The sequence below is a fragment of the Canis lupus genome, chromosome 24 (genome assembly GCF_003254725.2).
Source record: "Canis lupus dingo isolate Sandy chromosome 24, ASM325472v2, whole genome shotgun sequence".
NCBI lineage: Eukaryota > Metazoa > Chordata > Mammalia > Carnivora > Canidae > Canis > Canis lupus.
Genome location: NC_064266.1, coordinates 274176 through 416709, shown reverse-complemented (window position 1 = coordinate 416709; position 142534 = coordinate 274176). Strand labels below are relative to the sequence as shown.

At 44.3% G+C, this 142534-nt stretch overlaps 5 protein-coding genes and 1 pseudogene across 18 annotated transcripts; 3 read left to right on the top strand and 3 right to left on the bottom strand.

The window, feature by feature from the left end:
* Window positions 1–17663: 17663 nt before the first annotated feature.
* NXT1 (nuclear transport factor 2 like export factor 1) lies at window positions 17664–21132 on the top strand. Of its 3 annotated transcripts, XM_025469097.3 has the most exons (3): window positions 17664–17805; window positions 18319–18390; window positions 20399–21132. In XM_025469097.3, the coding sequence occupies exon 3, from the start codon at window positions 20452–20454 to the stop codon at window positions 20872–20874; it is 423 nt and encodes a 140-aa protein (XP_025324882.1). In that variant the 5' UTR covers window positions 17664–17805; window positions 18319–18390; window positions 20399–20451; the 3' UTR covers window positions 20875–21132. The 3 variants fall into 3 exon arrangements, with proteins under 3 accessions (XP_025324882.1, XP_025324884.1, XP_025324881.1); XM_025469099.3 differs by lacking the exon at window positions 18319–18390 and having other exon boundaries at window positions 17672–17805; XM_025469096.3 differs by lacking the exons at window positions 17664–17805; window positions 18319–18390 and adding an exon at window positions 18895–19046.
* A 24715-nt stretch (window positions 21133–45847) lies between these two features.
* GZF1 (GDNF inducible zinc finger protein 1) lies at window positions 45848–55952 on the top strand. 4 transcript variants are annotated; one of them, XM_025469093.3, is made up of 6 exons: window positions 45848–45946; window positions 48074–49448; window positions 50749–50843; window positions 52416–52583; window positions 53136–53293; window positions 53837–55952. In XM_025469093.3, the coding sequence occupies exons 2-6, from the start codon at window positions 48097–48099 to the stop codon at window positions 54185–54187; spliced, it is 2124 nt and encodes a 707-aa protein (XP_025324878.1). In that variant the 5' UTR covers window positions 45848–45946; window positions 48074–48096; the 3' UTR covers window positions 54188–55952. The 4 variants fall into 4 exon arrangements, with proteins under 4 accessions (XP_025324878.1, XP_025324879.1, XP_025324880.1 ...); XM_025469094.3 differs by lacking the exon at window positions 45848–45946 and adding an exon at window positions 46280–46418; XM_025469095.3 differs by lacking the exon at window positions 45848–45946 and adding an exon at window positions 47214–47467 and having other exon boundaries at window positions 53883–55952.
* Window positions 55953–57812: 1860 nt separating this feature from the next.
* On the bottom strand, window positions 57813–98753 carry NAPB (NSF attachment protein beta). Of its 7 annotated transcripts, none has more exons than XM_025469083.3 (11): window positions 98561–98750; window positions 81903–81982; window positions 79130–79246; window positions 77199–77245; window positions 76972–77049; window positions 69663–69718; window positions 69416–69500; window positions 63637–63741; window positions 62275–62343; window positions 61854–61904; window positions 57813–60699 (listed from the first exon to the last, which is right to left on the bottom strand). In XM_025469083.3, exons 1-11 carry the CDS (start codon window positions 98656–98658, stop codon window positions 60589–60591), a joined length of 897 nt encoding a protein of 298 aa, XP_025324868.1. In that variant the 5' UTR covers window positions 98659–98750; the 3' UTR covers window positions 57813–60588. The 7 variants fall into 7 exon arrangements, with proteins under 7 accessions (XP_025324868.1, XP_025324873.1, XP_048956310.1 ...); XM_025469088.3 differs by lacking the exon at window positions 98561–98750 and adding an exon at window positions 97441–97935; XM_049100353.1 differs by lacking the exon at window positions 98561–98750 and adding an exon at window positions 84889–84927.
* Window positions 98754–113713: 14960 nt separating this feature from the next.
* Window positions 113714–118582, top strand: CSTL1 (cystatin like 1). 2 transcript variants are annotated; one of them, XM_025469028.2, is made up of 4 exons: window positions 113714–113864; window positions 114336–114579; window positions 117572–117685; window positions 118465–118582. In XM_025469028.2, exons 2-4 carry the CDS (start codon window positions 114361–114363, stop codon window positions 118546–118548), a joined length of 417 nt encoding a protein of 138 aa, XP_025324813.1. In that variant the 5' UTR covers window positions 113714–113864; window positions 114336–114360; the 3' UTR covers window positions 118549–118582. The 2 variants fall into 2 exon arrangements, with proteins under 2 accessions (XP_025324813.1, XP_025324812.1); XM_025469027.1 differs by having other exon boundaries at window positions 114330–114579.
* Window positions 118583–131860: 13278 nt separating this feature from the next.
* CST11 (cystatin 11) lies at window positions 131861–134546 on the bottom strand. 2 transcript variants are annotated; one of them, XM_025469025.2, is made up of 3 exons: window positions 134281–134546; window positions 133592–133696; window positions 131861–131944 (listed from the first exon to the last, which is right to left on the bottom strand). In XM_025469025.2, the coding sequence occupies exons 1-3, from the start codon at window positions 134503–134505 to the stop codon at window positions 131861–131863; spliced, it is 414 nt and encodes a 137-aa protein (XP_025324810.1). In that variant the 5' UTR covers window positions 134506–134546. The 2 variants fall into 2 exon arrangements, with proteins under 2 accessions (XP_025324810.1, XP_025324811.1); XM_025469026.2 differs by lacking the exon at window positions 133592–133696.
* A 731-nt stretch (window positions 134547–135277) lies between these two features.
* Window positions 135278–138044, bottom strand: LOC112673434 (nuclear transport factor 2-like; annotated as a pseudogene).
* Between the last annotated feature and the right edge of the window lie 4490 nt (window positions 138045–142534).

Here is a 142534-nt window from a genome sequence, read left to right as displayed (position 1 = left end):
GAAGAAGAAGAAGAAGAAGAAGAAGAAAGAAGAAGAAGGAAAAGAAGAAGCAGCAGCAGCAGCAGCAACTGACCACAGAATAGCTTCTGGCTACTGTTGGGCTGGCAAGACTGGAGACCTCAAAACGGCCAACCCCAGGCCAGCAACCTCCCAATAACTCTGCCTTGCTGTCCTACCCTAACTTAGCTTAAAAGACCTGTAACCTTTGCCCTAATCGAAATGCCGCCCTGCCCCCATCTTCCCCGCTGAAAACTCTATAGACCCTCCTGCGGTTTGCCTGGGCAGGACTTCCTGCCCCACCTGGCCCGTGACTTCCCCGCTCTCTCCTTCCCCTGTGGGCCGGAACCTCACCAAAAGTGTCCCATTAAAAGCCTGTTTCGACCAACTTTTGCCTGACCTCTCTATTCCATTTCACCACCGATCAGATTAAACCTGACAGCTACCAAGGTGACACAGGCTAGCAGGGGTTCAGGAGCCAATCCAGAGGCGACAAACGTGAGCTGGATGTTCCCTGTCCATCACTCCAGTCCAAAGCCAAGCACGGTGTGGGCCACAATGCGAGGGCTCTCGGTTTCAGTATCCTCTGAACTAAAGGAAGACTTTGCCAAGGAAAACGGAAGGGCTTTTCCAAGGGCAGCTCTGGCAGCATTTCTTGGAGACTTTGTTCTCTGGGATCAAGTCCACGGATGAGCAGCCTCACCCAGAAGAGCCCAGACCCTCAGCTACCTCACAGCTGCCTCAGCAGCCTCTATCCTGCCACCACCAAGGTGCCAGGGAGCTTCCAGGCAGGCTTCCTGTAGGAGCCACCCTCTGCATGAGCGCCTGTGGATCCTGTGCCCAGAGGAGGCTTCTCAACCTGCCTTCATCTCCGTACACCAGGCTGCCTGCATGGCTGCCCTGTAAGACCCCTGGCTGTGTGTCCTCCCCAAAGCCTCCATTCTCCAGGGGAAGGAGACCTGGACAGGGAGGGACATCAGGGTCCTTGCAGCAAACACAGCCTCAAGGTCTTTGCTTTCTCTCGCTCAGTGATTCTTCCAGCACATTTTCCTTCCCCGGTGCCCCAGGGCACTTTGGTTTGGCCTGCTGCCACAAGTCCCACCCCTTACCTGGGCTCTGGAGGGTTCCATTAGCCACAGAGGTGGGAACAAGCCTGGGCCTACCCAACCAGATCACTCTGCGCTTTGTCACCACAGTGGCACTTAGCTTGGCTGTGTAACAAATCAGCCTGAAACTTACTGGCAAGAAACCACCACTTACTACGTTCATGATTTCTGTGGGTCAGGACTTGCAGCAGGGTATAATGTGGATGGCTGGTTCTTGTTACATGCTATCTGGGGCCTCAGCTAGAAAACTCAAGAGGCAGGAGGCTCACTCACTACACATCCGAATGTCGATGTTGACGTCACCTGAACCTGGGCTCCTTCCCACATGGGCCTCTCCAAGTCTTCTTGCAGGCTGGCCCTGTTCAGGCCTTCTCACGGTGTAGCTGGGTTCAAGTGCCAGTGTCCCACGACAGAGGCAGGGAGAGACAGGAGTCAGGTGGAAGCCATCTCCCCTTTTATGACAGGGCTAGGAACTCACTTCTGTTCAGATCACAGAAGGGAGCATCAGTCATGTAAAAGCAGGTTGCCTGGGAGATCTACAATACTGTGTGGCCACCTGAGACAACGTGATCTGCCCCAGCACTCACCAGAGACTTGATGGTGGCGATAGTCAGAGGCCTTCTCTTGCCTCCCCCGCATTTTACAGTTGATGAACTTGAGCACAGGGTGGAGGGGAGGGTTAGTTAACTTGCCCAAGGCCATGAAACTGTATACAGCAGAACCAGGGTTCAAATCAAGGCTGCCCAGAGGTTTCCATGGACTTAACCATGGTCTTGACAAACCTGAGAAGATATTATAAACATTATATTAACATTAAAAGAGAAGCAGGAGGAAGAGAAGGAGGAGCAGGAGAAAAAGAAAAGAAAAAAGCAAGGTAGAGCAGAACGTGAGAAAAAAGGACCAGAGAACGTGAGGTCGTGAAAGAAATCTTAAAAAATAAAGATATAACTGGTGAATTATGACAAATAATAAATCAATAAACAAGATGTAAGATAAAGTTTTCTTTTTTTTAATTCCCAGATGTATTAGCCAGGGATATCCAGAGAAACAGAGAGAAAAAAGAGAGAGAGAGAGAGAGAGAGAGATTGATTTATACTAGGAATTGGCTCACGTGATTATGGAGGGCAAGAAGTTCCATGATCTGCAGTCTGCAACCTGGAGAACTAGGAAAAGCAGCAGTCTAATTCAGTCTGAGTCCAAAGGCCTGGGAACCAAGACCACTGATATCAGAGGGCAGGAGAGGATGACTGTCTCAAGCCAAGGGAAAAGAACAAATTTGCCCATCCTCTGTTTTTTTTTGTTCTCTTCAGAGCTTTAATGGATTTAATCACACCCACTGCATTAGTGAGGGTAATCTTTTCTTCTTCAGACTCAATCAAATGCTAATCTTTTTTTTTTTTTTTTTTTATGATAGGCACACAGTGAGAGAGAGAGGCAGAGACACAGGCAGAGGGAGAAGCAGGCTCCATGCACTGAGAGCCCGACATGAGACTCGATCCCAGGTCCCCAGGATTGCGCCCTGGGCCAAAGGCAGGCGCCAAACCGCTGCGCCACCCAGGGATCCCCCAAATGCTAATCTCTTTCAGAACCACCCTCACAGAGATATCCAGAAATAATATTTTACCAGCTATCTGGGCATCCCTTAGCCCAATCAAGGTGACATGTAAAATTTATCATTATACCAGGTCATAGGCAAAAGAGAGTGAGAGAAAGGCTCAAATGATGAGACAAAAGAAAAAGTAGAGAAAGTAAGAGGAGAAATTCATGCAGAAACAAAAAATAGAATGACATTTTCCAAGTTGAGGGAAACCCATGTAAACTGGGAAGATCCAAAAGTCCATAAGGAATGGCTCCAGTAGTAAAGGGTATCTCAGTCAATGAACTGTATTCTTAAAAGGCTTACAGACTGTAGGAGGGGATTAAGGCACATTATTATTTTGTCAATGGCAAAAGCAACAAAGATAAAAACAGGACTGCCAAGAAAACGGAGCGCCCAGCTGGCTTAGTCAGAAGAGCATGTGGCTCTTGATCTTGGGCTATGACTTTGAGCCCTAAACTGGGTGTAGAGACTACTTAAAATAAATAAACTTTAAAAAATTAATTCCAAGTAAAACAAAATGCTATACAAAAAAGACCTGATCCAAAAAGGAAGCAAAGTAGAGTGAGCATGATTTAAGTGTAGAACAAGAGAACACATTGGACCTTGAATCTGAGAAAATCACCCTTGGAGTGGTGCAGATCTCAGGAGAGACAGGGAAGAGCAAATCCTCACATCTGTGGATCTGCAGTGGCCCTCAGTTACGTGGACATAGTAATGTATTTATTTGTTTTCAATATTTAAATCCCATCTAGACAAAAAATAAGGGATATAACCTTTGTAGAATGTCAAACTTGACAGTGTAAATGCAGAGATATTCCCAACTATATTAGTTAGGATTGGATTTCATAGCATCTAACAAATGAGCCCCCAATGATGTAAACAAAATGGACTTATATTTTTCAGTCACTTAAAGGAAGTCTGCACATTAGCAATCCAGAGGTCTTAAGGCAGCTCCGTGAAATCACAAGGGAGCCAAGTCCTTCCACCTGCACTTCCACCTCCATCCCTAGGATGTAGCCCAATCTGTCTGGCCCAAAGGGCAGCCAGAAGCACCCCTCATCACATCTGTATTTCAGGTAATAGAATGGAGAAAGGAGGGAGAATGGTCCAGCTTCCTTCCTTTTGGGAAGTCCCATACAACATTTCAAACTATACTCGTCAACTGGAAGAGTCATACATCACAGCCAGTTGTGAGAGAAATTAATGAGCACAGTCTTTAGGCTGGGTGGCCATATGTGACAGCATCTTGCTGACTATGTATAAAGATGGGACTTTGGGAGAGATGGTTGAGAAAGCCGCTAACTTCCTCTGAGAGAGTAGAGAGCTGATATTCTCTATCACAGGTGGAGTAAAAAGCAGAGAGGAGGTGATCTTTATTTAAAGCTACAAAGGTCACTAAACATAATGGAACTAAAGATGATGAAATTTGCTAAGAATTTACCTTGTAACTGAGCTATCATTGTAATGGGGTCATTGGAGAATGTCTAAACTTGATAAATCAAGCAATTGAATTATAAGCTTATTGTTTCGATTTATAGAGAAAACAGAGATCACAGTCCCTGGGGCAAACACTTGTAACTGTTTCTATTTTTTAAATAGATCATCGTAGAATGATTTTTTAAAATAGAAACAGTTGCAACTATTTGCCCCAGGGACTTGGATTGGGAAGGGAAGAAGGGCAGGACAGGAGGCACTAGTTTTGCTTTATAATCTCTTCTACACACATTGATAACTATCATGTGCTAGAGGTTTGACTTAAGTTTTTAAAGTAAAGGCAACCTCTGCTTCCACTCAGGGTGGGGGTAGATGCTTGAGAACCTCCAGGGGCCCATGAAGTAAGATCAGACTGCAGGTGTTGGCCTGGGCTGACCATCTGATTCCCTGGGGAAAAGCCAAGGGGCCTCTCTGCGGGAGTCAGTGTCATAGCAACTCCTCCAGTAGGTGGTTGGGACTTGGCTACAAAGGTTGGCTGCCTGGAGGACCCGAGATGATTCTTCCACCCACTCACCATTTTAGCCATTTTCTCCCATTGTATACTGTTTGTTTACATTGCCTTTGAACCACCCCTGGGCAGAAGTTCAAAATGCCAAACATTTGACCAAAAACATTAATGAAGTGGCATTTTGAGACAGCAGCTCAGAGATTTTAAATAACAAGCACCAAATAATGCAAGCTCTGCTGCTTTGAGAAGGGAAAGGGACATTTATTTTTCCAAAAATCTTCTAAAACTTCCTCCTAGACAAAGAAAAAAAAAGTCCTCCTGCACAGGCACCTGTCAAGTCAAATGAGATGTCCTTGGACTTTGCAACATTTTCAATTTTTGATATAGGAATGCAGTGCTCTTGTTCATGGTGAGAACAGACTCTCAGTCCTGGGGCCAGCTCAGAATTCCAAAAACAGCTCTCTCTAAAGTGTAGACCGCACTCCTGTGGCCACTGTGCAAACAGCAGCTCAGAATGAAGGGCTGGAGGAGTCCAGACAGCTTCTAAGGTAAGGAAACTATGCTCCGCAGGCAGCTCTGAACTAATTGCCAGGGGAGTGGAAAATATGCTTGATTTAATACTTTAACATCATGAAAGACATTAGAATTCCAGGATTGGATGTGGGGGGTCATTTTTATCAGCAGAAACTAGGAAACCTCTGTCTCTGTGAACATTTCCCACCAACCTCACCCCAGAACACCTCCCCAGAACACCTCAGAGTCCTGATCCACACGTGCTTTGTTCTCTAGTTGAGAGCAGTGGTTCACGAAATGTGTCCCTGGACCAGCAGTTTCAGTGTGCCCTGGGGAGTGGTTGGAAATATGTGTCTTGTCCTCACCCATCCTACTGTGGCAGAAACTCTCAGGCTAAAACTCCAGTATTGGTGAGCTAACAAACCTTCCAGAGGGTTCTGATGTGTCCTCAAGGTTGGGAATCTCTGCTTATAGTTTATTAGCTTTAGATGTGGTTGGGTTTATTACTACTTGTCATTGAAACAGACCTGATAACCAAAATACTGACTCATCAAGAAACCAGAACACCTCTGGAGATTCCCCAGGACTTTTAATGTTGAGAGAAAGTCTTGTCACTCAAGGCTTAGCCTGGATTCCCCAGCAGCAGACTCTGAGACCATCACTCAAGCGTAAGCAGTGTACTGGGGAAGTGATCACAAAATGCATCTGTTGCACTGTAGAGAGAAGCCAGTACAGGCTGTTTCCATGGGCAGGTTGGCACTGTCAGAAACTGGGGTCAGTCCCTGAGGACTTCTGAGGATGGTGGAGGACATGTCCCTCCCAAAGGTCATGAAAGCAGGGATATTTATCCCCCATTCCCCCTTCTGTCATTGTTGATGTAGGCTGTGTATAGCACCCTCCTACCCGAACCCAAGGCATCCTGTCCTGCCCTGGGTGAGGCTTGAGTTTGTGGCCAGAGGACCTTTGTCCAAGAATGGGAAAATGGAAGTCACCCCACCATCTGCTCCATGCAGCTTCCCCAGGCTGCTGGCAAGAAGGAAAATTCTTATAACTCACTTCTGAGCTCCCAAGACTCTGGCTCCTTGGGCAGCCCTGGTGGCGCAGTGGTTTAGTGCCGCCTGCAGCCAGGTGTGATCCTGAAGACCTGGGATCGAGTCCCACATCAGGCTTCCTGTATGGAGCCTGCTTCTCCCTCTGCCTGTGTCTCTGCCCCTCTCTCCCTCTGTCTCTATGAATAAATAAAATCTTAAAAAAAAAAAAAGACTCTGGCTCCTTATTCAAATCCTCCTCACTCATCAAGGCACCAAGTTCATCAAACCAAGTGCAATTTTGTTGTCTTTTTTCTTTTTCTTCCTCCTCTTTCTCTTCCTCCTTCACAGACACTGAAATCTCTTTTATTGGTAGGAATGGAGACCTAGAAGGTGGGCGTGGGGCCCTCTCACTGCACTGTTTGTTCACTGGCTCTGCTTCCTGAGTCCTGCAGTTTCATCACAGTATGCAGCTCCAGCAGGCTAGTGTCTTCCCCAGACACCTCTACATCTCCAGTTGAGAGCTGCCTCTCAGAAAACCAGGATCAGCCAAGATCAATTCACCACTCAAATCTCTCTGCTGACTCTGGGCAAAGCAGAACCTGTACAGCCTGCTGTGCCCAGCCCTCGGGTGGAGAGAGCCCTCCCACAGATGGCTGAGATGGATCAGACAGCAAAACACCAGAGCTGTCAAAGGGGCACAGGAACCGTTCAGAGAGGCGACGCACCATAGATAGTTCTGGAAAGTGGGGAAGAGAGGAGGAGAGGGGTACCTGGACCTGACCCCGAAGGCTGGAGGGACCCTGTGCAGATGTGGAAAACGCCAGGAGCACAGGCATGGTGGGAGAACACCTGGGGTCAGAGCTTGACAGGGGTGGAGAGAAGGAGTAGGAGCTCATGTTGCATGGTGAGAGCCCTGTCCAGGGCAAATGCCTTTGTAGAGCATGCTTGGATTCCTGATCAGAAAAGCCAATATCCCTGTAAGGAAAGGAAGGAAGATGGAAGCAGATGCTGGGGTCTCATGACAAGCCATGCTTCTGAAAAACAGGCATTGCCCGTCTATCGACGTCAGCACTAGGGATCAGTGCCCTGATTTTATTTTATTTTTATTTATTTATGATAGTCACACAGAGAGAGAGAGAGAGGCAGAGACACAGGCAGAGGGAGACACAGGCTCCATTCCCCGGGAGCCCGACATGGGATTCGATCCTGGGTCTCCAGGATCGCCCCCTGGGCCAAAGGCAGGCACTAAACCACTGCGCCACCCAGGGTTCCCCAGTGCCCTGATTTTAGATGAGGAAACCGAGAGTGTTCCAAGGTTCAGGTGACTCAAGTCTATCTGGCTCCAAGTTCCCATGCTGTTTCGCTTGCTCCACCTGGATTGTTGTAATGGCTCTGGAGAAAGACAGCTGGGCCTAATCCAGGACCCACACAGGAGCTCAGGGGCCTGAGCCATGGTGAGACCAAAGTGAAGTGTGAGAGGAAGGCGTCTGTGCTCTCCTGGTCAGTAGGGATGGACGGACGGGCACGCAGGGAGACAAGACCCCCAATGAAGCAAGAAGAGCTTAGGGCACTGTAGACATCACAGGTCACTCCACAGGGAAATCCTTCACCTACAAAGTAGTTCTCCCCCCTTCCTCCCTGCCCACCAGCACACACCAATCAGCATCTCTGATTGCAGATGCAATCCATCTCTGCATTTATCTAGTCTGGATATTCCATATAAATGGACTCATACAACATGTGACCTTTTGTGGCTTCTTTCACTCAGCATAATTTTTTCATTGTAATATATGTCAGCATTTCACTTATTTTACCACCAAATAATATCTCATTGTATGGTTAAACCACAATTTCCTTATCCATTCATCCGTGGATGGGCTGTTCCATCTTTTGGTTATTCATGTTTATATACTTGCTGGAGTACCTGTTGTTAATTCTTTTGAGTGCATACCCAGAAGTGAAACTGTAGGGTCACATGGTAACTCTATGTTTAGCTTTTTGAGAAACACCCAGTTTTCCTCAGTTGCTGCACCATTCTACATTCCATCCAGCAATGTACGAGGATTCTGATTTCTGCACATCCTCACCAACACTTGTTATTTTCCCTTTTTTTTTAAATATAGCCATCCTAGAAGGAATGAAAGTTAACCTCACTGAATTTTTTTTTTTTTTAAGATTTTATTCAGGGACTCCTGGGTGGCTCAGTGGTTGAGCATCTGCCTTCAGCTCAGGGCATGATTCCGGAGTCCCAGGATCGAGTCCCACATCAGGCTCCTTGCATTCTGCTTCCCCTGTCTCTGCCTCTCTCTGTGTGTCTCTCATGAATAAGTGAATAAAATCTTTTTAAAATTTTTAAAAAATAAAGATTTTATTCACTTATTCATGAGAGACAGAGAGAGAGAGGCAGAGACACAGGCAGAGGGAGAAGCAGGCTCCCCATGGGGTACCTGATGTGGGACTCCATCCCAGGACCCTAGGATCAAGACCTGAGCCGAAGGCAGAGACTCAACCACTGAGCCACCCAGGTGTCCCCTCACTAGGGTTTTGATTTGCATTTCCAGGGCAAGCCATTTTACAGAGTCATCCACCATTCCCTCAGCTCATGGAGGGCAGGAGACATCTTACTCCTCCTCATGAGGTCAGCTCAGAGTGCCAAGGCTTTAGAAGGCAGACAGATTTGGTACCTCACCCCCAGATCTGCAGTGAGCCCACATGGTTGGGTGTCTGAGGCCAATGAACCTGCCCCCAGCCACCTCACAGGCCACATCCTCTGGTGATGTCTATGAAGGACACTGATCATGCCGGGTCATTCAGGGACTCTGTGCACTACCACTTACGATGTCTGTTGCAGTGGATACCATGAACCTACCACGGGCCTGGGACCTCCCATTTCAGTGGTGTCAAATAATAAAAATTCAATTGGATAAATTTGAAGATCTATTTGGCTTTATTCAGCAATTCATAAACTTGGCTGCACCCCATCTAGGAAGTAGAAAGGAGCTCCCCTGAGTTGTAGAAAGGGCAGGTTTGTTAATGGCAGAAAGGGGGCAGAAAAGGAAATTATTAGCAAAGAATGCATTGTTTCAGGTAAAGTTGCCTTGCTAAGGGGAATGGAAGGGCCTATAGAGTGGACTATCTCACCGTGATCAGGTAATTTCATGTTGACTGGTTAAAGGTTACAGTCCGGAGGTGGCTGAAACTTCCATTAGGTTAGGTATTGAGTCTAGGTTTGATGGTGTGAGGTCTAGCACAAGTGATCCCATTTTGGGCCTGCTGTATCCTCTTTAACAGTGAACTACAAGCTGATTTCCAAATGCCTAACAGCTTTCTCCAATTGTGGGAGGGGAAACCTCTTGGCCTCTCTTGCCACCAGGCCAAAAAGTGCCAGGGAAACGACCCTCCCCAGGAACCCTCAATCTCAGGAGCTGATGTGTGATCACCAGGGCTCCCTCCTCCTTTGCTCTCCAGGGTCATTCTGAAGCCTGTGTTCTACTGCTGCTCCATGTTGAGTTCTACAGCATGGTTAGGCTCCTTTGACCATAGTGGGAGCTAGCTGAGTAATCCCCTAATATTCTGATTGGGACCACCAATACCAGTGTGTGGGTTTTTTCCCCTACACCAAGTAATTTTCCAACACCAGCTGAGTGTTGTTCCACAATTCAACTCAATGCTGACAGTGTCTAGCAGGAGACAGCATCAGATCCCACAGATGGTGGCCTCCGTCCTCCACTCTGCCCCTCCCCCCACATACTTCAGATGTCATTTGCAAGTCCAGGTTGTCACCTGTGTTTCTGATCTATTGGCTACAAATCAGAGGTTCCCATGAGCCCCTCCTTTGGTTCAATTAATTTTCTAGAATAACCCACAGAACTTGGAAATACATTTTACTTACTGGATGACTGGTTTCTTATGAAAGGATATAATAATTCAGGAATAGTCATACAGAAGAGAGGCACAGGATGAGGTATGGAGAGAGTATGCTGAGCTTACACACCCTCTCCAGGCTTGCCAAATCTCCTTGCCTTAACCAATTCAGAAGCTCTCTGGACCCTGTCCTTTTGGGATTTTAGGGAGGTTTCATTACATTAGCATGACTGATTACATTACTGATCAGTGGTGATTAAAATTTACTGTTCAGACCCTTCTCCCTCCCTCCTCTGCCCCTTCAAGGTTTCCAACCCTCTAATCCTCAGAGATCTGCAGACTTTCCCAAAAATCACTCTATTAACATAACAAAAAGTCCTTAATTAACAAATTTTGAGGGTTTTAGGAGCTCTGTGCTAGGAACAGAAGACCAAATCTATATTTCTTATTATAAATCACAAAATCACATCTGCTTTTTCTCAATTCTCCACTCCCCTACTGGTGCTCCTACACCTCCCAAATCAGTGACTTCCACCTCTTGGAGAATCAATCCAAACTAAGATATATGCATACCAGCTACTTCATATACATTAATTCATGAGACCTGCTTAGAAACAGAGAACTAAGACCATCCCCTCAGAGTTAAAAGTGAGTGAAACACTGACTGGAGCAGACATACATAATGTCATCTTTAAGAAAAAAGAAGCTCCCCCCCCCCACTATGATGTCAGTGAACAGACTGAGATATTGCCAGCAGAATGCAGAAACTCACACAAAAAAGCGGGGGTGGGGGGAGCGGTGGGTAAACGTGAGCTTTGACGGTAAGAGGAATCTCTGCTCATAACTCAGTATCTGGTCCCCCTGGGGACACTTCCCTTCCTAGAAACACAGCTCCATAGCCCTTTGGCTTCAGGGATCATGCATCCCTGTGTTCATGGGGCCATCTGCCCATACTGCTGGGGCTCCCCCTCACCTGCTCACAGAGAATGTTCTTGTCTTACAAAGGGGCATGTGCTAATACATGGGAAGTTGGTTCTGGCTATGGATAACAAACTGGCTCCTTCTCAAAAGTAAAGCCTTGACTAATTCTGAGAGATCAAGAGGGAGCCAGCCTAGACAGTGGTGAGTTCTTTGAAGTGGAATCCCCTTGGAAGGCCGCTTGGGATTCCTTTGGGAGCAGGTGGCAAACCTGATTCATACAGATGTAAATTTAAAGGGGGGGGGAGGGTATTGTCACTTGAGACTTTCTCCTGGAGCCTGGGGCAGGGCCTCAGCAAGACTTGGGGATGATGCTGAGAAAGAGTCCTGGCTCTCTTGCTATAGAACAGACCACCATGAACCCTAGGGGACTTAACAGAGCAACAATCATTTATTATGCTCACAAATCTGCAACCTGGGCTTGGCTGGGAAGCCTCATTTCTGCTCTATGCCATACCAGCCCAGGGAGGACCAACCCAGGACTAGAGGGTTCATTTCCAAGGCCATCTACTCAAAGGACCTGCTGACTGCCAGGGTTCCCCTCCATGCGCTGGGATACTCACAGCACACAGGTGCCAAGAAAGCCTGGCAGAGGCTTTTTTTTTTTATAGGCCCTCCTCCATCAATTGAGGGGATCTAAGGCCATCTCCTAATGGGCAGAGAGGAGTGTGGCAAGGCAAGGTTCTGGACAAGCATGTGGGACTGAAATATTTTTGTAGACATTTTTAGAAAATACAAGCTGTCACAAGAAGGATGAGAAACTACTAAGAATCAAGGCAGCCACTCTCCACAGCTTCTGAGTGTGTGTGTCAGGGTGAAAGGTGTGTGTGTGTAACCTAGTTCACCCTCCTTCCCTTTCTCTGATGGCATAGCTTTCCACCTCTTCTTCATTCACTCTCTGTTCCAGGACACTTCTCAGGTCCAAAGCTTATGGGCCTCAGTTCTTCTTGCCTTCCCAGAATCTCCCCAAAACTCGGGGCCTCAAGTGGCCCAGAAATGTAGCCCCAGCTCACTCTGCTCCAGCAGTAGCTTATTTGATTCTGCTAAGATGGGGGGGGGGGGGAACACACATGTTTGTTTTTGATGACAAGGCATTGGCAGTTCTGGAGATTGCCTGGCTCCAAATGATGCAGCCTCTCATGGCAAACAAGCACTGTTAGGTCCTGTGGAGGCCAAGAAAATTAAGGCCGTTCCACCTTACGTTCAACGTTAGCACAAGTACAGCCATCTCAGGCCCCTGTGAAGAAGAGCAGAAATTTACCTTGCTTCAGTTACAGGAAAAAACAGCTTACAGCTTAACACCCTAGAAAGCCCCATATCAGAATGAGAACAGAGCTCAATGCCCTTGGAAGCCCCATATCAAAATGTAAACAGAACTGGAGGAATTCCTCCAGCCCTTCTGGAGGTCCCCTAGACCAGTCCATAAAACTACGCTGGAACCCACCTGGGGGTCCAAGTCCCGGCTCCGCTGTGTTGGGTGTACTTGGACCCAAGCTCGAGCTTGTAAATAAACCCTCATGTGTTTGCATCGGTGTCGGCTCCTTGGTGGTTTCTCAGATACGTAATCTTGGGCACAACAGGTCCCACACCAGACAACTATGCTGACAACAGGGGAAAGCTTAATTCTGTTTATGGACCTAAACATCCATAAGTCAGGCCTGTCTTCAGAGCTGCCAGAGGCTCAGCATGTATGACCAGACGTGCCCTTCTTCCCTGAACAGACTCCATGCAGCACAGAGGGATGCTGGCTTCCCTACTGCTTCATCTTCCAGAAGATGTGCAAGTGGTTTGGTGACAAATCCTACCAATTTGTCATTACACTTGTCCCAAGTTTAAAAGCCAGTTGTTGGAGGAATTCTTGGTGTGGAGGCTGAGAACAATTAAGGCCATTCCACCTCAAGTTTAGCATTAGCACAAGTACAGCCATCTTAGGCCCCTGGGAATAAGAGCTGAACTTTACAGGAAAAACTGCAGAGTGTCCTTGGCAGGGAATCCCGTATCGGAAAGACAATAAAGCTCAGAATGCCCTCGGCAGAGAATCCCATATCAGATCTTAAGAAACTCCCCACCCTTTCCCCCATATTGGAATGGAAAAAATTCCTCCACCACTTCTGAAGATCCCCTAGACCAGCCCATAAAAAACCCAGCTGTAACCCACCTTGGGATCCAAGTCCCTGCTGTATGGAGTATACTTGGACCCAAACTCGATCTTGTAAATAAAACCCTCATGTACTTGCATTGGTGTCAGTGTCGGTGTCGGCTCCTTGGTGGTTTCTCAGATACGCAATCTTGGGCACAACACTTGGCAAATGAGGAAGTTGTTGCCAATGCAAAACATCAAAGCATACTAATAAGGTTTTCTGGATGCTTACTTTGTGTTGGCCTATGCTAAGCACTTACATGCATTGTTTTTCATTTGTGCCTCACATCAACCCAAGGAAAGGAGTATTATTACTGTTCCTCTTCTCCTAATGAGGCAGCTGAGCCTTGGTGTGGTTAACTCACTTGCCACTATCACTGGTCTAGTGCACCAAGTCATACTCATTAAGTTATAAATACCTTTCTGTTTATGCCCAACTTTAAATAGTATTAAAACATAAAGCAAATTCACTGGCTCTTGAAACTAGAAAGTCCAAACTTCAGTCTGATTTGGTTCCCAACAGTCACCAAAGGCCTGGATTCTTCCCCTGTCTCCTGTCTGCATCTCTGTCCAGGGGCTCCCCTTCAGGGTGGCAAGATGGCTACAGCTGCACCATCCATCTGCCACATATAAGGATAGAGAGAAAAAGCATTTCTCCCCCAAATCTCCTGGCAAACGCTTTATCCAGGCTCTGTGGCCTAAATTGGGGCTCCTACCACCCCAGAACTATGCTCAGGGCATACAGTGCCACTGTCATGTCTCTTAGAGTCAGGGGTGTCTCTAACTTCCCAAATTGAAGGACTGCAGGGGTAGTAAAAAAACAGGCTTGCTTCAAAGAGTAGGGGGGGGGCTATTAGAGAGGACTCATCATAACTAGAGTGTTGTGGGGCAATGACTTGAACCCCCACCTGTCTGTTCATTCAAACAGTATTGACTGAGCCTTGCTGTGGGTCAGGCACAATTCTAGAGGCTTAAGACCCTAACCTGAAAGGTTCCTGGCCTCCTACCCTCCTGTTGCTGGCTAGGCTGCCTCCTTGGAGCTGGACTTATGGTCTCCTAACCAGCTTTTCTAGTTTTGAAGCAGCTTTCTAAGCACTCAATTTCTGTCTCTCAGCCTCCTTCTCTATAAAATCAGAAATAATACCTCCCCCAAAGTTAAAAGACTGAAACAAAAAGAGTTATGTGGGAAATGTGATGAAACCTAGAGCAGCACAACCTCCAACATGGTAAGTCAACCCTCATTCCATTGATGCTGTGATTAGGATTTTTTTTTTAATAATAAATTTATTTTTTATTGGTGTTCAATTTACCAACATACAGAATAACACCCAGTGCTCATCCCATCAAGTGCCCCCCTCAGTGCCCGTCACCCATTCACCCCCAACCCCCGTCCTCCTCCCCTTCCACCACCCCTAGTTCATTTCCCAGAGTTAGGAGTCTTCATGTTCTATCTCCCTTTCTGATATTTCCCACCCATTTCTTCTCCCTTCCCTTCTATTCCCTTTCACTATTATTTATATTTCCCAAATGAATGAGACCATATAATGTTCGTCCTTCTCCGATTGACTTGTGATTAGGATTTTTGTACATTAAATCCTAATTTCACTGTCCCAGGCTTTATAAAGACATGTCTGTGATATACTCCTTCAAAGATGCTATTTCAGGGCACCAGAGTGGCTCAGTGGTTCAGCACCTGCCTTTGGCCCAGGGCATGATCCTGGGGTCCTGGGATCCAGTCCCACATTGGGCTCCCCCTCTGCCTCTGTCTTCTCCCTCTGCCTCTGTCTTTGCCTCTCTCTGTATCTCTCATGAATGAATCAATAAAATCTCTAAAAACAACAAAAACAAAGATGGTATTTCACCCTCTCTACTCAGCCCCACCTTATTTTTTTTATAATCCAAATTCTTCACCTACATGATTTAAGTAAAAGTAGTTTGCCTATACTACATATTAAAGAGCCCACCCAGTGTCTAAATTGGTCATGAAATCTGAGAGCAAGGGTTTTCTCAGGAATGTAAGTAAAGGTACCTGGAAAGGTAGTCAACAGGGTATGAGGTAAAGGCACCACACACTAAAGACGTGGCAATGTTAGTAAACTCCCAGCATGCCCAGAGGGCTCCCAGTTTTGCAAGGAATTATTCAGTCTCTCAGACCAGTGGAAGGAGTTGAGGATCCGGTATCTAAAGAAACCTTTATTATTATTAAATTTTCGCTGTAAACGGTAAGTTTCCCGTATCTTACTGTGTCCGTGGCTCTGAGCCTGTGGTTCTAAAGAAAAGCTCCAGTTCCAAGTTGGTTGCGATGCAGCTAGTTCCTGGCACAGAAGCACAGTGCACACCAGGTCACGGGCCACAGCTGGAGCCTGCCACTATCCTCGGGGACCCTCAATTCCCAGGAGGAGCCTCTGTTTCCCTTTCTGGCACACGTCTGTGATTCCTGAACTTGGACTCTTCCCACCCTTGGCTCTTCTGTCCCTTCTAGTGGAGTTTCCCACTTCATTAACATGGGTGTTCTCCTGGAATGTCAGCTCTTGGCTGCCGGAGGGACTTGACCTATCAAGAGGAGCACCCAGCCGAGACCCCTCCTCGGGCGAGCTCCACGTGGTGGGGGGGGGGAGCACCCAGCTGAGACCCCTCCTCGGGCAGAGCTGCACGTGGTGGGGAGGAGCACCCAGCCGAGACCCCTCCTCGGGCGAGCTCCACGTGGTGGGGGGGGGAGCACCCAGCCGAGACCCCTCCTCGGGCGAGCTCCACGTGGTGGGGGGGGGAGCACCCAGCCGAGACCCCTCCTCGGGCGAGCTCCACGTGGTGGGGAGGGGAGCACCCAGCCGAGACCCCTCCTCGGGCGAGCTCCACGTGGTGGGGAGGAGCACCCAGCCGAGACCCCTCCTCGGGCAGAGCTCCACGTGGTGGGGGGGAGCACCCAGCCGAGACACCTCCTCGGGCAGAGCTGCACGTGGTGAGGAGGAGCACCCAGCCGAGACCCCTCCTCGGGCAGAGCTCCACGTGGTGGGGGGGAGCACCCAACCGAGACCCCTCCTCGGGCAGAGCTCCACGTGGTGGGGGGGAGCACCCAGCCGAGACCCCTCCTCGGGCAGAGCTCCACGTGGCAGGGGGAGCACCCAGCCGAGAGCCCTCCTCGGGCAGAGCTCCACGTGGTGAGGAGGAGCACCCAGCCGAGACCCCTCCTCGGGCAGAGCTCCACGTGGTGGGGGGGAGCACCCAGCCGAGACACCTCCTCGGGCAGAGCTGCACGTGGTGAGGAGGAGCACCCAGCCGAGAGCCCTCCTCGGGCAGAGCTCCACGTGGTGAGGAGGAGCACCCAGCCGAGACCCCTCCTCGGGCAGAGCTCCACGTGGTGGGGGGGAGCACCCAGCCGAGACACCTCCTCGGGCAGAGCTGCACGTGGTGAGGAGGAGCACCCAGCCGAGACCCCTCCTCGGGCAGAGCTCCACGTGGTGGGGGGGAGCACCCAACCGAGACCCCTCCTCGGGCAGAGCTCCACGGGGGGCGGGGGGAGCACCCAGCCGAGACTCCTCCTCGGGCGAGCTCCACGTGGTGGGGGGGAGCACCCAGCCGAGACCCCTCCTCGGGCAGAGCTCCACGTGGTGGGGGGGAGCACCCAGCCGAGACCCCTCCTCGGGCGAGCTCCACGTGGTGGGGGGAGCACCCAGCCGAGAGCCCTCCTCAGGCAGAGCTCCCCAGGGGCTCGGCGGAGTCCGTGTTCCCGGCGCCCCACCTGCCGTGCCTGTGTGAAAGCCTCCGTGGGTCACTGCCTGCTTCTAGTGCTGGCTTTCCGAGATAGCATCAAGTCGTCTATTAATAGAATTTCCCCGACTGCAGGTGAATGGAGGTCATAGGGCAAGAACCTGAGGTCGCCGCACAGACTCCTCCCCATCCTCTCCAGTCCGGCGGCCTCCACTGCGCGGGACACACCTCTCCCGGTTCTTGCTCCGGGGGCGGGACCTGGGATATTTCATCCAATCAAGAAACCCACGTGACCAATCGGACCGGGTCCTATGCCTAGTTAAGCCAATGAAAACCCGACCGCTGATTTTCTGTGGCCTTCTGGGAAAGCGCCTCTCCCGGAAGCCACCGTGTCCTTTGCGCCACACCTGGGCGGGGCCAGCCTCCAGGTCCTCCGTCCGGTTGGCTGACACAGCTGCCTGTCAAGCGGAGGCGGGAGGGGGCGGAGCCGCGCGCGGGAGGCTGCGGAGGGCGGCTGCGGAGGCGGCTGCGGGTCCCCGGCCGGGCTCAGGGGTCTCGACGACCCTGGTGGGTCCGGGAAGAAGGGTGGCAGAGGGCGGCGCTCCCGGCCCTCCCTGAAGCGAGCGGCGGAGGACCTCCAGCCTGGGCAGGCCCGCCCTGCGACCTCCGTGGAGCCGGGGGCCGTGCGGGGCGAGCCGCCGCCCACGCGGGCCGGGAGACGCCGACCCCGGCGCCGACCCCGGCCCCCGCCGCGCAGGGAGGCCCCCAGAGGCCCCCAGCGTCCCCCGCGGCCCGCAGGCCGACGACCGCAGGCCCGGCCCGGGGGCTCCGGAGACGCCTCCCGCGTGCATCCCCGCCCGTCCGCGTCGTCGGCGCTCGGCCGGGCCCCGCCGCGTCCCTGTGCTGTGCTGGCGGCGCCGCCCCAGGTCAGTACGCCGTGCCCGGCGCTTGGCGGCGGGCTCCGTCGCGGGGGAAGCCGGGGCAGTGCGGCAGGTCCGGGCCGAGGACCCGGCGGGCGGGTGCGAAGCGCCTGGCGCCGGGATGAGGCCTGTGGCGTGGTCTCTGGTCCAGCGCCTAGGACCTGCCGACGGAGGCCTCGAGGGAAGGCGGCGGCCTCGCGGCCTCGTTCTTAGCTCACTTCCGACGTTTCTTATCCCGGATTGGATGGAGGAGGGGAGCCGTCGGCGCTGTGGGCAGCAGCAGCGCGGGGGAGGAGCCGGTGCCTCCCCTCCGCGCCGGGACCGGTGCTGGGCTGGGCTTGGGAGTCGCCCCGGCCGGTAGAGCAGGGGTGGGCAGGGCGCCCGCGGAACGACCCGAGGCTGCGGAGGGCCCGGCGCGCCGGGGAGCCCCGTGGGGTCAGGGGCCGGGCCCTGGAGGGGAGCTTCAAGCCAGCGGCAGGCCCCGAGCGGTGCTCTCAGAGACTCGACTTCTACCTGCAGGGACGCGCAGGGTGACAAGGGAAGGACAGCGGAGGCCTGACGTTTTCAGAGGCCACCAGCATTCTTAGGAAGGTAAATCAGGCGCGTGCTTGCCGTCAGACCGTGATCCAACCCCTGTCTCCCTTCTCATTTTTAAGATTGTGTGTCCTTTTGTGGTGACCGTCGAAGGAGGTGATGTATTCAAAGTAGGCGGCAGATACCCAGCTCGCAACCTGTCCGCTGAGGCTTGACTCTGGGTCCAAAGAGGGAGTGCAGAGACCTCGGGCTGTGTCTGCTCCTCTCTCTCCTCATTTCTAGGACTGAGCTCCTTGCCTGCTCTTTACAGTTCTTTACTCCAGGGCAGAGGCCTCCTCCTTGTGCACCCTCCTCTTTCCCAACTCTTTGAAATCTTTTCTCTATTTCATGAGCTGATATTTAAAAAAAGAAGTTAAGGTCTTTGAAACAAACATTCATTAAGTGTATATCTAAACGTATCCATTATCTTAGTAATAGTCCCGTGAATTTTTTCTTTTATTTAAATATTTCATTTTTAAAAATTTTATTAAAGATTTATTTATTTGAGGAAGAGCACAGGCACGTGCACCTGCACAAGTAGGAGGAGGGGCAGAGGAAGAAGCAGGCTGCCATCTGAGCAGGGAGCAGGCTGGGGCTGGGATGGGGCCTGACCCCAGCACCTTGGGATCACAACCAGCCCTGAAGGCAGATGCTTAACCAGCTGAGCCACCCAGGTACCCCACTTCTAGTGAAATATTTTAATGATGCAAAGAAGAGCAGGGAACTGTAACAGTTGTACCATACTTTGAGACTATCAAATAATAATATTTCTTTATGCTTTGGGGCTTTTTTTTTTTTTTTTTTTAAGGAAATGTGACATTTCAGCCACAGTTGAGTTTCTTTTTTTTGTTGCCACCACCTCCATCCTCAATCCATACAACTTACGTGATTCTTGTATTTATTTATTTTTGAGATTTTTATTTATTTGAGACGGTGGGGGAGAGAAGCAGAAGGAGAGTAACAAACCAATTCTGCTGCAAGCTCAGAGCTGGATGCAAGGCTGGATCCCATGACCCTGAGATCATGACCTGTGCTGAAATTAAGAGTTGGACACGTAACAAACAGAGCCACCCAGGTGTCCCAGAACTTGCCTTTCCATTTTTAACTTGTCTTTCCATTTTGGCTCACAGAACTTGCCTTGTAGGTATTTGTGCTCATGGAAGCTAGGTGCCCTCCCTTCTCATTCCCAGTAGCTGAAGGTTAGCCGTGTCATGAGGATCTTGACCACTATTTTGGTACCATGCTAGTGACATTTGTTCTCTTATCTTAGAAAACCTGCCTTCTCTTTGCTCTCCCACTATCTGTTGGGTGAGCTCATGATAGGCTTTCATCTTAGACTGTCAGCAGCTGACAAGCATATGCCTTCTGACTGGTGTTTATTGGGCCACTGCTCCCTTCATTGTGGTCCACTATCTTTTTTTTTTTTTTTTTTTTTTTTTTTTAAATTTATGATAGTCACACAGAGAGAGAGAGGCAGAGACACAGGCAGAGGGAGAAGCAGGCTCCATGCACTGGGAGCCCAACGTGGGACTCGATCCCGGTCTCCAGGATCGTGCCCTGGGCCAAAGGCAGGCGCTAAACCGCCGCACCACCCAGGGATCCCATGTGGTCCACTATCTTTATCCAGGATCCATTGTTTCTCCACTTTTCTAGGGGCAGTCACACCTGGTCCACGCTTCCAGGAAAAAGTGACCATACATAGGCAAATGTACTATCTTTTATAAAATGAGATTTTTAAAATTCCTAGTAATAGCTAACATTTTTTGAATATGTAGATAACAGGCTTTTTAACTAAGCACTGTCTTGTTTAATTCTCACATTACAACTATGTCACAAGTGGTGCTATTTCCATTTTTAAATGAGCAAACCGAGGCATTGTAAGATGAGGTGTCGCAAAATTTGAGCCTAGAGTCATCTCTCTACAGTCTGTAATTGTTTTGCCACTGGGAGAAAATAATTATTCCATTGTCAGGGCAGAACGAACTTGGACATTCACGGGGTTCTCTTCAACCTTCCTGCTCCACAGCCCCGGCTCCCTCAGGCACAGGCACACCTGGGCCTCCTTTGGCAGGGCTGGAGATGGCGTCAGTGGACTTCAAGACCTACGTGGATCAGGCCTGCAGAGCTGCTGAGGAGTTTGTGAACGTGTACTACACTACCATGGATAAGCGGCGGCGCCTGCTGTCCCGCCTGTACATGGGCACGGCCACCCTTGTGTGGAATGGAAACGCTGTTTCAGGACAAGAGTCCTTGAGTGAGTTTTTTGAAATGCTGCCTTCCAGTGAGTTCCAGATCAACGTGGTAGACTGCCAACCTGTCCATGATGAAGCCACCCCAAGCCAGACCACAGTCCTTGTTGTGATCTGTGGAACAGTAAAGTTTGAAGGCAACAAACAACGGGACTTTAACCAAAACTTCATCCTGACTGCCCAGGCCTCGCCCAGCAACACGGTGTGGAAAATAGCAAGTGACTGCTTCCGGTTCCAGGACTGGGCCAGCTAGGGTGGGCAGGAAAGGCCTCTGTTGTCTGCAGCCTAGCTTTGTAGGGAAGCACAGATCTCAAAATGTGGGGGACATGTTCTTTTCTGTTGTTACGGGCCCCAGCTTAACTGCATTTGCTGGAGTCCTGTGAGCCCCTTTCTGAGTGTATTCTTGTTTGTCCTAGATGTCTTTTCAAAGTAGTCAGCTTTTCTATTTTTCTACTTGTTCAGTAGAGACCCTGGTTCTGGAAATTCTGACAAATAAAACAATACAAATGTTGCTTCTTTTCCCTTCCCTGATGTGTTTGTCCAAGTTTTGAGGAGGAAGGAGGCAAAGGAAGGTTAAAGGCAGGAAATGAGTAGAAAGCACCTGCCAAAGTGTGAGGTGTGGGACAGGGCACCTACACTGCTTGGGTGTGGTAGAGCCGGGGTTCACAGCCCTCCACACATTTGACTCCCTTGGGACACCGAAGATCACCTTTGCCCCGGCTGCACATCCAGACCAGCTGTACCCAGATCTCAGGGCAGGGCTGGGCATGGCGTTTTTCTGAAGCACCCAGGTGCCCTTCCCTGTAGTTCACTTTAGAATACATCAGAATCCCCAGATGGATGGCTGGGTCCTACCTCAGAGCCTTAGCTAAGTTGAATGATTGTGAACAGGTGAAATACTAAAGAATTAGTTAATAAATACTTATAAATGAAGCAGCTGTATTAACTACTCTTAGGAGGTGAGGAAGTGCTTTTAAGAGGAAAACATACTAAGGTGGGGGAGGGCATCAGCATTAGAAACTAGTTTTATCGACCTTGAAGATTGACTCTAATTGTGTTTTCCCAATGTAAAAAAAAAGGAATAGAACTAGAAGGTTCCATCATCCTTTGACCAATAAATGAGGTCTCATGGCTACGTGGCTTCCCCGGGTACATTTTCTATGACAAGATTGTGCTAGGTTTGAGATGGGTTAGTGGGCTAGAATATTGGAATGGGAACCTTGGAGAAGGAGGAGGAGAATACTGATGTGTATGGTGGCACAGATGGCAGCTTCCTCCTCATACTCCTCCCCTTATCTAGTTTATGAAGCCCAACAGTGAGCAGGACAAAGTACCCACTAAAAGGAGGATTTGACACAATGACTTTAAGTTCCAGCCAATGATGGAGAAGCAGAGGGATGGGACTTGTGGGAATTTGCATTGGTAAACTGTACCTTCCTCTGTCCTGCTTCTAGAGAGCAGTTACGGCCTGACCACTGGCTCTGGCTCATTCTGGGCTGTAGAGGTAGCTGTACCCAAGAAGTAGGATTGTGTTAAATTGGAAGGAACCTGGATCCTTGGTGACTATGTGGAACCATCCAAATGGACCTAGCTCACCTACCCTCAGACTTCTTTTTAATGTGAGAAATTTTATCTGTAAGACATTATTGGTTTGGGGCATGTCTCACCTGCTATAGCAAAACCTAATCCCAAGTGAGGAAAAAGATTTGCAAGAGGGACAGACTGAGTCTGTTGTATAGGAATGGCTCTGTCATAGTGTCCTGGGGAGCCAAAGTAGATCCAGGTGCCCTCAGGAATTCAGTCTGATTCGGAGGCAAGACATTAAAATGGTAAATAAATTCAATTTCAAAGCCATACGTGAAGAGTGCTCAAATCTGTCTTCTAGATACATGCATAGCATGCAGAGACCAGCAGTTCAGCTGAGATGCGGTGAAATACTCATGAGATTGGAAGTGAGGTCCCAAACTGTGATGTGAAATTGTCAGACCCTGGAGCTCTGTCCCAGAGGGAGGAGAGGGGAGTAGGCTGGGAGGGTTAGAGCAGAGACTGATGTGGAGAGAGATGCCAGGCTTCAAATCTGAAAGCCCTCACCCTTAAGTGGTGAAGTAGGACGCTGCCTACTCACTTCAGCCCTGGATAGAGGGTGTGAATCCCATCAGGCCGTCAGAGAGTTTGACGTGAAATCTCTGGAGTCTGAATCACATCAGCCTGAAAAGCTTCAAGACAGCAGCTGTGGGTGTCCCTGTGGGACAACAGGTTTGGAAAATTAGAAGTATAGATGGCATTCTGAAGGGCACTAGGGCAGACCTCTAGTGGCCTCCTGTTTTCCCATCCTTCAGGAACAACGGAAAGTGGGTTCAGGACACGTTACTTTCATCTGAGTGAAAGATCAGCCTTCCCTAGACCACACAGGTCAGCCCTGAGACCCGATGGGGCCAGTGAGGTGTATGTGACACTTCAGGGAAGTCTTTACAGATTGAGACAGTCTTATCTTTTCTCCCACCCAACCCTCCTCCACCCTGCCATTTGAGAATGGATGTTCTAGAAGTTCTGTTGGGCCATGAGGTGTATTTGGCCACATGCAAGGGGTGGAGGAATGGAAAGCAGGCCCTGGAGTCCATGTCCATGTTATGGAGCTCCTTACCAGCCTTGGATGACCTCCTTTGGCTCTCAGAGGAAACAAGAAAAGCACTTCCATCTTCTAGAAGCTACAGTTGTTTGGGAGCCTTTTTACACACAACCAAATGTACTCATCAGTAATAAACTGGAGAAAATATGTACAACAAAGGACAGCCACAGCATTTCCTCACTATATAAAAAAACCTCAAATCAGTAAGGGAAAAAAAAAAAGCACAAGAAAAGAACAGGCAAATCACAAAACTTGCTGATTGAAGGGTGAGTGGGAGGGAGGGAGGACGATGTATAATCTAACAATTTCTACCACCCACGCCCCAACCTTGTAGAGCAACCACCTCAGTGATGGTAGGAGGTACCACCTCCCATCCGGTCAGACTGGCAACAGCTAGGAAACCCCAGACCCCAGTGCTTGCCAAAATGGGCCATCAGGGTACAAGTGTTGATTTCTTTATAAGATGTGATAGGGAGGGAGAAGAGGGTAGGAGGGACTTGAGTGTCTTGGGAAGAAGCTTCTTGAGAGAAAGCTGTCCCCCAGCTCCAAGGCCCCTCAGAAGGGAAGTGTGGTTAGGTGCTACTTTCCTTGCCTCTAGCCCAGAGAGAAGGGGCTTCAACGGGGTCTGCTTAGCTTGACATAGATAGTCTGAGGTCTAAGACACCACTGGACACAGCGTGAAGGGATCTAGAGGCCAGTGCTGTGATATCCACCTGGGATGGCTGAGGTCGGTAGGCACTGCTGCCATGTTGGGAAGGGTCTTACTTCCCTCTGACATGGAGCAAAGGGATCTGAACCCTGGGGACTGGATGGAGAGCCAGCAGGGTTGAAGGGACAGGGTAGGAGGAGGGGCAGCGGCTGCTGCACTGGGATGAACCTGTACACAGGAACAAGCCTGGGGTCAGTTTTCTAGGCTGAAACATGGGCCTGAGCAGGTAGCACAGGCTGGAGGGCATCTGGGAAAGGCTGATAGGAATGTAGAGGCCATCATCAGGTTCTTCAGAGGTGCTAGGGGAGCAGGAGCCCCTAGAACAAGAGGTCTATTCTCCAAGGCCAGAACACCTCAGCAACATGGGGGACAGCCTCAGAAAACCCACTCAAGTGCCCCAGGAGAGGAAATAAATCACAAGTTCAGAGAAAGCAAACTCCTCTTACTGAAACATTCACTTCCAAAGGGTCCTGCTTGAGAAACCCAGGGGTGATCGAAGTGGGCGCAGGTGGCCTGAGGGGGCACGTCTGCCTCCTCCAAGATGGCGGCTGACCCAGCTGAGGGAAGGGACAAGGCACAGAGCCTTCTACTCACCCCTGAGGCTTTGGGGGAGGAGGTGGAATTGAGGTGAATGCAGGACTGCTTCATGTAAGAGGGAACATAGAGTATCATCATGATGAAGGGGAAAGTGCCCCCACTGAAGGGACTGTGCATGGCAGTGTGAGCTGGCCCTGGTCCCATCCACAAGGAGCTCCGTCAGACATTATTTGCTCTGTGGGTCTTAGCCACATGGACCGACCACCCCAGTTTGCCCAGGAGGGGGTTCCTGGAGGTGGACTTTCAGTGCTAGGATAAATAAAGTCATGGAAAAACTAGGACTAGTTTTGGGCTCTTAGCCCAATTTATGCTGCTGACCAGTAAACTCTAAACTGTACCACGGTCTCTGGAAATAGGGAAGGAGGGGAGCAGCACTGAGAACAGGAGGCCGTCAGGCTTCCAGCAGAGCCCTCATGGGCAGACATGTCCCACCAGCCACTTGGGACTCCTGAGCACCTGAAATGTGACTCTCGTGACTGAGGAGAACTGGGTTTTTATTTTATTTTAATTAGTTTAAATCTGAATAGCTCCCTGTGGTTGGTTCCCTCTGTATTGGATGGTACAGTGGAAGCAGAATTGCTGGTCCAGAGACATTCCCAGGTAGCTGGGAAACCCAGAACAAGGAAAGAGTGTCACCACCACTGGGGCCAGAGGGAATGGGGAGCCCCTCAGCTGGAGGATGCCTCAGAAACGGATGGGTTCTACGGCCCTTGCTGGGCACTGGACAGGAAATGCAGAAACCCCTCCTCCATCTCCCAAGGAGAGAATTTCTCCTGCCCATCCAGGTTCCATGGAGGCGAGGTGGGAAAGACCTGGGCTCCCTGCCTGCGCTCTGCTGCCATCCTGGGGGGCTTTATAGGCACTATTTAGTGGTCACCTCCCATTTGGGACAGGGAGTGAGCCAGGCAATCAGTCAGCTTACTGTCACCCACTAGCACAAAGTGTATGAGGCGACCCAGTTCTGAGAACATTCTTCTGACAGGGTCACGGGGGAGTGGAAAGGCTTAGGTGTGTGCCTGGGTCATCTGCTCGAACCTGAAGATGAGGAATGTCGGGCTTGTGTGTGAACTGCTGTGCATGTGGGGTCTGGACGCCATTGATGAATCTTCCCCCTAACACTCCAACCACTCCCCACCTCCAATCCCAGCCACACTAACTTGGCAACACTTCCACTGCATTTTTATGTTTCAGGATTTCAGAACTAAGGCAAGGGAAAAAATAGCTTGTTAAAAGGGAATTATAGAACTGCAAATTACTCAGCAGATAGGCTGCTAATATTCAAGGTGTGAACTTCAGGAGAGCACGGGGCTGTGGCAGCCCTGTCCACCACATTGCAGACCATGTGGAGGGCCAGCCCCTCTCCACCCCTAGCAGACCTGTGAGACCAGTCTATGTGTGGTAACCAGGTGAGTGGCTTCAAAATGAATGTCTGTGGAAGTTACACTATGGGCAGCCCAATTTCACTGTCCCATAGATCACAATGAGTACACTCATCTGGCCATGTTTCTGTGTGCTTTGTCGGCTGGCAGTGGACTGCTGACATGGAATGAGCAAGAAGGCAGAGAGCTGAAAGACTCACCCAAGGACTTCGGCCTAGAGATGGGACTTCTACCCCACAGCAGTGTGGCATCCTCCATGTATGGCAGGGACAACTGGCCCCCTTTGCATCCATGCTGGAGTAGTAACATGGACAAGCTTGGTCGTCGAGCGCACCAGCTCATGGCATTTCTTGATCTTAGACATAATCTTAAACAAGGCAGCCTCGGAAGTACTCCCATTTTGAGACATGGGAGCTGCAGCCCTGGGGAGCCGCGTGAGTCTTCAAAGACTGTTCCCTGTTTCCATGGGCCCTGTACAGCTCGGTGAGAGCCATGGTTCCCTGGACTGTCAGCCAGGCACTTGGAGCAGATGCAGTAGGGCTGGCTGTCCACACCTGGTCATTCCTGCAGCCTCCCTCTGGGGCTGGGCCTTTGCTCTAGCAGTTTCCCCTGCCTGGAGATCCTTCCTAGGGGTCCCCAGTCTGTGCCCTCAACCCCTTCAGTTTTTGCTCACCTTCCTGAGTCCTATTCGGAGCCATAAGCCTCTGACCACCCTGCTCCGAACTCCGTGACTGGGCGAGTATCACCTTCTACACTTTATATACTTAGTATTGTTATTTGTCAGCACTGTGGTGACATTGAGACCAAGGACTTGTCGAGTGTTTTGTTCACGTGGCAGATATGCCGTACTTATAGTGGGAGTTGTGAGCACAGACAGTTGTGCCCACTGTACACTCAGAGCCCAAGTCTGGCACAGAGACCCTGGCTGCGGGCTGCCAGCCTCAGCCCTGAGGTTGGCAGCCCCATCATTCCTCCAACTCCACTGGCAGTGATGGCACGTTGCTCACCTGACAGCAAGCAGCAGGCCAGCACAGTGGGGGTCAGGGGAGGTGAGGCTGGGACTGTCCCCAGCTGTCTGGGGAGGCCCGAGCAAGGAGCCCTCAGGACAGGTCTCCTCCTCCTCCTCCTTTCCTGACCACCACCACAGATTTCCCCCCACCCCTGCCAGAGGGAAGAACAGGCCAGGCACAGGGCCCAGGGGCAGACAGAACTCAGCCTCTGGTGTCTTAAAAGCCAATGGTGGACAGGAATTCCCCTGGGAGGTGTGCCTCTGAGTGCCAGGTAGGGTCAAGTGAGGCCACGAGTGACCAGTGTTCTGTCCCCAAAATCCAGCCTGCAGGACCCTAGGACCCTGAAGAGTCTCCTGCCAAGCAGTTCTTTCAGTAGCAGAAACCTCTCCCAATCCCCAGGGTAGGGGCAAGAATAGCTAGAGAAGGGTCTTGTGGTTCCTGGGGAATGCCAGAAGCCTGCGTATATGAGTCCAGGTTGTCATCTTCAGCTTGTCCCCGTGGTTTCTGAGATTAAGGACAACCAGGCAAAGTATCAATTTTACCCTGTAAAGGGTAAACAATGTTTTCAGCACTTTTTCAACGTAGCAGAGCAATATTGTAAAACATCCTGTGTTTTTACTAAAATAAAATATAAGTTTATAAAGACTGTTAAGATTCTAACACAGGTTAGAATAAATGTTTGTGAACTTGGCTGAGATGATGATGCCCTGTGCATTATGCTAGTCTTTGGAAATAGATGCATCCCCAAGTGAGATCTTTGTGTGCTAGCAGTTTATTGACTGAAGTGGGGGATCAATATGTAGTACAGAAGAAAGAAGACTGCCCAGGTCCCTGTAGGGTTCTGTGTGAGCTGCTTATGGCTTCAATAATGCTGGGTAACAAACACTCCTCAAACCTCAGCAGCACATGGCAGAAGTTTTCACTTGGTTCAGGTAACACAAGGCAGAGGCTTGGCTGATCTCACTGGAGTTTGAAAGTGGTCCGGTGGGGCTCTTCTAATCTGGACTGAGCTGGGTCACCTTAGCTGGCAAATCTCTGATCCACATGCCCTCATCTTCCTGCAGGGGCCGATGGGCTTTCCCACGGCTGATCTCATGCTGATGGCGGAGGTGCATGAGTGCGAGCAGGAACAGGCTTGGCCTCTTGAAGCCAAGGCTGGGAACTGGCACACTGACTTATGCTCACTCCATTGGCTCAGTGAAGTCATGCGACTGAGTTAAAGGTCAGTGGGTTTGGAAATAGACACCTCCTCTTAGGAGAAAGCAGAAGTACATGGGAAAGAGGGTGGCTATGTGTGGGGTGAGGAATTGAGGCCACCGATCAATACAATCTAGACCTACTTCTAAAGCATGGGGGCAGAACAGGAAGGGTTTCCTTTAGGAGTCCGACCCCACAGCTGGGACCTGAGAGGGCAACAGGTAGAGAATCCTAAATTCCCCCAATAATCACTTGAAGATACAATTATTCTCTCAGGTTGGGAAAAGCACTCTGGTAGGAGCTGCTTTCAGAGCATGTAGCTCTGGAGTCTTAGGGAGATCAGAGATTGGATGCTGCTTTGTTGACCTTAAAAACCAGCCCCGCCTCCTCCACAACCTGGCCTAATTTTGGCACTATCTCACCATTGTAAAGAGTGAACAGAAAACTGCAGGAAGTTCCTCTGTCCTGTAGAAAGAGGGCTGGGTCTGGGTAAGATGAGGTGCCTAGGGTGCAAAATGTAAGGAGGTGCCACTCAGAGCACAAAGGATGCCAACAAATCAGGGAAAATATTTGTCACAGGACAATGATATTTTCTTAATAGTTTAATTTCTTTACCATTTACCAATTCCTTTATCATAATTTCTATAAATCAGTAAAAGTCTTAGCAAAATGGAAAAGTTGTAAAAAGATTCATGTATGCAGATCATAGAAATACAGATGCCTAATAAAATCAAAGCACTCCAACCTCATTTTAATTTTTTTATATTTATTTTTTAAAGATTTATTTATGTATTTTATACAAATCAAAACCACAATGAGATACCACCTCACACCAATGAGAATGGGGAAAATTAACAAGGCAGGAAACAACAAATGTTGGAGAGGATGTGGAGAAAAGGGAACCCTCTTACACTGTTGGTGGGAATGTGAACTGGTGCAGCCACTCTGGAAAACTGTGTGGAGGTTCCTCAAACAGTTAAAAATAGACCTGCCCTACGACCCAGCAATTGCACTGTTGGGGATTTACCCCAAAGATACAAATGCAATGAAACGCCGGGACACCCGCACCCCGATGTTTATAGCAGCAACGGCCACGATAGCCAAACTGTGGAAGGAGCCTCGGTGTCCAACGAAAGATGAATGGATAAAGAAGATGTGGTTTATGTATACAATGGAATATTCCTCAGCAATTAGAAATGACAAATACCCACCATTTGCTTCAACATGGATGGAACTGGAGGGTATTATGCTGAGTGAAGTAAGTCAGTCGGAGAAGGACAAACATTATATGTTCTCATTCATTTGGGGAATATAAATAATAGTGAAAGGGAATATAAGGGAAGGGAGAAGAAATGTGTGGGAAATATCAGAAAGGGAGACAGAACGTAAAGACTCCTAACTCTGGGAAACGAACTAGGGGTGGTAGAAGGGGAGGAGGGCGGGGGGTGGGAGTGAATGGGTGACGGGCACTGGGGGTTATTCTGTATGTTAGTAAATTGAACACCAATAAAAAATAAATTTAAAAAAAAAGATTTATTTATGTATTTTAGAGAAAGTGTGACTGAGCACGTGCAGGAGGGGCAGAGGGAGGAGACAGAATCTCAAGCAGACTCTACACTGAACACAGAACCTGACACGGGGCTTGTTCTCATGAACTGAGATCATGTCCTGAGCTGAAGCCAAGAGTTAGACACTTAGCTGACTGTGCCATTCAGGTGCCCGTAACCTCATTTATAAATTGCGTGTTGCAGAGGACTGTAGTGGATATTGTGGCCATTTTCCTGGAATGCCCCTTGTAACAGATTTTCAAGGGATTTGGACCCCTGTTCCTCTCTGGGTAAACTTCCTAATGGACTCAGGCAGTCAGAATAGTCCTGCTACCACTGCAAGAGTAGCAGGTTCAAGGACCTGGCCTAGCAAACAATTGAAGAGCCCAGCAAACAATTGGGTGCATGGTGGCTTTGATGCACCATGGAACTAATCGACCACAAAGCCCATGTGCACCACCTCCAGGTCTTTTGGGAGTCAATCTTTTTTATTTAAAAAACTTTTTAAAGATTTATTTGAGAGAGAATGCATGTACACACATGAGTGTCGGGAGGGGCAGAGGGAGAGAATCTTCAGACTCCCCACTGAGCTCAAACCCCCTCATGGGGCTCAATCTCAAGACGCATGAGATCATGACCTGGAGAAACCAAGACTTGGACACTTAACCAGCTGAGCCACCCAGACGCCCCTCAACCTTATTTAACATGTCAGACAGTTTGATGGGCTGTTCAGCAACTTTCAATAAAGTCCAACCAACACGAAACATTACCACTTTTCATTCCATCATAGTGACAATGAACCAAAACATTTTGCTTATACTCCATGTTGGCCAGGGTCCACGGAAAGGAACATTCCTGTTCAGTTGTTGGAGGTGCTGATTGGTGCAGGATCTTGATGGCAAGTGACATTTAAAACCCACCTCTGGGTGGGTGACAGGCACTGAGGGGGGCACTTGGCGGGATGAGTCTTGGGTGTTATGCTATATGTTGGCAAACTGAACTCCAATAAAAAAAGTAATAAATAAATTAATTAATTAATTAAATAAAATAAGTAAAACCCACCTCTCTTATCCTTGTAGTTCCATTTCTATGTACAGTTGACCCTTAACATGGGTTTGAATGATGTGGGTCCACTTATACATGGATTTTCTTACATTACAGGACTATAAATGCATTCTTTCACAATTTTCTTAACATTTTTCTTTTATCTAACTTTTCTGAAACAATATGTATATAATACATATAACAAAAAATATGTTAATCAACTACATTATCAGTAAGGCTTCTGATCAACAGTAGGCTATCAATAGATAAGTTTTGGGAGAGTCAAAAGTTGCACGTGGATTTTTGACTACAGAGGGGTCAGTGCCCCTAACCCCTGTGCTGTTCAAGGGTCAACTGTATGAGTATTTTGCAGATGCAACTGGCCAGATACATACACCACATCTTCTTACAAGATAATTCATCATAGCAGTCTTTGTGATCGTAGTGAAAGCATCTCAAATGTCCACCACTAAGAGACTGAGCAAATTATAATATTCCCACAGAATGGATTGTTGTGCAGCCTTGAAAACAAGAGGCAGACCTGTACATGGTATGAATAACATGACATCTTGGGAGACTCAGGGTAGTCAGGAAAGTTTAACACCTTTGTAGAATATTGCCAGTAGTTATCACAGGCAGTACAATCAACATCACAAAAACTATTCGAGGTGTTTTGCACTATTTCCAGCCTCATTTTACAGATGAGAAAATCGATCGTGTTAAAAAAATAATATTTCATACAGGCTTCTCTGTGTGCAGGGGCTTTCTGGAAGGATTGGCAAAAACGTAAGGATGGCTGTCCTTAGGGGTTTGAGTCTAGGGTTTTAATGTGGGAACAAGGCATTTGCTGTTGTATGTTCTCTATGTTTTTCATAGTGTGCCTGTCTTGCTTTTTCAGTTAACATCTCATTAGGAGTGCTTCCGCAGGCGGGTGTGCAAGGCATTCAAGCGGCAGGCAAGCAGCACCAGGCTGGGGTGGGTGGGGTGGTTCCCTTCCCCCCCAGAATAGCCAGCCCGAGCCTGACCTGGAGCGATGGTCTCCAGCTAGACGTTTACTGGTACATGTTGGGCCTCACAAAAATCACACAGTTAAAAATCACCAATGTTAATTGTAAGAAATACCTTAAAGTTCTAATCATCTGCCCCAATTTAAGGCGGGTGCTAACACTCAGACGGACTGCCCCCCAGGCTGTGGAAGGCCGCTTCCTGTGACCTGGAAGGTGACCGCCCCGGGAGCCCTACGCCGCCGGGATGCAGGCCGCACGGTCGCCCCACCCCGCTGCACCCCGGGGGCCGGGCCGGGCCGCAGCAGCCCCCGAGCCCAGGGCGCCCGCGCCGGAGCCCAACTTCTCGGGTCCCACGGAGGGCGCCAGGCCCCGATCCCGCGACCTCCCTGGACTCTCTGGAGGCCTGCGCGGCCACGTGACAGGCGCCCCGCCCCGCCCCGCCCCGCGGCCCCCGGCGCTTCCGAGACCGGCTGCTGCAGCCTGCACAGGGACGGGCAGGGCGGTGCCTCCGGGGCGTGCAGTGCACGGTAGGCCCAGTCTCCTCCAGTCTAGCTCTATAGATTGTTTTAAATTAGATTATTTCTTATGAGAATAGTGTAATATTTTCTCATTATGATATAGGGAGCATTTCTCCAAGCCATTACACGTTTTCCAGGTTTAAGTATAATTAACAAAATTCAATTTACAGTGTACAACGTGATTTGATAAATGTATACATTGTGAAATGATTACCACTCCATCTTTTAGCTCCATTAAATAATTTTAAACGTTAATTTAAGGACTGCATAATAAACCAGTGCAGAGATACATTGTAAATTATTCAGTCCTCTCCTTATGCGTGATAGGTTGTTTCTAAATTTTTAGTACTATAAGTGCATTCCAGTGAATGCCCTTCTGTGAAGATTATTCACTCCTTTTAGTTCTTCAGGATGGTTAAGGGTACAGACAGTTTGGATATACAGATAGATAGATAGATGACAGATAGATAGTACATAGATAGTACATAGATACATTTTTTTTTTTTCCCTAAATGACTCGAGATTGCACTTCCATTCATACCCGTGCTGCATCAAATGGTATGTTTAATTTTGGGTTACTTTATCTAGGCATTGGTTTATAATTTTTTTAAAGATTTTATTTATTTATTCATCAGAGAGAGAGACAGAGAGAGGCAGAGACACAGGCAGAGGGAGAAGCAGGCTCCGTGCAGGGAGCCCGACGACGTGGGACTCCATCCCGGAACCCCAGGATCACGCCCCGGGCCAAAGGCAGGAGCCAAACCGCTGAGCCACGGGGGCTGCCCTATCATTGTTTTTATAGTATCCCATTTGTCAGTGAAATCTCTATTTGTATTCCTATGTGTGTATTATCTATTTGTGTTCTTTGCTAATTCTCTATTGGTGGTGGTTTTTTTTCCTTATTGATTTCCAAAAGTTCTTTTAAAAAGCTTGACATAATTTCCACCTTTGAACCTGATTGTGTAGCATTTCTAAAGGAAATTGAATATAAAAGTTTTGATAATCATATCTGGGTCCTTCATTTGGTCAAGCACTAAAGCTGTTATGACATCCAACTGAAGAAGTCTTCCAGGCAGTGAATGCTAACTAACTTGGGCGGAACACAGAATCCTAGCTGCTCTTGTCCACATACGTTGTTTTTATGTCTACTTAGACTTTTAACACATTCTAAATACTTCATGTTGGGGATCCCTGGGTGGCGCAGTGGTTTGGCGCCTGCCTTTGGCCCAGGGCGCGATCCTGGAGACCCGGGATCGAATCCCACGTCGGGCTCCCAGTGCATGGAGCCTGCTTCTCCCTCTGCCTGTGTCTCTGCCTCTCTCTCTCTCTGTGTGTGACTATCATAAGTAAATAAAAATTAAAAAAAATAAATAAATACTTCATGTACTATTTTAAATGCTTACATAGGATTATTGATAGTAATAAAGTAAGATTGCAGTAATGTAACAAGGTTTTATTTGACATTCTTCTGTAAAAAGTGGTGTATTACCTATTTTGACATTCCATGTTGAAGCAGTTGATTGATTGATTTTTATTTATTTGTCACAAGAGAAAAAGAGCACCAGCAGGGAGAGAGGCAGAGGGAGAGGGAGAAAGAGACTCCCCACTGAGCAGGGAGCCCGATATGGGGCTCAGTCCCAAGACCCTGGGATCATTACCTGAGTCAAAGGCAGATGCGTGACTGACTGAGCCGCCCAGGTGCCCTGCAAAGTTGATTAATTTTGCAATTAATCTGGCCAATTCCAGCCAGATTAAATTTATCTGAATGTGATGCTCATGATGACAGGATATATGCATTTTTAACTCTTTTTTAAAATCTTATTTATTTATTCATGAGAGACACAGAGAGAGGCAGAGACATAGGCAGAGGGAAAAAGCAGGCTCCATGCAGGAAGCCCCATGTGGGACTTGATCCTGGGACTCCAGGATCATGCCCTGAGCCAAAGGCCGACTCTCAACCACTGAGCCACCCAGGCATCCCTGCATTTTTAACTCTTAATGGAAACTGAACTCTTTTCAAAATAAAGTGCCATTTATTAGTATGTTTTCCGTCTTCCATCATGAATTATCAGATAAACTTTTCTTGGAGATGTTTTATTTGGGCTCAGATCCTGAACACTGAGAGCTATTTTTTTAAACTATTGAGAGTTTGGATAAAACTATTGAGGATATCATGCTGTAAAGATTATGTATGTGTAAAAATCCTTTGCTTAAAGATGCTTCAGTCTGTTGGTGAGGACATAGAGAAATTAAAAACATAGAATTATCATATGATCCAGTGATACTGCTTTTAAATATATAACTGAAAGAATTAAAAACAGGGACTCCTGTATATCAATATTTATAGCAACATTATTCACAATAGCAAAAAGATGGGAACAACCCAAGTATCTATCAACAATTTATCAATGGATAAACAAGATATGGCATATACATACAATGGAATATTATTCACACTTAAAAGATAATGAAATTTTGACACATGTTATGACATGGATGAACTTGTGCAAAGCAAAATAACCAGACCCCAAAGGCACAGTTAGGATACTTCCATTTAGATGACGTCCCTGAAGCAGTCAAATTCATAGAGACAGGAAGTAGATGGTGGTTGCTCATGCCTGGGGGAGGTGGAAAGGGGAGTTAGTGTTAATGGGTACAGAGTTTCAGTTTGGAATGCTGAGAAAGTTCTGGAGATGGATGGCGGTGATGGCTGTAGAATACTGTGAATGTACTTAATGCCCCAAAGTACACACATGGTTCAACTGGTGAAATTTATATATATCTCCTCACTGTAAAGAAGAAAGATTTAGTCTAAAAGCATTGTAAAAATGATTTACAAAGATCTTTATGGAGCAGTGCCTGTAATTTAAAAACACTTTTTAAAAGGCAAATGATTTTTTTCCAGCTCCTTCACTTTTAGTGTTTAGACAGAGCATCTGTCACCAGTTTTTCGTGATGCCTGTAGTGAGTTGGAAGTCATGCAGCTATTGCTGGCAAAATTGGGACTTTGTGCCAACACCTTGCCATTCTTGGTGAGCACAGGAAGTCTCCTGAGCCTGTGTGAGATGAGCTTAGGCCAGTTGAAACCAACCCTCTGCAGCTCCAATTCCAGTCAAAGCCATCAAGGGCATCAAACCAAAAACTTTTTTTTAGAATTTATTTATTTATTTATTTATTTATTTATTTATTTATTTATTTATTTATTGAGAGAGAGAGAGAGAGAATGGCTGGGACACAGGCAGAGGGAGAAGCAGGCTCCATGCAGGGAACCTGACATGGGACTCGATCCCCAGATCTCCAGGATCACACCCCAGGCTGTAGGCGGTGCTAAACCACTGCGCCACCGGGGCTGCCCAAACCAAAAACTTTCAACAAACTACATCTTAGAGCTCTTTACGGATCCTTGAGTAGACACTGTGTCCCTCTGTCGGCTAAGCTTTGCCACCAACTAGCGTGTTCTGAGAGAATATGTCAGTTGTCCCCACCCCAGAGTCTAGCGGAGATGAGGTCTGGTATGACAGGAGGATGGAAGGACATTTGGAAGTGAGCGGAGGTTAACTTTACGGAGGAGCGAATTGTGGCCTAGGCATAGAATTTTCTTAACGTTTAAATGCTTAAAAAATAACTCACAAATTAATATCTACAGAAAGATGAGATAGCTGGAGGCTCTGGTCCTCCTTTTCCTTTAGCAGCTGGGCCTCTGGAGGCCTGTGAAGACTTTGAAGCTGTGTGCAGAATTACATATGTGTGTATGGTTGCCTTTTTCTTTTTTCCGGAAAGGAGATCCATAGCTTTCAATTAGATCCTGACAGGGTGGTGCATAAATTTGGAGAAGTGCTCATGACAGACACAGTATGCGGCTGCCACTTAGCATTTTGCAGATAGCAGCTGGTTTAGAATCCTAGAAACTGTGATCTGTTATCATAACCTGAATTCAAAGTGACAGGAGCACTGCTACTATATGGAGTACTCCTCAGGGAAGGCCAAGACAACCCCTTCTGCCACTGGCACTCCAGAGAACCTCAAAAGCCTCTCATAGAATAGGTGCATTTAATGCATTTCTCTGGCATTAGGGAAATGAAATGAAGCTCCGTGATAGGTGTTTCTTCTTGTTCAGTGCATCTGAATTGAATTCAGCTAAGAGAAGCAGGAAATAGTGGCCTGAAATGTTGTAGTAGTCTCTAATTTGGTTTCTTTAGGGCATATGACAATGCCCATATCCCACATCACCACGTCCACTACAGCACTGAAAGTCAAGTCTGTCAATCAGACTGACCACCTGTCAGCAAAAGAATGAGGAGGCTGCAGAGGATAGGAAAGCCTGGGAAGCGGCGTGGCACCTGCTGTGAAATTTCCAGGGAACTGATGACACCAGAGACAACTGGCAGTCCGGCAGCCTGGGGGACCCTGTGCAAGAGACAAATGAGTGGCCGTGCCTTGATTTATTCACTCACTCATTCATTCATTTAGCAAGGACTTAAGTGCCAGGATGCAGAGCTAGCTGCTAGGAAGTCACCATTCTGTGCTCACAAACTCCACAGCCTAGTCAGGGGAGAAAGATTGTAATCCAATAATCACGAAATAAGTATAACATCACACTTGTCATTTGTGTAACTACTCAGTGGTACCTGGAACTGTGAGCTTATGGAATGGGGCTCTGTCATGGTCAGGGCACTGGGGTTGGCTTTCCTGGGGAGGAGACAACTGAATGGAGGCTGAAGGGATATGTGGGAACTAAGTGGGGGAAGAGGGAAGGTCAGGCCAGGATGTGCAAATGGCCTGTGCTAGGGGACTGTGCAGCCACTGCCAGACTGGAACCCTGGCCTTGGTGCCCAGAAGTGTAGAAGTGAGAGATGGTGGTAATGCAGCCAGGCAGAGAAAGGCTGGATTTCTGGAACCACACTTTATTTTTGGATTCATGCAAACTGAAGACATGGCACTATTTCAGATGTTATTTGATCACACTTTCTCCAGTTTCCTTTGTAGTTTTACCTGAGCTGGGAGGCCTTATGGTTTGGGCAGAGCTTGCACTCTGGAGTTTCAAATCGTGGCTCTGGCCCTTCAAATCCTTACCCTCTCTGTGCCTCAGTTTCTTCATTTGTAAAAAGGGTAAAAATACTACCTCTTTATAATTTTGTGAGAAGAACTGAGTAATGCCAGCAATGTGCTTGGCATGGTGGCTCACCCACTTTAAGTATGAAATACATTTTGTTCTTATTTTCATTATTATTAACCTGAGAAATGGGACCAGTTTGGAGGAGGTTGCAGGGAGGGGGCCTATGTTTGCAGGAGGAAGGGATAGTCCTGGGTTGGGGGAGGAGCAGGAGTAGTGGTGGATTGCAGAAAGGCCCAAATCCTTAGATGAATTCCTAGAGATAAACCTCATCCTGTGGGAACTGAGGGGCATCAGGAAACCCTGCTGAGGAAGGGGAGCAACTGTGAGATCCAGTTCAGGGTGAACACCAGGGCTGCAGGTGGAGGGATGAGGAGCCAACAAGAATGGGAGGAGGGCAGAGCTGTTCTAAAATGATCAGAGTTCAGCCTTTTTTTTTTTTTTTTTGCAGCTGGAACAAAGATATCAGAGACTAGAAAGATCTAGAAAGTAGGACAGGGACATTTGGTGGAATTGCTCTGTTGCTGTTGGGCATTGACTGTGCATAGTGCTAACCCACCTCCCTGGGGTCGCTGAGCCCTGTCCACACCCAAAGAGAGCAAGTGTGTGCAGGTGTCTTGGGGAGGGCCCAAGAGAATCTGTCCTGTGTCGAGGAGGAGCCTAGGCAAGCCAGGCCATCATCCAAGGCCACACAACTTCCTGGCTTACTGATCCCATGCGCCCTTCCACCATGTCACACTGCTTTCACAAGGGTGAGTCCTTTTCATGCCATAATTCTACCCCTGAACAAAGAGGTTAAATGATGGTCATTAAAATTATATTCAATTGCTCTGGTTCGGGTTACTCCTTTTTCTTCGGTCTCTGACCAAATGGAGAAGCGGCAGCAGCTTATGAGGTGTAAAGCTGCTGAATGGATCCCCGAGTGTCCTGCACGCCCCTAAAGGCTGGGCCTATCGTGGGATTGTGGGATCGTGGGCTGTGATGCTGCACCCTGGTCACCTGGGAACCCTGGAGGCCTTTCTGGTCCACAAAGTGTTTTAGCTCTTTCAAGCAGCTGCTCAAGGACTCTCAGAAATGAGACATTAAGAGATATTGCTTTATTTTTTAAAAAAGATTTTAGTTATTTGAGAGAGAGAGAACATATGTGAGAAAGCACAGCGAGGGGGAGGGGCAGAGGGACAAGCAGACTCCGGGCTGAGTGGGGAGCCCCATGTGATGGATGTGACCCGAGGCTCTACCCCAGGACCCTGGGATCATGACCTGAGCTGAAGTCAGATGTTTAACTGACTAAGCCACATGCATGCCCGGAGACAGATTGCTTTAGATGACATTTGCATGCAAGAAGTTGCTTCATTTCTGGAATTTGTTTACAGTATGCAAACTGAACCAGAAAAATTGCATTGAAAGACGTAGCTGAGACCTGAATGCCAGGGTCTGTTGTGTATTTGTGAAGAAATGAGAGTAAATGGAAGGCTTGAAGGTACATCACAGAGCACCAGCTTTGTGAGTGGTGGGGCTTCAAGGTCTGGGGGCCAGGGATGGGAAAGTAGATGTCTCCCACCAAGAAAAAACTGTACAGGCACAGGTGTGCACAGAGCTTTGTCAGCCTGTGGCAACTAGAATTCCCGGTTGCAAAGGGCACAGTAGCAGGAGTCTGGAAACTAGAAACGCCCTATGGACAGATGGAAGGGAGTGGAGCAGGTGGGGGCTGCTACAGAGAGACAGGGAGCTGCCAGGCCTTCTAGGGGAGGTCCGCGTCATCAAGGCTGCACTCTTGTCAGACCCAGGGCCTGGAGAACTATGAGCAGTCCCGAATGATTGAGCCCCCCTCCCCCCCATGCTAGAAGAGCAGCGGCCCTCGGAGTGCCCTCTGACAAAGTGTCAGGATAAGTGTCTTGTCCTGTCAGTCACAAAGTGCAGTGTACCAGGCACACTGGAGCCTACACGAGGAGAAGCTCCGGAAACATGGATGTGTGTGTGGGGCGGAGGAGGGAAGGAGAAGAGGGAGAGACAGGGAGAGGGATGGAGAGAAGGAGGAAGGGAGACAGAGAAAGGGAGGGAGGAAAGGAGGGAGGGAAAGAAGGGGAGGGGAGAGAGGGAGAGAGAGGGAGGGAGGGAGGAAGGAAGAGGGGAGGGAGGGAGGGAGGGAAGAAGGGAGAGAGAGAGAGGGAAGGAGAGTAGGGGAGAAAGAGGGGGAGAGGGAGAGAGAGGGAAAGAGAGAGGTGGAGGGAGGGAGAGGATGAGAGAGAGAGAGAGAGAGAGAGAGAAAAGAGAGACTGTGTTCTTATTAAGGTATGGGAGGTTTTGGTTTTGTCAGGGTTTAAACTTTTTTTTTTTTTAAGATTTTACTTATTTATTCATGAGAGAGAGAGAGAGAGAGAGAGAGAGAGAGAGAGAGAGAAGCAGGCTCCATGCAGGGAGCCTGACATGGGACTTGATCCCAGGTCTCCAGGATCAGGCCCTGGGCTGAAGGTGGTGCTAAACCGCTGAGCCCCCCCTGGGGCTGCCCAGGGTTTAAACTAATCACTTTGACTTACTGCTGGAATTGCTTAATGAAGAACCAGCAAAAGAGGTAAGGCATTAAATGGCAGATAGAAACAGCTTCTTAATCACCAGAGAGCTAAGATTTATAATTTGATTTTAGAACCTGTGGGCTGGACTCTTTCGTTTTGAACATTACAGTAGCAAGTGAATGAATCATTATTTAATGTTGTCTTTCTTTATAAGAAGTTGAACTTGCACCAGACATTCATTTGAAGATAAAAATATACAATACATAAAAATATAAAATCCAATTTAAATAAAAACTATCAGAATTTTTACATTGTAGTGTAGATTCATTAAAAAGGAAATCTCTCTCAAGTAACTAAATTTGAATGCAGTAAAATAGACTCATATGAGAAAACTGACACCTATTTCAAGAAATAGTTTTCAGACTTTGGAGAAGAATTAATTGAGGCTGTGATTTAATAGGTTTTCTGTCCTTAGAGTATATGTTAGTGCCAGGAATTTTAGATCAGATCAGAAAGTGACAGAGTTACAATGAGGGGAAGAGCAAGGGGAACGGCTCAAGGTCAAGGTGAGTAGAGGATATGGAATGGTGGACTTGCCCTGGTATTAGTCCAGGCTCTCCAGAGAAACAGCAGCTGGATATACTGAAGTAAATAAAAGGGGATACAGGACTCGGGGGCGTGTGGCTCAGGTGGCCACGAAGCCCTCCAGCCTACCGGCTGCCTGGTGGGAAGCAAGAGAGCTGGGGACTCATTCAGTCTGAAGTTAGAGGCCACTGGTGTCCCCGCTGGAGTCTGAAGGCCTGAGGACCAGGAGCTTCGAGCTCCAAGGGCAGGAGAATATGGATATCTTGGCTCAAGAAGAGAGAGAATTGGCCCTCCTTTTGCCTTTTTCTTCCATTTGGGCCCCCAAAGGATTGGATGGTGCTGCCCCCATCAGTGAGGGTGGATCTACTTTATTCAGTCTACTGAATCAAATGCTAAATTCTCCCAGAAACACCCCCACAGACACACACAGAAATACTGCTTTACCTGTGATCAGGGCCTTCCTTAGGCCAGTGAAGTTAGAACAAAACTGACTCACCTGGGATAAGACCAGAGACTAGAAAAATTGAGGGGAAGAAAAAAAATCCCAATTCTTGGATGGGGAATTTTTTTTGTGCAATTCATCCTTTATTATTCTATAAAGAAGGCTGCCACTTGCTCTTCAGCATTTCTGCTGCTGAGTTTATGGGTGCCTGTCCCCCTTGCTTGACCCAGAGGCCCTCTGTGCAAAGCTTGTGTGCAGATCACGTGCTTCCTTTGATGTTCTTAAAGAATTTTACTCAGTTCTCTCTGGTCTATCTCTGGATGATTTTTTTTTTTTTTTTTTTCCTCTGGATGATTCTAAGATTTCTTTGGTTCTGTCATTCTGCAGTTTCATTATATTGTGACTAGATGTGAATTTATTTTTATTATCCTTCCCAAACCTGAGAATTTATTTAGTTCTGGGAAAACTATCAGCCAATCTCTCTTTGAATCTTGCCTCTCAGTCTTGTTATTCCTTTTTCAAGTCCTATTAGGAGTATGTTTATTATTCTCTCTTCTCTTTCTTATCTCTGATCCTGCATCTCCACTGCATTGTTGGTAATGGCCTCAGTTCTGTTTCCAGCCCAGTAATTCCTCAGCTGTGCAAACCTACTGCTTACCCCAGTACAGCTTTTGATTTCAGTGAGTATATTTTAACTCTCAGTTTTATTTAGTCCTTTTCCATATCTGCTTGCGCTTTATCTTATTCTAACATATTTAAGTCCTCCATTTGCTTTAAATAATGTGAATATATTTACGGTAGAATCCGTGAGTCCTCCTAAAGTTCTTATGGGTCCGACCTGCTGTCTGTTTCACGGCTGCCTCCACTGCTCAGGAAGTTTGGCCTCTTGTCTGTCCTTCCAGAGCAGGTTGGCATTTGCTTCTTTGGGTGCCCCAGGGATGTTTCTAGCCAGGGAACAGGCTTTATGATAATTTATTTCCAAGCTAACAGGTTCCCAGGTCTCCAAGACAGCATAAACTGAACCACAACTCCGTGTGTGGAGGTATGCCCATAGTCATGAATCTTTAGGGGAGATTTTTTACATGCCTAGCTCAGGTTAAACTCAACAGCTACTTGATTCTCTGTGCTGACAGGGTTTCTTCTTCCCCCCCCTTCTCAACTACTGTTTCATTGAGGGTGTGGTTCCTTGTGACTCTCAGCTTTCTGCAAGGTCTCACTGTCCTTGCATTCTTGACTATGTATATGTGTGTGGAAATCCAGATTCCTATCTCTACTGTCAAGACTAGACCCACAACCCCTTCAAGGGCAGTGCAGCTAACTCACCAACAGGCTTACTATTCAGCTCCCTCTTTATTTCTGAACCCCAAAGATTTTCCAAATTTCTTGTAAACTTGGCTATGAATTCAGAGATAGTTGCTACATTTAAGCTACCATTTCTAAGGGTTTGTAGCAGGAGGATTTTCAAGTTATTACATAGTTGGCTCTATTGCTGGAATTCTTCAAATCTTTTTTCTATAATCCTAACTGGGGGAAAGGTCTTTGGCTCCTGACAGGATCAGCAGCAATTCAAGGTGACACATACCTTTCCCTTTGCTTTACTTGCAGGAACAAAGTGGGGCTACACTGTAATTGAAGAGACCCAGTTGGTGATTTGAGTGACTTAATAACTACAGTGTGGGAAACAAAAGACCAAGCAGAGAAGTGGCCATTTAGCCACATGTCTGCAGTCAACAATGGGGCAGTACACTCAGTGAGCACATTATCTGTTGACAGATAGGAATAGGCATGTCTTCTTTATTTCCTTTTATTTTCTCTTAACTGAGAAATAAGACACAGATACTGAAAACTACACAAAACACATATTAAGCTTAGTAACAGACCTCCTTTAACCACCACCCAGGTCAAGAGACAGATGTGCAGCCACTCCAGCAGGCTGCCCTGTGCCCATCCCAGATCCACTGCTCTGCACCCAGGATATCTGTGAAGGGCACATGCTACTTTCTTACTGATCTCTGTATGTTTTAGGCTTTTCCCCAGGGAACTGCCATGTTTGGACACTAGCCACCAGGAAGTTGGCACCATTAACCCATTCAAGCATGTTCTTTCAGTGAGTCCCACACCACAGTGAAATAAGGTGCCGCCTTTACCAGAGATGTGGCATGTTCCCAAGGCCACCACATGTCCAGGTGTGCCCTGACAGCACACTGGGTGAGCTGTTTGCCCCAAATCACATGGTTAAGGAGTACTATTTTTACCTGGAACTCACGGGCTTTCACCGGCCTGTTTCTCCCGAGTCTTCATCCCCATGTAGGGGATGCGAGCTGTGCATTACATCTCATTCCAAAGTGTACCTGATTTATTACAGTTGCCCAGTTCATGCCGATGAGTGTTTATCCACTGCAGTTACATCTTGTGTTTCTACAGAAAAACACATGAATCCAGACAAGACAAAAACCTCGGCCAGTGTGGGGGGTGGTTGTCCCCTCACCAGCTGATCAGGAGCAAGAGACTACAAAACAGATGTCCCTGAGTCCCTGAACAGGTGTCAGGAGCAGCACCAGACCCTGGATCTTTGACGGAAGCCAATCATAGGGAATCTGCTGGCTGTGACGAGGAGGGAGCAAATTCATTTGATCCAAAGTTGAAGAGAAAAGGTGAAAATGATGATGGAGGACATGGAGGACGGTTGATCTTAATTATGTTCTTTAGGACATGTATCACCATGTATATAAAACTTCTGAGCAAACTAAAATTGCTTTCTCCTTCCTGGTAGATAAAACTTTATAGCCTTTTTCTCTTTGGCCGCCAGGAGTGTCAAAGTCACGCCCGCAGCCTGTTCTTGATACAGTAGGTGCTCGGGGCAGCATCTCTGCACCTCCATTCTTCCTATTCCCTCTGCTTTGTATTTAGAAGTGTTTTCTGGGCTTAAATTCAGCAGAAGAGACCCAAAAGAAAAGACTGGCAGATCAGCAAAATTTTAAAACCTCTCTATGAAAAAGGAAAACATACACACTAACTGAGAGAGTGTGGTACTGAGGACAGTCCCATGGATCCAATGAACAGAGTCCAGAAGTAAATGGCGGCACTTACAGTAAAAGGATTTTTGACAAGGAGGCCAGTTTCATGGGGAAAGGAACAGTCTTTCCAACAAATACTGGGACAACTGGATAATCACACGCATTTAGAATTAAGTAGAATCCCTACCTCATATGTATACAAAAGTTAACTCCAAATGGATCAAAGACTTAAACGTAAGCTGAAACTACAAAACTTTTAGAAGAAAACAGGTATAAATCATCATGACCTTGGATTAGGCAAGTTTCCAAAAGCAACAAAAGAAAAAAATAGATTGGAGTCCATCAAAATTAAAAACTCTTGTGCTTCAAAAGACGTCATCCAGAAAGTCAAAGGACAACCCACAGAATGAGAGAAATATCTCCAAATCGTATTATCCAATGAGGGACTTTCGGTTGAAAGAACTCTTACAACTCAATAATACAAACACCAATAGCTTAAAAAAAAAAAAAGAAAACCAGAGGATCCTAATAAATAAAAATTTCTCCAAAGGAAATAGCACATATGGCCAATAAGCACTGAAGATTTAAGTGAGGAAGCAAATCACCTTGTGTTCATACCAATTTCTGGAATCATGGAATGCAAATGCAAAAAAAAAAGAGTGTGCCTAAGCAAAGATGCTTCTCGTTCACTCTTCAGATACTGAGTACTTCTGTGTGGGAAGCTGGCTCCTGCTGGGGAGAGAACATTGAAAACAGACTCTTCTTCCGACCCAGAAACCTCCATAAAGGCAGGAAACCTCTGGGTTACTGAAGAGGCCTTAAAGCGGAACGCGATGTGCATCACGGGCCATCGACGAAGGCAGCAGAAATCTCGGATTCCGTGTGTCACACGCGTGCCCGAACCGAGCCGGTACTTGCTGGACCTCCAGGAAGCGGCCTCGACGGGGCTGCCGACCGCCGCGGCTCCTCCCCCGGCGCGCCGGGCCACACGGCCGCCCCAGTCTCTGCCCGGTTTGCCCAGGGCAGAAACGCCCCTCTCCTCTGTGTGGCGGGAGCCACTGTGCAACTCGGAACGAGCCGGCCGCTACGGTCGGGGTCCTAGGAAACGGGGGTGGGCGCCTTCCGCTGACACTGCGAGCAGGTGGCACCGGGGCCCTCGGGCCGGGCCTCCAGCTTCCGGGCCCCAGGGCCGACCCAGGCCTGGCTCGTCCGCAAGGAGCAAGAGGAGACGCGCGCCGCGTCCTCGACACCCGCCGCGAGGCTCCGCTTGGGGCTCCCGGAGGGGGCAGGGCCGGAGGAACCGGGAGCTGGAAGTTGAATTTAGGGCGAGTCTCTCCAAGAGGGACTCCGAAGGAGGGCGCGGGGGGTGCGCAGACCCAGCACGGGTCCCACCGCCGAGCACGAAGCCTTCCCCCAAGTGGGAAGCTCCGTCACTGCCCCGGGACCCCGAGGCGGGCGTGGTCTCGGCGCTCAGGGCGCGGCGCGGGGCGGGACCTCGCGGGCGGGACCTCGCGGGCGGGACCTCGCGGGCGGGACCTCGCGGGAAGGATGGCGCTGAGCGCCCGCCCCGCCCCGCCCCGCCCCCGCCTGCCGGAGCGCGCCTAAGCGCTCGGCCCACCGCCCTCCAGTCGCGGGATGCCCGCGGCGGCCCGGCCCGCTCCTCCCCGGCTCCCCGGCCCGGGGTGGCGGGCGCCCCTGACGGCCGCGGCTGCCGGCTCCGCCCCGCCCCGCCCCGCGACGCCACGACCCGACGCGAGGACGCCGCCGTCGTCTTGTGCGCAGGCGCGGACTCCTGCCCCCGCGTCAGAGGGGCCCGGCGACGGCCCCACCGGCCTCCGCAGTCGGACGTGCGCGCGCAGAGGGGGCGGGGCCGAGGGGGCGGGGCGGGGCGGCGGCGGCCAATCGGCGGCGCCCGCGCTGCCAGCCGCGTCCCGCCCAGCGGGGCCGTGGGTCCCGGGGGCCTGGTCCGGCGGACGCGCGGCGGCGGCGGCGGCGGCGGCGGCGGCGCCGGCTGGGAGGTGAGTGCGTGGCCCGCGGGCCCCGGGGCCCCTTGGCTCCAGCCTCCGCCTCCCGGTCCGTCCGTCCGTCCGTCCGCGCGCGCTCCGCCGGCGAAGCGTCGGGCCTCGGGGGCGGCCCGGGGCGGGAGAGCCGGGCCGGACCGCGCGGCAGCCTGGACGCCTGCGGCCCAGCGGGCGCCGGGTCGGCTCGCAGGGGGGCGTGTGGCGGGGCGGGGCGGGGCGGGGCGGGGCGTGCGCCGCCGCGGCGGAGGGAGGGCCCGAGGGCGCTGCCCTGGAGGCGGCGCGGCGGGGGCGGCCCGCGGAGGACGGGCGTCGCCATGACCGCCGCCTCCCGGCCGGAGCTCGCAGGCCGCCGCCGTGTGTGGACTGCGGCCGCCGGCAGGTCGGCTCGTCTGCCCGCGGGCCGGGGCCGTGGTGTGAGGGCCTCGGGCTGACGGAGCCCCTGCAGCCCTTCCCCTGAGGCGGGCCTGGGGTCGGTGTCCTCCCTCCCCACCCCCACCCCCACCCCCACCCCCACCCTCCTCGGTTCTCACCTTCAGGTGGTTGCTCGGGCCCCCGGCACGTTCTCGCCACAGCCGGGCCCTCGGAGGGCAGCCCCTCCCGCCCGGAGCGGCCGGTGATCGCAGGGCCCGCCGTAGCCGCAGGTGCCGCCCCAGCATCCCCGTGGGACCGCAGGAGGGGGTAGGGCAGAGAGGCCGGCTTTCCAGGAGGGCGAAGACGAGCCCTGCCCCGGGCCTGCCGCGTCTGACGTCCAGGATCTGGCTGGAGGAGAATGGAAGCAGGACAGGCCGTGGAGACTTAGGGACCAAAATGTCCTGGGAAGGGGAAGGTGGATCTAGAGCGCGAGGCGGGGTGCATCCTGAGGAGTCAGGGAGGCCGAGGGAGAGCTGCTCCAGTAAAGCAGAAGGAGTGACCCACGGTGCTGTGTGGCGCCAGGGAAGCCAGGGAGAGCACACCTTGAGGTTGGGGAGTGACCTCTGCAGTGTCCCGAGCCGTGGAAAGATGTAGTTAAAGCGGCTCTGCCTTTGGCACTGCTGAGCTGAGGGGCTTGACGAGCAGGCCCAGGCTCAAGTCCCAGCCCAACCACTTACTGTTACCTTGTTAGTTCTTCCATGAAATGGGGATGTTTTTTCTTTAAAGATTTTTAATTTATTTATTCGTGAGAGAGACACGCACAGAGAGAGAGAGAGAGAGAGAGAGAGAGAGAGGCAGAGACACAGGCAGAGGGAGAAGCAGGCTCCATGCAGGGAGTCCCCATGTAGGGACTCGATCCCAGGTCTCCAGGATCACGCCCTGGGCCAAAGGCAGGCGCCAAACCGCTGAGCCGCCGGGGCTGCCCAAAGTGGGGATGTTGATGGTGATTACAACACCTAGGCCTGGTGTACGGAAGCCAATAGCAAGTAGCTTACAAACCTCAGGTGCGGCTATTTGACATGGTTGTAGTCCCTGCAGCCTCCTGGGACCGCCAGTCTTCTGCAGAGGAGCACACTGTGGTTAGAGAGATGCAGTTACTTGCTCAAGGTAGCACAGCTCATGAAACTATTCTCATAGAGTGATGGTAACTCAAATTATGAGGTGTTTAGGGGTGCTGGAAATGGCCATGGATTGTGGACTACTTTTCCATGTGATTTTCCTCAGGGAAAGTAGTTATTTGTTTAGTTGGTTATTTTCAGAGGCAGACATGATTCTTTCAGGTTTGTTCTCAGTAGTAGCCACATGTTTTGTTTTAATTATTTGGTTTCCTGGCCAAAGAGCTAGATATTATTGTTGCTGTAAATTCTATTAAGGTTTTGAGGTACGTGTGCATAAGCAAGTTAGAAAATGACCTAGATAAACAAATTATTGCTGTCATATTTTTCATTATGCATAACTTTGACCAGTTGTGTTTATCATTGAGAGAAATCTTAGTAATTTTTTTGTGTGCAAATATTATATTATGAAGGGGCATTGGGACTACACTGTAGAAGGTCGCTAAGTGGTGTGATTTGTATCTTTACGTGAGGGAAGCTAGCTTTTGGTTATTATTAATCAGTTTATATCCTCTAGAGAACTGAAATAATCCTAATTTTTAATTCTTTCACTTCAGTGTTTGCTCAGGCATAAGTAATTCTTTTTTCTGCTTTTTAGAGTTATTTTTAGAAAAAAGAAACATGGAAAGTGGTGCAGTTCTGCTGGAATCCAAATCCTCACCGTTCAACCTTCTGCAGGAAATGCACCAACTACGCCTTCTTGGTCACCTGTGTGATGTGACTGTCAGTGTGGAGTACCAGGGCGTCCGTGAAGAGTTCATGGCCCATAAGGCCGTGCTGGCAGCCACCAGCAAGTTCTTTAAGGAGATGTTCCTTAATGAGAAGACTGTGGATGGTTCAAGGACTAATGTCTACCTAAATGAAGTGCAAGTTGTTGACTTTGCCTCATTTCTCGAGTTTGTGTACACTGCAAAGGTACAGGTTGAAGAAGACCGTGTGCAGCGAATGCTGGAAATGGCTGAGAAACTAAAATGTCTGGACTTATCGGAAACTTGTTTTCAATTGAAGAAACAGATGTTGGAGTCCGTACTTCTGGAGTTGCAGAACTTCTCGGAATCTCAGGAGGCAGAAGGGAGCAGTGGCTCCCAATCCTCTGTCGCCCCTGACCTCGGGGCAAGTCCAGCAGTGGACAGTCCACTCCCTAATGGCCTCGGGGAGTCAGATCCCTTGGCGGAGACAATCAACAATGGCATGTTGCCAGACACGCCCCCAAGGAAGTCCAAGGAGAAACTAGAGAAGAAAAAAGATGCAGTTAAGCCTCCCTACACGAAAATCAGGAGGGCCAGTGGACGGCTGGCTGGAAGGAAGGTGTTTGTGGAAATACCTAAAAAGAAGTACACAAGAAGGCTCCGGGAGCAGCAGAAAAGTGCTGAGGATGACACGGGAGACCACTGTGGCTTCCAGGACCCCAGCTCCGACACCGCGGGAGCAGAGATGGAGCCCATCACAAAACGGGAGGAGGGTGGCGCAGGGCCTGTGGCAGCACAGGTGCTGCCAGCAGCGGGCCACGAGGAGGACGATGATGAGGACGATGAGGGTGAGAAGAGGAAGAGCAACTTCAAGTGCACTATCTGTGAAAAGGCCTTTCTGTATGAGAAAAGCTTCCTGAAGCACATCCGGCACCACCACGGGGTGGCTACTGAGGTGGTCCATCGCTGTGACACGTGCGGCCAGACCTTCGCCAACCGCTGCAATCTCAAGAGCCACCAGCGCCATGTGCACAGCAGCGAGCGCCACTTCCCATGCGAGCTGTGTGGCAAGAAGTTCAAGAGGAAGAAGGATGTGAAGCGACACGTGGTGCAGGTGCACGAGGGCGGCGGCGAGCGGCACCAGTGCCAGCAGTGTGGCAAGGGTCTGAGCTCCAAGACAGCGCTGCGGCTGCACGAACGGACGCACACGGGCCACAAGCCCTATGGCTGCACTGAGTGTGATGCCAAGTTCTCGCAGCCCTCAGCGCTAAAGACCCACATGAGGTAGGGCTGCAGCCGCCCACCAGAGCCTCTGCCAGGGTGCTCTTGGCCCACCAGGAGCCAGGCATGCCGGGGATCTGGGTCATGCCAGGGTTGGGCCAGTACAGCCCGCAGACATTCCACTCTTTAATCTGTGCCCTCTAGAAGTTGGAGGACTGCTTTGGGATGTCTGTGAGGTCTCTTCCTGGGTAGAGGTGTGTCTTCCCTCAGCCTTCCTACAGGCCCCAGGCTGACAGCCAGCCCCTTTACCCATGCCCAGTGCCAGGACAGAAGCCTGGACGTGAGACCCAGGCCCCACCAGCCTTGTCTCGGCTCCAGCGGGCCAGGCTCTTCCTACCCCAGAGGAGCCTCTGGAGCTTCCGTTGCCTGCTGTGCTTTGGCTGGAGAGGCACTTGGGCTAATGACCTTCATTGCTCTCTTCCTGACTCTTCTTTTAGAACTCAGGCCTGTGATCAGCTGGGTCCCACCATCCATGAAAAGCCTCAGTGAGAGGACGTTTAGGGCTTTAGGACACTCCTCTGGTCTTGTGTTTGTTCTCAGGGCTTGGAAAGTGCCACTGGTTAGTCTAAGCTCCAGAATCAGGACAGTGTTTTCTGTTCATAACTTTGGAACTGTAGGCAGAGTACACCAGTTTTTAAATAGCTTTCCTTCCAGTGCTCACGGGTTGTGCCTGAAATCTAGACAAGCAGTCCTACTGTATTGTAGACCTGCTGTCAGGCTGGGGCGTCTTTGGGGTGGCAGCGCAGTGTTCACTGTCTTTTCACGCTGCAATCAGTTTAAAACCTTGGTGTAGGAAGTATGCAGTGAGTCGTGGTTGATGGCTGCTTCATACTAGCTGTGAAACTCATATGCTGATGCACGCTCCTCAGAAACCAGCTTTCTTCAGCATTTTGAGAGCCGTTCTTTCTGGACTGGTCATGTCATCCATCTTAGGAATGGACGGTAACGTTTTTGATCACATGGTGCTTTGTCAGCCGTAGTCCTGAGGTGTCTGTGGTCGATTACTCTGATGAGGAAGCTTTGCAAACCCCGCACAGTACTATTCAGTGGTGAAGTGAGAGAGCAGAGGCAAGTGTCTGCGGGCATGGGCCGGGCAGCGCCCCCCGCCGGGGAAGCGAGGGAGCCTACTGGCCTCCGGTGGAAACGACTTTGGGGATGGAGGTCATGGGCCTGTGTATGTCCAATTCAGCCATCCTCATTCGGTCTCTTGGAATAACCGTCTTTGCAGGCTAGAGTGGAAATTGTATTGCAAAGTGAGCTTTGAGATACATCCTAAGTTATCATCTGAATGTTGTACTTTCAGAATTCATACAGGGGAAAAACCTTTTGTCTGTGATGAATGTGGTGCAAGATTCACTCAGAACCACATGCTGATTTATCATAAAAGGTGTCACACAGGTAAATACTCAATGCTGTTGTGATTGAATGTTTTTCTAGCTGTAGAAGAAATTGCCATTTAATTTAGAAGTTGGCATCTACCAAAGTGGTGCAGGTTAAGGCCATGATACAGCTTTTCCTTCTCTTACGTGAGCCAAACCAAATAACTCAGATATGCCCATGGCTCTGTTGGGGCGTGCTTGTGGCAGTAGCCTCCGCACACTGGGCCTTAGGACTGGGCACTTGAGTCTTAAGTATCAAGGGGTATGAAACCGTTTCCACTGTACTAGCTTCAAATTCCATTTCCAGGAATCTGTCTTAAAGAAATTGTTCAAAATATGGGAGAAGCTATATACTGTCATCTACTTCTTGCTCTCCCTAATAACAGAGCATTATAAACAGCCTGATTGTCCAACCAAAGAGGAAGTGGTTCAGTAAACTGGTAAATCCATCCATTCCCGGATCCCGATGGGGCCACTCCCAGGACTCTGAATGTTATGAAAAACACCTGTGCTTGGATGTGGCCTGGGAAGTGCACAATTACAGCATACAGCTAATCCCAACTACATTGGAAACCTGCACATAAAAGACTAGATGAAAATAAATTGCTATATGATGTATTAGGTCGTGGGATTATCTCATTTCTATTTTCCAAAATTTTGTGATGTAATTGTACTAAGGGAGGGAGAAAATTTAAGTTGACTTTATTCAAATTTAGCACAGCAATCCTGAGGTTCAGAACCTTGTTGTATGAGATACAGAATCTAACTGTTGTATGCTGCTGTTATCATAGTAACCCAGTGCTTCCTTACTTGCTTGCATTTTAAGTTTGTATGTCTCAAATACTGCCATAAGAGCCTCAAGTTCAAATGCAGGTGTGGCAGAGCTGAGGCATTTAATGATTGGATTTACTGAGACTCTAAAATGAGAAATGGTGCCTAATGGAAGATGAGGGGTGGAGGTAAGATCAGGTCACACTGAAGCATTAAGTGAGAACCCATCATTTGATGAAACTATGAATGTATTCAGTTTCTGTTAAAACTGGTATTTTTATTTTGATGTTTGTAAAGTCAGGGGCATACCTCATAATCAGGTAAGTCTGATTTGTGGGATTAAAAGACTCAAACTGTACAATGTGAAATGGGAGTATTTTTCTCCTATTCTGATTGGAGTTGCTGTCCCAGACCAGCCATGCATACGTATCCCTGTAAACTCCCTCTCCTCTCAAGGGGGACTTTTGTCTTGATAACGTGCAGGAGTACTGCTTTGAAAAATTCAACAATTCCCCCAAACAAGTTGTAAGATTAATTTCTTGTTTGGAATGAGTACGTTTCCAAAATGTGGGCTGACTGAACAATCTAATTCTAGGCTGGTGGGATCCTTGTTGGGATTCCCAAGGATTTTTCATGAACTTTCAGCAAGTAGCAGGCATCTTACATGAATAGATGTTTTATGACAGTTTTAACTAAAAGATGTAACATGCTTCCCAGTATAGCACTTCTGAGTTCGTATGTGCTCTAGGGCATGGGCCTACTCTTCTAGCGTTCCGGTGCCTCTGTCATTTCTAACTTTCTGTTTCATCGTTTCATGTAGGTGAAAGACCTTTTATGTGTGAAACATGTGGCAAGAGTTTTGCTTCTAAGGAGTATTTAAAACATCACAATAGAATCCATACTGGATCCAAACCCTTTAAATGTGAAGTTTGTTTCAGGACTTTTGCCCAGCGGAATTCGCTCTATCAGCATATTAAAGTCCACACAGGTATGGCTGGAATGTCGCCAGGGAAGGGAGTTCAGTGTGGCAAGGATAATATCCCAAAAGTTTTAGTTCTACTAGAAAATTATTTGGAATTTAGAATCGTGTGTCATAATAACATTTTTTAATTTCTGAGTTTCTAGTTTCTGGTTTCAGAAACTGAAACGGTATGAATGTTTGCATGTGGTTGTGGATATGTGGACATTTCAGTATTTTCAGATTGGAATTTGGGCTGATGGTCTGTCTATACATATATACGCACATGCAAATTCACTTATTATGGGACTTGGAATTTTATATTACATTACTGTGGGAAACAGGTGAATTTTTGTAGATGTGATACCAGCTTTTGGCTTTGGTCCTTTTTGGGTGTAGCTATAACCTCCTGGTATTGTAGGGATAGATTTGTACCCATCAATCGACTCTTGAGTTGTTCCCAGTGTAGCCTTCCTGCAGCTGCTTCCCAGTGCTCTCCCAGCAGCGTGATTCCAGGGTATCAGAATTCCATAAAGTAGGCTGGAAAGATCACCCAGTGGCTTGCTTCTCTTCCCATCTCAGGGGAACGTCCTTATTGCTGTGACCAGTGTGGTAAGCAGTTCACCCAGCTCAATGCTCTCCAGCGTCACCATCGCATCCACACGGGGGAGAAGCCATTCATGTGTAATGCATGTGGGCGGACGTTCACTGACAAGTCCACTCTCAGGCGGCATACCTCGGTAAGCAGAAGCAGTAGTGTGGCTTTGGAATGACAAATTGCTGGTCCCCAGGTACACATAACTCTAGACAGAAATGCTGGCCATCGGAACACCTGGGTGGCTCAGTGGTTGAGTGTCTGCCTTTGGCTCAGCAGGGCGTGATCCCAGGGTCCTGGGATTGAGCTCCTTGCAGGGAGCCTGCTTCTCCCTCTGCCTCTGTCTCTGCCTCTCTCTGTGTCTAATGAATAAATACATAAAATTAAAAAAAAAATGCTGGCTCTCATTCTGTACGGTGGTTATAGAAGACAGTGGGTCTTTCCTTTTCAGGTTTTTTATGCAAGGGTATACACTCACAGTGTGAACACAGAACCACGTCTGGGTCCTAGAGGCACAATCTATAATAAGTGCTTCTTAATGGTGACAGTGGTGGTAGAGGTTTGGCCATTAGTGAAAGGGTATTTTGCTACAGTAGAAACTAAATTTAAGTTGAAAAGAAACCATTGTTTTAAAAGATGTACTTATTCAGAGATACGCTGTGACTTATGTTTTGTGTTTGATTCGTAGATACATGATAAGAATACTCCATGGAAGTCTTTCCTTGTCATTGTAGATGGCTCACCCAAGAATGATGACACGCACAAGACTGAGCAGCCGGATGAAGAATATACGCCACCCAAACTTTCGGATAAATTGCTGTCTTTTGCAGAAAATGGCCATTTTCACAACCTAGGCACAGTCCAAGGCAGCATACCTACAGTGCACGAGAACGATTCTGCAGATACAGCCTGCAAGTCAGACCGTTGCATGGGGTCTCAGGACACGTTGCTGGCCACTACCATCAGTGAGCTTAGCGAGCTGACTCCACAGACAGACCCGATGCCCACACAGCTTCACTCGCTGACCAACATGGAATGAGCGCTTACTTACCTGCCAGGCAGATGCTACGCTGCATCTCAGCATGGGTGATTGCTGTACGTGGATTAACACCAGGGGCCAAGATCTGTCTGTGGACAGAGTGGACAAGAATACCTTGTGCACATTTTCCTGAATCTCTGCTAACTTGCACGTCTTTCTCAAAGCGTTTTTATAGCTTCCCCTTAAAAATCCCAGTCCGCATGATCTCAGCTACACTTGATCAACAAACAAGGCAGTTATTAACATGACCTCACTGAATCCTGGTGCAGGTCAGATGTGAAACCGTAACGCATGTCTTGACGTGTATGAAGTTTGGGCAACTACATAATTGTAGAATACAGAGCCCTGGCCCAGTTACTGTTAGCAATCTCCCTGGTCACAGCCTGCCTTACCCTTCCGTGTGGGTTTATTTCCCTGATACTTTTAAGCTATTTTTCTGCCAAGCTGAAGTAAAACTGGGACCATGTATTTCAGCTCTTTCCTCTTGAACTGAAGCAAGTCCGATTCGCTCTGGGGACCTTGAGTTGGATTGAAGAAATGGATGGTTGCATTTATTCCCCTTCGCCTCCTGTCTGTAGGCACTGAAACAGGAGTGACAGATTCGAACACTTGAAAATGGCTTAGTCTTCACAGCTAGGAAGCTGGCCATAGAATCACTGCTGAAATGAAGTGTGGCTGTTGGGTTTCATTCCTAAAGTCTGATTAGGTACAAGCTGTCCTACCAAAGATTCTAGCAGCAAATGGTGTCGTAGTTTTTGCAGAGATATGAAAAGTGAAGCAAGAGGTTTTGAACACTCAAAACACTGTGGAGTCCTTTTACTCACCAGTAGCAGTGGGGTGATCTGACAAATCTTAGAACACAGTGTTAGCTTTTTTGGCTGGGTTTTCCTGACTTTGTGATTTTCAAAAACCCAGAATTTCTCATCTACGCATCAGGAGCTTGAAACGGGCAAGTAATTTCCACATATCTATTTCCTTGGAAACATGAGCATGTAAGCGGAAGGGAACTCCTCTTTGATGATGCCTTAAGAGCGGATTGTGAAGAACCATTGACTGTCTCCAGTGCTCCTGTGGCTGGCCCCTGCTGGCATTCTGCTTAAAATGAATTTGCAGTGTAGTTCCGCTGTATTTGCTAAGCCTGATTCTTGCTTCCAATGGCTCGGGTGTGTTGCCGCATGCTAAGTGCTTTGACTCACATGTAACCCTCAACACATTAAAGAGAGAACCGTGAAGAATTCTTTTGTTCACTAGTTGCTATTTTTCTTACGTTTTAATTTATTAAACTTGCTGTGAAAAGACATTCACTTTCTAAGAGGAACGTACTTTATCCAGAGGTCCAGGATGAAGATGCAGCTGCACTATGTCAGAAACTAATGTGGGAAGGCTTTTCCTTCAATACTTATTTTCTAACTCGTAACATGTTACATTAATAGTAAAGCCACTCTAAGATGTTTTAGGTGCTGATGACATGTTTCACACTTGCTCTTGAAGATGGCAGTACTGAATTTTCAACCATGATAGCATACTCTGGTTGTGTTTACAGAAGAACAACAGAACTGTCACACAACCATTTCACTCTTCGTGAGAGAATGAGCCTGCCCAGCTAGCTGATGTACTGTTTCATGGAGTAAAGTCATCTTAATGAGAAGGAATTTAAATAGATTATTTTGTTACCTACTCAAAGAATTTGTCTTGAATTTGTTTCTTTAGAAATTCTACGAAAAATCATTTAATGTGTTAATAAATGTTTGCTTTCTAAAAAGTTTCTCCAGTCTAAAGTTTTCTTCTGTTAGAATTGAGGCTTGGTAGAAATAAGATTCTTAATTGGAGCAAGTATAATTTTTTGTTTCATGGGTAGTGAAATTTAAAATCAGGATCTATAGCCTTGGGATTGTTTACATAACTACTTGGACTGCATCTTGACTGTAGATGGGAAAGCCTGCTGGTGAGGGACGCGGGCCTCTGCCTGCTGGGGTAGTAAGCCGCATAGGCTCAGTGCCACGCTGGCCGCCTAGAGGCCTCTTCAGTGTGATGGGACAGTCTCCACGGGCCTGTCTCCAACTAGACCCATTTTTCTGTCCCTCCCAGGAAGGTGAGGCTACCCCTGAGAGCAGAGAAATGCAAAAACCCCGAAGACCCAGCACAGAGGGAGTTGTGGGTGTGTAGCAATTTCTCATAATCCAAGTCCAGCCTTGCTGAGAGAAAGCAAGGCTCTCCACCCTGAGTATGCAGATCCCAGAGTATGATCAGGGTGCCCGGGGTGTGGGGGCTGTTCCTCCCAGAGCATCATGAAAGGCGACTGAGGGGGTGATTTAGTGCCTTCCAAATGTCTTGTGGGAAATGCTCTTGGCACAAACTCCACTCAGCTACCTTTGGTTTTACCAAAATTTGTTGTACAGAATTTGAAAAAGAAAGCCATGTGGTGGTGGTTATGGGTGGGAAAGACAATCATACTAATTGACTTTAATAGAAATGTGGTTTTGCTGTAGGTGATAATCCAAACCAACTAATTTGAGTGTAATTCTAACCTGTTGATTTTTCTTTTTTTTTTTAAGATTTTAAAGAGAACACAAATGGGGTGAGGAGCAGAGGGAGAGGGAGACTCCCCGCTGAATAGGGAGCCCAATGCAGGACTCCATCCTGGGACCTGAGCTGAAGGCAGACGCTTAACCAACTGAGCCACCGAGGCACCCTAGACCTGTTAAAATTTTATACCTTGCCACACCAGGGACATTTTTTTGAGACCAAATGAGTGCTTGTCTATTTAACTTGATAGGTGTTCATGTTACTTGAAATAACCAGTATTATTTTGGTGGGGAGTATGGGGCCTGGGACACTCATGCAAACGGCCATGTATTCACTTGTACCAAGGTGGCTGCATATAACTGAGCCCCAGAAACCACCCACTTACCTCTGCTAGTCTATATAGGGACCTTTACTGTGGCTGGCAAAACCCGGTTTTTAAACCACTATGATGGCTTCCATTAGGAAAGAATTCTGGGAAAAGACATTTGAATGTGAATTAAACTAGAATGATCAACTTCTCAGAATGCCTACCTTGTCTACCACTCATTTTTTAAGATTTGCTTTGAATTATCTTTAAGCTGTTGTGAATATAGTTATGGACTTGACCACTGTTCTCGGAGGGGAGGAGCTGGCCTTCACTAGCCCCGGCCCCAAACTGCATCCTCTTCCTTCCCAGGGGCTCATGTCATCCTGTACAGACATGTGCAAAATGACAGGTACACCCACATTGCAAACAGATCTAGGGGCTTCAGGGTTCTCACCTCCCCCACCCAACAATCTTTTAGGAACCCACCTCACTGCACTTGGCAGGTGACTGGCCTAAGGGATGCTAGTGAGTCCTTGCCAAGGGTGGCCAGAAGGGACTGCCCCTAGAGGCTGGAAGCAGGCCTTCCTCATAAACTTTGCTGGCAGAAGTGCTACAGTGCCCAGAATCCCCACCAAGGGATGGAGGTTGTGACGCAGCCAAATGCACGTCTGGATGGATATTCAGAGAGCCTGGAGAATGTCAACGTCCACTGCCTTAACTAACTGCAACAACTTCAAGGAAAGGAAAATACTTTTGATTTGTGTAAATTTGCGTAGGAAAGACCCATCAAAATAGGATTCATAATTTCCACTTTATTTTCTGTACAGGGTGACATAAAACATACTCTTTCTGCTAAGGGAGAGTGATCATCACGTGGTTAGTTTTCATAACATAATCCTCCACCGAGAGCACAAGGGAGGACACCCCGCAGAGCCCGACACAGCACTTGGCAGGCGGAAGCCTGCCCTTGGCCACAGCTCACACTGCAGGCAGGTGGGACGCAGGCGGCATGCTGTGCTGCCAGGTCCTCTAAAGGAAGCCATGAGGATTTGCATTTGGACATTTTAAATGCACATTATCAGAAGAAACAATAAATGCACACACCTTGGTTACAGGGATGTCACCACACATGGTCACAACTGTGCAAAAATACTGTTCTCAAATCATTAAATAAAAAAGGAACTCACACAAGCTATAAAAATGTTGCCACAAAAAGCAAAACTTTCCTGTAAGAAATTTTAACTGACTTTGACTATGAACTAACCCCAGATCTGCTAAAAGTACAAGAACCGGAACATAAATAGTCATTACATTTTATTCATAAAGAACATTCTGTAACTCCTGAAACCTAAGAGTCCTGGTACTACCCTATGTTGATAGGACCTTTCCTTCTCATTTTTCTCTTCTGGCAGTTCTGTTCTAGCCATTACAATTATTTTTACTCTTTTCATGTAAACTATTAAAAAAAAAGAAAAATCCTTAACTCAGCCACTGATCCCAGTGTTTATGTCAATACAAGCAGGCAACTCTCCAAATGACGTAACAAAATGGTACCAGTCCTGTTTTTACAAACCACTCCTCTTTCTCAGACAGGGCTGATGGGACCACAATGAAAGTCTGAGGAATTGCCTGAAGAGAACTCATTTGGCTCTCATTTTATGTGGTCAGACCAGAAGGTCCTTTTAACAAGTGAAAACAAACATTGCACACTAATGATGAAACAAGCGTGCTGGCAGGCTAGGATTTAAACACTCTCCAGATGGGACAGACTTACAACCTGAGGACACAGGCTATGAAGGTACTCTCCATACTTCACTTTCATGAAAGTGCACTTGGCGGGTTGTGGAACAGATTAGGCAAAGGAACTCACTTTCTGCTCTAATCATTTCTTCCTAAGAGATTCTGACAGGAAGTGGGGAAGTACCAAACGGACTGCATTCCAAATTGTACCGTGACAGCTAGCTTTCTCCTAACTCCCAGACCTCTGAAGGAATGGCAGGACACTCACCAGATCCCAGCACCCAAGGCCAGAGTGGTATTTTGGCCCACTCTGATATTGCTGACCTTTTCCAGCAGGCTACATTGGCACATGACCCCACAGCACACCAGAGGGACAATCTCCCTACCAGGCCTCAGCTGGCCCTTTCCAGCCACTTTATTACTTTCTCCGTTGTCTCAGCCCAATCTGCTCACTATCCCCACACTCACTATCCTCCACACTCAGCCCTTATCCTGGCTGGCCACACCCTCTACTTCTGACCAACAAAAGCCTACCAATCCCAACGGAGGAACATCCAAAAATGAAAACACACCCTTCAAATGCCAGTTTCCATCTGACCTAACATGGAAAAATTCATTATCTGTCTTTAATGACAGCAGCATAACTTAGACCCAACAAGCTAGGTCTGGCAACAAATGCATGACCATGTCTAGAGCAGTGTCAGCATGTAAGTTCGTAAATTAACAGAGTATGTTATGTAAATCAAAATGACACAACTGAATTCAAACATACAAGCCAAAACAAACCCATTAGCCGAGAGCAAAGTCAAACTTCCTCAGAAGCTAGTTACCTTTCTTCTCCAACTGGACACACGGTAAACCTCTGTCCTATATTTACCCCTTTTAGTATATGGGTAAAATCAATGACCCATTCTGTCTGCGGCCAGGAGGAGGACTCACACGGCAGTGGCACAGCAGGCACCGTCTCAATGTGGGTAAGTGCATGAACATGAAAGTAAACAAAAGGGACATGCAGTCACATCACTTTTATGTGAATATAAAGAAAGGGTTCCACCCCAACTAAAAGTGGAAACTCTCCAGGAAAAGGAGAAATTCTGTTTCATATGGATTTCATGTGTGTGAAGGAGTACACATCCATCAGACTCATCCTAACATCTGCCCACACACATCAGCAAGCCCTGCCAGGAAGCTCCCTGTTCTCACAACATTAAGCAAGTGATGCTGGCAGACCCCGGCTGTTCTGAACTTTCGCATGCACGTCCGCATACACAACAATATAAAAAGCAAACAAACAGGTCACTAGCACCATCAAAAGAATCACGATAACAACAAAATAAACCAGTTCTGGTAAGTGAAATCATTAAAACTCATTCCTAACAATCACCCTGAACTAAACCCATATACTTAGAGAAAACATCCAGGTGCAAATTTATTTTCCATAAATGGAAAATATGCAAAGCATCTATTACAACAATTAGTAGGATGGGTACTCCAGTCCCAGAAAATGACAAAAATATGTGACCAAGTTAAACACAGGCTCTGCAAATATGAAAATAACAAGAATAAGAGTCTGAAGTAATTATCTCAAAACTCTGTAATGTTTCTGGGGACTCTGACAAGCATGAAATAGCCCATCACACCCACATTGTGCACAGGAGCTTCCCAGCCATCCGTTTTCACAAAGACACAAACACAGGGAGCTTAAACACACAGATGGTTTGGCTCATGTGCAAGAGAATTAAGCCATTAAATGGGCATCCCATAAAGATCATGTGGCCCTAACATGAACTAAAGAGGAGTCAGCTGCATGCCACAAAGACACAAATGTTCACTTTAGGTCCCCATCTCCTTCTCCATCCCCTTGGATGGACTTTTTGATACGAAGCAACATGGTTGTGAGCCACTGATCCAAGCGAGATATTGAATCAAATTCCTTCACCTAGTTGAAAAAAAAAAAAAAACAAGAATTAGTCCATGGAAATAAAACACAAAGAAACAACACCCCAAGCTGTTTAAACATTTCTAGTGCTAATCCCTCCAACTGTCTTCATTTAAATCATTCATTCCAGTTTAAAACTTTCTTCATTAAAATGGTTTGTTTTGGGACACCTGGATGGCTCAGCGGTTGAGTGCCTGCCTTCGGCCTAGGGAGTAATCCTGGAGTCCTGGGCTTGAGTCCCACATCAGGCTCCCTGCATGGAGCCTGCTTCTCTCTCTGTGTCTCCGGCCTCTCTGTCTCATGAATAAATAAATAAAATCTTATAAAATAAAATAAAATATAAAATAAAATAATAAAATAAAATAAATAAAATAAAATAAAATGGTTTGTTTTGTGACTATTTTGATGGAGCTAGTGACAAGTTCCTGTTCTTTTAAACCACTCCAATGCTAACATGCTGAGCTCCTAACCACCTTTATAATTGGACCTTTATACTTAATGTGATAAAGGAAATGAGAGGCTGTATAAGGGAACATGAAACATTACGGTGCAGAGACAGAATGTGTGATAGTGGAATCCCTTTAACTCATTTCAATGCGTTACCAAAGAATGATATTTGAATAGGATGTGAATAGTTTGGTAGCGAAAGTCAAAGGGGGGAAACATTCCTTTCCACTACTGCTTCAAAGCCATGATGAATAATGGAGGATACTGAGTAATCGCCTGATTCTAAACATAAGATGGCAAATAGGGGAAAACAAAACTAACGAATATAAAAAAGTCTTCCACATTTCTTCCACATTTCTTTTATTCCAAGAATATAGCAAACTGTTTTTATATGTTAAGTTGCATTTAACTGATTTTACTTTACACTTACTTACGGATCAAATTATTTTCAAAAGAAAACATTCAAACAGCAAATTGTACAGTATGTAATATTCTCTCTCAAACTTGTTTTTCAGTTAAATTCATCATGGCTATAGAACTAAATAATTGTAAAGGTTTGTGGGATATATAAAATATGGCTTTTGGGAAAATAAAACTTAGGTATACTAGAAAAATGTTCAAATAAATGTTCAGCACTCATACAATGAAAAGATGTTTCTGTAATTTAAATTTTAATGAATGCACTATATCCCGAATGCATAACTTACTGCTTCAGTATAAGCTTCACTGTTCTGTTCTTCGTGAGCTTCTAGAAGTTTCTGGTAGCATAAGTATGGACAAATTAGTTTGTTACGCTAAAAAGTTTCAGCTACAAATAGATACTTTAAATCCAGAAATAGCCTTAGTATCACAATAACTAACACTGCTAAACACCTTCTAGAATAGAGAAAGTACTCAAATATAAGCCACGAGTTACCCCAAGTCAGGGACCTAGTTTTTGTGCTAACATTTCTGAGCTGCTTGGTTTAGAACACAGTGCTTATGTCCTTGACTCTGTTGGCATCTAAGACCTATTACACAAAAGCAGGAGAGTACCAGTGCTCCTCAGAGAGTCAGAGCTTCACTTTAGGCCCAATCCCACCTTACAGCAAAGGATTTTTTCTTCTTCAAAGCTGTGATGTTACTTACTTTCAATAACTTACATTCTCTTGAATCAGTAAATGCTGGAAACATTTCCTCATATTTCTCAAGAGCAAGCTGAAAGAGAAAAGTTAGTTGTTAGTATTTCACTCACTAAATCAGGACATAAAGCCCCCTTTTTTTTTATAATCTCTTTTTTTTTTTAATTTTTATTTATTTATGATAGTCACAGAGAGAGAGAGAGGCAGAGATACAGGCAGAGGGAGAAGCAGGCTCCATGCACTGGGAGCCCGACGTGGGATTTGATCCCGGGTCTCCAGAATCGCGCCCTGGGCCAAAGGCAGGCGCCAAACCACTGCGCCACCCAGGGATCCCCATAAAGGCCTTTTTATCTGAATATCTTACTACAGTAAGATTTATCTGCAGCCTATTTAAATATAGAAGTATGCTATTAAACTCAACATCAAAATCGACAGGAAACTATTCAATTTGAATTACCAACTTCAGTTAAGAATAAATTTTCAAACCAATTTTTCTGAATTAGGTTGCTGTAGAGAAGATAATGTGGACCAAATCTAATTTGTAAAAACTCATAGACCAGATGTCTGTTTCCATCCACTACATAGAGAAGCTCTTCCTTAATGCTGTCCGGATCCCACGTAAATCCCAGTGAGAGCTCTGCTCGAGGCTTGGAGGGAAGGACCCCTTTCCCTCAGCAACTTTACTTCCACTCTCCCAGCCACAGACGTGATGAAAGCAAGGCTGCCCAAGTCCTTGCCTCCTGTCTTCCTACTTGATTTTGGAGTTTGAAACAAAGGATGTTATTCTACTTTGTCTCCCTCTTTGTTCCCTCTTTTCTTTTCTCTTTTTCCCTTTCCTTTCCCTTTTCCTTTCTTTTCTTTTCTTTTTTTTTTCTTTTCTCTTTTCTTTTCTTTTCTCCTTCCTTCCTCCTTCCTCCCTCCCTCCCTCCCTCCCTTCCTTCCTCCCTTCCTTCCTTCCTTCTTTTTCTTTCTTTTCTTAGATTTATCTATTTGAGAGCGAGAGCATGAGCAGGAGGGGCAGAGGGAGAGGATCTCCAGCAGACTCCCCGCTAAGTATGGAGCCTGACACAGGGCTCAATCTCAGGACCCTGAGCTGAAACTAAGAGTCCGATGCTTAACCAACTGTGCCATCCAGGTGCCCCTGCCCCCTAATTTCAGTAAAGCAAAACTACTGAAGGGAATACAGCTACCATTTCGGCAGCTGTTTCAAGATTACAGCTAGGATGCACAGCATAGTGTTACTGTTAGTATTATTATTAATGCACACAGTTTGGTCTTGCTTATAACCAGTATCACCCAACAAAGTATATCATGAATGACAGAGGACTGAGGCCTGTTCTCATGAGTAAAGTGCTGCCACACTCCTTACCTTGGCATTCAGCTCATCTACTATGAAGTGACAGAGGGCTGCTTTAAAAAAGTAGTCCTTTGCACTGTACTTCAACAAAGGATTATCCATGGTGTTTGCCCCAACCTAGGCACAGAAAGCAGAATTAGATTTCAAAGGTTTGCCTTCTTATAGTAGGCAAACTGATCCTTGTCTGTCCTTTAGAAAATATTTGTGTATCTTACATCAGTTTAGCTATCAATCTATCCTTTAAACTCAGTATCATAGACTTACAACATCAAGAAAGGAGATCTTAAGCTGAATGAAAAACAACTACCAACAGATGACAGCTCCGAAGTGACAGAAATGTTAAGATTACAGAACAATGATTTTAAAGGAGCCCTCATAAAAATGCTCCAACAAGCAATTATAAAAATGCTTAAAACTGAAGAAAAAACAAAGCATCAACAAAGAAATTTCCAGCATGAAAACCCAGTAAGATATGAAAAAGAAACAAATGGACATTTCAGATGTTATTTATTTGAGAGAAAGAGAGAACAAGCAAGGGGAGAGGAAGAGGCAGAAGCAGAAGCAGAAGCAGACTCTCTGCTGAGCAGGGAGGCCAACTTGGGATTCAATCCCAGGACCCAGAGATCATTGCCTGAGCCGAGGGCAGATGCTTAACCAACTGAGCCACCCAGCTGCCCCACAAATGGAAACTTCAAAACTAAAAAACACAATAATAAAAAACCCCACAATAATCAGCATAAAAAGTAGATGGGTTCAATAGAACAACAGGCAGGAGAGAGGAAAGATTCAGTCGTCACTGATGACAGAACTTTAGAAATTACTCAGTCTGAATAACAGAGGCGACAATAGACTGAAAACAACAACAGCAGCAGCAACAACAAATGAACAGACAGCATGAAGGACCTATATAACTGTAAAATAAGGTCTAACATTCAAGTTGTCTAAGACCTGGGAGGGGAAGACAGAGAGAAGGGCTGAAAATGTACTTGAAGAAATAATGGCTGAAGACTTCCTAAATTTGTCAAGAAAGATAACCTATAGATTCAAGAAGTTTAGTGAAACCTAAGCAAAGATACCCAGGTCAAGCCACATAAACTTCTGAAAAACTTAAGTTAAGGAAAAAACTTTAAAGTGGCCAGGAAAAAAATGGTACTTTACCTACAGGAGGAAAACAACTTGAATGACAGTAGACTTCTCATCAGAAGCCATTGAGGTCCTAAGTGATGCATTTTTCATAAATGCTAATAGAGAATAATCGTCAACCTAGAGCTATATACCCTAGGAAAATAAGCTTCAGAAATGAAGGATATCAAAACACTCCCAGATAAAGGAACATACAGAATTTGTCACCAGTGAAATCTGCCCTAAAAGAATGGCAAAGGAATGTTCTCTAAATGGAAAGGAAATAATGAAAGAAGTAATCTTGGATCATCAGGAGAAAGAAAGAATACAATAAGCAAAACATGGGTAAACACAATGGGCTTTTTCTCCTTGTGTTTTCTACATTATGTTGGAAGACTGAAATTAAAATTTATCATAGATGTGGTTCTCAAAGTATGTAGAGAAAACAATTATATACTGAATGAGGAGGACAAAGGGGCATAAAGTAGACTTCTATATTTCACTCAAAACAATAAAATAACACATCAGCTTGTGATAAATCATGTACTAGTTACACCCAGAGCAACTAAAAACAGCTAGTCAAAGACACTTACTTGAAAACAGTACAGATAATCAAGCAACCCACTATATAAGGCAGGAAAAAGAAAACAGAAAAATAAAAAAACAAAACAAACAGAAAACAATAAATAAAACAGCAGACTTAAGCCTTAATATATCAATAATTACATTAAATGTGAATGTTCTAAATACACCAATTAAGAGACAGAGATTGGGAGAATGGATTTAAAAAAATCATGACACAGAGCTATATGCTGTCCATAAGAAACTCACTTCAATTACAGTGATATAGGCAGGTTCAAAGGAAAAGGATGGGAAAAGATATGTCATATAAATATTAATCAAAAAGAAGCAAAAGAAGCTGTACTAATATCAGATAAAGTAGACTTCAGAAAAGAGAGAACTAATAGAGATAGTGGGGGATGTTATAAAATGATAAAAGTGCCAACTCACCAAAAAGACATGGCAATCCTAAATATGTATGCAGTAAACAACTGAGCTGCAAAATATGTGAAGCAAAGAATGATAACGAGAGACAAATCCACTCCAGTCTCAACAATGGATATAGATAGAAAATCAGTAAGTAATACAGAACTCAATAATGCAGTCAACCAAGATCTAATTCACACTACAGAACATGTCACCAAGCAACGGCAGACCCACAGAACAAATGCCATGTCAGGCCATATTCTGGGCCATAAAATAACTATAAAAAATTGCTAAGAATTAAAATCGCACAGAGTATGTTCTCCAGCCATGATGGAATCAAACCAGAAATCAACAACAGAAAGATAAACAGGAAAATCTCCAAACACTTGGTAGTTAACCAAAGCACATCTAAATAACTCACAGAAATCAATAAATACAATGAAATAAATAAAATAACAAAATAGTGAGACATAGTCAAAGCCGTGTTTAGAGGGGAACTGATAGCACTAAACATGCATATACAACAGAGGAAAATCCATAAGCTCAGTTTGTCTCAATTCTCTAAAAAAAGAAGTGTAAAATAAATCTAAAGAAAGAAGGATGAAATAATATTAGAAATCAATGAAACCAAAAACAGGAAAACAGAAAAAAATCATTGAATTCTACCTAATGTTTAAAGAATGAACACCAATTGTTCATGAATTCTTCCAATGAGAAGGGATTACTTCCCAACTCATTCCATAAACCCAATATTGCCTTGCTATCAAAACCAAAGATCTACAAGAAAATTAAATATCCTTAAAAAGAAAATTAAATATAAATATCCTTATGACTACAGACTGAAAATCCTCCACAAAATACTAGCAAACAAACTGTGACTTATAAAAAGGACTACACATCATGACTATACAATACAGGATTAATTTTCTCCAAAGTGAGGTCTTGTCTTTGTCTGTGGCTCCTGGGGTGGCGGGGGCGGGGCAGGGGCCATGGTGGTCATCTCTAAGCTTGGAATATCCTGCCTGAAAGAGTGTTTTTGTTTACCTGGGTGTCTCTGACAACGTGCTTCAGCTCAACCTATGGAGGGACTAGAGAATAAGATCAGCTATGTCTGTGACTGAGACATAAAAATTCTAGAAACCCAGTACAGGTGAACTTCTTCCCCTGTTGGCAATATTCCATGCATATTTTCATCACACATCATTGTTTGGAGAAATAAGTGCTATCTGTACAACTCCACTGGAAGGACAAAAGGAAGTTCTACTGGATCCTGCCCCAAGCACCCCTTCCTTTTGCGGATTTTAATCTGTATTCTTTGGTATAATAAACTATAACTGTGGTTTAACAGCTTTCACGGAGTCCTGTGAGTGCTTCTAGAGAATTATCAAACCAGAAGGTGCTCTTGAAGATCCCCAAACTTCACAATAATCAAGAAGGATTTATCTCAGGAATGTAAGGTTGGCTCAAATATGAAAATCAATCAATGAAATACCACATATTAATAAAGAACAAAAACCATACGATCATCTCAACAGGTGCAGAGAGAAGTACTTGACAAAACCCAATATGCTTTTAGGATAAAAACACTTAATAAAGGAAGAGAAGGGTATTCCCTCAAACTGATAAAGCGTATCCACAGAAGACCTAAGGCTAACATTCTATTTAATGAGGAAAAACTGAAAGCTTTCTAAGATGTGAACAAGACAAGGATATGTGCTCTTGCTACTTCTATTTACCACTGTTCTAGAAGGTCTGGTCAGGGCAAATAACAAGTAAATGAAATAAAAAAGATCCAAATTGGAGAAGTTTAGCTATCTGCAGATGACACAATTACATGATTTTGTACAAAATCTTAAGGCATCAAAAAAAACCCAAAAAAACAAACAAAAACCCCCAAACCCATTCTAGCTAATTTCAGCAAGGTTGTCGTGTATAAAACTAGCAATTAACAAACTGAAGAGGAAAGTGAGAAAACTCCATTTACCACAGCATCAAAAAGAACAAAATACTTAGGAGTATATTTAACCAAAGAAGTGCAAGGCATACACACTAAAACTTTAACATATTACTGAACAAAATTAGAAAGATCTAAATAAATGCAAAGGCACCCTCAGTTCACAGTTTGGAAGACTTAACAATGTTAAGATGTCAACACTTTCCAAACTAGTGTATGGATTCAATAGAATTCCCATCAAATTCCAGCTGGCTTCTTAGCACAGACTGACAAATTGATCCTAAAATCCATATGAAGATGAAGATGAAGAGTCCCAGAATAGCCAAACAATCTTGAAAAAAAAAAAAAGATCAAAGTTGGAAGACTCATAGTGACTGATTTCAAAACAAAGCTACATAATTAAAACAGTGCGATACTGGCATAAAGACAGACATGTAAGACAAATGGGACAGAACAGAGGGTCAAACAGATTATCAATTTCCATTGAGGGGGCCAAGGATAGTGTATTCAACAAAAAGCGCTGGGAAAACTGTATAGCAACAAGCAAAAGAGTGAAGTTGGATCCTTACCTAACACTGTATACAAAAATTAACTCAAAATGAATCAAAGACCTAAACCTAAGAGCTACAACTATAAAACTCATTTAAGATTTCATGTTAAAGGGTATCAATAACAGAATAAAAAAGCAACCCACATAATGGGAGAAAATATGTACAAATTATATATTTGATAAGGGATGAATAAATTATTTAAAATGAGTTAACATATAAACATAAATAAAATATGAATATCTAAATAAGAATTTCCAAATTCTTAGAAACAAGAATTTCTAAAATCCAATAATAAAAAACACTCAACTCAAAAACGGGTAAAGAAATTAAACCAACATTTCTCCAATGAAGATATACAAATGGCTAATGAGTACATGAAAAGGATCTCAACATACTAACCATGAGGGCAATCAGATGTAACAGAAATCAAAACCACAATGAGTATCACTCCATGCTCATTAGTATTATCAAAAAACAAAACCAAAAACAAATCAGAAAACAGAAAGTACTGATGAGGATGTGGAGCAACTGGAGCCCCTGCACAACACTGGTGGGAATGTGAAATGCAGCTGCTGTAGGAGTCTGGCGGTTTCTCAAATAGTTAACAAGAGACTTGCCAAATAAACCAGTAATCCCTATCCTAGATATATAACCAAGACAATGGCAAGCCTCCTCTCCTAAAACCATGAACACAAGTGTTCAGAGCAGCATTATTCATAATAGTTCAAAAGTTAAGAAACCTCAAATGAGGTTTCAACAGGTAAACAAACTGTGGAATATTACTTAGCTATGAAAAGAAATGAAGTATCATTACATGCTAAAACAAAAACGAACCTTGAGAAAACTATGCTACGTGAAAGGAGCCAGTCACAAAAGGCCACCTATCCTAGAAAGCCCAGAATAAACAAAACCATTGAGACAGAAAGTAGACAGTGGTTTCCAGAGACTCGGAGGGGGGGGGGAATAGGATGTCTTTTGGTGGATGTCTTGGAATTAGGTTCTTGGGAAGGTTACACAATTTTGTAAATATACTAAAATCCACTGTTGTATTCTTAAGATATAGATATATAGGTATAGATATGTATCTCCCCTGATAAAAAGTAAAATTAAATAAAAAGTTTAATTAAAAAAAAAAGATTCAGAGTGACTTCTGCTAGAAGTTGGCAAGCAGCCTCACCTGCTCGTAGATCTCGATGGCTTTCTGGTACTGCTCCAGCTGGGCAGCATACGCTGCCACTTTGAGCAGACACTTGTTAGCCGAACTGAAATCAAGAACCAGAGCAGAGTGAATAACAATCCAACAGAAAAATGAAAAGGTATCCCATTACATCTTCATTTGGTATAGCCCAATATGCTCATAAAGATTTGTCTCTTATTGCACATAACAAAACTCATTTAATTTTATTAAAAAAAAAAGCACTTGCCTGTTGGATTCTTCCCCTTTGTAATAATCAGCTGATTGTTCATAATGTGCGATGGCCTGAAATACACACACATGTTTTATTCAAACTACTTCTCTGAAGATCTGTATTTAAGAACTACATTTGCAGAGGTATTATTTTTACAGATAAACCTATTTCCACAGCACACCTTTCACAACTTGGCCTCCTTCCTTTGGGGAAAACCAGAAGCATGCACATCCAGAAGCTTGATGGCAGAATACTGACCATCCATCGGAATCTCTTCCTCTCTTCCCTGGGAGCAAAGGCCCAGCTATACCTCCCCCAGCCCCCACTGTAATTCTAGGCAGCTGTGACCTGCTATTTGCAACCGAACGTAAAGAGGCATGCTCTGGGCCTCTCCAGACTTGGCCCATCCATCTGACTGTGTATCTCATTCCAGGCCTCTTCCCTTCCCAGGAGCCACAATGGTAATGACCAAGTCTGGAGCAACAGCAGCAGCCACAAACTGAAGATGGCACAACTGCTCTCCACCTGGTTCCTAAGAAACTACAAAGGGCAGAATGTACTTCAACCACCAAGCACCCACTGCTGCCAAACCAGAATATAAGTGTCTCTACACTGGATGGTTACATGAATATGATGGCATACAAAGCCCTATTGCATTTTAGATCTACAGGTAGCTACAGCAGCACAGACTTTACTCATAAATACCTTAAATGTCATCTAGAATAAGGGTGCTGCCTTCAGTTTAAAAGTGTGTGGTGCTGAATTAACAGTCAAGTGAAGAGAAAACAAGTTGCAGGCTGGAAAGCCTTGGTCATGTTGTGGCATAAGATACAGTGAAATCAAGCATACAACAGCTCAGAAGGCAGAACACAGTCCTACTGTAGCCAGAAACTCCACGGGAAGAAGCTCTATGCAAAGAGACAGATGACAGTGTGTATTGCTGTTTTCAGCAATGTTTTGTGAGAGAACAACTCTGGAAACAATCAGCTTGTTTTTTGTAGGCAATTATAAAAGGAATAGGCAAAGTGATAGGGCCTCATAAGACTAGAGAGCTCAATGGCTTCTATCCCTCAAATGACAAAAGATAAGTCTGAACATTTTAAATTAGGGATTCAACACACTTTTCTGTAATAGCCTAGATTATAAATATTTTAGGGTTAGTGAACTATGTGATCTGTTGCAATAACTTATTAATTCTTCTGTAGTGCCACAAAAGTGGTGTGTCTATGTTCCAAAAATTTATTTATAGACAATGAAACTTCAACTTCACATGATTTTTGTGTCATGAACTGCTGTTTTTCCTAACAGTGATTAAAAAAGGTAAAACCTATTCTTAACTTATGGATGTACATAAACAGGTGGTGGGTCTGCCTTAAATTTCAAGGTTTTCCCAGTAAGTCCGTAAGAGGAAACTAAGCATTATGCAAACATCAGACTACAGGTGCTCCCTTCCCACTAAGCCCATAGATTCAAGGAAGTCCTATGTAAGACCTTAAGAGAGGGGCACAAAGATAAGAAAACAATAAATAAAACAGGCCAAGGAACTATGCTAAAGACAAAGAACACTTTGGCTGTGGTTCTTTAGAGCTGACTGGAAACAAACAAATCTGGCCATAGAGCCTCAGCCCCCACTTTCTGCAGGTACTACTAGTGTAATGACCAAGACCAACAATGACTTGGTTTACAAAATTTGTTAACTCTGAGGCCTCAGGCTGGAAGGGGCCACAGCTAACGTTAGCCATATCTGGGCTGCAGGGCACTATGGGCAGTGCGTGAAAAATCGATACTTCTGGGTTTAAAGTTATGTATTGGGTCTTTATTGTCAGCCTACCCTAATACACTCCTCAACCAAATTTTCTGAGTATTATTTATAACAGGGGCAAAACTGGAAGCAAGGTAAGTGGTTAAATATAATAGACTACTGTGATAAGATTAATAATAATGACAGGGGTGCCTGGGTGGTTCTATTGGTTAAGTGTACAACTCCTGATAGCTCAGGTCTTGATCTCAGGGTTGTGAGTTCAAGCCCTGCATTGGACACCTTGCCGGGTGTGGAGCCTACTTAAAAAAAAAAAGGGAGGGGGGGGAATAATGACAGTCAATATGGAAATTTCTTCATGAAATTTTACACGAACAGTCATGAAAGAAAAGATACATTTTGGCCCTCTTTCTACACACACACAGAAAACAGCTGGGACAGATTCTGTTGGAGCCTTTGTCAGAGCTGTCACATGATCAACATGCACATCCTTCCACTAAAATATAAGCTCTGTGAGGGTAGGTTTCATGAAAATTTTGCTCATACTATGTCCCTGAGCCTAGCATAATGTCTATCATTCAGTAGGTGCTCAGTAAATAGATGTTAAGTGAATGAAGGCAAACTGCATTTCAGATGATAGCCCCCTATTAAACTACTGCCAATATTTTAATCTAAAATGCCCACAAAAGAAAAGTTTTTCAGTGAATTCCTAGTTAGTCAAAAATAATCTTCTCTGAACTGTCCTCATGCTCTAAAGTATTTAGCATTCTTTTCTATCATAACAAATGGGGTAGAGTATGAGAAACATGACCAAATCTTAGTAGAGTATCAGATAACATAACCTCCTAGGGGTGGGGTAGGGAATATCACTACTTATCTTGCTAGTTCTCACAACACCAGAACTCAATGAACAGTGTTGGGTTGAACTGTATATAACTGTTGTTTTGGAGGTAAAAATAAATGGGTAAATGTGGATAATCTGGTTTAAACTAATAGTTCTTAAATAATTGTACTGGTTCATTGAAATTGTATAACTGTAAACTATGGCTAGATTTATCATAGCAAAAAATAAAACTAAAACCTAGTTTTTAATATTGCTAATTAAATCAATAATCAAATTTTATGATAATCCTAAGTTTTGACAGAGGCTGTAGTTGAACAGAAGCTATAGTTGAAAGAAAAATTTGTAATAGTGGCTTAACAGAAGTTTGTAGAAAAGAGGTTGTCACAGGTCATGATATCTTTGGATGTTCACACCTAGTTTGGAATTTTAACATGAAATGAAATTTACCAGGCACAAGCAGACCCTTACACACCTAGAAATCTGCTCGTTGTTTCTTACCATTTCAAAGACCATGATAAATATCAAAAGTAGAACACAGCCACCAATAACAACAGCATACATAACAATAAACCAGACACAAAACCAGTTCATTATCCCATTATTTAAGAAGACTAAAGGAAATGCAGTAATACTCCTCCTTGAGGAATCTGGTAAATGTCATGATGCTGGAAAATACATGAACCCTGAAATGAGAGACAAGACCTTCTAGGACTGCAGTCCTCCTAAGTGTCTCAATTGCAAATGCAATTTCAAAGTCTCAAACTTAAGAGTCCACTTTATAGGTAGATTTAAACAGCTTTCAGATGGGATCAATTCTTTTAGAACATATACCCCCAGACAGTATTGAACATGAACTTGCCACAGACACACCTACAGAGTAGCAAACAGTATTAAATCATGTTCTCCAGGGGTTGAAACATAAATGGAGCACAGTTCCTCTGGGTCATCTGAAAGCCCATTTAGGGGCACCAAGGAGGCTCAGTTGGCTAAGCATCTGGCTTGTGATTTTGGCTCAGGTCATGATCTCGTGGGTCATGGGACTGAGTCCCAAAGTCAGGTTCTGCACTCAGCAGGGAGTCAGCTTGAAGATTCCACCCCTCCTCCCTCTCCCTTTGCCCTCCCCCCTTGCTCGCATGCACACACGCACTCTCTTTCAAATAAATAAATAAATCTTTAAAAATTTTTTTTAATTCCATTTAAAGACGACCATTATTTTATTTCATAAAATCAAAGAAATAATGTGAGTCTTTGAAACTTCACATACTTTGTTGTTCACTAGCTAAAATCTATAAATGACTCAGAGAACATATAGCTGCTGCATTAAAAGGGAAAAAATTCACTTGTAATAAATGAAATGTAAGCTACCTTACACTACAACATCTGTCTTTAACTGACTTTTCAAACATAATATATATAACTCATAATATAACTGATTTTTCAAACTTAAACTGCAAGCACCACTGACTATAATCTGGTGAATCCTACCAGGGAAGCAAGGGCAATGATGTTTCTAAACACAGAAACTCAAACATCAGGGAACACCACAAGGTAACAACCCTGTGTGTGCTGAGTAATACTCTTAAATTGCTTTTAAAAGGGCACATCACAACAATGAAGGGAGATGTCACCTGCTGGCCAACTTACATTATGGCAGGAACGCATGAGTTAACAGGCATCAGAAGCTGCCATGACAAATCATATTTTTTTTCTAAAAGAAGGAAAACAAGAATATACCATAGATCATTTTATCTATCCTGAATTTTGTGGAGACCCATGTGTGAAGTGGTTGCCCAAGAACATGCCCTGGCAGCAGAGGTGGCACAGTGCTATAAGCTCCTGCTCAGAGTGCTCTCCTGACTATCCTGGGTAAGGAGCCAACAATGCAGCCTTTGCTCTGCATGAGTGCTGTCCCAAGATGATTCAACCTCAATAAAGATACTGTGCCCACCCAAGACACTGACCAAATAAATATCTCGGCCACATAAGACCCATCTCCTTTCTGTTCCATCATCAATTCTGCACCAGAGAACAAAGAAGGGTTCAGGTTTGGGTCTCCTCATCCTTTCCAGAGTCTACAGACAGCTTCTCCAATGGGGAACGGCACATGCAAGGCACTCAGTGGCCCTGATTTAGTCAAGAACAGAGTATCCTTAGAAAACCATGGCATTATTATAACAAAAACGGCCAATCACGAATGTTATGTAACAAGTCAGTAAATTTTGTGCTGCATAGCCACAAAGTGGTATCAGCATGAAGAGAGAGGGCAAAGGTTAACGATACCAATCCAACTTTAGCAGTAAGAGACACCTCCTCAAACCAAAATTCTATGTGCTTTGATAGGTACATGCTATGGCAAAGATGGGTACATCATTTGCTTATTTATCAGAGGCTCTTGGGATACCTCAGTAAACCAGAGGCACAGCTCTGTGCTGATATGCACACCCACTGTAGTGCAGAGAAAGATCATGAATAACAGGAATGATGAGCAAGCATTTGTAGACTATGATGTAAGGTGAAAATGTGCTGCAAAAAAAGAAAAAGCTGAAGTGGGGGAGGTGTCTGGGTATCGTATTCATGACAGTCTGGGATTCCAATTTTAACTAGGTGGTCATGATAGGTGTCATGGAAATGGTAAGAAGTGAGCAAAAATTTGAAGGTCATGGGGGAGTTTTGCCATGTAGGCATTTGTGGAAAAGCCCCACAGAGGAAACAGCTACTGAGATAGGAGCTCATGTGGCATGTGTGCAGATGAACAAGAGGTCATGCTGGCCACAGCATGGTATAGCATGGTGGAGGAGGGTGGGGAAGAGCAAGAGGAGAGTTCACAGAGGCACAGAGGTCAAGAGGCGAATCAGTCGGGCCTCAGAGGCCACCTGCAAGGCTCTGACTATTCCTCTGAGTGAAGAGGAGGCAACATCAGGTTGTAAGCAGTGGAGACAGTCTGATCTACTTTTGATAAGAATTGCTCTGGCTGCTCTGTTACACTGGGGCAGGGAGGGGACACTATTATTGACAAAAAAACAAAAACAAAAAAAACAAAAAAACAGGGTAATGTATATCAAATTATCATTTTATATCAGGAGAAAAGTTCTCATGTTGGCAATAGTAGCCATCTTGCTAAATTCCAAGTGGCTGACATATTACACCTACTCCCTTGATGGTCCACTGGGATTTTGGTTAATAAGCTATTTTTCAGTATAAAGCCCCCTTTCTCTGTGAAAATGCACAAAAGCAGAGGAAGAGTGAATCCAAAAGGATTGAATGCTGAGGACCCTGTGCCCAAGGCTCAGAACTCCAACAGGAGAAGAAGGAGGGAGGCCAATCTGGAGGCTCCTTGCAGAGATCTAGGCAAAGCTGACAACAGGGTAGTGAGTGGTGCCCAGACTTGGAAGTTTGGAGGACAGCACCCCAGATATTACCCACAGGCTGGATGTAGAGAAAGAGAGGAAGCCAGGATGCCTGTGTTTGGAGCGGAACATAACAACAGGGTATCAGAATTCTGACTCAGACACACCGGGTTGGAGGCAATGGTTGGCAGGCAGGAGGGTATAGGAATCTGATGTTTGGAGAGAGGTCTGGGCTGCAGACACATTTGCGAGCCACTGGCATACAGATAATCTGTAAAGCTGTGATAATGAGTACAGAGACAGTAACAGGGGAGCAATGTGGACTGAGAAAAGACAAGGAATCCACCCCAGGGTGCCCCACACTAGAGGGTGGGGGAGAAGAGGAAGCATCATCAGGCACTTGTGCCAGAAGCCGAGAAAAGACATGAGATGAAAGAGAGGAAGAGCGAGGTCTGTCTGAGGCTACAGGGGGCTCAGGGAGTGTCCTGATCATGTAGATAGGACACAGCTATAATCCTAAAAGCATGGCTGGTGTTCATTAGCCTGGCAGGAATGACTGATGGCCTGCACTACTGTTTCTCCTTCTTACTCACACCTCCTGTCTTCTGCAGTACTCAGGACGTAACACAAACCTCTGTCTCCAGTCTGGGCCAAAGCAACCTCTGGAGTCTGACAAACGTCTTCCTCTTGCTGATGTGCCCTGAGCCCTGCTAGTGATCCCATGAGAAGACAGCTTGAAACAGGAGGAAGCTCCGCACTTGGGCCAGCATTGCCTAAGCTCTGCTGGTTCCAACCTGAGTCGTCCCAGACCGCATAGTCCTTCCAAGCCCTAACTTCCACATCCATAAAAGGGCCTCTGTGTTGTAAAGCTGAAAAGCAGTGAAACTCACAGCATGCCAGTAAAGACAGCCTGGGAAACAGGTGCTCAGTGAGCAATTTTTTCTGCCTCTTTTCTTTTACTACTACAGCTCAGAAAACCAGACCTACATGAAGCAAGTGTGTCCAAGCCAGTGTTTAGCAACCTTCCTCCTCCAGGTCAGGGCCTGAATATGAAGGTGTGCATGAGCCCATAGCCCTGAAGTTTCCTTTATGGGGCTGCAGAGGCCTTAGCAACCAAGAGGAAGACTTCTGCTAATATTGCCATCCTAACACAAATCACCCAGAACAGAGATAATAAGGAGGCTTGGGAACTCTTACCCAGCTCTCAGATAGAAGGCATTCACACCAGTCCTCAGCCTGTTAGGCCCCCAGTCTCCATGTGAAAACATCTGATGACTCTGCACCACTCAACTCTGCTGGAAGGGGTAGGGCTCCCCAAATCATGTCATTTATCTGCCTTGCACCCAGCTGTGGAGGAATCACACCCTGGCTTACCTTCTCGATGTCTACCAGTTCAGTCTCATAGATCTCCGCGATGGTGATGTGGTGCTTGGCTGCGATTGTAAACCTTCCCTATGGGGAAAAAACAAAACAGAGTCACGTTCTGCTTTTGCTTTTGAATGCCAATCCCTTTGGGAAGCAAAAAAACAACAACAAAAGTACTACTGTAAACCATCTCCAGGACACCACCCCACAGCTGCTCAAGCAAGGCAGTGTCTTACCATGTCTGTGTAAATGTCGATGGCTGCGTTTAAGCAGTTGATAGCCTCTGAAGCGAAGGCATTTAAGAAAAACAATGAAAAAATCCATTCAGTCAAAGAGGGTTCCGGGGAGCCTAGCTGCTATTAGAATGTTAAAGAGGTTGCATTTGGGGTAAAATGCAGGCAGGTGAGTTAGTAAAAAGCAAGTAGAAATCACACACAAGGCCAGATCCCTCAATATGCTCAGTCCCTAGGAGGTGTAGTGAAATTTAGGGAACTAGAGCTGGAGTAGGACTGGCTCAATACTCTCAACCTGACAGTGAAAACTCCATCCAGGGCCAAGACTGCATATAAAACCATGCAGGCTGTCATCAACACGGATCAGCTCTAGTTACTAAAACATAAATGCAAATGCATTTTTTACTGATATCACGTATATATACATGAATTCTGGAAGACAGTCCTTCACAAGGAAGATCATTTCAATAGACTTGACTCTTCATGGAACCAAAATCAAAAGCACTTTAAAATATCTGAACAACTCCTAAGGGAAGTTAACATTTCATACAATGTTAAAAGATGCTAACTTTTAGTGTACTAATATATGCCAAAAGGAAGAAAACAAATGTAGTACGTGATATTACTAATAAATTCTTTTTTTTATTTTTTTATTTTATTTTTTTATTTTTGCTAATAAATTCTATGAATTTTCTAAAACACTGAGCCAACAAATTTCCTGTCACAAAAGGGTGGTGTTTATAATGCTGACATGTGAGTGACAGCTCCAAATTTATTGCTTTTGCTTTAAAGGCAATAGCAAAGAGAAAAGGTCTGATTGAAGAATTAGAAAGGTACACATATTAAAAAATTAAAAGCAACTTCCTCCCAAACTATATTAAGAAACGTGGACTATTACATCCTTAAACATACAGAAATATATACATTATCCATGATGCCACTCAAACCCACTGCTAGTATTTTGATGCACTTTTCCTTCTAGTGTTTTCTGGATGCAGTTCCATATGCACACATTTTTTTTTTTTTTGTAAATTTGAGACCTCAATTCTCATGAGGCTCTTTGGTTACCATTGTGGACATTTACCAGGTCACTGAAGATGCTCTGAATCCAAGGACTTTAATGCTTGTACCATATTCTAGAATACTGATTGCATTATAATTGTATCATTCTATCCTTGCTGTTCATTTAGGCCATGTCCAGTTTTTCACATTCAGAAACAATGTGATCAATCTTTATATAAAAGCCCTCAAGGCATCTTCATTCTCAACGATACATTCATAATAAAAGTTGGGATTTCTGTGTTAAAATGCACTGCTAAAAGAAAAAAACAGAGACTCCACAGCTACCAGTGCATGTGCTGCAGAGAAGTTAGTGCTTTTAAATGCTAAGTGTATAATCTTAACTAAAAAGAAATAACATTTGCAAAATTTTGCCACTTTAAATACCCAAGTTCATTCTTTCTTCAAAATCAGCACTTCAAAAACACTTTTTAGATGAATACTGTGTAAGTTGTTTTTAACTATCAGATGTTATAATCTGCCATTAACTGGATCTTAAAATGCACCAGGTATTTAAAAGTGAGGAAGTATTAGTTTTCTTTAATGAGTTATAATACATTCATAAAATTAAGGTAATAAGAAGATATAGATAAAATTAAAGCTAATTTCCAAAACATTCTCCAAAATGCACTATAAATGGCATTTAAGAAAACAGTGCTATCAAGTAAATAGCCATGACAAATTGAACATAATTTTTCCTCATAAAAGTTCAAAATGATTATGGAAAAATCCCTATAGTTACTAAAATCTCTACTACCCCAAAGCACAAAAACTTCTTTTTACCAAGATTCCAAGGTCCAGAAGTGCACCCCGTGAAAAAGGCCCCCGACACCAACCCTACAGTCTTAGTTGCACAGAGATGGAGGACATCTTACCTTGAGGGTCTGCCTTCTTGTAAGCATTGCCAGCATCCACGAAGCTGGTGGCAGAGTCATGCTTGCTCTGAAGCTGCATATGGAGCTTGGCTGCCTGACAAAATGCATTTCCTGCAGCTGAAGAAGACAAGTCACTACAATTAGTCACAGAAGAGCAAGTGTTCCCAGAGTGGCCTGTGCTCTAAGTGTTGGGCCTACTCCTAGAAAAGTTCCTTGTCAATGAAAAGCATTCCAGTCAGAAGCACACGTAAATGTGATCAAGTGCATCTCAGATGTGTGTGTAAGAAAACCAGAAGCAAGTTGAATGATGACAAAAGCTTCTCTTAGCCCTAGGAGATCTCCCAAGTGGCACCTGGGCAACAGGCCTCCATTAAGTACTAAAGCCAGTCATGTTCAACTCTGTCCTCCAGCAGATACTAAACACTGATTGGGGCTTCAGGCCACAAGTGCTTAAAGAAAAAACACCAAAGTAAGGATGCTTATTTGATCATCTTACTATCATCTTATTATCTCAGTGTCCGCTGGATTTGGCTGTCACTGTTGAAGAAAGTGCTAATGGAAGCTTCTTAGACAAAGTAAGTATCTCAAAGAGTGAAAATTAGGCTCACAACTCCAAAACTCAGTTTCTTAAGTTTTAACAAAATCTGACTGAACTTCATATGAGGTATAACCTGTTTTTATCTTCCACTTGGTGTGAAGAATTGCACATTCCCTACAGGATGATGGATGGATTTGGTTACAAGGTGCTGTCCAGGTTTCTGTTGGGACAAGGTATACATACTGTGAAAGTTTTATGCACTTAATTTTTTCCAGAAAAAGTTTCGATCAGGGACTGTAGATTCTGGAGTGGCAGAAAAGAATGAGGGAAGGAATCTCTAGCACAGGAGTCACACAAAGAACAAATGCCCGTAGGCAAGAAGAAGCTGGGAAAACAGGCTAGTGACAAGCCCATGCTGCCTGCAGGAGGGATGAACACAGTGGGCAGGGGAGATGAAGGCTGAAGACACCATCGGGCCAATTCTGGAAGGCTGTAAATGTCAGCACAAAGAACCTGAACAAGGATGAACCCCCACTGTCATGAGGTTCTTGGCTCAGAGAGAACCACCACAGACTGGGAAGCACAAGGCCTGTGGAGACACAGCTCAGTAAGGTCTGGAATAGGGAAGCACTAACAGGAATGGACAGGAAAGAAATCCTTCCACTAGGAAAAACATGATGAAGAATATCGTAAGACCTTTCGATACTTAAAAAAAAAATGTTTTTAGTCATCTCAAAAACACTGAGAAAAGTACAGAAAATCGTGGGCCAAAAATACCCACCGCTGGTATTAAGAAATAAAGCAGTCAATTCCACAAAGCTTTGGCTATGATCCCTTGTTCTGATCCCTCTCCCAGAGGTCACCACACAATTCCTACTCAGGCTTCTGGACTGCCACCTGAGGGAAAAGAAGCAGTACAAACTCCTGATCCAGCCTACGCAGGCTCAACTCTGACTCTGTGCCAGACAAAAAGAGTACCTACCAAGGCAGTGCTGAAAATACTCAGCCATCAGTGTGGCAGAGGCACTGAGCAATCAGAGACGAAGCTGGCCCCCAGCTGGAGCTAGGACTGGAGCACCCCCACCTACCAGGCTTCAGCCTTTACACTACTGAATAGTGGGGTTGGTGATGCTGGAGGAGGGGCCAAGGCTGCTGCCAGGGAGGGGAGTGCGCAGGCATGTGAGTACCTGTAGCAGCAGCTAACCAAATGGCAGCTCTGATGGGCTCTGCCTCAGAAGAGTACAGTAATAGCTTGGACCTCCCAAGTAAACTGCTTCCAACAGCCTGGCTCTTGTTCAGCATATGTTGGCCATTCTCATTAGTACATGCAAATCTATCCTTAGACCATACCCTCATACCATACAAAAGATGCAAATACTGAAACAATGCTCTTTTCTCCTCAACTGTTTTCAATGTGTTTTAAATCAGGTATAAGTACATTTTGAAAACATACCCTTTTAACCTAAAACTAAACCTATAAATGAATTTTAATCAGAAAGGACCTTTCAGGTTCATATATTTCTACAGAAATTTCTTACTAAAATGCTTTTAAAGTGTCAGCCTTAATGGGTAAATCAACAGAGTATATATCCCAAACTTACACAAGATTATATGTCCATTATATCTCAATAAAGCTGGCGGAGAGAAAAGCAGATGGAGAAATGGATTTGTAGAGAACAAAGGCCCTGCTTTCGATCATGCAGTAGGTGCAGGCCAGGGATAGAGACCCACTGGAGCTGAAGGCAGTCTCCATTTTCACTACAGAGACACCCTGTCAACAAGCTCCTTTTTCATGGCAGGGGATGAATTTGTTTCTCAAAATCAGTGTTGGAAAGTTATCCTTTCTCAGACCAATAAAACAATTCCACTGTTTTAGAACTGATTTCACTATGTGTAATTTCACTGGACAAAAGGCATTATTTTAAAAAGTGACAATAATTTTGTTGGGGTTTATAAAAATAACACTCTCACTGTCACATTTCTCAATGGAACCTTACACAGAGCTGTTCTCACAGTAAAAAAAAATTCTCAACCAATGTTTAGATATAAAAAAAAATAGTCTGTTTACTTAGATCAAGGTTCTTTTCTCTCAGACCATGGTGGCCACACCAGTTATTCCGACAGGCACACCTGTCTCAGCCAACAGGAGGATATACAAATAGTCATTTCCTCCTTCGAGATGATTTCTTAACGTTATTTGCCTGAAAAGCAAACAAATAAAAACTTTATACATACCACTCCAATTTTTAGCCATCTTGAACATATTTGCAGCTCTGGTATACATTTCACAAGCCTCTTCTATTTTTGTGTTTCCTCTGAGAAAAATTTAAAAACAAGGTGAAGTTTTACTATAGCAACCATACACATCTCTAGCTCTCCATCCCCAAATAAGAAGTATTTAATGAGCACCTACTATGTGCTATGCAACTACACAATCTTAACAGCTGCTCGCTCAAAGGGTACACTCTTATTATCCCTATTTTCCAAATGAGGAAACTGGCATACAAAAGTAAAGTAACTAGCCCAAGGTCACACAGCAAGAATGCTCAGAACTGAGACTCAAATACAGATCTGGCTTATCTCAGAACCTACACCCATAACCAGAGTCCTTTTCATGCATGGGAACTGAAGTTTTAAGGTCAATTGGAGAAATAAGAAGTGCATTATTCAAATGAGATTAAATTTTGAATGTTAAAGACATTTTTACCCTATTAATTCTGAAGAGTTTAGCACTATGTTTATTCAGACTTTAAAAACAAAAACTGAAGCCAGATCATAAAAGAAGTGCCATGTTGTTTGCTATCTTATTACCTCTGGCAGGAGAAAAGCTCTTCTCTACTGTGTAAGGGACCACAATGTCCAGCCCCTCACCCCATGTAGAAATGCATTTTACAACATCCAGAGAGGAAGAAACTCTCTACTGCTACTTGAATACATAGTGTTCTGGAAAGTTCTCCACTAGACAGCTGATTCCACTGAGGGATAGCTTTAGCTGAAAGACATTTCTTCTTACACAAAGGCAAAAATAATCCTCTGTAACTTGCATCAGAGTTTTCTAATTCAACCTTGTTCTTTATAAACTAAATGAAGGCCCCTCTATAAATGTTTCTCTGCCTTGTCTATGGCCACTATAAACATACCACAGAACGAAAACAAGGCACTCTGTGCAGTGCACACAAGGAATTCAGAGTGATTTAAGGACATAAGGACCAAGAGAAAGGGGAGGTCATGCTGACTCTTGGGAGAGTGAGCACATACACATATGCCAGAAACTCAAAGAGGCTCTGGCAGAGGGGCGTAGACAGCTCTGTGTCAATACACGTCCCAGTGCAATACACTGAGGCTCAAGTATGACCTGCACCTTAGGCAGGAACTACTGTCTTACCCCAGGCTAGTTCTTTAACTTCACTGGGCCTCCGTTTTTGCATGTGTAAATAGTGGATAATATGATCTATACTTGTGGAGTCATTATAAAGATCAAAGGAAATAATTCATACACAGTTGCCACTGCAGGGCTTGACCCAGAGTAGGTACTCAATCAGGACGATTATTATAATTAGATTCATGTACTGAAGGCATAAAAACTTTTGGGAATATATGTACAAATAAGGGACCTGTCTGATAAGGGACTTATATCTGGAATATATAATGAACTCTTACAACTCAGTATTAAAAGACTAGTAACTCAATTAAAAAATAGGCGAAGGATCAGATCAGACATTTCTTCAAAGAAGATATATAAACAGCTAATAAGTACATGAAAAGATATTCAACATCATTAGCCGTCAGGGAAATGCAAATCAAAACCACAAATGAGATCCCACGAGGGATCTCATTCACACCCACAAGGATGGCTGGAATCAAAAGACAGATAATAACAAATGTAAGGGAGGATGGATAAAAACTGGAACCCTCCTATATTGGTGGTACAAATGTAAAATGGTTTAGTTTGGCAGTTGCTCAAAAGGTTAAACATAGTTACTATATAATCCAGCAATTCTGCTTCTTGGTACACACCCAAGAGAAATGAAAAGGTTATGTCCACACAAAACCTTGTATATATTCACTGCAGCACTATTCATAACTGCCAAAAAGCAAGAACCTAAATGTCCATCAACTGATGAAAAAATAAATAAAAATGTAGCATATGCATACAATGGAATATTGGACAATAAAAAGAAATGAAGTACTGATACATGCTCTAATATGGAAAAGCCTTGAAAACATTACATTAAGTGAAATAAGCCATGAGCATATTGTATGATTTCACTTATATGAAAAGCTCAGAGTAGGCAAATCTATATAGACAGAAAAAGATTAGTGGTTGCCTAGTGTTGGAGAAAAATGGGAGGGGGAAGGAGAGCAGAGTTTCTGTGGTGATGAGAATGTTCTAAAACTCATTGATAGCATGGATGCACAGCTTTTTGTCACTATGCTAAAAACTACCGAATTGGATACTTAAATGGAAGAGTTATATGGTATGTGAATTATATCTAAAACCATAGTACTTCCTTCCCCACACATAAAAAAACTTTGGGGGCTATGTCATACAGCGAATGACAGGATGGCAACAAGCCAAACCAAAAATGTAGTGTCAGAATAAGCAGTTTTCTTTTAATGACACCTTTATATATTTAAAAAAAAATTAGCTAATTATCCCAGTGGAAAATTCCTAACCTAAGTTTTTGATGTTAACCATAACTCCTTGCAGCTACCAAAGGCTTACCACTTTCTTGTCTTATTTTCCTAAAGTATACCAGGAATCTTGCACTGTAATTATAGTTCAATCATTCTTATTAAAGGTTTCCAAATAAAACTAGCTTAATTAAAATGTACTTTACCCTATTATTTTTGGAGACAAATTCAGCTAGGAATAATAGAATGCCTACATTACACTAGGTTTTATGCTGAATATTTCCACATATATTATGTGATTTTCATCATTATTACAGCCACCATGAAAGATGCTAACTCCATTTGACGGAAGAGAAAATTCTATCTGGGCATCTGCCTTTGGCTCAGGTCATGATCCTGGGGTCCTGGGATTGAGCCCAGCATAGGGCTCCTTGCTCAGCAGACAGCCTTCTTCTCTTTCCCACTACCTCTACTCTGCACCCCCTTCTTGTGTTTACACATGCTCTTTCTCTCAAATAAATAAAATTAAAAAAAAAAAAAAAGAAAAGAAGAAAAAGAAAATTGTATCTGGAGGTCAATGGCTCACCCAAGGTCATCCAGCCAAGGTCAGTAGTGGAGCTGACACCTGACGTCAAGTTCAGTGGTATTATAATAACGAATATATTTTTGTAAAGACTTAGGACCCTTCACCTCTCCTAAAACAGAATCATGAGAAGTAATTATTTTAAAAGCACTAGAGAAACTCACTTATAAACACAACATAACCTTAACAATTCATGAAAAAATATACTTCTGAAATCATCCCAAAGCCTACTGTGTTCCATTCATGTGAAAGTTAATTTTTATAAGTTTTAAGGACAAATATTCAGAATTCACAGTTCAAATAATTCAAATGATTGTTACTCAGAGCTCCCATAAATAAGTTACAGGTTCCTTAAAATGAGAAACACGTTTCTGTGAGGAAATCTACCTTATAAAGTGATACAATATAAATACAGGGCACCTGACTGACATTAAGAAAAGCTGAACTGTAAAAAAATAAAAATAAAAATTAAAATTAAAAATTAAAAAATTACAAAAAAATAAAAATAAAATTTAAAAATTTAAAAATTTAAAAATTTAAAAATAAAAAAAAAAAAAGCAAAGCTGAACTGATCCAATTTAACTACCTGGGGAGACTGTGCTACCATGAACTTGAAGAAAATGCTTTCTCCACCACGAAAGTAAACAGTGACCAGCCTGTGTAAGAACCACTATCACCACCATCATCACCTCCACCACCATCACCACCACCTCACCCATGCAGCCCCAGCTAACCCTACCACTCCTCAACTCCAAGGTCAAGGCTGACTGCCTCTCTTTTTGACCATGCTTATTCATGAAATATTCACTGAGATCAGTAAGTGTCAGAAAACACTACGAGGAGATCAGAAGCTGAAGAAAAATATTTAATTTCAGGGCTGGAAGCCCACCCCATCTCACATGTTCCACTGAAGAAATGTGGTCAGAGCCACATGTCCCACCAGAAGCCAAGTGAACCGTAGAGCTGTGCCCAGCCTGCAAGTCCCTGCTCTCTTCACAATCCCACCCTGTCTGTTCCTACTCAGATGCTGGTGGGGCAAGAGCAACCAGCATGGGAAATTACAGCCCATTATTTCAAAGAGCTCCAATAACATCTACACACTAGACAAATCATTGATCTTTTAAAAACCAATTAATCCTCAAAGAATCTAGTCTTGGTTTTTCTTTATCCAGAATAAGAGCTATTTCAAGGTGCTATAAAACACTGGCAACCATCAGTACATGCTCTTCTAAGACTGTGGGTGGGAAGAGGGGGATGTTAAAATAGAATCACAGGGACTAACAGCACACATATCATGAGATGTACCCAAAAGAAAAGGAGGAAACTGCTGAGGTAGAAATAAAGCTGCTTTTTAAAATCACAAGAGTAGCACAGCAGAAATCTCATAAGAGAATTTCTCAGAGTAGAAATATAAAATACCATAAAGAGGGCACCTGGGTGGCTCATTTGGGTAAGCACCTGCCTTCGGCTCAAGTCATGAACCCAGGATCCTGGGATCAAGCCCCACGTCAAGCCCAGTGGGGCTCAGTGGGGACTCTGCTTCTCTCTCTCCTTCTGCCTTTCCTCCCTGCTTGTGCTCTCTCTGAAACAAATAAAATCTTTAAAATATATATATATCATAAAGAAATACCGGTGTCACTGACAGTGCTGTGATAACATGAAAGCAGAACTACAGACGCAATTCAACTCTACCATCCGAATATCCTGAAGGGATGTCAAACTATGTCAGGGGTCTACAAAAAAGGATCACTTTTTGGAGTGCCTGGGATCCCTGGTGGAAAAGCCCACCAACCAGGACAGCTCCTTATTTACACTATTTATGAGTAACATTAGCCCTTAGGCTGCCTCTGGTGATAGAGACCAGCATAGGACCTGGCACATGAGTCTCACTAACAATGCTTGACCACTGGATGGAAGAAACTACCCACATTACAGTTTTTTGAGTTTTCCCATTTGTCATTCAAAATAAAAAGCAAACACAAAAAGTATCCAGAAAAAGGAAAGAAAAACTCAAATTCTTTAAAACATCTCCACATTAATAGAAACACTGTTTCTCTACTCACAGCACTTCTGACACCAAATGTGTGAGTTTTTCATATCAAGCAATTCTCTAGTTCTCTGTAGCCACCAGCTAGGTGTCCTACAATTCAATTGAATGGTGACACTACCCAGAGCCAGTGCAGATCCCACAGGTTAAGGGTTCAGTCCCACACAACTACCTCCACTTCAGACAACAGTCTCAAGTAGTTGGTCCTCAAGGTACTCACATATTTAACTTGGCTAAAAATCAAGAGTTCCCACAACCCCTTCCTCAAATTTGATTAGTGCTAGAACTCACAGAACTTAGGGAAACACTTTACTTATGATCACAAATGATACAACTCAGAAACAGCTAATGGAAGAGAGGCACAGGGTAAGGAATATAGGAATATAGGAATATAGGAGAGTTCAAGGAGTATCCTATGCCCTCCCCAGGGGTATCGCCGTCTAACACTTCCACATGTTCACCACCCAGAAGTTCTCTGAACCCAACATTTAAGATTCTGGGGAGATTCTTCACTACACAGGCACAACTGATTCACTGACCACTGGTGATTAACTCAAACCCCAAATCCTCTTCTCTCCTGGGAGGTTTGGGGGTGGGGCTCAAAGTTCCAACCCTCTAATCACACGGTTGGCTCCTCTGACAACCAGTCCTCATCCGAAAGCCACCCAGGGACCAACAGTCACCTCATTAGCATAAACTTTAGTATTGTTGAAAGGGGCCTATTATGATACAGAAGATGCTTCTCTCATCCTCACCACTGAAGATGGCACAAGGGCTTTACAAGTTCTGTGTGAGGAACCAAGGATAAAGAACAAATATATATATTTTTATTATATCACAACATCACAGCCACATAGAACTATTTATTCTATTTTTTACCTTCCATAAGCAATTTATTTTCATCTGTACTTCATTTCTATAATTTCCAGATTCTAAAAACTTAAATTTTCATAAATAAATACAACTATTTCAAGATGAATTTACTGCTGGGTTTAACATATTTCTAAATAGTCCAACTTCTTTCATGCAATGCAAAAAGCAGAAGTATCTACAGCACGGGCCCCAAGGAGGTAACACTTCATCAAGCTACCTTGAACTCTTATTCCAAATGCCTGTAATACCGCTAGACTGAGGTCCTTTGTTTTTCCAGGAACCAGTATTAGGGTGGAAAGGACACAGGCTTTGGACAAGGTCAGACTACCTACAGAGGAATGCTGTCATTTATTAGCTTAGTGCTGCCAGCTCAAAGTAGGCAGCCCCTCTTGGGCCTCTGAGAAATTCCACTAGAGCAGCCTACAGAAGCCAAGCAGGAGGATCATAGCTTTACCACCAGCACAGTCTTGGCATTCTGCCATGGACTCTGGATTCCATTTTGAGAACTTTTCACCTTATTTCTACTTATTTAAGAAAGAAACTATCATAGATTCTCAGACACAGGAAACAATCTGAGACATTTAAGGAATGGCTGACAAAAGTATCTGTGTTTAAGCATAACTTCCTGAAATAAAGTTTATGAGAACATGTACAGCAAAGAAAGCTACTTGGCCTTTATTCTGGTAATACTCCCAATGCCTTGACTTGATATGGATGGGAAAATGTGTAGTTGAACCTATTAATCAAACAAATCAAGATACTTAAATATACAAGAAAGCTAAGAACAGCAATTATCGGATCAACTCAGAAATGACATATACAACATTACTTGCCACAACAAGCTTTTATATTTAATTTCAATCTTTATAAAATCTATATAAAATTCAATCTTCAAACTGACTCTCAATCTGTAGGAAAACCTGGTGAAAACTGAATCCACAGGATAATGGTGGCTGCCTAAATACCAACCTGCCCTCCAAACTCAGATCAGCAAGCAGCAAATACAATCAGCTGTAATCCATGAATCCAGAATTCAACAAGATAATTGGAGAAATAAAACCCCCAAACCAGCACAGCTGGGGGTCAGGAGGAAATGCATGAGCAGAAGGGTGAGGGGGCAGCAGGGTCCCACAACAGCAGTTTGTGACAGCAACACCCTAGCAAGAAGGGCTGCAGTGGGGGAATACAGAGGACAGGTAGAAGACCTAGAGAACCGGGAGCCCTGGAACTGGGAACGAGAAGGGGAACTTGGCTAGAGGTAGTAGTCTCCTGAAGACCCTGCTTCTAGCAGAGGCAGAGGCAGCTCCATGGAGGCTTTGTACCGAAAGGAAAGAAAACCAATGGCAGAAATAAACTAAGAGTACTATGACACAAAGAAGTATCACAACACTGGGGAGTCACACCAAGCCCCTACCTACCTCTTCCTGACACTTTTCACCAAAAAAAATTCTTAATGGTATCAACAGAATAGGGCAAACTAAGAAATCCATAAAAGCACCCAAACCCCTCATCTCCCATCACAGAAACACATGGTATTACGAGCCCAAGAAACTCCTAGACACTCTGAACAGAAGGCAAGCAGCATCCATACAAAGCTGCTACGTAAGAAGAAAAACTTTGCAGCTGACAAAAATGTTCCCCCAAACTACCATAAGGCAGAGGAAATCAATCCCATATAATATAAATTTTATTAAACATTTACAGATATGAAACTACATCATAGGTCAAAAATTCAAAACTCAGAATACAAGAGCATGAATATCCCCCCCACAAAATACACCACTTTGGCATAAAGATTATTTGAGCCAGAGGAAAATGAGAATAGCATATACAGAAAGATGGCTTCTTAGAGTTTCCCCTATCTGACAGAATGCAGAAACCTCTAAAGAACAAGAACTGCCATAAATCCCCTCTCCTGGGGAAATTTTATGGTCTTGAAGCAGATGGAAAGTTTATACAGAGATGGACCTGCACAAACAAACCTTACTCCTTTGTTTCCCAGTTTGCTGCCCTTGGAAGCCTAAAACCTTCCCTACAAATACACTGTGCTTTGTCAAGATGCTATGAGCCCAAGTTCTAATCACCCCTTTGAGAGATATCAGCGCTGCTCATGTTCAATAAACTATTTTTTCCTTGTTAGTCTGGAGGACCTAGGAGAATAGAGAACAAGATAAAGTCCTTCCTTCCCTATGTGAACACAAAAAAACAAGACCTTGAACTCCTGTTTCAAAATTTAGAAGGAAAGAAAAAGACCAAATCATCTCAAAAATGAAATCTTAGCTATAACATACCTATGGGGAGAACTGACTCTACTGACACTAAGGAGAAAAATGAAAACAGCCAAGGAAATGGAAATAAGAGAGGGAAAAGGAGCCAAGAATAAGTGATAGGAGAAGTAACTGGAGTCCCTGAAAAGGGGAATAAAACAAAACAAAACATTGAAATAATATTTGAAACTATAATTTCAGAAAATTTTATGGAAACAAAAGAAAATGTAAATCTAAATACTGAAAGAGCCTGCCATGACTGGGAAAACTGACCCAGTGAACCACATCTAGCAAGACTATTAGATTTTATAAGTCAAGAAAAGCTCCAGGCTGCCAGGCTAAGTCACCTACAAAATTAAGAAAAGCAGGTTAGCTTCAATCAGACTTCAACAGCAGCATACAAAACAAGTCAACAGAGAACAATATTTTTGAAGCAACTGGGGAAAAAAATGTGTAAGCCTAAGAGCCAAAGATCACACAACCAGCCCAGCCAACCATTAAGTACCACTGACAGAAGCAAGAACTTAAGATGTATCACACTGGCTTCCAACTATGGAGATGACTGACGAATATCAGTAAAAAGGCTGGTAGTGGTGGCACTGAATGTTTTATCACAGATCTAAGACAAAACAAACAAAAAAAGCAGTATAGACAGAGTAGAAAAATAAAATGGAGACATCTGTTCCAACAAAGTACAAATAGCTGAGCCCTACCCTCCCACACACATACGCTGGACAGAAAGGAAAATTTAGAACAGGCTCAGGGACTGGCACAAGGCTAATGGTGTTTTCCACATCAAACACTAGATGCCTAGTAGATTTAAGGGCATTAAAAAAGGTTCACAGTATAGAAGTTGCCAGTAGAATAAAAATACATTTCCTAAATAAAAAGCAAAGAGATCACATGAAGAAAAAAAATATCATACATAATATAAAGACATAATAAATATAAGAAAGCAGGACAACAGAATTAAAAACCAATCATATCTCAGTCATACAAACAATGGAAATGGATTTTTAGATTTGCTAACAAAAGCCAACCATGTGCTCACCAGGAGAGATACAACTAAAATAAAGCTGTTTTGAAAGGCTTAGGATTAAAGAGATGGTCAAAGGATATCACATATATCAACCAACTTTTGTTTGATTTGTTGCAACAAATAATCCCCAAATCTCCAAAGCTCCTGTCTCACACACTTTACCTGTTACTGTAGGCCACTTGTGCAGGTTCTTTCTTCATGTGTCATCTCTCTATTCTGGAATGTAGCCCTATCTGGGGTGTTTTTGTTTTTGTTTTTTTTAACCACGGCTGAAACAGGGATGGCCTCTGCAGCTCTGCTCAGAGAGTATGCATCCCCCTTTCACTTACTCCCTCAAAGTCAGTCACAGGGACAGGACGACTCAATGGGGAGGGAAGTGCACTTTGCCCAGAGCCAGGCAGCACAGGTCACATGGCAGCAGGCAGAATGTATAATCCTCTTACATAAATAGTTCTCAAGCAGGCAAATGCAAATAATAAAGCAAGGACTGCTACTCCAGTATCAGGTAAGACAGAATTTGGGCTGAAAAATACCAAATGAAAGAAAGAAATTAATTTGTTAATGCTAGAGACACAATCCATAATGAAATTATATTAGTTGTGAACATCTATTTACCAACACAGTAGCCACATTTATAAAGCAGAAATGACAAGAAATGCCAGACAGAAACACACTTATCAAAGGAGATATGACTATATCCCTTTTAGTCCGAAGCAAGTCAAGTGGACAAAAAATTAACACAGATATGAAAGGCCTTGACAACATAATCAATACCTAGATCTCAGGGATCTCTAGCAAGTCATATATTCTGGTAAGAGTGTAGGTCTTTGCAAGTGTGCATGTACCATTCATGAACACCAAACATATATTAGGTGGCAAAGAAAACCTCAGTAGGTTCTCTGATTATAATTAAAAAACTAGAAATCAAAGCACTTCCGCCTTGAACACAACCCACAAACAACTCTTAGGTCAAAGGGAAAACGACTTGCGATAAAAAAAAAACCCACTATGTATCAGGATCTGAGGGATACTATACGGTTTTAAAGGAAAATTCATCCGTGAGTATTTGGATCCATATAAATACAATAATGGAAATCCTCCCAAAAAAGCTAGAGGGAAAAAATGGAAGAAAGCAATAGAGGTAAAAGCAGAAATTAATAAAGCAGAAAACAGGAAATTAATAAAACCCGTAAGTCAAAATATTAGTTTGGAGGAAAAGGATCAAAAGAATCAAGAGAGAAGGATAAATGCACAGACACAAAAGTAAGTGACAGAGGGAAATAACTGCTGAATGAACGTTCAAAAAGTCACAGTTAGAGGGTTCCACTGAAACTTTCAAAGACCAAAGCACTGGGTAAAAGGAAAATCTCTACATTCCTTTTATGAGGCACCTGTAACACTGATACTTCAACCTGATCCAACTATATGCAAAAGAACCATAAAGAAAATAATTCAAAAGAAAATAAAAACAGATTACATAGCACATTAAAAAATAATACTTCATGATCCAGACAGGTTATTCAAGGAACGCCAGGACAGTTTAATATGAGAAAATCTATTTATTAACATATTAGTAACTAAGAAGAAAAATCATGTTTGTCTCCACAGATATTAAAGAGGCCTTCAAAATATAACTCTTCATTCAATCCCTAATGAAAATACCCTTTAAAACAGGAGTTGAAAAAAAATAAATAAATAAAACAGTTGATATTTCCTTACCACGAAAAAATATGTATTTTAAGCCAAGAAAGTAATTAGTTATTTTGACTTTTTTATTGTTTCAGCTTTTTTTTGTTATTTTGATTTTAAATAACCATTACTTATAATAAGCTCTATTTATTTTAAAGATTCTATTTATATATTCATGAGAGACACACAGAGAGAGGCAGAGACATAGGCAGAAGGAGAAGCAGGCTTCCCACAGGGAGCCCAATGCAGGATTCGACCCAAGGACCCTGGGGCCACGACCTGAGCTGAAGGCAGATGCTCAATCACTGAGCTACCCAGAAGCCACATAAGCTCTATTTAAAGACAAAAATGGTTAGCATTCTGAAATTCTACTTCCAACTTTTTTCTTTCTTTTTTTTTTAAAGATATGTAATACCCTTAGATGAGCCTGGAAATCTCTAGGCTGAGTTTTTATTTTTATTTTTTTTTTCATTTTTTTTTTTAATCCAACGTTTCTTATTGTAAACTGTGTGGTCACTAAAAATGCTTTGAAGATACAAAAGTTTTACTGATCTTACCATCTAATCAAATGAACACGAAGAGTAAGAACAGACTGTAAAGTCTCCTAGAACTTGGTTAATACTCTGGCTGAATGGACAGACACCCATGGCTTATACCCATCATTCTGGCATCTCAAAAATATCCCAATTTGGACAATCTATTCATGGCCACTCTGTAACTCACAGAAATAGGGAACTATTTGAAAAAATTAAAAGTAGAATTACAGTTTAAATATGTTATTCAAGGGTGCCTGGGTACTCAGCAGTTGAGCATCTCTGCCTTTGGCGCAGGTCATGATCTCAGGGTCCTGGGATTGAGTCCCGCATCAGGCTCTCTGCAAGGAGCCTGCTTCTCCCTCTGCCTATGTCTCTGCCTCTCATGAATAAATTAATAAATAAAATCTTTAAAAAAGGCAAATATAGGGCAGCCCCGGTGGCACAGCGGTTTAGCGCCGCCTGCAGCCCAGGGTGTGATCCTGGAGACCCAGGATCGAGTCCCACGTGGGGCTCCCTGCCTGGAGCCTGCTTCTCCCTCTGCCTGTGTCTCTGCCTCTCTCTCTCTCTGTGTCTCTCATGAATAAATAAAATCTTTTAAAAAAAATTAAAAAAAATAAAATAAAAATAAAAAAGGCAAATATATGTTATTCATATATAAAAGTTAGTATTTAGAGATTGACAATTTAAACTAAGTAAAATCAGATGGTGAGAGAGAAAATACAAGGCCATGTAACTATTTTTTTTTTTTAAGATTTTTAATTTATCTATTCAGAGACACACAGAGAGAGAGACAGAGACACAGGCAGAGGGAGAAGTAGGCTCCATGCAGAGAGCCCGATGTGGGACTTGATCCCGGATCTCCGGGATCACGCCCTGGACCAAAGGTGGCGCTAAACCACTGAGCCACCCGGGCTGCCCACTATTCATCATTTTTAACAGAATCAATAGATATTGTCTAAAATTAGTAAGTCAGGAAGTAGAAGTATTCCAAATTTATTTAGAATTACAGTGGTTACCCTCAGAGGAATTAAAAAGTTAAAAACCATTACTTCTGGAGAGTGCAATTTAGGAGAGGGGAGACTCAGGGAATACTTTACTCTTCAACTGGAATTGTTCTATCGTCTTGTTCTATTGTCCTTTTTTTCTCACATATGGAGTAGCTGTTATGTTTAAATAAACACGTTATTTAAGTAAAACGTAGAAGAGAGTGACATGAACTCTCCTTCATTTTGTTGCCTTTGCTCTTGAAAACTAAACAAAAGAAAAAAATCAGCATGGTAGGAGAATTTACACATTCTTTCTGCCAATATTCACCAAGTGCCTACTTCATGGCACATGCCAAGTGAGGCGTGGGGCAACAGCAATGAAGTAAGACAGACTCCCCAGGAGCTTATATTCTAGAGCCACATGCCACCATGGGTCCTCCCTACCTTTTCTAAACAGGGCTCACAGGGCTCACAAGAATGAGAGAATACATGGTGAACACTGCAAAAATGCAATCAGAGTAAGGCCAATAAGAAAAATTTTATCATTTGATACACAAACTGTAATTTGGCACTAAAACTAGAAAAAAATTTGAGAGAGGGAGAAGTGAGGGTAGGGAGTGGGAGAGGGACAAAGAGAACCTCAAGCAGGTTCCACACCCAGCAAGAAGCCCTGATGCAGGGCTCGATCCCACCACCCTAAGATCATGACCCGATTCAAAGCCAAAAGTGGGATGCTTAATCAACTGAGCCACTCAGGTGCCCCAAAGCTTTATAAATGCTATCATATGTCCTCACCACATTTTGGCAAAACTTAAAAACAATCTTTGTAGAAATAAAACTGAGTGAAGAATACTGCTAATTAATAGCCTACCATGTTTAAGAAATATTGCCGGTTTTCAAAAATAGCTAAGAAATTATAGCCTATTAATTGCGTCAAAATAACCCAATAGGGTCTTTCATTGAATCTGACACTGGCAAATTTATGGCTCTTTACAAGCTTTATGACTGGGCAACATCGAAAAGCAGGAAGACAGCATTAGCCATACAGAACATCTTTCAACTGTCATTCTTAAACAGCAACATTCTCTTTGATATGCACTGTGAAGGCTATCCCCAATCTGGCCTCCTAGTAGCGAGAAGAAGAAAGTAAGAGAGATCTTAGAGATTCAAAATACTTTACTGTCATTGTCAGGCCAGCTTAAGATCTTACTGACAGTTCCTTAAGATTCCACATTTGAATTTGAAATTAACTGCAAAATGCTATAGCTCAACCCTGGGAACAAATGAAATGAAAACACTACTCTTTCAGTGGTAGTTTTGCTATACTATGCTAAGCCCTCAGAGTAAGTTTTAATTCAATACCACAGCTACAAAAACATACCACTGTTTAACTGTCTAGCAGAAAAGCAGAACTCCCATAACAGTTATTTTGTGATGGCTGTATCCGTCAGTGGCTCATAACATCTTGCAGACAAGCATGAGACTTGTGCCTTGTACAAAGAATACATGATTGACCTCTCCTCAGAAATCTACGATGTATATTTTCAACTAATCTTACTAAAAGCAACAAAAAAGGAAGAGCAATAGTTTAGTGAGAATACAGTATTGCCACAAAACCAGTGTGGGTGGTGGATAAACAGAGTGAAAAAGATAAGCTCCTAATACATTTTAATCTGCAGTTAGGATAATGAGAATGAGTCCATGCAAAATACGCTGCAATATGCTGAGCACGTTCTAATGGCTGCCATGACCTCAAAACAGTATCACCTGACCCCTTTAAAGCACTAACTAGTCAGCTCTTAGATACATGGGGGCTCAGACCATACTGATAATACTCAAGCCAGTACACGTGTTCCGTTAATTCAGGAGTCTGACATGGAGATGGACTACACTGTGATTTCAAGAAAGGATATCAAGTTGACGGGAAAATTCTACATCAAAGGAAGGATGGCAGGATGGACTAACGTGCTCCAGCCTAGAAGGATGAGGACAGGTACAAATGATGCCAAATATAATGGAAGAATCTAAACATCTAAAATTGATACAGAATCAGTCTTCTCACCCTAACTGACAGAGAAACCTGGTTTTTGGCTTCAAGTAATTATATACTATTAAAACTTCACAGAACCCTGAGAACTCTTCTTCCCCAAGCTTTCCGGAGACAACTATCACTGAAAATAACACGGCTCCCCATAGGATAAATAAAACTTACATGGTACAAAGCTCTTTCAAGTCTTTCATTAAAAGACCAAAGATCTAGTCCTAAAGATCTTTGGCTCTGAAATCCTGGCAGAGTTACTTAAATATGTCTGGCTGCTTCCTTGGTAAACAACGGCTGACAATTTTGATGAATATGCTAATTAGTATTTCATAATCACTACTTCCAGTGGCTCTAAATGTTTTACAAGCATAAACTCACTGAACCCTCACTATGATATATACTATGTGGCAGACGAAAGTCTCACACAAAAGCTAACTTGCCCCCCATCCAAAAGCTAAAAGAATTAGCTGGCCTGCCATGTCCAGGCTTGACCTAGGATACAAGGACTTTTGTGCCAACTAAATGTGAAGGGTTGAGATGAAGGCTTCCTATACTTCCTGTCAATGATACAAGTGATCAACAGTCAAGGAGAAAACAGGTATTTATTTATACGCAAAGCCTTTTCAAAATCCTTTTAGGATTACTGGCTGAAGACTTGGCCTAGTTTCACAAATACAATAACGCAACACCTCTTCACAGAAAGGAGGATTCCCGAGACAACTATCAAGTGCTCTAATGTTTTCCTCTGCCAATTACAGATTCTCTTCAAGGAAGCACATCCTGACTTGAAATTTGCTGTGACATTAAGATCACCTCTAGGTAAGAGGTGCTAGGACATTACATTTTACTTGAATACAGTTCAAACGTTTTGTGAATCACAGAGAGGAGCTATCCTTTGGTGTCAGCATCAAGTGTGAGGCAGTGCTCCTTATGTCAGAGCCTTTATTGGGGTAACTTTTAAAGGGCAACAAACTTACGATTAACTGCTATGTTCCGAACTACACATCATAGGAGAAATTTAGAAACTGGCTAGGATAAAATACCCTGTGAGAGGTTCCTGAGCACAGAAACCCTTACCTTTATGCATCTGTGCACTCTGTACTACTTGAGCAGTGCGTGAAACCTACATCTAAGCACTTCCTGGAGATGTATCCACAACGGTAAAGTGTTATAATCAAAAGAATGAAGGTGGCAAAGCAAGCAGATTTCAAACTGGATTTAGCAGAGAAATAAAACTGTAATAACGCAAAGGTTAAGTACCGGTCCTTCTCAAAAATAAAAATATGCTCTTGGCGTCGGCAGATTTTTCACTTTTAAAAAGAAAAACGACAACAAAACCATCCGGAAATAGCCTCTCTAATCCTAAACAGCTGAATCATTCACCATATTCAGCCGCCCGAACAGTCGGTGCAGGCTCTGCTTCTCGGGAAGTCCGAATTCAAGGCCTTCCCTAGGAGAACCTGAAAGCATCACAGAAAATTAACGGGATTCCCAAGAGACGCCGACTTGGGAGCTGCGTTATCCTTGATCAAACAGGAAGCCCCGGAAAACCCATCAATCTCTGGTGCAGTATAAATACTGGGCTGAGAAACGTATTCGTTCTCCAACGAACATTTATTTATTAGAGGTGTACCGGGCGCAGGGCAACCGGGCTCGGGGTCTCCGGCGCGGGGGCGCGGGGGGGGCGGGGGCGGGGGCGGCGGGCTCCTGCGCTCCTGCGCTCCTCCGCCGGGCCCACCGCCCCGCCAGGCTCGCGGGCCCGGGTCCCCGGGTCCCCGGCGCCGCCTCTCCGCTGCTCCCGGGCTGGGCCCTCGCCAGCACCGGTCTCCCAGCTTCCCCACCGCGAACCCCGCGACGCCGTCGCCCTCCGGGAGGGGCGGGGCGCTGGGGCCCGGCACCAGGCAGGGTCGCGCGGGGGCGAAGAGGGCGTCGGGGGCCTCGGAGGGCCCCAGGGCGCGTCCGGGAGGGGAGGACGCGGGAGCTGAAGGGCCCGGGGACACTGCGGGGGCTCCGCAGGGATGTCGGGGCGCGGGGGTGCGGAGTCCGTGGGCTCTACGGCCTGGGAGGCCCCCGCAGGCTGCAGGCGAAGCCGGGGCCCCTCGGCGTTCCCGGGGACCAGGTGGCTCCCGCGCGGAGGGACCGGCGGCGGCGGGGCCTGCGCCCGAGACCCCCGGGGCACTCGAGGTCTGGCGCTCACCCGAACAGCCCGCGGAGGAAGGAGTGGGAAGCCTTGACTCGCTTCTCGGCCTCCGCCATCAGCTGCACCGCCTCACGCTCCTTCCCCGCGTTGTCCATGTCTCCCGCCGCCGCCGCCGCCACCGACCTCTTCCCCCGACTCGCACTCGCCTTCCGCGCCTTCGCCCTCCTCTAGCGACGGCGGGCAGCGCAGGCGTGGCGCGCAAGGCCTTCCGGGACTTGTAGTCCCGGGTCCCGCCCGAGCGGCGGGGAGGCGCGAGGCGTTCAACTACAATCCCCAGAAGGCTGCAGAGACGGGCGGGGTGAGGATCGCAGCCTGCGGACCGCCGGCGCCCGGGATTTCTGGGCGGGGGGTGTGGCTCCCGTAGGGGTCTGCGGTCCGAGGTGAGCTTCAGTCCTTGGGGTACGCAGGGAAGTGGAAGATGGCCCGTGGCTTTCGCACGCAGCACCACGTTGGTTCAGAACTCTCCTCACCACGACTTAACTCCTGGCAATGGGATGGACGAGGAAACGGATTGAAACGCGCAACCTACGTTGCAGAACCTCAAGTTCTGCAAAAGGGAATCTAAGGCAGCCGCGAGAGCAATTTCACTAACCGTGTGGTGCCCATCCACCCGCCCGCCACCAGCGACAGCAGGCACAAGGAGCCATTTTTACCTCCAGAGGAAGGCGTTTAAGAATCCATCATTTCCCCCAATATAGATTCAGTTATTTTTCAGTCTCTCTATATTACAAGTTAATGTGGTCCTCTCTTCCTTGGTTATAAATAAGTTGCACTTATGCTATGTATGCATAATCCACTCTTGTAATGGAGTGAAGTATTTTCCTTGGACGGGAAGCTTTGAGCTCTCTTATCCTGTACATGGTGCTGGCCGGAGGGGATGAGTCTCCTGGGACACGATTCTACCTGCCAGGAAGACTTCTAATTTCCTAGCAGAAGGATTCATAGATAGATGCTATCCTATGCCAACAATTTCCAGGCCTGTCCTGGAGGGAGTGGTTTTTGTGTTTTGTTTGTTTGTTTTATGCAAAGCCTAGGCCATTTACATTTGGCAATGCTAAAGCAGAGGTAGTGAAGCGAATGTGAAAATCACTGCCAAATGAGAACTTGTGACAATATCAAACTATTAATAAGTACACTGTGGGCACTGACACATGAAATATAGCTAAGAAAATGCAGTCTGCCTTTAGAGAGCAAGGCAAGGAAGGCCAAACTCCTAGAAAGGTAACTAAAGCGTATGTTGCAGATTTCATACATTGAAGGCACTCTAGACATGGAGAAAAAAATATCAGATCTTCAGGCAGAGTTTATTTACTATTACTACATGCAATATTCTAACTTTGAAAACCTAACTTGTGCTTCCCTGGAGCAGTATTGGAGAATAAGGAGGCAGGAAATCAGAGGCAGCAGTAAATGTGGGATTAAAGAGAAAAACCGCAAAATTGGACATAAACATTCGGAAAGCAGAGCAGTCTATGGGGATCTTATGGAATGGAGCCAACTCAAAAACTCCCTAAGTGCAGCATCATTATGTTGATTAAAGCAGCTCCCAAAGCTGGCCCAAGTAAAGGAGGTTTAAGAGATACTGATGCCTAGCTTTTAGCATCAGGATCTTCCGAAGTTGGAGTTTAGAAAGTGTACATTTTAAAAAGAACTCTCTGCCACTATGGTAAAGCATACAATCCTAGCTTCTGAAATCTGTGGTCATCTCAAAAGGAGGTACAATGGACTGCCTCCTCTAAGCCAGAACAATGCAGTTAGGCATGGGAGGGTACATCTTGACATTTTTTATGTTTCCAGGTATTTCCTTCATTCTCTCTCTCTCTCTCTCTCTCTCTCTCTCTTTTTTTTTTTTTTTGACAGGCACTCCCTTTCCCAGTCCACATCCAAGTGGGAAAAGACATCAAACCATAATTGTTGTGTAGAGCACGTGTTTTCTTCTCCCAGAGGCTAGATAAGGGAGGTGGCAGGGCAGAGCAACAAACCTCAAAGAATGAGGATGTTTGAGAGACAGATTAGGAGTAACCCCCTAAACAGGAGGGAAGAGGAGACCTGCTCTGCTGTGGGCCAGGGAGGGAGTGAGGCCCTCAAGTAAAAGCTGTCCTCAAGTAGTTTCAAAGGACCCATGACATATGCCCATGATGACCAGGATGGTGGCCACTTAAATATGAATCAAATAATATGAAATTGAATGTAAAATCTTGTTCCTGAGTCACACTATCCACATGTGAACTGCTCAGTTGCCATGAGTAACTAGTGGCTACCACATTGGACTGCACAGACACAGAGCATTTCTATTTAGTGCACAAAGTTTATTGCACCAAGTGGACAATGCTGGCCTAGACATATCTTGCCTTTCAGCAGCTCTGGACACTTGGAAGAAAAGGCTTCAGACAAGCTTCTGAGAAGATGGAGTGAGAAAGGGGGAGTCTGCACCCTTTACCAGGCAGAAGCAAGTAGAACCTACAGGCCTTTATGATCAGGGATGATGACTCACGGGCCTTCAGACTGAATGAACACACAGGAAGTTAAGCTAGAATGTCGAGTGTCCAACTTTTCACCCTGAGAGGTGCTCTGCAAAGGCAAGGCTGAAGCCATCGAGAATAGCCAGCCATAAGAGAGGCAGGATCAGAAAATGATCTGTGTGAAAAACAAGGTGTGGCCCTTTGCATGTGTTCATGGGGGCGGGGTGCAGCATGGGAAGCGTCCTGTGTGGAGGTCAGCACCAAGGGAAGGTGCAGCAGGCACGAATGCATTGTATTTCCAGGACTGTCTGGGCTGGTATATTGAGTGGCCAGGGCAGGTACCCAGTGCACTGAGTGCAGCAGAGTGCAGCTGGCTCCGACTCCCACTGCCTGCCCTGTGGCTAAGCAGCAGCTACCAGTTAGTTGTTAAGTTCACTTAGTGTCACCCACCTCCCCTCCCTCTGATTCCAAAATCTGTAGGAAACTTCCAGTCATGAGTAGCATTGGGGGTTCCCGTGCCTGTAAGTCCCAACTGCAGCACCTGCAATTCTCCTGAAGGTTCTCTTTGGCCTTCCAGCCTGCTCTGCTTGAATGCTAGAGAAGTGAGGAGGATCAATTAACTACATTAATAAAGGAATTAATGCCTCTTGGCCTCCCAGGAGCAGCCCTCAATCAATGAATGTTGGGAAGTTGGAAAATAAATACCCTTCCGGTAGGACAACTCCGAGCAATGTTTTACACTTTCTCCTAGGAATCCCCAGTGGCAATGAGCTCCAGCTGTTTACAACAGAACAGTTGTTTGTTCTGTACCTTTTATTGACTTTCTTCCTTTGCCTTTCCCCACACTCCTACTGGTATTGCCTTCTGGTTTCACCTCTCAGGAAATTGCTTTCACTAGAATCCTTGTCTCAAGGTCTGTTTTTGCGAGAACACACATTAAGGCAGGGAACATATGCACTGAGGACCAATAGGCGAGTTCTGGTACCCAGGCACAGTCATGGTGTTCATTATAAACCCATAAATCGGTATCGTCCTCTGTGGATAACTGTATTCTGAGGGTTCTGTTTGCCACCTCAAATGTAGTGGTAGAAACTACAGAAGTTGTGTATTATTGTTATCAACTTGTGGTTCTAGGGCTGTCTGGGCTCAGATGGTGGTGGGCTCTGACCTTTACTTGAGGGTCTCTCAGTCCGGTGGTAGCAGGAGCTGGGGTCATTTCAGGGCTTTCTGCTCACACCTGCTGCCTGGGATGGGAAGACTCAAAAGGCCAGAACAGCCAAGGCTTCTGCTTTCTCTCTCTGAATGTTTACCTGGTGGCCAGGGTTCCAAAGGTGCCCGGGGGAGAGAAGCCAGGCAGCTGCTGAGTCACCTTTACGACTTAATATAACAGGTTCTGAGGCATCACTTCTGTTTCCCTGAAACAAATTGCTCAGGCTTACCTGTATTCAAGGGGAGGATCCCAAAGTTATTTGTAGGTGTGTTAAACCCACCAGAGTTATGTTCAAGGGAGCCTGGTTGCACTGACAAAACTGATGCTGGAGTCCCCAGGCTGGGGAGCAGCCCCTCACATCCACTGGGAGTCCCGGGAGCTCTGCCCTATCCTTGACTGCCTCCACGAGCGATACCTCAGCCTCACTTCCGTCTGTAACCTAAGAGTGGCTCAGAGGTATCGGGAAGGACAAGGCTAGGGCTGCTCCAGTGTGGTCTCCTTTAGAAGGCAGGGAAGAAAATTCATTCCAGAAGGCTCTTCATCCAAAAGCATAAAAATAATGAATTAATGAAAGTAAACTTTCTCTATTCCTATTGGTGAGGTTGGGCTTCTGCACTGTGCAGCTTTGAAGATAACATTTAATTACCCTATTTATGGCAATTCTTTGTTCTCCTCATGGACTTGCAAAGCCCAAAAGCAGTTGAATGGGGAATTTCAGAGGGATAATTTAAATAAGTGGTTTTTATTATAATTTTTTTGAACTTTCAAACCAACAGTGGTTTGTGTATGTGTGTCTATGTTCAAGACCTTTTATACTGTGTCAAAATTGCTACAAATATTCCTGAAAGCAGCTTTGTTAATATTATTTACCATTTTCTTAAGAAATTGTTCTGCTGGCAGCCCTAGTGGCGCAGTGGTTTAGCGCCGCCTGCAGCCCACGGTGTGATCCTGGAGACCCGGGATCGAGTCCCACTCCAGGCTCCCTGCATGGAGCCTGCTTCTCCCTCTGCCTGTGTCTCTGCTTCTCTCTCTCTCTCTGTGTCTCTTATGAATAAATAAATCCTAAAAAAAAGAAAAGCTTTTAAAAAAAAAAGAAATTGTTCTGCAAAATTTAGACCAAAGCATTAGAAAAAGCAAAGTTAAATGTACAAAATATCTGTTAGGGGAAACATAGAAGATGTAAAATTAAATTGAATAAATATTTCTGGAAAAGTCGTATTATGTCATTAATGTCATTCTTTTCATTAACTGATACGAAATTCCACAACACAGTTTGAAATGAATGGGATGCTTTTAAAAATGGCAAATGGACATAAAAACCAAGATGACCCAACTTTTATTTATATGACAATGATATATTCTAAGACTTTTCTTCTCAATATTTAATATAGTTCTTGCCAGAGTTATGGTTCTGAGCTGCAGGCACAATGGCTTACTGAGAAAAATGGGTTTATTTCCTGGACTATTTTGATTTCCTTTCACATTACTATTTTAATTTAATTGATTTAAATTTCTTTAATTAAAAGAATTTTTAGGAAAAAATTCACCCATTTCTACTCACTTTTTATGTATATGTTTCTGTAAATTCTTTATTAAACCTACAAAGATGCAGATGAGTATATATTTGTTTGTATTTTGTTTGTTGAGGATACATAAGCATTTTCTAGATTGCTACCAGTCTTTGCAATTCATTGTTAATGGATAATAGTTCATTGCATCAAATTTTATAGAACCCTTTCCAATTGTAGTGCATTCGGGTTTCATCCTATTTGCCTGTTATCAAAATAGTTATGTCTGTTCTAAAATAAAGAAGGGGTTTCCTATCAGTGGCCACACTGTCACAGGCTTACTTAGGGTGTGATGATAACATCTCATACTCAGTCTGAAAGAACTGAGTCTTTATAAGCCCACTCTGCACTGTTGTAGTGACTGCATTTGAAAAATATAGTAAATGCTCAGTATTCATGGATTCTATATTTGCCAATTTGCCTATTTGCTAAAATGTATTTGTAACTCCCAAATCAATACTATGCATTTCTGCAGTCATTTACGGACATGTACAAAGCAATAAAAAATTTGAGTGATGTGTTTGTTATACATGTTTTCAGCTCAGGCTGGACAAAGCAACATTGCTTTTTTTTTCTTCTAGCTTTCACACTGTAAATGTGTCCTTTTTGTAGTCTATTCAGTGTCATGTTTTTCACGTTTTTGCACTTTTTGGGTGATTTCATTCTTTAAAGTGGCCTCCAAACAATGTGCTGCAGTGCTGTCTGGTGTTCCTTAGCACAAGAAGGTGATGCTATGCCTTAGGGAGAAGATAGGTGTTAGTTAAGCTTTGTTCAGGCACAAGTTACAGTTCTGTTGTCTATGACTTCAATGTTAATGAGTTAAGAATATACGTCAAATAAAATGTCTTTAAATAGAAACACATACAACACAAGGTTATGTGTTAATGAGGTGACAAAAATGTGACCAGAGACTCAAGAGAACCAAACCTGTGGTCTTGGTTGACCTACCTCCTCTCCATCCCACTCACTACTCTCCTTTATGCTGCTCTTTGCTTTGGTCTAAATTTTACAAAGCAATTTCTTAGGAAAATGGACCAATAGGGTGGGGGTGGTTGCTCAGCTTGAGGTGGAGGGCAGAAGGTGAGTGAGGTCATGACATTTGTCCCTCGGTCCTTCAGACTTCCTGACATTCCGACGGCTCCCCTCACCTTCCAGCAAATGACAGCTCTGTGCCCTGGGATTCACTTGCACCTGCAGCCTTGTAAGTACCCCCTGTAAATAAACCTTCCTCTTATGCGTGTACCTCTATTTACTGACACATTTCCCAGCTTGTTGTATGAGACTCAAACTAGAAAAGGCCTGTATGAGAAAGGAAGATCTTGGATCAGTCTCACTCAGGAACATGAATACAAGATTCTGAATGAGATATTAGCAAATATAACATGCATAAAAATATTAATGGTTATGGATGCAAGTGTGAAATGCTTAACTTCAAAACTCTTAGAAGTTTTTTTTTATTGTAGTTGACACACAATGTCACATGAGTTTCAGGTGAAAACTTTTAGAAGTTTTAAATGAAAATACAGGAAAGTAGCTTCATGACCTTAGTTTCCTAAATGAGATCTCAAAACTGCAAACCATAAGAGAAAAAAATCAATACATTTACTCCATTAAAAGGAATCATTTCTTTTCATTAACATAGCATATAACTCAAATGGAAGGACAAAACCACAACCTCTCAGAAAAAGATATTTGCAGCAAATATACCCCAAAATAATTATTACTAAGGATAAAGAAATTCTACAAATCAATGGGAGCAAACAACCAAATGGAAAGATGGACAAAGGACTTGAACTTGGACACTTGGAGGGTACAACAAAGTTTTGCCTGCTTCAGCTCTTGCTGTTTGTTGCTTCAGGAGGGTGGCTGCTTGCTCACAGAAAAACAGAAGTTCAACAATAGAGCAGAAGCAGGAGCACAACAGTCTGCAGAGTTTGCATGCTTTTTATTTGCTTTTGAAATGAGATGTGATGGTTGCTTAAATGGAGTAGCCTGTTTAGGAAGCCGGTAAACCAATGCTGCACTGGAGAAAAGAGACCCAGGGCTGCACGAGGACGTTGGCCTGCCAACAAACCCGGCCACCCTCGGTCCCCCGGTGGAGGTCCTACAAAGACAGTGAGAATGTTCTGTGTCTTGTGACATCTCTGTCTTTCTGAGGCTCATGATTTCTCAGGTTTCTTTGTCTGGAAGGGGAAAATATACACTGAGCCTTTTGGGGCAATATCAGCTTTGAGCCATCTGTAGTACCACCTTGTCATTGTTGACATTCTGAGCCTACTGCTGGCCTTCTCCCCAGAACCAGCGGGCGTCTCTAGCCAATGTCAGCTGTGTCCTTTTTCTGCAGCCCCACGGATGAGGGCTCAGGGGCTCGGGGCTGCAGTTGGGGCTGCCACTGACAGCCTAGGTAGACAGTGCTTTCCTGAAGCCTCACCTGGGAGAGTACTCAAGCAGGTATCCAGACTACAGATTGCTCCTTGCTGGGCTGGATGTGAAGGGCTTCTGGTGGCAGGGTGGGTCTCAAATAGATTTTCCCCTTGCCAAGATAATATCCAGGTCAGCAGCCAGTTGAGAGCAGAGCAAAGAAGAGTCTATCAAACAGTGCTCAAATACATAAATAGATAAACAGATAAATAAGTAACTAAGTAAGTAAATAAATAAATAGGGAGAAGAACCCAAATAAGAATGACCTTGCAGTTTGCAAAGGCATATTTGTTCTCTGAGACTTATCACATCATGACCCTTCTCTATGCCCTATGTCAGTGGCAATGTGGATGGAGAGAGGGCAAGTGGAGGAAGTTCACAGGAAATAGCCTGTCTTACCTGCTTCACCTCCAAGCCTTCTAGAGGAGGTTTCCCATTCTAATTGAAATAGCCAGCATGATTGAGCCCTGTATGCCAGGCACATCTGTACCTTTTATAACAATCTGATGTATTTACTATTATATGGATTTTAGAGTTGAGGAAACTGAGACTCAGAAGATAGAGCAGCTGCCAAGAAACAGTGGAAGGGCAGCCCCACTTCTGACTCTGCTCTGCAGCTCTCCTACCTGTCACAGCAGCCCAAAGGACCCACAGTGAGACCAGAACTGACCAGGATGTATATCTAGACTCAGTCTGCCTGGGCAGGGATGGTCTACCTGGCTACCTGCCCTGGAACATGCCCAGCATCTTGGGGCATAGATTCTCACCTGCTAGATGACTTCCAGTTTGCTTCCTACTTTGGGGAACAATTGCACCTGCTTTGGGTTTCCAGGCAGAAGCATATCATGATGAGCAATGGTTTTGACCAGACTGATGAGTGGTCTGTGCAGGCCCAAGAGAACTGGGGTCAAGGAAGAGCCTGGGAAGTGCACCTGGAGTGGAGGGGCAGTAATGACAAGGTAAGATAAAGGGGTAGATTAAAAGCTACCGCCAGGAAACTCCCAGTCTCCAGACTCCTCAGCTCACACAAGCAGAGCCATACTGCCTGAAGTGATAAGACAAATTCGCCATCTGTTTCCTGCTAATTTTTTCCCTGGGAGCAGCCTAACAAAGAATTTCCAAGTCTAATTGGCAACAGGCCAAGCCAGGAAGTTGTGCTGCACACAGACAGCCCTCCTAGACTCCCACCACATCACCCACATACCACACAGCTACAGGTTGACCTAAGACAAATTTCATGCCCTTGCCACCATGACTGCTCCAGCAGTGGCCCTGCTACCAGGTTCAGCCTACAAGTCAGAAGGCCAGATTTTCTGGCTTTTGGAAAAGATGCTATTCTTTCTTAAACACCAAGTACTAATGCAGCTGTCTTCCTCTGGATGGGGTAGCAGCAAATGAGAAGGTGGCTTGGGCCCAGGGAGGTGGGAGACGCTGAAAAGCAGGCCTCACTATTCTTATACTTGCCCCTGTGTGGCTCTGGAGAAGGGCAGCCTTTTCTTTCTCAGTGTCCCGAGTGTCAGTCATGGAAAGGGCCACAGTGGCAGCCATGTCTGTTCCATAGGAAGCTCTGTGCTTATTCTTGTATACACTTCATCCATCTATCCATCCATCCATCCATCATCCATCCATCCATCCATCCATCCATCTATCCATCCACTTGTTCACCCACCTGCTCGCCTACTTATCCATCCATCTATCTGTTCATCTCTCCACCTGTCCACTCACCCACTCATCTATCCATCCATCCTTCCATCCTTCCATCCATCCATCCACCCATCCATCCACGCATCCATCCATCTATCCATCCATCTACCTACCTACCTAGAAGGCTTTATTGAGGTGTAATTGACATACAATAAACTGTACATAAAGTGCAAAACTTGATGAGTTTTGATGTGTTATCACCTGTGAGATCATCACTATACTTCATACATTGAACACATCTGTCACCCAAAGTTTCCTTATACCCCTTTGCATTCCCCCCCACTTACCCCTCCTTATTCTATGGACATACACAGACCCATATTTCCTATAATTTCAGGCTATAACTGGGGTCCCCATTTTCCATTCTTTTTTTGACCAAAATGGGGCTCCTATTTTTCACTTTTCCTGTGAACATAACCAGCCCAACAAATGTACCTTTATTCCATGGATAATCAGGGTCCCTAGTTTCTTCTTATCCTATGACTATAACCAGGCAACATAATTTCCTATTATTCTATGAAAATAAGTAGGTTCTCTATTTTCCTCTTGTTCTGTGGACATTACTGTGCCATATATAGAGCCATGTTCTCTACTTCCCTGTTATTTTATGGACATAACCAAGTTTTCTATTATGAGATAATAGAAAATATATGTATTGGTCTCTGCCTCTGGTTCCTGGCACAGAACCCCTGAGGTCCTTGTAATTTCCTAAGTGGTGAGAAGAGTACAAAGAGCATCTTTTGTTCTTTTTTTTTTCTTTTTTAAAGATTTATTTATTTATGATAGAGAGAGAGAGAGAGAGAGAGAGAGAGGCAGAGACACAGGAGGGAGAAGCAGGCTCCATACCAGGAGCCCGACATGGGACTCGATCCCAGGACTCCAGGATCACGCCCTGGGCCAAAGGCAGGCGCTAAACCGCTGCGCCACCCAGGGATCCCCCTTTTGTTCTAATATTTGGTCTTTACCCCTGGTTCCTGGCACAGAGCTCCTGAAATCCTTGTATTTTGTGTGACAGGAGTGCCTTTTGTTCTAATGAGGTGACTTTGGCTAGGCTCCTGGATGGAGGCTGGTCACCAGAGAGAACAACTCATGGTTAGAGAGTTGGAATTTTCAGTCCTGCCCCCTATTCTCTTGAGAAGGAAGAAAGGCTAAACATGGAGTCAATGATAGATCATGCCTGTATGATGAATTCTCTATAAAATCTTAAAAGTACAGGGTTTGCAGAGCTTCCAGGTTGGTCATCATGTGAAGGTGCTTGGAGAGTTGCCCTCTGGAACAGAGAATGGAAACCTTGCACCCATTCCTATATACCTTGCCCTTCACATCCCTTCCATCTGGATGTTCATCTGTATTCTTTGTCATATTGTTTTATAATAAAATAACCTGGTAATAGTGTTTCCCTGAGTTCTATGAGCCACTCTAGCAAATTAATTGAACCCAGAAAGGGGGTCATGAGAACCGTGGATTTATAACCAGTTGGTCATGAGAATAGCTGACCACCTGGACTTACACTTGACATCTGAAGGTGGTGATGGTGGGGCAATCTTGTAGTACTAAGCCTTTCATCTGTGGGGTCTGATGCTATCCCTTAGGTACTGGTGTTGGAGAGAATTGCTTGTGGGGAAAAACCCACATATTTGGTAGCCAGAAGTGTCAGAAAGTATGTTTTGCAAGACAGGAGACTCACAAGAGAGAAAGAACGTAGGAAGAGCTGGGGTTTTTCCCTATGCAGGTGGGAAGCTAAGTTTTTCCTTTTTACCTACTTTCCCTTTCTCCATGGAAATATCCAGAGACTCTGCTTTCCACTAATTCCCTGGGCATGATCAGGCTCCCTGTATGCCCTATTAAATGGATATAATCATCCTTCCCATACCTTCCTTATAGACTTCCATAGATTTAACCAGGCCACATGTTTTCCCCTTATTCCACAGACATGGCCATGTTTCCAATTTTGTTTTTATTCCTGAACCTCCAGGGCTTCTATTTTCCCTTTATTCCATGGGAAGCAATCAGACCTCATGCTTTTCCTTATTTCATGGTTACTATTAGGCTTCTTATTTTCTTCTTTGTGCATGGACATATCAGGTCCCCTGTTTTCTCTTCTTTTGTGTACACAACTAGGGGTTTTTCACACATTCCATGGTCATGACCAGGGTCCCTATATTCCCCTTACTACCTGGAAATATTTGTAGTCTCTATTTCTTTTTCTATGGACATGATGGGGCTGCTTATTTTCCTTTCATTCCGTAGATATGACCAAGGCACTCTGCTTATCACTTTATTCTGCTGACATAACTGGGTCCTCTACTTTGCCTAAATTACCAGGACACACCCAGCACTGTATTTTCTCCTCATTCTGTGGGAATAATCAGGTTTAATATTTTCCCTTTCTTTGGATTTTATCAGGTTCAACGTTTTTCTCTTAGTTCATGGATATTGTCAGGCTCCTTATTTTCACCATATTCCATGGACACGATCAGGGTTGCCTATTCTCACCCTCCACATTTTATGGGCATTGTATTATTGCCTTTTCTAGTAATTTATTCTGACTATAACCAGGCCATTCATTTTGTCTTTATTCCATGATTTTAACCAAGCCCCTTGTACCACAAACATTACCGGAATCCTATTTTCTCTTCATTCCATGGACATAACCAAAACCACCATTTCCCCCTCAATCTATGGAAATCAGCCATCCTCCTGTATTTTTCTTCTGATTCATGAATATATTGCTGATCCCTATCTTCATCTTACCCCATGGATATTATCAGGTCTCTTATTTCTCACTTATTACACAGACATAACTGGGACACGTGTTTTCCCCTTAAGCATGGAATTGACAAGGCCTCCTCTTTCCCCCCATTTCCATGGATGGGTTTATTTTCCTTCTTTCCTTCTCCAGGGACATGACCAGGGCCCCTGTCCCCCCTCCTTCTATGAACATAATCAATACTTCCTCTTTTCCTTTAATTCACAGGGTGGTAGGCTAAATAATGCCACCCTTCCACCCCAGAACTTTTGAGCATTGTCTTGTGGTAAAGAAGGAATTTATAGATGTGATTAAGTTCAAGATCTTGAGATGTGCATATCATTCTGGATTTTTCAGATGGGTTTCTTTTTTTTTTTTTAATATTTTATTTATTATTTATTTATTTAAGTCACAGACAGAGAGAGAGAGAGGCAGAGACACAGGCAGAGAGAGAAGCAGGCTCCATGCACCAGGAGCCCGATGTGGGATTCGATCCCGGGTCTCCAGGATCGCGCCCTGGGCCAAAGGCAGGCGCCAAACCGCTGCGCCACCCAGGGATCCCTCAGATGGGTTTCAAATGCCATCCATATATCCTTACAGGAGGGAGGCAGACAGAAGAGAAGAAGGGCATATGCCCACAAAAGCAGAGATTAGAGTGGTGTGGCCACAAGCCAAGGAATGCTGGCAGCCAGTGGATTTCTCCCCGGAGCCTCTGGAGGGAGTACAGCCCTGCCAACACCTTGATTTGGGTCTTGTGAAAATGACTTCAGATTCCTGGCCTCCAGAACTGCTAGACAATACATTTCTGTTGTTTTAAGCCACTAAGTTCATGTTAATTTATTACAAAACCATTGGAAACTGGTGCACATGGACATATCTATGGTCCCAATTTTCTTCCTATTCTGTAGACAATTTAGTGGGTTGAATTGTGTTTCCCCAAAATATATGCACAAGTTCTAGCCCCTAGTACCCATGAATGTGAACTTATTTGGATACAGAGTCTTTGCAAACCTAATAAAGGGTCCTGAGATGAGATCACATTGGATCTAGGGTAGGTTCCAAATTCAATGACTGGTATTCTTAGAGGAAGGAGAGAGAGATTGGAGACAAAATGACAGAAAAGAAGGACAAAGAGAAGAAGTTTAATGTTCTGCACTTTTTCCTTATTCCATGGAAATTACTGGGGACTCATTCTTCCCTTACTTTATGGACATAGCCAAGGTGCATATTTCTTTAGGTAGATCAATTTTAAAAATGTATTTAGGCCTATGTTCATAGATTTTTCTAACATGGTCCACTGAATGTTACTTTTCCTTCCTTAGGTTCCCAGTCCAATGGGTATCTCCCAGGTTTCCAGGGCAATCCGAACACCTTACTCCAAATCCTTATGTATCTATTTGACAATGATGCTCCTGCAGCTCTAGTTCAGGGTGTTCTAAAGTAGCCACTTCCATCAGCTGGACAAATTCTACAGGCAAGTTCTGAGGGACAGGTCCTAATAGGATTTTCACACTGGAGGGAGGCCTGGGGTCTGACAGAACACAGGCTTCAGCATGTGGGTTCAGAGTCTTGAAAGAATCACCCAGAGGATGTTTCTGAGCACTGACCGATGCCTGACCTGGGAACAGGTTGTTTCACACATGGATTTAGTTTCCATCACAAACTAAGATTAGTAGTTTTTCCCATTCTCATATTATAGATGAAGAAACTGAGGCTCAGAGATGAACTGTCTCTCTCTGAGTCACCAAGCAAGAGATCTGAACCTGGGAGAGTTGGATTGCAAGGTGGTGCTGCATGTGTGCTGCTTCCTATTTATTTTTGAACATTTTAACTTTTATTTTGTGGAATTTAAGAGACAAAACAGATGAACATAGAAGAAGGGAAGGAAAAATAAAATAAGATGAAAACAGAGAGGAAGAAAACCATAAGAGACTCTTAACTCTAGGAAACAAATTGAGGGCTCCTGGAGGGGAGGTAGGTGGGGGGATGGGGTAATTGGGTGATGCACTAAGAAGGGCACATGATGTAATGAGCATTGAGTACTGTATGCAACTGATGAATCACTAAATTCTATCCCTGAAACTTGTAACACACTAATGTTAACTAAATTGAATTTAAATAATTTTTTTAAATTAACCTTTATTTTGAAATAAAGACTTACAAAAAAAGGCTACAAAAATAGCATCAAATATTCACCCCACTTTCCCAAATGTTAGCATCTCATGTAATTACAGAGCAATAGAAAAAATTAAGAAATTAACATTGGTGCAGTGCTATGAACTGATTTATAGACTTGATTCACATTTCATTAATTGTCCCACTAACTTTTTTTCTGCTGTGGGACCCCATTTAGGATCCCACTTTAACAAAAGTTTTTAAAATGGGGAGCTATTATAGGCTTCTGGGTGCAGGTGATGAATTCAAGACAGGCTACCCCTAAATATGTCACCTTAGCACATTGAAGATCTTAAGCCAGAGGAGTCTGAGAAAACTGTGAAGCAGGAAGGGCACTCTGATCACCGACCCTCCCAACCTGAGCCCTTCTTCCCTGAAAACACAAGACAAATTTCCCATGCTAAAGGTACTTTCCATGTACCAGGAGGATGGGGGACGACATTTTATCCCCAGAGATGGGGGATAAGGCTGTATAATCAAACCTTACTACTTCTTCACCATTACCCATAGTCAAAACCCAGTTGTCTTGTCAATTCTTCACACATTTATTGTTTCTTTGTCTACAAGGTTAATAAGCTTCTTGTGCTAGACACATCTTCATTCTCTTGTGAAGGATCCCATCCATATATAAAACATCAATAAAACCTGTATACTTTTCTCCTGTTAGTTTAATTCTTAGGCTGAGCCAGAGACCCAAAGAGGGTTGGGGAGAATTTTTCCTGCCCAAGATAAGCAGCACCTAACCTTCAGAGGTCTTCAGGATTAATTTCTGAGTAAGGATCAGAGTTTATTCACACACCCCCCCCTTCACAGAGAGGCTTATATTACCTCACAAAGGTCTGCTGGGGTCACACCAAAATAGCAAGAGCTACTGCCAGGGCCTGCAGGTACAGTGGGATCCAGCAGGCAGAAATCTGTGGTGCAAAAGGTGGCAGGTGCATAGAGAACCTATCTTTAAAGGAGGAACAGGGAATAGTTGATGGCTGGGTTAGACAGGTAGAACCCACAATAGGTAAGTAGAATGTATCAGCCCTGTCCATGTCCCTGATTCTCATATCCCAGTTCAAGTAATACCTTTTCCATAAGCTTTCCCCAATTCCCACAAATGGCAAATGGCACTTCTTTGTCCAATATACTTATGCATAGCACTATAAAGCTCTGTTCTGGGGACTTTCTCCTTGATAGATATGAAGGCAGGAAGAGGTTGCCATCTTGGCAGGTGTTTAGAAATCATGCTTGCCTGGATAATCTAAGAATCAAGTGGGTATCATAAAATTGGAAAATGTTTGGACCTGAAAGAGTTGAGCTCAACCTGAGTTGAGATTTCCTGGGTTGGTTCTTCAGTCAAATTGTGGGCAGATCCTTGAAAGGATGAGTCTGGGGTCTCAATCTCTGCCTAACCTGGGCAAACCCATTGGGCAAGGGCCACTGCAGAGGGTGAATGAGCTGCAGTCTGGTCCCAATCCTGTCCTGGCAGGTGCAGTGGAGGAGGTTTTCGAGGCTGCAAGATGGGAGTTGGATGCCGTAGGAACCCTCTGTTGCTGTTGGCTGTCCTGGTCCTGGCAGCCAGGCTAGGTCATTTTCAAAGGTGGGAAGGCTTTCAGGAGAAGTCCACGAGTGAGACAAACATGAATTCAACACTCCAATTCTTCATTGAAAAATACAACAATGCTAGCAATGACACCTACTTATTTCAAGTCGACAAGCTACTTCAAAGTCAGATGCAGGTTTGTGCCTCAGTTTCTCTGGATGTGTGCAGTACCCACTTGGACATGCAGGAATATGGTATGGTTCCCAGAGAGAACCAAGTGATGGTTTCACAACTGGGGGGAGGCTTCACTTGGGATGAGCATGGTTTGGATGGTTTGGACTCCAGACTTGCCTTAGCTATGCTTTTGAAATGCTAGCCCAATGACAGGAATGAAACCCTAACTGTGTTACTCTTGGTCTGAAGGAAACATAGCCTCTGAGTTTCTCAACTGTTATTTCTTGGGAAGAATTGCCTTTTGTTCTGAAATTAGTCCTACCGGAGTGACAACAAATGAGAATGATTTTGTTTCCTTAAATGGTTTGCTTTGGCAAAATACAAATGTTCTCTATGGATTCCCACTTGACATAATTTTTCAATGTCCAGGGATGTAAAGTCTGGACTTTCTAGCTGTATTATACAGAAATCTGGAATTGCACAGGGGTTTATTTGGGCAAAGGGGAGAAGGGAGTGAGAAACAGACTTCAACCAGATTATCTCTTTTATGTGTTTTACATACAAAGTTTCTCTGAAATGAATCAGTTGAGGACAACGGAGGAAAGAAAAGTTGTTTGAAAACTACTGTTGTGGGTCCAGCTTCCCCCCAAGTTTACCTAGTAAACTATATCTAAGTTAGGTCAGAGGCAATAGCACATTTTAGTTCAATTAACCTGATTTGGAAAAAACAACAAACCACAATTGACAGGAGAAAAGATCTCTGATGGAGAGAGGGAGGCAGTGGGAACAGGAGAAACCAGCACGGGTGGGGAGTAGAGAGGGGCAGGCAATGTTAGTGTGACACAAAGCAGGCCTGACATCACAGTGTGTGGACATCAGCCTGTCCCCGGCTCCATCACATACTCTTGTCCCAAGATGGGGGCCCATCAGGCCCAGGGACACTGAGGTGACTTGGCCACGAGGTGGCGGCTGTCAACCAAAGTTCTTGCCAAGTTGCTCTGTTCTCCCAGGTTAGTGCTCACAAAGGTGAATCTGAGAATCCCAGGAGACATGTCTTGTAGAATCAGTCTATAATCATTCACAGTTAACTCTAAAAGAATAGTTTATGAATGAGTTTTGTTTTCATTCAAATGGATAGAAGCACAGAATGTGTGTGACTCTGGGTGGCTGGGTCCTTTTGCCAAGTGGTTGTATCCATCAACAACTCACAGAGGGGTGTAGGAGGTGGGCCTGACAGGCTGCTGCACCCAGGTTCCAGGTCTCTTTAATTGTGAGATCTATGTCAAGCGCCATCCAGGCCTGTTTCCTTACCACCAAGTGGGCAGAAAAACAGTGAGGCAGCACTAGGGAAAATACTTGTGTTACTATGATGATTCCTCTTACTATCTAGCAATCCAGTCTAATAATGAATAAGCAAACATTTTGCACACTGGAATGCCAGTGTTTTCGACTTTTCATACCTATGGAGTGTGCTGAAGGTCAGTGTGAAAGCCCTGTAAGATGCCAATGCCTGGATGTAACTCTCCTTTGATGAAGAGCTTGGAGCCCTGCATCCTGAGGTTCTTCAGGTGGCGGATGCTGGGACCAGGATGGTGATACAGCCCTCAGGCTTCCTTCCCCTGCAACCACCCTGAGCTTTTCCAGGGGCATTTTCCTCCAGGGGGCAATGTGGGCACTCTCTCCCTCTACTGCTTTGCTACTAGGGAGAGTATCAAGCCTTTGCCTTTGGTTGTATCTGACATTGGGACAAGGAAGTATGGGACTTCCAGGAGCTTCTCCCCTCCCCTCCTTCATGTCGACTTGAGGGACCCAGCTGTTTCCAACAGAATCATCAAAGCATTTGCTGGAGTTTCACTTGAAGGTGTGGATCCCCCCGGCTACAAAGAGCTTTCCTGCCCTTAGAGTCCTCAGAACCTGGCACTTGAACATGAGCACAAGAAGACAGATCCCAACAGCCTGGAATTGCTTTGGTGTAGGTTCTCCATGGTTTATGCATTCACTGTTTGCATACACCCCAGGAGGAAATTGGCACTAGTCTCCCCATTCTCTAGATGAGGAAACTGAGTCAGGGAGGTGGCAGGGCTTAGCCAAGAAGATAGAGTTGGCAGGGGAAAAAGCCAGAACTCGAGCACAATTCTTCTGTCTTCTGCTCTGTTGCTTTCCTGACTCCATATCTGCTTCAGAGTGATGTTCCCCACATTTTGCTAAAACATTTAATAATTCATAATAAGTTATTTTAAAATTTGCTTTAGTGAGATGCCTGCTTCTCTTTAGCCCATGAACAACTCCTTGAGCAGGTACAATTGTTATCTGGACTCTGTAGGTTTTTTTTGTTTTTGTTTTTGTTTTGTTTTGTTTTGTTTATAAATTTATTTTTTATTGGTGTTCAATTTGCCAACATATAGAATAACACCCAGTGCTCATCCCGTCAAGCGCCCACAACTCTGTAGTTGAAGAAAAGGAGATTGCCGGGGATTTGCTCTAGGGCTCAGTGTTAGTAGAAGGGAAATGAATGCCCCAAAGCAATTCAGTTTCTAAGCCTGTGTTTTTTTAGCTGTGTTGGTAAACTGCTTTCCATCAGGTTGGTTGGGAAGGAGAGTAGGGAGGGAGGACATGGATGAAGTTGAGGGACAGGATGCACCCTTATACATTCTGAGGATTATGTGTACAGATATAGGGTATCCTGGGGCTGCCGGGCAGCCAAGTTCCATGATTTGCCAATCCTTCATCCTGAGTATGGAAGGGAGATGGGTGAGAAGCCATCTGTGGCTTGCAGAAATGAAGCTAGTCCAGACCAAGGGGAAGGGCTCTGCACATGCTGGGGACTGACTAGTGGCCTCAACTGTCACTGTCCATTCTCCAGCTGGGAGGCAAAGTGGGAGCCATGCTTTTAGTGGATGAGCTCTGAGAACAGGTATTGTGGTTCCTTAGTCTTCATCTTCTAGATTTTCCGGGTGAGAGTCAGCAACTGGATACTTGGAGTCAATGCTAACAGTGCCACTGTTTCTTGGTAGCTGACGACTGGAGTGGAGTATATGGTAACTGTGAAGATTAGCCGGACCAAATGCAAGAGGAATAGCACAACAAAAAATTCATGCCCCATTCAAAGCAAAAACAAGCTGAAAAAGGTGTGTGGTGGCAGTCACTTGAGTCGGGACTTGTGATCAAATGGGGAAAAGTAAACTTTTAAAAAGTAGACCAAAACTGGACATTGACAATTTTTCTAGCTGTGTGGATATGGGCTTTAGAGCTGCCTGATGCCATTAGAGGTACCCAGAAGTGGGGGGTGGGGGGGGGAAGGCTCTCTAATTAGGCAGTCTCTCTACCCTGAGCAGTCATAGCTCTGGCCACAGTCCTCCAGTCTCCTTCCCTGGCAGTTTTACCCCAGCCCTCAGTGGGAAGTAGTTTACTTTCCCTTGGGCTTCACTCTGATCTCAGCTCATGCTCTCAAGGTCCTTGGGGATTGTCTAGTTTCCTTTTTGTCTTCCAACCTCTGCCTATGTTTTCTGGCTTTTCCCAGTCCCTCCTGGTGCTGCCACCCAGAAGCTGGCAGACACAAAGTCTACCAGAAGCAAAAGGACTTGAGGCAGTGGGCAATGCCTCTGTCCCAGGCTGTCCTGCCCGGACTTCATCCCAGTGTCCCGCTGGGCTATAGGCTCCAGGTGCACCTGTTCCACATCCTAAGTGACTGAGTAGGGGGCGCCCAAGGTGACATCCCTGTTCAGGTTGGCCCCACCCCACCCCCATCATGTGACTATGAGCAGATTCCCCTCCCCACCCATGTGGTCGTTATCCAGACACAGTGACTGGTCCAGATTTCCCAGATAAAGGCTTGTTGGGGGGCAGGAGCCTTTTGTTCATCTTCAAAAATATTTCCCTGAGAACTGTTTTCTTTCTCTTTCCACAGAGTTTCATTTGTGACTTTTTGATGTACACTGTGCCCTGGATGAACTATTACCAACTCTGGAATAATTCTTGTCTGGAGGCTTGAATGCATTAGTGCAAAGATCTTTGATGAAAACTTAGATGCCAACTGTGCACTTTCTATTAGACTTCTGCAAGGCCTCATTCCTCTTGGCAAGGTCTCCACACACCTGCTCTCACTCATGCACACATGCACACTCACATACGCACTCACATACATTCATGTATACACTCACACACTCACTCAGGGGGCTGATGCAATTTGAACAGAAGGATATCAACTCTTTGGAGGAAACTCATAGTTCTTCTACTTCAGTGCATGTCTCTGAGGCGCTTAGTTTCAGGTACATCCTGAGCTCTGGCCTGAGCTTCCAGGGGCTCTGTTTCTTCCCCATACTCTCTGTGACTTACACATTTTTGTGAGTGTGGCTGAAGTCCCCAAGTTCACCAGTCCAGAAACTCAGTAGAGGGACCCTCAGGATTTCAGCGCAGTTAGTTGTACTCGCAGCTGTGCCTTAATTACAGTGAAAAGGTACAAGACAAAATCAACAAAAGAAAAAGGCTAATGTGGAGAAGTTTCAGGAACTAGGTGTAGGTTTCCAGAGTGCTTTCCTGGTGCACTTAGTTCCCCAAAAGTGAGTTGTGATAACACGTTGAAATATGTTTCCCAGAGAAGAGATTCTCTTTAGAGATTCAATGCCGCAGGTTTTCCCTGGAGCTGCACTAGGCAACCCTCTGCCTAGGAGATGTCCAAACTTTAGGCTCCCAGAAGGAAAGCAGGTATTCAGCATAAATCACACTGTATAAACAGTATAGACACAATGAGGTCCTCTCATCACTTAGGGACAGGATTGTATCAGTGTAGGGAACTGTTGGCAATCCAAGTTCCCAAGCTCCAACCAAGGCCAACTTTACAAGTGGGCCTTTCCAAGGACAGCAGTCTGGACTAGCTGTACGAACTCTTTATTTCACAGAAAGTTCCCGAGCCTCCCATGTGCTCACTGCTGGAGGAATGAGACAGTGTCTTCCCTCATGTGACTCATAGTTGAGCAAAATAGGTATACACTGGACCAGAAATCGGGAGCAGATGAAGGCTGAGAACCTCCTCAGGGATCAGACCCACCAGCACACTTATAATGGAAACTTGAGAGATGATTTCCAAAGGGGAAGAGTAAACACACAAATAAGAACCTCAAATTCACCTGAGTGGCTTAAGAGAGAAGGGAAAGTGGAGGTACAGTGGTAAAAGTGGTGAATTTCTCATGCAAGAGAGAAGCCAGAAACATCCAGTTCTGCAAATCTAATGTCATTGAGGGTTGAGTGGGTGTCTTTCATGGGCATGCTGTCCTTACTTTCTTTTCTTTTTTTTAATTGAAGTTCGATTTGCCAACATATAGTGTAACACCCAGTGCTCATTCCATCAAGTGCCCTCCTCAGTGCCCATCACCAAGTTACCCTATCCCCCTTGCCTACCACCCCTTCTACTACCCTTTATTGTTTCCCAGAGTAAGGAGTCTCTCATGTTTTGTCACCCTCTCTAATTTTTCCCACTCATTCCCCCTCCTTTTCCTTATAATCCTTTTCACTATTTCTTATATTCCCTGTATGAGTGAAACCATATAATGTTTGTCCTTCTCTAATTGACTTACTTCACTCAGCATAATACCCTCCAGTTCCACCCACGTTGAAGCAAATGGTAGGTATTCGTGCTTTCTAATGGCTGAGTGTCCTCACTTTCTTATTTGGTTATCACAACAACCTATGAAATGGCAACTCTCACCTCCATGTCACAGGTGAGGAGCCTCTTTCCAGATCCTACCATCTTGGCTGAGTTTGGCTTGTTTGAACTTTTACAAATGGAATCATACAGCATAAAATAATATATTTTATTTCTGGCTCCTTTCATGCAACATAATCCTTTCTTTTTATTTATGTTCAATTTGTGAAGATAAAGTATATCATTAGTTTCAGATGCAGTTTGCAATAACTCATCAGTTGTGTGTAACACCCAGTGCTCATCACATCACTTGCCCTCATTAATGTCCATCACTCAGTTTTCCCATCCCCCCACCCTCCACTGCTTCAGCAGCCTTCAGTTTGTTTCCCAGAGTTAAGAGTCTCTCATGGTTTGTCTTCCTCTCTGATTGTTCCCCACTCAGTTTCTCCTCCTTCCCTTATGGCCCTCTGCACTATTTCTTATATTCTTCTTTTTTTTTTTAAATAAATTAACTTTTTATTGGTGTTCAATTTACCAACATACAGAATAACACCCAGTGCTCATCCCATCAAGTGCCCCCCTCAGTGCCCGTCATCCATTCATCCCCACCCCCCGCCCTCCTCCCCTTCCACCACCCCTAGTTCGTTTCCCAGAGTTAGGAGTCTTTATGTTCTGTCTCCCTTTCTGATATTTCCCACACATTTCTTCTCCCTTCCCTTCTATTCCCTTTCACTATTATTTATAGTCCCCAAATGAATGAGAACATACACTGTCTTTCTCCGACTGACTTACTTCACTCAGCATAATACCCTCCAGTTCCATCCACGTTGAAGCAAATGGTGCGTATTTGTCGTTTCTAATGGCTGAGTAATATTCCATTGTATACATAAAACACATCTTCTTTATCCATTCATCTTTCGATGGACACCGAGGCTCCTTCCACAGTTTGGCTATTGTGGACATTGCTGCTAGAAACATCGGGGTGCAGGTCCCCGGTGTTTCATTGCATCTGTATCTTTGGGGTAAATCTCCAACAGTGCAATTGCTGGGTCGTAGGGCAGGTACTATTTTTAACTCTTTGAGGAACCTCCACACAGTTTTCCAGAGTGGCTGCACCAGTTCACATTCCCACCAACAGTGTAAGAGGGTTCCCCTTTCTCCGCATCCTCTCCAACATTTGTGGTTTCCTGCCTTGTTAATCTTCCCCATTCTCACTGGTGTGAGGTGGTATCTCATTGTGGTTTTGATTTCAAGTGATGCAGAGCATTTTCTCATGTGCATGTTGGCCATGTCTATGTCTTCCTCTGTGAGATTTCTCTTCATGTCTTTTGCCCATTTCATGATTGGATTGTTTGTTTCTTTGGTGTTGAGTTTAAGAAGTTCTTTATAGATCTTGGAAACTAGCCCTTTATCTGATACGTCATTTGCAAATATCTTCTCCCATTCTGTAGGTTGTCTTTTAGTTTTGCTGACTGTATCCTTTGCTGTGCAAAAGCTTCTTATCTTGACGAAGTCCCAATAGTTCATTTTTGCTTTTGTTTCTTTTGCCTTCGTGGATGTATCTTGCAAGAAGTTACTGTGGCCAAGTTCAAAAAGGGTGTTGCCTGTGTTCTCCTCCAGGATTTTGATGGAATCTTGTCTCACATTTAGATCTTTCATCCATTTTGAGTTTATCTTAGTGTATGGTGCAAGAGAGTGGCCTAGTTTCATTCGTCTGCATGTGGATGTCCAATTTTCCCCAGCACCATTTACTGAAGAGATGGTCTTTCTTCCAGTGGATAGTCTTTCCTCCTTTGTCGAATATTAGTTGACCATAAAGTTGAGGGTCTACTTCTGGGTTCTCTATTCTGTTCCATTGATCTATGTGTCTGTTTTTGTGCCAGTACCACACTGTCTTGATGACCACAGCTTTGTAGCACAACCTGAAATCTGGCATTGTGATGCCCCCAGATATGGTTTTCTTTTTTAAAATTCCCCTGGCTCTTCGGGGTCTTTTCTGCTTCCACACAAATCTTAAAATAATTTGTTCTAACTCTCTGAAGAAAGTCCATGGTATTTTGATAGGGATTGCATTAAACGTGTAAATTGCCCTGGGTAACATTGACATTTTCACAATATTAATTCTGCCAATCCATGAGCATGGACTATTTTTCCATCTCTTTGTGTCTTCCTCAATTTCTTTCAGAAGTGTTCTATAGTTTTTAGGGTATAGATCCTTTACATCTTTGGTGAGGTTTATTCCTAGGTATCTTATGCTTTTGGGTGCAATTGTAAATGGGATTGACTCCTTAATTTCTCTTTCTTCAGTCTCATTGTTAGTGTATAGAAATGCCATTAATTTCTGGGCATTGATTTTGTATCCTGCCATGCTACCAAATTGCTGTATGAGTTCTAGCAATCTTGGGGTGGAGGCTTTTGGGTTTTCTATGTAGAGTATCATGTCATCAGAGAAGAGGGAGAGTTTGACTTCTTCTTTGCCAATTTGAATGCCTTTAATGTCTTTTTGTTGTCTGATTGCTGAGGCTAGGACTTCCAGGACTATGTTGAACAGCAGTGGTGAGAGTGGACATCCCTGTCTTGTTCCTGATCTTAGGGGAAAGGCTCCCAGTGCTTCCCCATTGAGAATGATATTTGCTGTGGGCTTTTCATAGATGGCTTTTAAGATGTTGAGGAAATTTCCCTGTATCCCTACACTCTGAAGAGTTTTGATCAGGAATGGATGCTGTATTTTGTCAAATGCTTTCTCTGCATCTAATGAGAGGATCATATGGTTCTTGGTTTTTCTCTTGCTGATATGATGAATCACATTGATTGTTTTACGAGTGTTGAACCAGCCTTGTGTCCCAGGGATAAATCCTACTTGGTCATGGTGAATACTTTTCCTAATGTACTATTGGATCCTATTGGCTGGTATCTTGTTGAGAATTTTTGCATCCATGTTCATCAGGGATATTGGTCTGTAATTCTCCTTTTTGTTGGGGTCTTTGTCTGGTTTTGGAATTAAGGTGATGCTGGCCTCATCGAACAAATTTGGAAGTACTCCATCTCTTTCTATCTTTCCAAGCAGCTTTAGTAGAATAGGTATGATTTCTTCTTTAAATGTTTGATAGAATTCCCCTGGGAAGCCATCTGACCCTGGACTCTTGTGTCTTGGGAGGTTTTTGATGACTGCTTCAATTTCCTCCCTGGTTATTGGCCTGTTCAGGTTTTCTATTTCTTCCTGTTCCAGTTTTGGTAGTTTGTGGCTTTCCAGGAATGCATCCATTTCTTCTAGATTGCTTAATTTATTGGCGTATAGCTGTTCATAATATGTTTTTAAAATCGTTTGTATTTCCTTGGTGTTGGTAGTGATCTCTCCTTTCTCATTTATGATTTTATTAATTTGAGTCTTCTCTCTCTTCCTTTTAAAAAGGCTGGCTAATGGTTTATCTATCTTATTAATTCTTTCAAAGAACCAACTCCTGGTTCTGTTGATCTGTTCCACAGTTCTTCTGGTCTCGATTTTGTGGAGTTCCGCTCGAATCTTTATTAACTCTCTTCTTCTGCTGGGTGTGGGATCTATTTGCTGTTTTTTATCTAGCTCCTTTAGGTGTAAGGTTAGCTTTTGTATTTGAGTTCTTTCTAGTTTTTGGATGGATGCTTGTAACGCGATGTATTTTCCCCTCAGGACTGCCTTTGCTGTATCCCAAAGATTTTGAACGGTTGTATCTTCATTCTCATTAGTTTCCATGAATCTTTTTAATTCTTCCTTAATTTCCTGGTTGACCCTTTCATCTTTTAGCAAGATGGTCCTTAACCTCCACGTTTGAAATCTTTCCAAACTTCCTTTTGTGATTTAGTTCTAATTTCAAGGCATTATGGTCTGAGAATACGCAGGGGACGATTCCAATTTTTTGGTATCAGTTTAGACCTGATTTGTGACCCAGTATGTGGTCTATTCTGGAGAAAGTTCCATGTGCACTTTAGAAGAATGTGTATTCAGTTGAGTCTGGATGTAAAGTTTTGTAGATATCTGTGAAATCCATTTGGTCTAGGGTATTTTTTAAAGCTCTCGTTTCTTTGGAGATCTTGTGCTCAGAAGACATATCGAGTGTAGAAAGCACTAGCTTGAAGTCACCAAGTATAAATATATTATTATCTAAATATGTCTTAACTTTGGTTATTAATTGATATATTTGGCAGCTCCCACATTTGTGGCATATATATTGATGACTGTTAAGTCCTCTTCTTGGATAGATCCTTTAAGTATGATATAGTGTCCCTCTTCATCACTCACTACAGTCTTCGGCGTAAATTTTAGTTTATCTGATATAAGGATGGCTACCCCTGCTTTCTTTTGAGGACCATTTGAATGGTAAATGGTTCTCCAACCTTTTATTTTCAGGCTGTAGGTGTCTTTCTGTCTAAAATGAGTCTCTTGCAGAACATAAAGACTCCTAACTCTGGGAAACGAACTAGGGGTGGTGGAAGGGGAGGAGGGTGCGGGGTGGGAGTGAGTGGGTGACGGGCACTGAGGGTGACACTTGATGGGATGAGCACTGGATGTTATTCTGTATGTTGGTAAATTGAACACCAATAAAAATTATTTTATTAAAAAATAAATAAATAAATAAATAAAATGAGTCTCTTGTAGACAGCAAATAGATGGGTCCTGCTTTTTTATCCAGTCTGAAACCCTGCGGCTTTTGATGGGGTCATTAAGCCCATTCACGTTCAGAGTTACTATTGAAAGATATGAGTTTAGTGTCATCATGATATCTATTCAGTCCCTGTTTTTGTGGATTGTTCCATTGGACTTCTTCTCAAAGGGGAATTTTGAGAGTCCCCCTTAAAATTTCTTGCAGAGCTGCTTTGGAGGTCACATATTCTTTCAGTTCCTGCCTGTCTTGGAAGCTCTTTATCTCTCCTTCCATTCTGAATGAGAGCCTTGCTGAATAAAGTATTCTTGGTTACATGTTTTTCTCATTTAGGACCCTGAATATATCCTGCCAGCCCTTTCTGGCCTGCCGGGGTCTGTGGAGAGGTCTGCTGTTACCCTAATACTCCTCCCCAGAAAAGTCAGGGATTTCTTGTCTCTTGCTGCTTTAAGGATCTTCTCTTTATCTTTGGAATTTGCAAGCTTAACTATTAAATGTCGAGGTGTTGAATGGTTTTTATTGATTTTAGGGGGGATCTCTCTATTTCCTGGATCTGAATGCCTGTTTCCCTTCCCAGATTAGGAAAGTTTTCAGCTATGATTTGTTCAAGTGCATATTCTGGACCTCTGTCCCTTTCGGCACCCTTGGGAACCCCAATTAAACGTAGGTTTTTCTTCCTCAGGCTGTCACTTATTTCCCTTAATATATCCTCATGATCTTTTAATTGTTTGTCTCTTTTTTCCTCAGTTTCCCTCTTTGCCATCAACTTGTCTTCTATGTCACTCACTCGTTCTTCCACCTTGTTAACCCTCGTCGTTAGGACTTCCAGTTTGGATTGCATCTCATTCCATTGATATTTAATTTCTGCCTGATTGGATCTAAATTCTGCAGTCATGAAGTCTCTTGAGTCCTTTATGCTTTTTTCTAGAGCAACCAGTAGCTTTATAATAGTGCTCCTGAATTGGCTTTCTGACATTGTACTGTAATCCAAATTTTGTCACTCTGTGGGAGAGAGGACTGTTTCTGATTCTTTCTTTTGCGGTGAGGTTTTCCTTGTAGTCATTTTGCTCAGTGCAGAGTGGCCAAAAACAAGTTGTATTGGGAAAAGGGGAAAAAGATAGAATAGAAAGAAGAAAAGAGAAAGAAAAAAGAAAGAAAAAAAGAAAAGAAAAAAGAAAAAAGGGGGGAAACAAAAACAAAAACAAAAACAAAAACAAGGGGAGTATCCTCTGATTCTGTGTACTGTAAGTCCCTTGACTTCCCCTGGAACTTTCCAGTGCTGCTTGGTCAATAATTTGTTTTTCCCCTGTCTAGCTGGTCTTCTGGGGGAGGGGCCTGTTGTGCTGATTTTCAGGTGTTAGCACTTGGGGGAGCTGCTCAGCCCCTGCCTGGTGCAGGGCTCAGTGAATAATGTTTAAGCTGCTTATCTGGTGAGGCCACTGTGAGGCTCAGTGGGGGTTGTTTACCCCGTGAGGCCCCAGGAGGAACAGCCCCAGTGGCGGCGGCCAGCTCTGGAGCCCTGGAGTCAGCTCCCGCAGTAACTCCAGAGTTCTCCGTCTGCAGGGCCTGCAGGCTCCGGGGCAGGGCTGCTGATCTGCTCAGCTCGGGGCAGGAGCGTCCTTGCGGTCCTGGGCTCTCCTGGCCTCTGCCTGTCCCGGGGAAGGCCGGATTCTGGGCTGTGTCCCGGTGCCCTGTTCTCCGGGGCCTGCGCTGTTGGATTCGTGCTCCCACCCCACAGCCCCCTCCGCGGAGCCGCCCCCGAGCCCCCCGAGCTGCTCCCCCCGCAGCCCCCTCCGCGGAGCCGCTGCCCGAGCCCCTCCGAGCTGCTCCGGTCCGCCGTGCGCGCTGCAGCCCTTAGGGAGCTCGGCGCACTCTCCCGGGGCGCAGGTGTCTGTTACTGTCCCAGGGAGCCCGAGGGCATCCCCGCCCTCCTGGGTCCTGCTCCAACTTCCTGCAAACCCCTTTCCGCCTGGGACGGTTGGTTTAGCTCCTGCTTCTCCGGGACGGGGCTCTCCTGTCCTGGGGACACTCGCCCCGGCCTCAGCCCAGCTCCTCTCGGGGCCCCTCCCCCTTGGATGCCTTTTGTTTCTTTATTTCTTTTTCCCCCGTCTTCCTACCTTGATAGAAGCACGAACTCTTCTCGCTGTAGCATTCCAGGTGTTCTCTCTTTAATTCTCAAGTCGAATTCATAGATTTTCAGGATGATTTGAAGGTTATCTAGGTAATTTGGTGGCGACAGGTGACTTGGGGACCCTACTCTTCCGCCATCTTAACAGCTGGGTTTTAATAGAAAATCACTAGTCCTACTAAGAATGAGAAAAATGTCAACTTAAATGAGAAACGACAATGAACAGATTCTAACATAGAGATGACACATCTTAAAATCACTGATAAAGATTTTAAAGCAGTCATCCTAAAAGTGTTGCAATGACCAATTATCAACATACCTCAAACAAATGAACAAATGGGAAGTCTCAGCAAAGATAGACAATTTCAGCAAAGAAATAGAAAGTGCAAAGAAAAAACAAGTAGAAATATTAGAATTGAAAAGTTCAATAACTGAAATACAAAATTAAATGGATGGACTTACCAGTGGAATGGGGGGAATAGAGGAAAAATAAATGAACTGGAAGTGAGAATAATGAAAACTACCCAATATGAATAATGGTGAGAAAATTGACCAAATACAAATGAATAGAATGTCAGAAAATGGTGAAACTATTACAATATCTAACACACTGTAATTGCAGAAAGAGAGGATAGAGGTGAACTAAGAAACTACTTGAAGAAATCACCGCTGATTACTTTTCAAATTTGGCAAAAGACCTATACCTGTAGATTCAAGAAAGTGAGTAAATCCTAAACAGGATAAATTCAAATATACAGCAAAACACATCAGAGTTAAACTTCTGAAATTTAAAGACAAAGAAAAAAGATCTTGAAAGCAGTGAAAGAGAAAATTCACCTTAGCTTTAGGGGGAAAAACCCAATTTGAATTTCAACATATTTCTCATAATAAACCATGCAGAAGTGCTCAAGTGTTATTCAGAGAGAGAGAAGACTCAAATTAATAAAATCATAAATGAGAAAAGAGAGATCACTACCAACACCAAGGAAATACAAACAATTTAAAAAACATATTATGAGCAGCTATACGCCAATAATTAGGCAATCTAGAAGAAATGGACGCATTTCTGGAAAACTACAAACTACCAAAACTGGAACTAGAAGAAACAGAGGCTAAAAGAAAAGAAAACTGTCAATCCAGAATCATATATCCACCAAAAATATCCCTCAGGAATAAAGGGGAAATAAGCCATTCTCACGGAAGGAAACTAGGGAATCTGCACCAGAAGACCTATATTAAAATAATAGCTAAAAGAAGTTCTCTGAATATAAAGGAAATTTAAAAGAAGGAATCTTAAAGTATCAGAAAAGAACATAAAATGTGTAAATATGGGTAAATACAATAGGATTTCTTGAGTTTTCTAAATTATGCCTGATGGTTAAAGCAAAAATTATATCATTTTTAAATGTGGTTCCCAATGTATGTAAAAGAAATATTTAGGGCATTTGTAAATGAGGAATAATAATGGGCTGTAAAGGGAGGTAAACTTCCTACCTTTCACTCAAACTGGTAAAATATCAACACCAGTAGGCTGACAAGTTATATATTTATGTCATATCTAGAGCAACCACCTAGAAGGCTATGCAAAAAGATATACGCTCACAAACAGCATAGATACATAAAAATGGAATTCTTTAAAAAATGTTCAAGTAGGGCAGCCCTGGTGGCGCAGCGGTTTGGCGCCGACTGCAGCCCGGGGTGTGATCCTGGAGACCTGGGATCGAGTCCCACATCGGGCTTCCTGCATGGAGCCTGCTTCTCCCTCTGCCTGTGTCTCTGCCTCTCTCTCGCTCTCTCTGAATGAATAAATAAATAAATCTTTTTAAAAATGTTCAAGTAACACAGGAAGAAATAATAAAACAGAAACAAAATACAGAGAGAAGAAAAATGAAATAGCAGACTTAAGTCCTAAATATCAGTAATTATATTAAATGGTATGTGTAAACTATCTGTAAATGGTCTAAATAAGTCAATTAAAAGACAGAAATTGGTAGAGTGGATTAAATAAAACATGAACCAACTATATGCTGTCTACAAGAAACTTACTTCAAATATAGTGATATGGGTAAGTTGAAAGTGAAATGATGAAAAAATTATATTATGTAAACACTAAAAGAAGAGAAACTATATTAATATCAGATAAAGTAGACCAGAGAACAAAGTAAATTACTAGAGTTACAGAGGGACATTACATAATGACACATCCTTTGGAAAATAGCTTGGTGGTTTCTTTTTCAAAAAGAAAAAAATCCTAAAATATACTTTAACATATGGTGCAGCACTTGTACTCCTCGGCGTTTAATGCAGAGAATTGAAAGCTTACTACATCCACACAAAAACTTATACATGATTGTTCACAGAACTTTATTTGTAAAAGTTGAAAACAAACACATCCTAAGTAGGTAAATAGTATACTGTGGAATATTACTTAACAATTAAAAGAAAATAAGGTACTGATAACATGAAACACATTGGATGGATCTCAAGGGCATTACCAGAAATCTCAAAAGGTCACATACTTGATTCCACTTCTCAAATTGACACAACTAAAGAGATGAAGAATAAATTAGTGGTTGCAAGGAGTTTCAGATGGGAAAAGAGAGGTATGACTCTAAAGGGGTAGTTCAGAGCATCCTTGTGGTGATGGAATAGTTTTATATCTTGATTGTGGGGATAGTCACATAAATCTACGTATACAACAAAATTACACACATGCAAACTATACCAGTGTCAATTTCCTGCTTATGATATTTTTCTATGGTTACAAAAGATGTGACCATGCAAGAAAACTAAATGAAGGGTACAAGAGAACTCTCTGTACTATCATAATGTTCTTCTTTTTATTCTTTCAAAATAAAAAATTTCAAAAAAAAAATCACTGGGCTGAGAAAACCGAAAGATCAATGGGCAAAAATGTTCTACCTTTCCTTTGTTCTACCTCAGGTTAATAACCCTTGCCTTTAGGCAAAGCAACCAAAATGCCAGCAAGGAGTTTAATGACTGATTAGTATTAAATCATGATTGCTACCAACAGTGTTGTTACTAATTAATTTTTTTGAATATTTGCTTTGTTAAGTAATTTACATATGCTATGATCATTAATAATTATAACTACTCTAAAAATAGATATTATTTTCAGTTAAAGATGAGGAAACTGTAGGTTAACATTTTACTGGATAGTTGGTAGAGGGGAGTCCTACCTGGGTCCCACTTAAAACAGGTTCCTGAGCATTTCAGAACTTTGGTAAGAAGTTTAAAAGACAAAAATATTGTTCTCTCAAAGCTCCCAGCTATCTCCATCTGGTAGAGACTGATGTGTCTATTTTGCATCCCTGTACACAGCCCACATGTAGAAAGAATACCCGGGTGGCACTCTGCCTTTATCCTCTCACGTATTCTCTTTCTGTGCACACCAACTCCAAATGCACCTATGCCCCCTTAATCTCTGACTGTTCCCTCTTCCTCAAGCCACCTCAGGCCAGTGGTTCCAGAGAATTACTGCCTCATACAAGCTTTCCTACAACTAGTAACTGACTGAGATTGTTGCATAAATACCCCCCAATTTCCTCTTCTTTCAGGTAGTTATGTGTGTGTGTGTGTTTGTGAGAGAGAGAGAGTTGTGATTGTGTGTGTGTGTGTGTGTGTGTGTATTCTATAACATCCCTAGAGTTCCCCAGTGGTATTAAGCCAAGTGGCTTTTTCCTCAGTTACTGGGGACAAGATCTTTTTCTCCCTTATTGGATGTGAATGAGGATAGATGTGACCTAGTGAGCTGCTGGCAGCCCTCCTGAGACCACGTGGAGGAAATGGAATGAAGAAGATGAAATTGTTGACATTGTTTAAAATCTTGAATCAAGCTGTTGGCTGGGGGGTGGGGTGGTGGTGTTCATTCCCCAGTCCTAATATGGCACTCATGGAGAATGAATCTTTTTTTTTAAGATTTTATTTATTTATTCATGAGAGACAGAGAGAAAGAGAGGCAGAGACACAGGCAGAGGGAGAAGCAGGCTCCATGCAGGGAGCCTGAAGTGGGACTCGATCCCGGGACTTTAGGATCACTCTCTGGGCTGAAGGCAGGCGCCAAACTGCTGAGCCACCCAGGGATCTCCAAGAGAGAGTCCTTTTAATATAGTATTGTTAGCTTTTCTCCATCATCAGTCATTTCTTTCCTGGAGGAATCATTCTGATTGGTCTTTCTGGGAAGAATAAAATAGTAATGGTAGCCCCATTCTCCTCCTTCCCACATGGGCACATATTTTCCCTCGTAACTCCAAGTGAAGTCCTCTGTAAAGTGACCTGCTCTGGTCCAATTTTGCTGGTGCTAGGGGTGTAAATCTAGAATTTGAAAGAAAGTTCACTTTCCTGCAAAAAGAACACATCTCCCAACCTAGTCCTTCTCAGTAACAAAGGCCCTCATCTTTTAAAATTACTTGCATTATTTCCCATTATTCAACACTTTGGGCAAGGAAAGGGATATTCCTCATTGAATACCTCAGAGATGGCATCATAGGCCATACTTACAAACATCTCTTGTCTGATCAGGTAAGTAACCTAGAACTTCTTCCCTCCTTCTCCTTTTAATCCTCTCCTTACTCTAAAGTCTGAAGACTTCTACTTGAAATGAGGCTGGGGTTGAAGTTCTGCTATCATATAGGTAGAGGCTATAAGGTCAGGAATTATCCACATCACCTCATTAGAATTCTCAATCTGCCCTAGCCCAAAGTACCTTCAGATTATATTATTATGAACTGAAAAATTTGGCAAAAAAGAGTGGAATCATAAACATTAAGAGCATTAAAATAATAGTTTGGTAAATATTTATTTCCTATATTGAGAATTACTGCTTATTGCAGGATACTTTCATGTATAGTGATTGCAGGTGTGTGCTCCAGGATACCTAGTCATCGGTGCAGTTTTTGTTCAGAATTTTGTACTTTTCAAACCAGGGAACAACAAACACTGAGTAGAAGCACTCAATTTGCTAAAAAACAAAAACAATATTTTAAAAAGTTCAACATGCAAAGCGAAAATTTTAAAAGAGAAAGAAGATATAACACATGTAGATGGGGAAAATGACACCACCTCACCATGCCTCCAATCCAAATATTATTTGACCTTTATTTTGATTTCAATCACTTGATAGTAGTATTGCTGAGATCATCTCCTCAAATGTCTTTCTGTTTTTTAATAAATTTATTTTTTATTGGTGTTCAATTTGCTAACATACAGAATAATACCCAGTGTTCATCCCGTCAAGTGCCCCCCTCAGTGCCTGCCACCCAGTCACCCCCACCCCCCACCCTCCTCCCCTTCCACCACCCCTGGTTCGTTTCCCAGAGCTTCTGTTTTTTTTTTTATTAAGATTTTATTTATTCGAGAGAGAGAGAGAAGCAGAGACACAGGCAGAGGGAGAAGTAGGCTCCATTCAGGGAGCCTGATGTGGGACTCGATACCTGGACTCCAGGATCACACCCTGTGCCAAAGGCAGGCGCTAAACGGCTGAACCACCCAGGGATCCCCTGTTCTTCTGTTTATGGTTAGAATTGGAGAATAGAAATAGGAGAAAAAAAGAAGAAGAAAGAAAGAAAGAAAGAGAGAAAGAGAGAAAGAGAGAAAGAAAGAAAGAAAGAAAGAAAGAAAGAAAGAAAGAAAGAAAGAAAGAAAGAGGATCCATCCTACCACACTTACAATGGGACCCAGTGATTCTCTTTTCCTCTTTATTTTTACTCATGTGTCCTTTATTTTTTTTTATTTTTTAATTTATTTATGATAGTCACACACAGAGAGGGAGAGAGAGGCAAAGACACAGGCAGAGGGCAGGCTCCATGCACCAGGAGCCCGACGTGGGATTCGATCCCGGGTCTCCAGGATCGCACCCTGGGCCAAAGGCAGGCACTAAACCGCTGAGCCACCCACGGATCCCTCATGTGTCCTTTAATTCACACTTTACTTGGCCTCTGCTGGCTCCATCCATCCATTATCCATCCACCCATCCATCCATCCATCCATCCATCCATCCATCCAGTCCATCCACTTGGACTCACCCATCACCATCCATCTTCCTTCCCTGCACTTTTCTTCATTTATCTGTCCATCCACTGATCCATCATGCCCTTTTTCTCCTTCCCTTGTCCCAATTCTCTCTCAATATTTCGCTTTTATTTTTAATTTCCCTCTTAATCCCACAATGAAAAATCAATAAACACAATTTCTTAGTGAGATTTTGTTTTCTTGCTCTACATTTGAAAGCCCAGGGTGGTGGGGAGAGGCTTAAATGCATTTCTCCTGAGATAGAAATCAGAATACGAACTCCATCAGTTCAATTACTCACATCAAGAAGATCCTCTCATTTTACTTATTTTATATTAAAATATTCAGCCACCTTGGCTCCCCCTGTCTGGACTCCTTTTCCCTGCCATAATTCTTTCAACAACAAATGAGCAACACCTGCCAGGCAGGATCTTGGTCACTCTTACTTTCGCTTTTCCTCTTTGAGTGAGCTGATGTTATCTATACATTCGTTTTAAGCAAGTTTGAATACACCCCCAGTAATTCTACCCTACCTCATCCTAAAACTGTAGAAAACACCTGTGAGTTCTTTCTGAATTAATGTGTATTCACCTAGTACCTTGTAAAGCTCCCCTTCCTGAAAGGAGCAATTAGTAGTCTCCAGCTTTTGACAGGTGGTCCGCCGCATTTCCATGTTCACATGAAACTCCATATGGTCAGTAATCTGTGGGCAGCAAGTGGAAGGAAATGAAAGGACTTCTTTTCCTTTCTCTGTAGCTTCTAGGGGCAAGAACTCCTTCTCATGGTGTCCAAGGTCAAGGACTCTTTCCTGAACAAATTGGTGGGCTTCTCTCTTTCCTTCCTATCTGACTCCTGTGCCTTCTTTGGCTATTCAAGGAGAATTCTCCAGAAACCAATCTCTGGGCAAAGATATCTGGTGGACAACTCAACTGATGCTAACTATTTTGAGTAAAACTCTGTAAACTTTGCCTGTAAAGGGCCTAATAGTCAGTCTTTTAGGCTTTGCAGTCCGTACAATCTCAGTTGCAAGCACTCTGCTGTTGCCCCTCAAAAGCAGCCCTGGATGATGTGTGCATGCATAACATGGCTGGACTGCAATAAAACTATTTACAAAAATAGGAAGCAGGTGTGGTTGGCTTCTGGGGTATAATCATTTAAATAACTTCATCCAATCCAGTGAATTTATGTTTCTCTTAAAATTCCCACTTGAAACTAAATGAGGCTGAATTTCACTTGTATGGGTGTCCCCTTTGGAGAGGCCTATATAGGAAAGAGGGCTGTGCTGACCTGCTTCTGGACCTTCAGGAGCCGCACAATCCGGAAATTGTACTTGTCGTTACTCTTCTTGTTGAAGTCATCGCTCAAATACTGCATGGTGGTTGTCACATAAGGGTCTGATGCAGACACTTCTCCAACACTCAGAAAGGTTTTCTTTCTTACTTGGTAGGTGTGGGCCACCAGGGCCATAAAGATGGCCAACAGGAGTTGTGGGGCCTGCCAGAATCTTGCCATTGTTCCTCAGCTGAGGAGGAATAGGAAGATTCTCCTCCTTGTCCTCCAGGGCCCAGCAGGATTCCACTGACCCTCTGTACCTTGATGAATTTAAATGGTCAGTGGTGGACACCCACAGCCCTCCTCCTCTTCCCTCTTCTTCTGCAGCTGGAGGTGGTAGATGAGCAGGAATGCTCTGCCATGATTGGTAAGCTCATTTCCACTGCCTCTTCTTCTCTTTGCATATGTTCCTGCCTCACACACATACACTCATGCAAATACTCATCTCTTCTCTTTTGGGGGTTTCTGTCTTAGAAACACACATCCTCCTGCTGCCCCAACATTATTGGGGTGGAAGCCAGGACAGACGCACCTGTCTACTGAACCCACCTCAGCCAGTCCTGTGGGTGGTCTGGAATGACAGGAAGCAATGAAGACATGGGGGATGCTGGATCACAGGCAATGAAGCATGAACAGGTCAGTCAAGTGAACACCACATCCTCCCTGTCCTTTGACTTTTCCTTGGACTCTTCTTGTCACCCTCTCCCCCTTCCCTCACTGGCCAGGATACCACCTTTTCCTTAGGCCCAAACCTTGGTCTCTTCCTCCGTATTAATACTTCTTTTTTTTTCTAAAGAAAATTTTTGTGGTTTTATTGTATCATGAGACATTGAAACATCTAAACAAATCAATACCTGAGCAGTGAAGCAAATGCTCTCTTTCACTTCTTTGAGTTACTAGAGCAACTTATCAATAGATTAAAAATAAACGAATAAAAGGACAACCTTTTGAATTACTTAAGTCTTTCCAAGACATGTGCTGGTACAATCCAAGCTTCTGTGAGATGCAACCAGTCTAGTTTCCAAACATCACACACAATACCTCCATAGTAGCAATGCATTGTGCCCGCTCCCACCATGGCCCTGCTCATTTGTGTGTGATATTTGGAGGAGTATGAATAGTATAAAGAAGAGGAGAAAAGAGAAAACAGCATGAGTGCCTGGCTGGGAGGAGGCAAGCTGAAGTTGTGTAGGGAAAGCCTGAACATGTTATTGTGCAAACCCAAGCATCATTAATGTTTTATAATAGGAACATCTGGTGGAACCCCATGATGGGGTGTCTTCATCAGCCTTGAGATGGCCCACAGCCATGCTGATGATTTAGCTATGAGGCATGGGCTGATGATCCTGCACTGTGGTGCTATACTGGATTTTCTGGAATGGAAGATTAGACAACTTCTCCATAATGGTAGCATTCCCCTGGAACTGTCATGCTTCCCACATAAGGCATGAAGTATCAATATAATTTGTGTCTAATTGGGTTCTGTCATGTTTTTTTTTAAAGATTTTAAGATTTATTTGAGAGAGATAAAGTGAGAAAGAGAGAGAACATGAGCTGGGCTCAGGGGCACAGAGGGAGAGGAGGAAGCCGACTCTCTGCTGAGCAGGGAGCCTGACTCAGGGCTTGATTCAGGACTCCAGAATCATGACCCAGGCCCAAGGAAGATTCTTTTTTTTTTCAATAATAAATTTATTTTTTATTGGTGTTCAATTTGCCAACCTACAGAATAACAAACACCCAGTGCTCATCCCGTCAAGTTCCCCCCCTCAGTGCCTGCCACCCATTCTGTAGGTTGTCTTTAGTTTTGTTGACTGTATCCTTTGCTGTGCAAAAGCTTCTTATCTTGACGAAGTCCCAATAGTTCATTTTTGCTTTTGTTTCTTTTGCCTTCGTGGATGTATCTTGCAAGAAGTTACTGTGGCCAAGTTCAAAAAGGGTGTTGCCTGTGTTCTCCTCTAGGATTTTGATGGAGTCTTGTCTCACATTTAGATCTTTCATCCATTTTGAGTTTATCTTAGTGTATGGTGCAAGAGAGTGGTCTAGTTTCATTCTTCTGCATGTGGATGTCCAATTTTCCCAGCACCATTTATTGAAGAGACTGTCTTTCTTCCAATGGATAGTCTTTCCTCCTTTATCGAATATTAGTTGACCATAAAGTTCAGGGTCCACTTCTGGGTTCTCTATTCTGTTCCATTGATCTATGTGTCTGTTTTTGTGCCAGTACCACACTGTCTTGATGACCACAGCTTTGTGGCACAACCTGAAATCTGGCATTGTGATGCCCCAGATATGGTTTTCTTTTTTAAAATTCCCCTGGCTATTCGGGGTCTTTACTGATTCCACACAAATCTTAAAATAATTTGTTCTAACTCTCTGAAGAAAGTCCATGGTATTTTGATAGGGATTGCATTAAAGGTGTAAATTGCCCTGGGTAACACTGACATTTTCACAATATTAATTCTGCCAATCCATGAGCATGGACTATTTTTCCATCTCTTTGGGTCTTCCTCAATTTCTTTCAGAAATGTTCTATAGTTTTTAGGGTATAGATCCTTTACCTCTTTGGTGAGGTTTATTCCTAGGTATCTTATGCTTTTGGGTGCAATTGTAAATGGGATTGATTTAATTTCTTAATTTAATTCCTTAATTTCTCTTTCTTCAGTCTCATTGTTAGTGTATAGAAATGCCATTGATTTCTGGGCATTGATTTTGTATCCTGCCACACTGCCAAATTGCTGTATGAGTTCTAGCAATCTTGGGGTGGAGTCTCTTGGGTTTTCTACGTAGAGTATCATGTCATCTGCGAAGAGGGAGAGTTTGACTTCTTCTTTGCCAATTTGAATGCCTTTAATGTCTTTTTGTTGTCTGACTGCTGAGGCTAGGACTTCCAGTACTATGTTGAATAGCAGTGGTGAGAGTGGACATCCCTGTCTTGTTCCTGATCTTAGGGGAAAGGCTCCCAGTGCTTCCCCATTGAGAATGATATTTGCTGTGGGCTTTTCGTAGATGGCTTTTAAGATGTTGAGGAATGTTCCCTCTATCCCTACACTCTGAAGAGTTTTGATCAGGAATGGATGCTGTATTTTGTCAAATGCTTTTTCTGCATCTATTGAGAGGGTCATATGGTTCTTGTTTTTTCTCTTGCTGCTATGATGAATCACACTGATTGTTTTATGAGTGTTGAACCAGCCTTGTGTCCCACGAATAAATCCTACTTGGTCATGGTGAATAATTTTCTTAATGTATTGTTGGATCCTATTGGCTAGTATCTTGTCGAGAATTTTTGCATCCATGTTCATCAGGGATATTGGTCTATAATTCTCCTTTTTGTTGGGTTCTTTGTCTGGTTTTGGAATTAAGGTGATGCTGGCCTTATAGAACGAATTTCTTCTTCTTTCCAAACAGCTTTCGTAGAATAGGTATGGTTTCTTCTTTAAACGTTTGATAGAATTCCCCCGGGGAAGCCATCTGGCCCTGGGCTTTTGTGTCTTGGGAGGTTTTTGATGACTGCTTCAATTTCCTCCCTGGTTGGTGGCCTGTTCAGTTTTTCTATTTCTTCCTGTTCCAGTTTTGGTAGTTTGTGGCTTTCCAGAAATGCATCCATTTATTCTAGATTGCCAAGGCAGATTCTTAATCAACCAAGCGACCCAGGCACCCTTGTTTCTGTCATGTTGAATGAAGCTGGATTCAAGTTGCTCCCAAATTGGCTTGTCTGCCATTCTGAAGCATCATCTGGCCTTGTTGAGACCCAAAGGGCTGGCACTATGGCGGCAGTAGTGGACAGCCTGTGTTAATAATACTTTTCTTTTTAAAAAAGATTGTATTTATTTATTTATTTATTTTTGAGAGACATATATAGAAAGAAATAACATGAGTTGGGGGACAGGCAGAGGGACAAGCAGGCTCCTGCTGAGCAGGATGCCCAACATGGGGCTAGATCCCAGGACCCTGAGATCATGACCTGAGCTGAAGTCATATGCTTAACCAAATGAGCCACCCAGGAGTCCCCCTGTGTTAATAATTCTTAAATTTGGAAAGTACATGACCCCCTTGGAGAAGCCAATGCTTCCCAGAAAACAGGATGTGCGCCGTATGGGGAGCAGACTCCATGTATGGGTGAAGTCATGACACGACTTTCACTTCCCAGTGTCTCATTAAATAGATTTGGCTGTGCAGTTTGTTCCCTGTAACCTATCAAAGCACTCTTAGTACATACAGCCTCAATCCAGTAATCAAGAACCAGATGGTAAGAGCTTGGAATGTGTTGTGAAGCTGTACTTCTCCCTCCTGGAGGTCTGCTGTTGGAGAAGAGAGATAGCTCCTTTTTTGTTTTACCTATCTATTCTATCTGCCCTATCTTACTAGCCATGGGCTCAGAACCCTTCAGGAGAAGAAGAAGGGGTAGGGGGACTGAGAAGTCCTTACTTGGCTCCAGTTGCAGTGTTCCTGGACTTGGTCAGAATTGTGTAGCAGGGGTCCCTTTCTGGCTCTTCCCCAGCATCCATTACTAGTAACCTCTTCTTCACAGCTTTCTTGGAAGTTGTGTTAGTTTCTTAGAGCTGCTATAACAAGTTACCATCAACACTGGCTTAAAATGACACACATTTATTATCTCATAGTCCTGGGAATCCTAGAATCAAGGTGTTGACTGGGCTGCATTCCTTCTGAAGGCCCATTTCCCTCCTTTCCGGCTGCAGAGGTCCCCTGTATGTCTTAGCCTCTTCCGCATTTTCAAAGCCAGCAATGCAGCATCTTCAAATCTTTCATCTGATCTTTGATTCTTCTGTCACCTGTCCTTCTCTGACTGTCTACCTCCTTCTCACAGCATCCTTGTGATTATGTTCAGCCCACCTAGATAATTGAGGCTGGTCTGCCCTCCTCAAGAGCCTTGACTTAATCACACCTGCAAATCTCCTTTGCTTTTGGAGGCAGCCTACTCACAGATTCCAGGGGTTGAACAAGAATATCTTGGGGGAATATTATTCTGCCTGTCACAGCAGCATGATGCTTTGTCTTCCAGTTGGTTGCTCACCCTGTGGGAATTCCTTGGTTTCTCTCAGCTAAGATATGTCGACCTCCCCCCACCCTTAGCTCTCTCTGCTCAGAACAGTTGCAGCCCAGCCCCTTTTGGGTGCCCAGATGGAAAGCATTGAGTCAGTCTCAGCTTACGGCTTTGATAGGGTTCAGAGGGGAGCCCACCTTGCTTGAAACTTTCCTTCTGTTCTCCAACTCCTAACTGCTTTATTTCAATATCAGTGAGCTATCCATGGGTCTTTGCCTACTGTGAGAAATATCACATTCTCTGGCACCTCATTTTGAAATCTGTCTCAATCAAAAAGTGAGCATTCAGTGACATCTACCTAAAGTGTTGCCTATTAATTTAGGGGGGTTATAGATCCCAAAATAACACCCACTGGCATAGGATAGAATGAGGAATCTCTTTTTCACACTCACTGCTACTAAGAATTTGGGCACATTCAGTGCTTCCATAGAGGGGAACCCTATACATCTGCCTTCATGCAAGGTCCTTATTTTGAGGTCAGATCCTATATTTCTACCTGGTTGCTGCAAATTTCTTTGAAATCCCTACTATGTACTGAAACTCCTCAAACCCAGGACAAGACCATTGTTTTAACTCCCCTCACACTGCCCTTGTGGGTGTACCACATATTGTCCTTTGGCAGCCATCAAGGCCTACCCAATCCTCATTCATCATTTCCAGTCTACCTCCTGTCATGGATCATTTATGGGTAACATGGACCAATGGGTTTATTGCCATGAGACAATGATTCTATGGGTATACTTCTCTAGTACATTTATCTTATTAAAAAATGTTGTTCTTCCTCGCAGCAGGCTTTCCACATCCCACTGACAGCTGGTTTGGAGGCTGAAATTAAAAGCGGAAAGGAGGGGCAGCCCGGGTGGCTCAGCAGTTTAGCACCACCTTCAGCCCAGTACGTGATCCTAGAGACCCGTGATCTAGTCCCATGTCAGGCTCCCTGCATGGAGCCTGCTTCTCCCTCTGCCTCTCTCTCTCTCTCTCACTCTCTCTCTCTCTCCTCTCTGTGTTTCTCATGAATAAAAAAATCTTTAAAATAAAGTTTCTAAAATAAATAATAATAATAATAATAATAATAATAATAATAATAATAAAGCTGAAGGGAAGGTAACTGCCCACCTCTCAGGTCTTCCTGCTCAACCTTGAACACTTAGTCTCAGATTTACATGGATTTGCCTAATATGCCTCTTGCTACAAGCTTGGATGTGTTCCATTGGAAGATGTTATCTGATCACCAAACTGTCACCTCAAATCGACGGACATGCTAAGGAAGTCTGCCTGGTTTGTTTCTAAAACTCACACACTCTCCAATTCTAGTGATTTTGTAAGTTCTCTGGCTGTGTCAACCTTAAAAATAAAATTGCTAGTTATTTTACTGGCAAAGTGAGTTTATTTGGGTGACAGCAGAGGAATCACAATTCGGGACGTGCACCCTATGGTGAACCATAGGAAAATCCGAAAAGACAAAACGGTCAGCTTTTATTAGGTTTTAGGGGGAAATAAGGAAGAGCTATTTTGAACAAAAGTTCACTGAAAAGGACAAGTGTTTCAGATTGTGGTGGTTTCTCATTGGCTGCAAGCAGTGTTTAGTGAGCTGTTGCTGAGACAGGGAGGGATTTCCTTCTTTTTCTTAAAAGCAGATGAAATTCCTATGTGCAAAATACCGTCCCTTGGGGCAGCCCGGGTGTTCCAGAGATTTAGCGCCGTCTTTGGCCCAGGGTGTGATCCTGGAGACCTGGGATCGAGTCCCACGTTGGGGTCCCTGCGTGGAGCCTGCTTCTCCCTCTGCCTGTGCCTGTGTCTCTGCTACTCTCTCTGTGTCTCACATGAATAAGTCAATTAAAAAAAATTTTTTTTAAAAATACCCTCCCTTGTCAAGATAATTTTATCTTTTCACTTCCTGCTGGTGCTGCTGGGCACCTTGAATGCTATGTGGAAGAGAGTCCCCCCTTCAGAGCTTCTTGACTCCATTTTATTTTATTTTATTTTATTTTATTTATTTTATTTTATTATTTTATTTATTTTATTTTATTTTATTTTATTTTATTTTATTTTATTTTATTTTTTTGGCTCCATTTTAAATGAGATGTTCTTCATGCATTTTCACATTTCCTCCTTTTGATCAAGATCTTCCCTGGAGAGCATCACTGATCATAAATCAGGATTTTCCCCATTTAGTGATTTTGTCTCTTGTTGCCAGGAGGGCCCTATCATGGCTGCCATATCCAATTTTGGAGGGAAAGGGCACTAATTGGAAACCACTGAGGCCACATGTGAGCAACAAAGAAGGGTAGGAGGGAGAACTCTCAGGCCTCTTCCACCCTATAGTCTCTATCTTACCAAGGTGGTAAATATTGGAGATCATCTCCAAGAGTTGAAACAGCATCACCCTCTTTGGTGTGTCACTTCTGCAGACTTTTGAAAGGTAGCAAGTAATAATAGGATAAATCCAAGTTTGTATGATGGTTCTAAATCAGGAGCTCAAACCTGAAGATAGCCAGCTAAATAGATCAAAAGACCATGGAGTGTCAGGATAAATTTGTCATAGCTGTGTTCTTGTTCTCTGATCTTGTATAATTGAATTTCTACTCTCTAGAGAATTTATCCATGTACAAAGGATGGAATTCACTATGGCACAAATGCCTCCTTGTGCAGTAAGTAGATAATCAAGGGCCATGTGATTGTCTATAATATTTTAGCCAAAGAGTGAAGTGATCATCAATGGGCTGGTACTGCTTTGGCTGTGGGACTGGCTAGATTTCCTAATATTAGGGAGAGACTTCTGGTCATGTGTTGATTGGCATGTGAGAAGGGTTCTCCCTTTGGAGGCAAATCTGGAATCACGTATGCCTCCTTGAATTTTTTTAAAGATTTATTTATTTATTCATTCAGAGAGAGCGAGAGAGAGGCAGAGACACAGGCAGAGGGAGAAGCAGGCTCCATGCAGGGAGCCCGACGTGGGACTCGATCCCTGGTTTCCAGGATCACACCCCGGGCTGCAGGCGGCGCTAAACCGCTGCGCCACCAGGGCTACCCGAATTTTTTTTGAAGGTGGCATTGAAGGTTCAATGGCAGGACCAATGGGAAACTTCTGATTTGTTATAGATGCTGACATGGACAGTTAAATGTCCCTATAAGCATTGACCCCTG

Coding starts and splice junctions, on each gene's coding strand:
- NXT1 (XM_025469096.3), top strand. CDS start 19,022: ATGCTTAACCAGCTGAGCCACCCAG. Junction 19,047..20,398: donor TAACCAGCTGAGCCACCCAG/GTACCCCACTTC, acceptor CCTGCTCCACAG/CCCCGGCTCCCTCAGGCACA.
- CST11 (XM_025469025.2), bottom strand. CDS start 134,505: ATGGCAAGATTCTGGCAGGCCCCACAACTCCTGTTGGCCATCTTTATG. Junction 133,697..134,280: donor TCCTGAAGGTCCAGAAGCAG/GTCAGCACAGCC, acceptor TGCTGCCCACAG/ATTACTGACCATATGGAGTT. Junction 131,945..133,591: donor AGGAAGGGGAGCTTTACAAG/GTACTAGGTGAA, acceptor TTTGTTTTTTAG/CAAATTGAGTGCTTCTACTC.
- GZF1 (XM_025469092.3), top strand. CDS start 47,380: ATGGTTGTAGTCCCTGCAGCCTCCTGGGACCGCCAGTCTTCTGCAGAG. Junction 47,468..48,073: donor GATGCAGTTACTTGCTCAAG/GTAGCACAGCTC, acceptor TCTGCTTTTTAG/AGTTATTTTTAGAAAAAAGA. Junction 52,584..53,135: donor GCATATTAAAGTCCACACAG/GTATGGCTGGAA, acceptor TTCCCATCTCAG/GGGAACGTCCTTATTGCTGT.
- CSTL1 (XM_025469028.2), top strand. CDS start 114,361: ATGGGAGTTGGATGCCGTAGGAACCCTCTGTTGCTGTTGGCTGTCCTG. Junction 114,580..117,571: donor TACTTCAAAGTCAGATGCAG/GTTTGTGCCTCA, acceptor GTTTCTTGGTAG/CTGACGACTGGAGTGGAGTA. Junction 117,686..118,464: donor GCAAAAACAAGCTGAAAAAG/GTGTGTGGTGGC, acceptor CTCTTTCCACAG/AGTTTCATTTGTGACTTTTT.
- NAPB (XM_025469083.3), bottom strand. CDS start 98,658: ATGGACAACGCGGGGAAGGAGCGTGAGGCGGTGCAGCTGATGGCGGAG. Junction 63,742..69,415: donor CCATCGAGATCTACGAGCAG/GTGAGGCTGCTT, acceptor TTCTGTGCCTAG/GTTGGGGCAAACACCATGGA. Junction 62,344..63,636: donor TAGATGAGCTGAATGCCAAG/GTAAGGAGTGTG, acceptor TTTCTCTTTCAG/CTTGCTCTTGAGAAATATGA.